Source organism: Schistocerca cancellata, chromosome 5, assembly GCF_023864275.1.
Source record: "Schistocerca cancellata isolate TAMUIC-IGC-003103 chromosome 5, iqSchCanc2.1, whole genome shotgun sequence".
Taxonomy (NCBI): Eukaryota; Metazoa; Arthropoda; class Insecta; order Orthoptera; family Acrididae; genus Schistocerca; species Schistocerca cancellata.
The window spans coordinates 252,496,964-252,641,142 of record NC_064630.1 but is presented as its reverse complement, the minus strand read 5'-3'; the positions used below and the strand labels follow the sequence as shown (position 1 = coordinate 252,641,142).

The 144,179-nt window shown below is 42.1% G+C and overlaps 1 protein-coding gene and 1 non-coding gene across 2 annotated transcripts; both read right to left on the bottom strand.

Annotated features, from left to right (window-relative positions):
• Positions 1-28,044: 28,044 nt before the first annotated feature.
• Positions 28,045-140,613, bottom strand: LOC126188471 (mucin-5AC). The gene is made up of 10 exons (XM_049930075.1): positions 140,490-140,613; positions 118,596-118,768; positions 88,751-89,308; positions 77,766-80,572; positions 72,506-72,806; positions 59,673-59,743; positions 58,931-59,151; positions 47,044-47,171; positions 38,849-39,022; positions 28,045-30,892 (listed from the first exon to the last, which is right to left on the bottom strand). Exons 1-10 carry the CDS (start codon positions 140,611-140,613, stop codon positions 30,731-30,733), a joined length of 4,719 nt encoding a protein of 1,572 aa, XP_049786032.1. The 3' UTR covers positions 28,045-30,730.
• Positions 82,934-83,008, bottom strand: Trnat-ugu (transfer RNA threonine (anticodon UGU)). Its single transcript has one exon. It is a non-coding gene; the product is annotated as a tRNA-Thr (tRNA).
• Positions 140,614-144,179: the final 3,566 nt, after the last annotated feature.

Sequence of the window (144,179 nt, the reverse complement as noted above, 5' to 3'; positions counted from 1 at the left end):
CAACATGTAAACAGAAGCACATGGGAAAGTTAACAAACAGGAACTGAGACTAATGTCAAAGATCATAGCTCATCATAGGAGTAGTTTTTTTTTAGGTTATTGATAGTCACCATAGAGCCCCTCACCTCAGCAGTGTAGAGCATGGGGAGAAGGAAGTAGGTGCAGGGCTGTTTGGAAGGCACATAGAGGCGTCAGATGCTCAGATGACATCAAAAGAACCGCCGTGCAAGATTGCATGACCAACAATGTTGTCCCTAAGGAAGGTATGGCTAGACCATTTCTTGGAGATGGGGTGGAGTTGGAGATTTGGATGTCAGCTACCACACAGTCCTGTAGCTAACCATGGTGGCATAGGTTTTGGCCCATGCAGGAAAAGGGGACCTCTGGTTAGATTAGATTAGATTAATACTAGTTCCATGGATCATGAATACGATATTTCGTAATGATGTGGAACGAGTCAAATTTTCCAATACATGACATAATTAAGTTAATTTAACAACATACTTAAGTTAATATAACAACTTTTTCATTTTTTGCGTTTTTTTTATTTTTTTATTTTTTATTTTTTATTAATATTTTTTTGTTTTTAATTTATATCTAAAAATTCCGCTATGGAATAGAAGGAGTTGTCATTCAGAAATTCTTTTAATTTCTTCTTAAATACTTGTTGGTTATCTGTCAGACTTTTGATACTATTTGGTAAGTGACCAAAGACTTTAGTGCCAGTATAATTCACCCCTTTCTGTGCCAAAGTTAGATTTAATCTTGAATAGTGAAGATCATCCTTTCTCCTAGTATTGTAGTCATGCACACTGCTATTACTTTTGAATTGGGTTTGGTTGTTCATAACAAATTTCATAAGAGAGTATATATACTGAGAAGCTACTGTGAATATCCCTAGATCCTTAAATAAATGTCTGCAGGATGATCTTGGGTGGACTCCAGCTATTATTCTGATTACACGCTTTTGTGCAATAAATACTTTATTCCTCAGTGATGAATTACCCCAAAATATGATGCCATATGAAAGCAACGAGTGAAAATAGGTGTAGTAAGCTAATTTACTAAGATGTTTATCACCAAAATTTGCAATGACCCTTATTGCATAAGTAGCTGAACTCAAACGATTCAGCAGATCATCAATGTGTTTCTTCCAATTTAATCTCTCATCAATGGACACACCTAAAAATTTGGAATATTCTACCTTAGCTATATGCTTCTGATTAAGGTCTATATTTATTAATGGCGTCATACCATTCACTGTATGAAACTGTATGTACTGTGTCTTATCAAAATTCAGTGAGAGTCCGTTTACAAGGAACCACTTAGTAATTTTCTGAAAGACAGTATTGACAATTTCATCAGTTAAGTCTTGTTTGTCTGGTGTGATTACTATAGTTGTATCATCAGCAAAGAGAACTAACTTTGCCTCTTCATGAATATAGAATGGCAAGTCATTAATATACACTCCTGGAAATGGAAAAAGAACACATTGACACCGGTGTGTCAGACCCACCATACTTGCTCCGGACACTGCGAGAGGGCTGTATAAGCAATGATCACACGCACGGCACAGCGGACACACCAGGAACCGCGGTGTTGGCCGTCGAATGGCGCTAGCTGCGCAGCATTTGTGCACCGCCGCCGTCAGTGTCAGCCAGTTTGCCGTGGCATACGGAGCTCCATCGCAGTCTTTAACACTGGTAGCATGCCGCGACAGCGTGGACGTGAACCGTATGTGCAGTTGACGGACTTTGAGCGAGGGCGTATAGTGGGCATGCGGGAGGCCGGGTGGACGTACCGCCGAATTGCTCAACACGTGGGGTGTGAGGTCTCCACAGTACATCGATGTTGTCGCCAGTGGTCGGCGGAAGGTGCATGTGCCCGTCGACCTGGGACCGGACCGCAGCGATGCACGGATGCACGCCAAGACTGTAGGATCCTACGCAGTGCCGTAGGGGACCACACCGCCACTTCCCAGCAAATTAGGGACACTGTTGCTCCTGGGGTATCGGCGAGGACCATTCGCAACCGTCTCCATGAAGCTGGGCTACGGTCCTGCACACCGTTAGGCCGTCTTCCGCTCATGCCCCAACATCGTGCAGCCCGCCTCCAGTGGTGTTGCGACAGGCGTGAATGGAGGGACGAATGGAGATGTGTCGTCTTCAGCGATGAGAGTCGCTTCTGCCTTGGTGCCAATGATGGTCGTATGCGTGTTTGGTGCCGTGCAGGTGAGCGCCACAATCAGGACTGCATACGACCAAGGCACACAGGGCCAACACCCGGCATCATGGTGTGGGGAGCGATCTCCTACACTGGCCGTACACCACTGGTGATCGTGGAGGGGACACTGAATAGTGCACGGTACATCCAAACCGTCATCGAACCCATCGTTCTACCATTCCTAGACCGGCAAGGGAACTTGCTGTTCCAACAGGACAATGCATGTCCGCATGTATCCCGTGCCACCCAACGTGCTCTAGAAGGTGTAAGTCAACTACCCTGGCCAGCAAGATCTCCGGATCTGTGCCCCATTGAGCATGTTTGGGATTGGATGAAACGTCGTCTCACGCGGTCTGCACGTCCAGCACGAACGCTGGTCCAACTGAGGCACCAGGTGGAAATGGCATGGCAAGCCGTTCCATCGTCTCCATGGGAAAATAGCAGCCTGCATTGCTGCGAAAGGTGGATATACACTGTACTAGTGCCGACATTGTGCATGCTCTGTTGCCTGTGTCTATGTGCCTGTGGTTCTGTCAGCGTGATCATGTGATGTATCTGACCCCAGGAATGTGTCAATAAAGTTTCCCCTTCCTGGGACAATGAATTCACGGTGTTCTTATTTCAATTTCCAGGAGTGTATATTAAGAACAACAAAGGACCCAAGACTGACCCTTGTGGAACCCCATTCTTTATAGTTCCCCAGTTTGAGGAATGTGCTGATCTTTGCATATTATGAGAACTACTTATTTCAACTTTCTGCACTCTTCCAGTTAGGTACGAATTAAACCATTTGTGAACTGTCCCACTCATGCCACAATACTTGAGCTTGTCTAGCAGAATTTCATGATTTACACAATCAAAAGCCTTTGAGAGATCACAAAAAATCCCAATGGGTGGTGTTCGGTTATTCAGATCATTCAAAATTTGATTGGTGAAAGCATATATGGCATTTTCTGTTGAAAAACCTTTCTGGAAACCAAACTGACATTTTGTTAGTACTTCATTGTTACAGATATGTGAAGCTACTCTTGAATACATTACTTTCTCAAAAATTTTGGATAAAGCTGTTAGAAGGGAGATTGGACGGTAATTGTTGACATCAGATCTATCCCCTTTTTTATGCAAAGGTATAACAATAGCATATTTCAATCTATCAGGGAAAATGCCCTGTTCCAGAGAGCTATTACACAGGTGGCTGAGAATCTTACTTATCTGTTGAGAACAAGCTTTTAGTATTTTGCTGGAAATGCCATCAATTCCATGTGAGTTTTTGCTTTTAAGCAAGTTTATTATTTTCCTAATTTCAGAGGGAGAAGTGGGTGAGATTTCAATTGTATCAAATTGCATAGGTATGGCCTCTTCCATTAACAGCCTAGCATCTTCTAATGAACACCTGGATCCTACTATATCCACAACATTTAGAAAATGATTATTAAAAATATTTTCAACTTCTGACTTTTTGTTCGTAAAGTTTTCATTCAATTTGATGGTAATACTGTCTTCCTGTGCTCTTGGTTGACATGTTTCTCTTTTAATAATATTCCAAATTGTTTTAATTTTATTATCAGAGTTGCTGATTTCAGACATGATACACATACTTCTGGATTTTTTAATAACTTTTCTTAATATAACACAGTAGTTTTTATAATGTTTGATAGTTTCTGGGTCACTACTCTTTCTTGCTGTCAGATACATTTCCCTTTTCCGGTTACAAGATATTTTTATACCCTTAGTAAGCCATGGTTTGTTACAAGGTTTCTTATGAGTATATTTAACTATTTTCTTGGGGAAGCAGTTTTCAAATGCATTTACAAAAATGTCATGAAATAAATTATATTTTAAATTGGCATCAGGTTCACGGTACACCTCATCCCAGTCTAACTGCTGTAGGCTTTCCCTGAAATTTGCAATTGTTAAATCGTTGACTGAACGTACTACTTTGGAGGACTGTTTAATATTGCTGAATGGAGCTATGTCATATATTGTAACTAGCTGTGCACCATGATCAGAAAGTTCATTCTCAACAGGCTGAGCATTTATCTGGTTAAACTTATCTTGGTCTATAAAGAAGTTATCTATCAGTGAGCTGCTATCCTTTACCACCCGAGTAGGAAAATCAATAACGGGTGTCAAATTGAAAGAACCGAGTAATACTTCAAGGTCATTTTTCCTATTACCCTCTTTCAGAGAATCAACATTGAAGTCCCCACAAATAATAATTTGCTTCCCCCTGTCTGACAGATAGCACAACAAGGAGTCCAAATTTTTCAGAAATAGATGAAAATTTCCTGATGGGGACCTATATACAGTTACAATTATAAATGTGCCTTTATTTAATTTAAGCTCACAGGCACATGCTTCTATATGTTTCTCTACACAAAACTTTTTTGTTTCTATACTTTTTGCACAATGATAACTCTGGTTCATATGCTTGGCTGTGCTATGGAGGAAGTGGCAAGATGTTGATGAAAAAGGTGCTGTCCTGATTTATAGTGACTGCAATGTCAGGGTGTCTAAGATCCGGGAAAAACCCGGGAATTTTTTTCATTCAGGAGAAAACTGGGAATTTTTTAGAATTCCGGGAATCTATTATTGTTTTAGTTTTCAGTTAAATTCTTGTGATTTTGACTGGTAAGAATCAATACTCCAACAAAGGATATTACTGTATCCCGCTTCTGCAGAATAATACTGCAGCAACAAAACATGATCGAGAGGAAAAATGAACGAAAATAAAACTTAAGTCGCAAAGGAAATGCGCCATATACAACAGCAAAACATAGTGCTCATACAAGTGTCTGCCAACAGCAAAGTGTGTCATATGCTTTAGGAAGACTATGCGTTGCTTCCTAACAACAAATTGCCTCCGATGAGCGTGACATCAGAGCTGTTTACATTAGATTTGTTTGAGAAGTTGAGGGCGGGCTCTTGTGCATGCGCAGTTTAGTCGCGTATAAGTAGTACCTTCTCCCGCTGGGCGCCACTACCTAATATTGTCCCGGTTCGGAAATGTAGATCCTGGGCTATGCACAGAGCAGTCTGAGCTGTAGTGGGGAGGTGGGTAGTCTCCACGTGACCCGTGTTTACGTTTAGTGATTTTGCTGTTTCCTCTTCATTTATTGCTCTCACATTAAATGAAAACAAAACGGATTTCTGTGACCGAGATCTATCAAATGAATTAAAATACGTTCACATGTTTACGGAAGGCTAAAATTTTCTCTACCTTTCTGACAGTCAAGCATTAATCGCCTTGCAGAATAATGGAGTTATTTTTGTCGGTTTGCTAAAGAGGTTTGACTTTTATTAATCTTGAGCGATGAGGCAGTCAATTTATTTGAAACGTAGTGTTTAATTTCACACTGTTGGTTAGTTTCAACTGTTCGCTGCATTTCAAGTGCACGGTTTCCATTTTCTAGCTCGCATGGCATTATGCCATAATAAAGAACCAAACATGAGACAATACAGTACTGGTACTCAAGAAAATTTACATCCGAATCTGGACATACGAATGTGCACTTTAAGCCGAATTATGCATTTCAGTATGGTTGACGAAATTCCTGTACTCTTGAAGTATCATCTGATGTCTTGTTTCTTTTGTGAAATAGCGCAAAATCTTTTAATGTTTTACACGTACGAACATACGAGCTTCCTGCGTCATCGTAGCTGCGCAAGAGCAGGGGCGCCTGTTATCTGGTGCTCTCTGGCAACTGCTGAAACGAATCAGTTTCTAACACGTCACGGGAAAATATTGCGAATGGTGGTTTGAAAAGCGTTACTTTTTGAAAGTAAATTTCCTTTTACACAAGATGAACTATGTGCGAGAATGCACGATGAATTTCTTAAATCACAGAGCGTTTGACTCTCAATTAAAAATCAACTCTTTGATGACGATCATCTAGAAGAATTTCGAGCCCACAAGGTCAGAAGTTTACGTCGTTATTAAAAAATTTACTGGCGCATTTGTGTGATATATCTCAGAGTGTAACACGCGCAGAAAAGATCAACATTATATGTGGAAGCTTAGCTTCTCTTGCAGCTTATTAATCTTCGAGACCACGATTATATGTGAAAGCTTTGTTTTTCTTGTAGCACCACTATGTATATTAATTACACCATTAACTTTTCCTATTTGTATTTTTGCACTACTTATGAGTGATCTTGCTATTGGCTGACTACATCACGTGTTGTATGCTGTCCTCGGCTGGCGATATCACGTGACATCAGCTATGACTGGCTTACAAAAGCGCGTCGCAATCTCGATTTCAATGCTTTGGAAAGTAACATGAGGTGTTTGGTGGAATTCGAAGTTATACCTTCATAACAGGAAACTATGTAGCGTACATGTTGCTGCACATCAAAGATCTTTCCTAAACGTGTTTTTTGTCCCCTTAGTTTCGTTTTCTAAAGTGCCGGGAAATTCTACGTCGCCATATAAAACCATAAACATTCAAAGTACTGATAAATTTCACAGTGCCGAGGAAAAGTATACTATCACTTAACACGGGAAAAGTGTATTTTCACCCAGGAGAAAGTGTATTTTCAACCGGGAAATCCGGGAAAAACCCGGGAATTTTTTTTCCTCGTCCATGTATACACCCTGAATGTCTTCTTCAGTGTTGTCTGGTATCTGGAAGGAGCAAATGAGGGTGATGTGAGCTGTAGATGAGTCATCATGATGCTGAAGGGGAGTGGCTAACATGAAGATCATGCCATCATAGAGCTGGATAGGGAAGTCTGCAGCAGTGAAATAGGAGGCGTCAACTGTGAAGCTAGCTCCACTTGTAGATGAAGACTATGCATACACATTGGAATCATGTAGCCTGATAATCTCTGCTGGACAAGTGTCACAAGCGGCACTTGTGTCATGTTGTGCACTGGTTGGAGTGAAACATTGAACAGTCATCACTGCTTGCAGCAAGAACCTCATCTGCATCTACTCCTGTGTTGAATCTGTGGTTGTAGGAGGGTATTCTTCCCATGTCCAAGCTGGTTTAATCCTTATAATAGAAACTGTATCACATTTCCTATTGAGAAGGATGTCCATTGTATTATTTTCAGGGCTGAGTAGCCTATGTGGCCCAGAGTATCGAGGTTGGAGTGCCATCTAGACTGTATCATCACATAACTCACAATGTGATTGCTATGTATGAACATTCATGGCAGGAAGTGAGGAGATGGGGCTGGTGAGTGTACATGAACGATATGTGAGCGAAGCTGCTCAACTAAAGTAGGAAACTTGTCCCAAGACAGGAGTTGTGCGTGCTTGACAAACTCTGCAGGTAGCCCTAGAGGCTCATCATAGAGGATATCATTGAGAGAGGCGTTCAGGTCATCTTTGTTAGCTGAACCGACGCCAAGTAAGATCCACAGCAGGGTCTCTGCAGATGGTACACAGTTGTATGTAACTTGTAGACATCACACAAGGCACATAATCTGGCAAAGAGTAGAGACTCAAACTGGCATCCCTGGTCAATAGTGATGGAAAAGGGGTGTTCGGAAAGCGAAATCCACACAGAAATGAAAGTATGCATGACAGAATCAGTCCGAAAGAGGTCTGTTCTCGACCCACCTAGTTACCTGGTCAGTAGCTGAAAGGGTGTGTCTGAACCCCTTGGGTGAGAGAAGGGAGGCCACGATGTTGAGGTGCACACGTCAAAGGTGCCCCTTCAGTAAATCTGTTTTACCCAGTGGAGGTTGTGTATACCAGTCAACATTGTGTTTTTAACGTAGTATGCACAACACAAGTCCATAAGCAGCAGTCATTCTTCATACTGGGCCAAACAAAATGTTTCATGATGAGTTGGGTCATAGAGTCAATGCATGGATATGCAAGGTTGTGGAAAGTGGAGAAAACTGTCCAATGGACAGGAGCCGGAACGAAGTGGCGGAGGTTGCCTGTAGACATGTTACTTAGTGTCAAGTATGAGGAACTGGGGAGGGAGCAGGAAATTAAGGTCAGTACTGATTTAGGGTTCTGTTGAAGATTTTGAAGTTCAATATCATCCACTAGGTGTTCATCCAAGTCCTGTGGAGAGGTGATGGAGTTCACTCATGACCGATAATTTCAACCACTTTGTCTGAACCTCTGATGTACCGAATGTCGGAGATCTACTGGCTTATTATGTCCATGTGATGGAATCTTCATGGAGGAAGGTCCTTTGCAGGGTTGTGAATAGTGGCAGCAAGTTGTTTATGATGAGTAAAAATCATAAGCTCGTGCCCTTCAGTGTCATTGTGGAAATATTGTTGACCTTGTATACCGATATTAATTCACAGTTGAAAGCTGACCACATACACAGAGAAGCAGTGTTTCTTTGAGAAAAATTGAGGGGATCGTGATGTATCACCAACATGCTGTTGTAGAACTGCGCCATTCAAAGAGTTACTCCCATCAGCTGTGAAAGAGATGTGAGCATCCAGTAATGGGTGCATGACTGTGAGAGTATATGAAACTCATCTGAGCACCATACCTTCCATGTCCCAGAGGTGTTCTTACTGGCCAGACCATCTGTCAATGGGGTCTGGAGAGAGGTGGCATAGGGCAAATGTCTACCATAAAAATTTATCGTGCCAAGAAAATGACACAAATTGCAATAGGTCGTAGGTAACAGGAGGTCATGGATAAACACAATGTGGTCAGATGTCTGGTGGATAGATTTGGCAGTGATGGTATGGCCGAGGAAGGTGACACTCCTGTGGCTCAATTGTGATTTATTGTGGTTAATTTCCATGATGTGCAGTGAGAGATTGGGTCAGATGTTGCTCATGTTTCTCAGTAGAGGGGGAGAAGATCAGGATATCTTCAAGGTAGGCATAGCAATAAGGCAGGTTAAATAAAACAGTGTCACTGAACCTTTGCTAAGTCTGAGCCACATTTTTCAGGCCATAAGACATATAGCAGTATTCAGATAAGCCAAACAGTGTAATGATTGCAGTTGTGGGGATGTCATCTTTGAACATAGGACTCTGGTGGTATGCTTTGCAGCCGTCAAGAACACCAAACACTCATGCCCCGCTAAGTAGGATGAATTCCTGAAAGTGGGCTCTGGGCTGATTGTCCACAATAATACAGGCGTTAAGTTTCCGATAGTTACCACACAGCTGAAACAAACCATCCTTCATAGGCATGATGCGGATGGGAGAAATTACACTTAAAAGCTCATTAATAACTGCTGTAGCATGATGTAATGTTTTGGGGGTGAGGCAGCGCGAGGACCTTCCGTAATTGTTATCCTGTGATAAGTACCTTTAGTGATAGCACTTAGTTGTGAAGCCTGAGTATGCAGGGAAAGAACACAATTACCATCTCACAAAGACTTTGTACAAGGAAGCAAAGCACTTTGAGGAGGAATGTGACTCATCTCAGTTTGTGCAGACAGGGGCATGACGGTGGTATGTGTTGGCTGTGAACTGAAGAGGTGGCTGAGTCTGTGTTGAATGTGTGCCAATTTCTGTGATGTGGCATTTAAAATGTTGGAAGCTTGGATTGTGTGCACTCTTGATGTCTATCTCAGTGTGTTGAATAGTGAGCTCAAACAGGGTGTTGGTTAGGCAAGCCATCAGCATTGAAAACTCAGATAAATCTAGGAGAAGCTGATCAGATATCGAGGAATACATTACAGCAGAAGTACTGAAACAGTCTGGGATGTGAGAGCCTGTCACATGATGAATCAGGGATGTTGTCTGCAGGTGTGGAGACAGACAGATTTTTTTTTGAAAGTCAGTACCATGAACTGGGCTGTAAATGTCTGTGACATGCAATGTCCAAATGAACTGCATCTGTGGTTAGAGATGGAGCCAGAGTTCCACTGTGCCACAAATGATGATGTGGAAGCCGTTAGATGTGTAGTGAGCAAGTTTCACAGGAATTGATGGAGTGATATTGCAAGAGGATGGGATGACACTGACATCCACTCCAATGCCCATGAGAAAGTTCAAGTTTTTGTAGTGGTTTGAGATGTAGAGTCATCAGCAAGTCGTGGTTGCTGTACTCAATGACTGTTGTCCAAAACGTTGCCCTGCAGGAGCGTTGCGAGCCATGGTGCCTATATTGGCTCATGCATAGAGTTTGGGTAAGCACAAGGAGGACAGCAATTTCTTGTCACGCTGCAACAGGTAATGTGTAACTAGCTGAGCAGGTACTCTGGGCAGGGGTAAGGAGGTTGTCACCTGTGCCATGTGTTGTGCTGTGCTGTGCTTCTCTTACCTGACCAGATAGTGAGCTGGCAGGACTCATTGGAGCTTGGAAATCTGAAGCTGGATGTGTCCAGCACTGGCTGCTAGTGGCTGCAGGCTACTTTGCTGTGGGAAGTCAGCTCTCATACAACCTCTACTATCTGAGCACATCGATGGAGAAAGGAGAGTGGAGCCACTGCTGCCAACTTAGTCATCCACCAAGAATTTGTATTTGAGAATAGTTGCCTGTGCCTGATAATTCTGTATGCCTGGTCTTCCATTCTAAGCTTGCTCCCCAAAGGGTCATCAGAATGGGAAAGGAGCTACAGTTGGAATTCATGCAGAAGCTTGATGAGCCATGATGTCCAGATTGCAAAGTCAGGCATGACTTCAGGGCCCCTTGTGTGCTCGCAGGCACCTCCACAGATGTGAAGGCAATCTTGGGCTGAGGTGTTTTTCATGGATTATATGGTGTATAGCATCTTCCAGTGGAGGCAGTAGATGTTTGATGACTCTTTTTCCTTGCCATAGCATACTCGAGCTGTGCTGGCAGCCTCAGTAGCAGGTCGCTGATAGTCATGTGATCACATAGGTGACTAACTAAGCAAATCAACTTGGCATTATTGTCCAGGATTCCATGTAAATCTAACAGGTTGTCGACCAGGCCAAACCAAGTCTTTGAATTTCCCTTTTGTAGTTGAATAAGACTGGGAAATCTGCTTGTGAGAAAATGTTGCATAGCCGATGGTTGAATTGCCATGTGTTGTGGAGGAGTCTTTGATATAGGTGGCGTCACTGGTACCTCCCTAGTAGATGGTGCAAAATCTTGTTGGCAGTGTCATCTGAAGTGAATGTGATGCATCACCCAAGTTCACCAAAGTGGAGGTAGTGAGGCATTGTCTGCATGTGCTGCATGATGTGGCAGGCAAGGATGAGGGGTTCAAGTGGAATGATCAAGGGTGGAAGGCCGAATGGTATCTTGCAACATGAATCTAGAATAATTATCCTCCATCTGTAGTGGGTAGGATGTCAATTGAGGTAGTATGTGCATTGAGGTGAAAAGTTGTGATATATATTCCTGTTTCAACTGGCATAGGCCATGATCTGGTGTGTGGCAGATGGAACATGGTAGCCACCATACACTGCCATTTGGACTGCAGCAGTAGTACACGGATCCTGCCATTGTGATGCAGACAAGCTTAGGTTTGTAGCATGAAGGCCAGTGTGGCACATAGATCCATAATTAGGTGAATATGGTACTTGAAATGTTGTCGTTGCTTGTATTTCACAGTCAAAGACTGAAATATAGGGATGAAAATCTGGATCTGAAGCACTGCATGCTAGGTGATCCATTGTCTGTTGGCCAGCTACAAGTAAGAGTAACACCCAAAATAAAATGAATAATTCGCAAACGAAAATGTATTTGGAGTCTCCACTGTTGAGTATCACACTCTGTACTCAATGGGCATATGAGAAGACACCACCTTAGATATATAATTGACTTTATTGTCAAAGAAACACAACACAGAAGCACAAACAGGAATGGAAAATAATATCAAAGGAATAATATGTGTAGTTATCTATAGCCACCACATGTTCACAAACTTTGTACCACTTACTGTGGATGCTGTTATTGGGCTGGATGTTCTGCATTAGTTGCTTACTTTCTTCCATTGTGATGGTTTATTGGCTCTATCTTGCAGCAGTTCAAGCGTGTTTTGCTTCTATCCCAGTTGCATATTTTCATACTTCAAGCCATATCCTAAAATGTATGTGCATTTTATGTAACACAGCATTGCCCTTCAACCTTTCCCATGATTTCTTTGGGTCTCATTGATAACAACTGAAATAATTAGCAGCATAGCTTAAGTCAGGTCGTATTGTTCTAGTCACATATAGCAAACAATATATTGATTCTCTGTAAGGCATATTCTCATCAATCTTTTGCCATCCTCAACTTCTATGAAATTCAGTTCCCTAGGTGTGTAACTTGGCTTGCACTAATTCATACCAAATCTCTTCAACTGATATTCAAAATAAGTTTTCTGATTAAAAATTATACCATCTTCCCTCTTATCTACAGTAGCATTGAAAAGTATTTTGCAGTAGGCGTTAGTCACAATTACATATAAATAAGTGTGGAATAGAAAAAAACTGCCCATAGACAATTGAAAAGTAAGTAATTATAACCAATTTAGCACAAAATTATATTTAGCTTTTTTTTTTTTTTTAATTACTGCACATCAAAACTGAAGTAACAACACTTCAGGCTCAAAAGTAATTATTAGTACATCTAAGTAAGAACAAAACAAAAAAATTTTGGAATGTGAAGAACAAATTATTAATTTGTTGCATATCCATGGACTTTCATCACAGCTGCACATCTATATGCCACTGAATATACAAGCTCTTGTAATAGGTCAAGTGGGAGTTTTCGCCATTTGTCCAATAAGGCAGCAGCAAATTTATCTTTTTTGAATAGCTTCTTTAATGAACATGTCAGTCCAATGCATCACAGAGGTGTTCAGCTGGATTTAGACCTCAGTGCTGGCTTGGCTGCTCAAAAAGCTTGATTTTTTTTTCTCTGAGAGTATTTTTTTTAAATGGCCAAAGGTGTATTTCAAATATTGTCCTACTGAAATATCCAATTACAAGGCATGTTTTTTCTCCAAAGTGGAACCAGATCCTATTATAAAATGTCACTGTGCAGGAAATAATCCATTTTGGCTTCTATTTGGACTAGTAAATGAGCCTCATGTCTATAAAACAATCCCCACACCATTACGCTGCTACCACCATGTTTGATGTTTGGTATCTGGTACTTTTTGTTGTCCTTTTGGGTTTTTGGTCTATGTATATGCGCACACAATCAGAAGAAAATACATTAAATTTACTTTCATCACTCCATAAAACCTTACATCAATTTGTAGCATTTCAAGTTTGATGTTTCTTTGCAAACTCTATCCTGACCTTTCGGATTTTTTTTTTTTTTTTTTTTTTTTTTTAAATATGACAGTCATATACCATTTAAATCAACAGCTATTAAGTGGCATTTTACAGTAGAAACATGTAGGTTCAGTCCATGATGCTGCTCCAGATCATTCCTGATTTGTCAGGCTCATTTTTCTTGGATCAACAGCTGACTGCTTACAAATAATTCTGTCCTCCCTCTTTATTGTTTTTTGAGGATGGCCTGATGTTGGCTTATCAGCTACAGTTTCTTCCTGTCAACTCCACACACTTATTAGTTTGTGGCACCGATGAATCAACACCAGTATCAATCTGAGCATCATCTTTGAACCTAGCAAAACATTATCTTTGTATAGTTCTGCCATCCAGTTCTCTGTAAGCCTTACTTGTGTAAAGAGGTAAATAAGTGAACTCCTGATTATAAGGTGTTGTTCGGTGTATCTCACCCGAGCATCCACCCCACTGGTGACCCCGAGTTGTAAAGTATCCGTTTTCGCCGTTTTACTGTGTCCGCGGCCTCCGCGTCAGTTATTTTCGCATGTATTACATCAACACAACATTCGAACAATGGCTTCGGCCCAACGCCTAACGCCGGGTTTTGTGATCGATATGCATCATGTTGTGGGCAATGTACACCTGCCAGGACTGCAACACGATGCCTCTCACTCGTCGATTACGCTGATTTTGCTGGACGTTTTCGTGCCTGCAACAATAAGTGAGGTTAGGAGTGTGCATGACTCCGGCTATCAGACGCCTTTGTTCCCACCACATGTGCCCTCCCTCATCGACAGTGCAGTTACCTCTTACGGATCTCCATGCAGTGTGGGATCAATGTCGATTTCTGCAAATGCTCCGTTGGATAACCTACCACCGCCAGGACAACGGTTTGCCGCTCCACGTTGAGCAACTAGGCAATGACAACCCTTCACAACTTTGGAGAGGGCTATGGGCCCTGGTCAGCGACAATCTACTCTCTGACACAGCTCTCCTCGCCATCTGGACAGATAAACTACCTCCCCACATCCGCTTTGCTCTGACTCAGGGGTCTCCCGAACCTGTCGAGCAACGAATAACAATTGCTGACAAACTACATGAGGCATCACTGCTCTATTTCGCCAGCCACTGCCTACCTGGCAAGTCTCAGGTTCAGGCTCCTCATTCTGCAGCTGGACGCAGCCAGGGCCGCACTGTACCGAGCGTTCTGCTCCCTCCGGGACGCAGTATACAAACAGCTGGGACGTCACCGGCTCTGCCCTCAGTCACGCCGCCTCCTGCAACTGAACCGGCTACGGCCTCCAAACCTCGGCCACCACCTCTGGCAACGAACTTTCTGCAGGAAATACAGCTGCACTACCCATACTGTTACTTCCATACCCAGTTTGGTGAGGCGGCACGGAACTGCAGACCATCCTGCTGCTTCCCAAATGCAAATCACAGGTAGGTCCGGGTGCCGCCTCCTGTGCACAACATGACAGGCACCTCCCAGTAATCCATTCTGTCTGTGAACAACTGGATAATTACGGACGACTTTATATTAAAGACATTTTGTTGGGATACTTTTTCCTAGTGGACACAGGCACCGATGTTTCACTGTTGCTTACGTCCTTAGTGTCGTCGAACATCTGCCCTCATCATACTTCACTGCAAGCTGTGAATTCTACTAAACTACAATGCTGGGGTTCAACCTCCCACGTCGTCTCACTCTCCGCAGACTGCAAACTCGAGTGGACTTTTTTAGTGTGCAATATTGAGGAACCTATACTAGGCATTGACTTCTTGCGACACCACAAACATTCACCAGACTTAGTGCGAAACACCGTGCTTCATCACCCGTCCAAAACTCACTTCCCCTGTGCTCCATCAAGCAAACCCCCCCGTGACACGTCGGTCCGGCTCATCTCATCCGTACATGCTCGGCTCTGTCGATGACGTTTCAAGAAACAACGCACAAGTACCTTGTCGAGCTTGAAAACGTCGCTCGCGTACGCAAGGAAAACTTCGAGCTCTCCCTCCAGCTCCACGAAACTCAGCTCCAGCTATACAATGCTGCAAAGTACACAAGCACACTTCACCCCCCCTCGGTGCCTTTTCGATCCCTCCTTGGTGTTTCCAGCATATTCACATTGATATTGTCAGCCTTTCCCCCCCTCTAACAGCTTTCGTTATGTTCTCTCGTCTATCGACCGAACAACTCACTGGGTCGAGGCTGTCCCACTCCCCAATATCATGGCTGAAATTGTTGCTCGAGCTTTCGTCGAGTCATAGGTATCGCGTTTCAGATGTCCAGCTATCATCAGGACTGACCAGGTCAGACAATTTGAGTCGGCCCTGTTCAATGAGATTTGTAACATTTGCAGCATCCGGCGCATCCATACCACAGCATATCACCTGAAAAGTAACGGACTAGTTGAGCACTGGCACCGCACTTTCAAGACGGCTCTTCGATGCCTCGACTCTCTTTGGACAGAGGCCCTTCCCCTTGTTCTAGTCGACATTCATGCGATCTATAAGGAAGACCTCAAAGGCACAATAGCCAAGTTTGTATACAGCCAGAACATTGTTCTCCCTGGTGAACTTGTGAGCCCTTCCGCTTCTCTCCCCCAGTCTGACTTATCTTCCTTCATGGACCGTGTCAGACGCCACTTCATCGACCTCCACATCCCTCCGCCCGCCAGCCATTCCCACCCTAAGGTTCACGTCCCAAAATCTCTGAACAATTGCGCGTACGTCATGCTCCAAGATGACACTGTCCGTGCTCCCCTCCAACCCCCATATACCGGCCTGTACTGAGTTCTCCGGCACGCAGCCAACACCTGTGACATCCAGATAAAAGATTCACCTGTTACAGTCTCTCTCAACAGACTTAAGCCTGCTCCGTCAAGTGATCACATGCTCCCCATGTCGAACTTACCTACGATCACGCCCCCGCTGCCGTGCCCTTCTCCAGTCCCTTCGACCTCTCCCCCAACGCCTGCCTCGCCCTGTCGAGGTTTCTCTCGCCCCCCATCTTGAACGTGCTCTCACTCGAGGTGTTTGTGCCTGTCCTCCCAGACATAATCCACGACATCTCTATAATACTACGCGATGACACACTGTTTGTTGTATGTTTCCCTTCATCCGGTGCTCATGACACAACCTCCGCCATTCCCTGCCAACTGGTGAAATGTGTTCCCCTCTCAACCGACGTCAACCTGGACATGCTTCGTGTGTTCACCACGCCCACCGGAGACATTGTTGTCGTCGCTGCGTTCCTCCCGCAAGTCGCTGGCCTACCTGTCGCTGCATGACCAGCACACCCAGTACGATGTCTGGTGCACTTCAACGACTTCCAGGTTTGGTGGCCGGACCTTTCTTCACGTCATCTACTAACACAGCTCCCCGATGATGCTGTCGAGCTGACCATGGTTTGGCTCCCGCGGACCACCCATTCCGACACCATAGTCATCCCCTCCCCCCCCCCCATGGCCTCTCAGGAGTACTCCGTACTGCAGGAGGGGGGGGGAGGGGGGGGCTATGGGGTGCCAATGAGATTGACACCAGTATCGATCTGAGCATCATCTTTGAACCTAGCAAAACATTATCTCTGTGTAGTTCTGCCATCCAGTTCTCTGTAAGCCTTACTTGTGTGAAGAGGTAAGTAAATGAACTCCTGATTATAAGGTGTTGTTTGGTAAATCTCACCTGAGCATCCACCTCAAGTTGTTGTGACATGCCATAGTCTCTAGCAACATTATACTTCAACTTTCCCTTCTTCAGAGCATGTAAAACAGTTTGTCTCATATCGACCATATGTTCTGTGTGTTTTTACATGCTTTTAATTGTCTCTACAAATAAACAAACACTATCTGAATGCCTAAGTAACAATAGCTAATGAACACCATTCCACCAGAGCACATTACAAAATACTTTTGAGCTAAAGGAATATATACTTACATTGTTATAGAATGATTTTGCTGGTTTATCAAGTACTTAATCACAGCAGCGTGAAGCTCTTAATGAGGTGACACAGCTATGAGCACTGATGTGTAGTGATTGCATGCAAGCAGTATTAACAACATAACACTGAAACCACAAGATGCTTTTGACCACTGCTATATCTTAGTTCCAAGAACAGTCTCAATTCCCCGAACCTTTCATTTTAAATTTACCTTGTATAGTTAACATGATGTCTTTAGTTTTCATCATACAATTTCCTAAAATGATAAAATAATCTACATATAACAAGACATAAGTCTTAGTGTTTACATTCCTGTAAGTATGTAGGCACCCATCAGTACGTCTTCAAACAAAACCTAGATCATTAACAAACTAGTCAAACATTAAATTCCAACATTAAATCATGTTGGCATCTTTACATAAATTTATTCATCTAAATTTTCAATGAAGAAAAGCACATTTCACATCCACTTGATTTGCAATCAGTTTTTCATTAGTCAATCAACAAGATAGTTGCCAACCTTGCTGCAAGAGTGTATTATAGTCAAAACCTTTTGTTTGAGAATAATCATGAGTAACTAGTCTAGCTTTGTAACTACTAATACTGCCTACATCTTCATGTTTCATTTTAAAAACCCACTTAGTGGCAATAGCCTTCTTGTTTTTTTAGGTAATTTATATATTGTCCAGGTCTTGTTTTCAATTGTTACAGTCATGTCTTCTGCTACAGTGTAAAACTGTTCTTCTTTATTCAATTTGTAGAAGATGTCACTGAAAGTCTGCAGAACTTCCTCAACATATATCTTCACATTTGGTGCTAATACAGAATAGTCTTACACTTCTGAGGATCAGGAGATTTCATATCTTCAGTTTCATTATCACTTGATTTGGAGTCATTTACTTAGTCATTGACATTTTTTCATCGATGACAACCTTGTTGTTTTTGTCTTCTTCACAACAGAACCATCCTTATTTTAAAATCAAAATGATTTTCATGAAACTTTAAGTCTTGTAAGAATGATGTGTGTCTGTTCTGGTCACCTTAAGAGAATCCATTAACCCAGTATCCAATAATGAAGCAGTTCTTTATTCTAGTGTCAAACTTTATAGCAATCTCTTCTCCAGGAAGTCTTCAATATGCTGCGCAACATAACACTTTATGTTTCTACAACTTTGGCTTTTCACCATACCATAGGGTAGTGGGATCTGGTTTGTCTGCTCAAAAAGCTTAATTTTGTTTCTCTGAGAGTATTTTTTTTTAATGGCCAAAGGTGTGTTTCAAATCATTGTCCTGCTGAAATATCCAATTACCACGCATATTCTTTCTCACAAGTGTAGCCATATTCTTTTATAGAATGTCGCTGTACAGGAAATAATCCCATTTTGGCTTCTGTTTGGACTAGTAAATGAGCCCCATGTCTAGAAAACCTTCCCCACACCATGACGCTGCTCCCATCATGTTTGATGTTTATTATCTGGTACTTTTTGTTGTCCCCTTGGGTTTTTGGTCTATGTATATCTGCACACAATCAGAAGAAACTACATTAAATTTACTTTCATCAGTCCATAAAACCTTACACCAATTTGTAGCTTTCCAAGTTTGATGTTTCTTTGCAAACTCTATCCTGACCTTCCTATTTTTTTAAATTTATGACTGGTTTATATGATGGTCATATGCCATTTAAATCAACAGCTATTAAGTGACATTTTACAGTAGAAACATCTAGGTTCAGTCCACAACGCTGCTCCAGATCATCCCAAATTTGTCGGGCTAATTTTCTTGGATCAGCAGTTGACTGCTCACAAATCATTCTGTCCTCCCTCCTTGTTATTTTTTGAAGACGACCTGATGTTTGCTTATTGGCTACTGTTTCTTCCTGTCGACTCCACACATTTATTAGTTGTTGTGATATGCCATAGTCTCTAGCAATACTATACTGCAACTTTCCTTCTTTGGAGCATGCAAAATGGCTTGTCTCATATCAACTGAGTATTCTGTGTGTGCATGTTGGTGTTCTGTGTAGCTTAAATAGCCGTCTATTACTGCTTCTGACCAAAAAAGATTTTTGAAGTTTACTATCCAACAACATGCTGCAAGCCTTGTTGGTGATGTTTCTTCAGGCACTCACTCACTCACTCAATTTTGTTGTACATAAATTCATACTGGAATCCCCCCCTCTCATGCTTTTTTTTCTTTTGAAAGAATCTTTCTGTTTTCCAAAAGACATTTTGCTCTTGCGCTCTTCTGTTTGTGTGAAAGTCTTATTTTTTGCCTTCCATGCAGATGGTGCACAATTCTGATGTCTTCACGTTTTCAGTGTTAACTCTTTCCACACATTCTGGAAGTACTTTTAAATTGAGAGAATTTGTGTGTCCTAACCTATGGTGCCATATTGGCAGTGTTTCAATAAGAAATATCATACCATAGATTCTGACAAATGTCAGAGTGTAAAATTATACCTTTTTTACAGTGGTAATAACACCCTTTCCTCTTTTCCAAAAGACATTTTGCTCTTGCGCTCTTCTGTTTGTGTGAAAGTCTTATTTTTTGCCTTCCATGCAGATGGTGCACAATTCTGATGTCTTCACGTTTTCAGTGTTAACTCTTTCCACACATTCTGGAAGTACTTTTAAATTGAGAGAATTTGTGTGTCCTAACCTATGGTGCCATATTGGCAGTGTTTCAATAAGAAATATCATACCATAGATTCTGGCAAATGTCAGAGTGTAAAATTATACCTTTTTTACAGTGGTAATAACACCCTTTCCTCTTTCAGTAGATTTTCTTCCATTTTCAAATGTAACTTTGAAACCACTTGCCTCCAGTTTGTGCTCTTATAATAAATTGTAAGATAGTCCAACAAAAAAGAAAATATTTTTAATCAACAGACTGCCTTTCTGTTGACATAGCTGATAACAGTCATTCCACTGAATGGTGTTGCCTTCAAAACAGTTCCAGATTGCAGAATTAATGTATACCTGTCTTTCAACCATTTGCACAATTTTATCAATGGCTTTTTTAGTCATTCACAAAGTATCCACTTGCACTTGAGTACAATTACCAGCAAACTGATTTATTAAATGCGCCATTAAAAAAAAAAAAACATGCATCCGAACTCACAGAATCCTCTTGAGAGTCACAGTTTACTGAGTTTTCAGAGACTTTTTTTTTTTTTTGTTTCTGTTATTGTTTCTTTTTTTTGTTTCTGTTATTGCAGTCAATTCTTTTGTGTCCAAATTCACCACAGTTATAACATTTAAAACTAAACTATTTTTTGCTACTGAAATATGCTTGTCACTTCCACTGACATTCATGAATTTGTTTTCCATCGAGTTTTCTAATGACAAACTGCTTCTGTACATATTAAACACTGTGTTCAGTCCCGAGTCACCTACAAATCTCTTCTTAGAGGCTGCACGTTTATTTCTGTGATCCATGAGCCTATTTTTCACAAAACTTAGCTTAGATATAATCTTGATTGCTGTTACAACATTATCATATTTTTGTGGCATTATTAACAAAAATAACTGTCACACCTGTTAACCAGAAGTCATGTATCATTTTTTCAAATTCTTAGAAATGCTCACTCACTGTACTTTTTGCTGAATGGAGCGTCAGTTGTAGTAACTGTACACATAAGTAACTGACTAGTGATGCTTTTTCTTTTAGATGTGTCACACAAGTGTTTCCACATTTGAAACATACTGCTGCTTTCTTTCACGTATTCCAGATGATTGTCCGCAATTAATCTGTTATTTTTGAACAACATTTTTAACTATGTTCTGTGAGATTTTTGAGTTGTTTTTCATTCTCAGTTTGTTCCTTTCTCCATATAACTATCTACAAACTTCATTTGTTCTGTGTATTCTTCAGAAGTGAGCTGCAATAAATCCAATTTGTATAGCATACCTTGCATTTGAAATTTTCGGTTTCTGAAATTGTTTCCATCAAAAAGTGAAACTCAGTATTTGCTTTCATATTCTTCTGATGTTTTGACATTCCAACCCGACAAACCAGAAATACTAAAAAACTTGCATAATAGTTACATTTTAGACTTCCAACTATTTGCTGCTGGACCCATATCCTGACGAGTAAAGAATCTAGTAGCAGAGCTTGGTCGAAGCAAGAAACTTCATTTTTAATTAATTTATTCACTGACAACAGTACAATAAGTTAGACTCACTTTGAAACAACAAATACCATACACACTTAAATGTGCAGAACAAGTCAGAGACTCTCCATTACCAAAGATAAATACTTAACTGACAAATTTAAGGAGCATATGGCAGAAATAGAATTGCTGTTCTTCCACATTTTGCTTGCTTTAGTTTCTCCTTGTACTGTGGAAATCATTGTTGTTACAATTGCCTCATTGTCACTGATTCCACTTTCATTGTGGACATTCTCAAAGAGGTCAGTTCTATTTGTTGGCTGTAGATCTAATAAGACCTTTGACACAAGTCTAAGAAGTTGAAGTTGCAACTTAACTTGTTGTGGAGCCTTCAAAACCCTCCACTTCACTCTAATTTAGCCTCACACAAGGAATTTAACAAAACTCACAGTCTGCAACAGCATTGTTCCCAGAAGTGGTCAAAGTCCCGTGGATCTAAATGTTTTTTTTAGTACACTTGAAATGCCATCTTCTCCAACAGTTTTACATTCTGTTTTTGAAGTAATCTGTTGCATTTTGAATGAGAGAAAATAGAGAAATATCAGTACATGATCACAGCTGTCACTGAAAATTTACTGGATTACTTTAACATCTGCTGAAACCCCTTCAAAATTTATTTGTGTTTTTTGAAATGTTACTCTAACAATTTTTTTTCTGAAATTTGTGTTGTTACTCTCTAGCAAGATATTTACTTCAATTAAGATTTATGATAAGTTGAAAATACCTTGTAGGCTGTGATAGTTGGTTACAATGAGCATCATGTTGGAAGGTGGCTCCATGCAGAAATAGGGAGTGATGTGGAAGCATAGAGGGGCTGAGGCTTGCATAAGTGTTATGGCAGAAACAGGGGAAACAAAGCCCCTGTTGCCAGACTGTGTTGTTGCTGACGACAGTCAGGTTCATTTGGCTATGTTACAATGTATAACATGCTCAAATTTATGAGGAGAATAACAAATGTTGTAACCAATTACAAGCAGTCATCTACAGGAGAAATATTACTTCAAATCTTGATGACTTTGCATCAGCTGCTCCACAGCTACAGTCTGTGTCACATTGGTAGGCAAAAACAGCTGATGCAGCTTTATGAAGATATCAAGCACAATTTTTCTCAAAAACTTGCTTATCTGACAACAAGGGCATCAAAACTCGATAAAATAATTTTTATTTTACTTTATTACACAGTCACTTATTGATAAGAGCCTGGATTGGAATTCACTTGTTACAGATCTACATCTACATCTGCATCTACATGGATACTCTGCAAATCACATTTAAATGCCTAGCAGAGGGTTCATCAAACCACCTTCACAATTCTCTATTATTCCAATCTCGTATAGTGCGCGGGAAGAATGAACACCTATATCTTTCTGTACAAGCTCTAATTTCCCTTATTTTATCTTGGTGATCATTCCTCTCTCTGTAAGTCGGTGTCAACAAAATATTTTTGCATTTGGAGGAGAAAGTTGGTGATAGGAATTTCGTGAGAAAATTCTGTTGCAACGAAAAACGCCTTTCTTTTAATGATGTCCATCCCAAATCCTGTATCATTTCTGTGACACTTTCTCCCATATTTCACACTAATACAAAACGTGCTGCCTTTCTTTGAACTTTTTCGAAGTACTCAGCCAGTCCTATCTGGTAAGGATCCCACACCGTGCAACAGTATTCTAAAAGAGGAAGGACAAGTGTAGTGTAGGCAGTCTCTTTAGTAGGTCTGTTACATTTTCTAAGTGTCCTGCCAACAAAACGCAGTCTTCGGTTATCCTTCCCCACAACATTTTCTATGTGTTCCTTCCAATTTAAATAGTTCGTAACTGTAATGCCTAGGTATTTAGTTGAATTTACAGCTTTTAGATTAGACTGATGTGTTGTGCTTTGGCAGCACTGTCTTCGATGGTATCTCCATTGCTATCATGCAGAGAAGGCATTGATTGTTTTTTGGCTGCTAACATCCTTCACATACAACCTTTTAGCACTCATGTGGATGATCTCACACTTTTTGTTATTTAAGATCAACTGCCACTTTTTGCACCATTCCGATATTTTTTCTAAATCGTTTTGCAGTTTGTTTTGATCTTCTGATGACTTTATTAGTCAATAAACGACAGCGTCATCTGCAAACAACCGAAGACGGCTGCTCAGATTGTCTCCCAAATCATAACAAATCAGGAACAGCAAAGGGCATATAACACTACCTTGGGGAACGCCAGAAATCACTTCTGTTTTACTCGATGACTTTCTGTCAATTACAGCTAACTGTGACCTCTCTGACAGGAAATCACAGATCCAGTCAAATAGCTGAGACGATATTCCATAAGCACGCAATTTCACTACGAGCCACTTGTGTGGCACAGTGTCAAAAGCCTTCCGGAAATCCAGAAATACGGAATCGATCTGATATCCATTGTCAATAGCACTCAGCACTTCATGTGAATAAAGAGCTAGTTGTGTTTCAAAAGAACGATATTTTCTAAACCCATGTTGACTGTGTGTCAATAGACCATTTTCTTTGAGGTAATTCATTATGTTAGAACACAATATATGTTCTAAAATCCTGCTGCATATCGACGTTAATGATATGGGCCTGTAATTTAGTGGATTACTCCTACTACCTTTCTTGAATATTGGTGTGACCTGTCCAACTTTCCAGTCTTTGGGTACGGATCTTTCAGTGAGCGAACGGTTGTATATGATTGTTAAGTATGGAGCTAATGCATCAGCATACTCCAAAAGGAACCTAATTGGTATACAGTTTGGACCAGAAGACTTGCTTTTATTAAGTGATTTAAGTTGCTTCACTACTCCGAGGATATTTACTTCTACGTTACTCATGTTGGCAGCTGTTCTTGATTTGAATTCTGGAATATTTACTTCGTCTTATTTTGTGAAGGCATTTCGGAAGGCTGTGTTTAGTAACTCCGCTTTGGCAGCACTGTCTTTGATGGTATCTCCATTGCTATCATGCAGAGAAGGCATTGATTGTTTTTTGGCTGCTAACATCCGTCACATACAACCAGAATCTCTTTGGATTTTCTGCCAGGTTTTGAGACAAAGTTTCATTGTGGAAGCTGTTATAAGCCTCTCGCATTGAAGTCCGTGCTAAATTTCAAGCTAAAGTGTCTAAGCGTTGCAACTTTCCTGTTATGGATAACAGCAAACACTGGAGGAGAAAACGTCAAGTAGCTGAATTGCTTTTTCTACTTTCATACACTGATCTGCTGTGGCATGATAGTCTTTGGTAACTCTTCTCAGAGGAAAAAAGTATTTGTTGCTGAAAAGCATGTAATTTGTGTAATATGTGATGTCCACTCTAGAACCTCTTGAAGATAGCTCATTAAACATAGTGACAACAGCCTTACATCACATTTATGACTGTATGAAGTTTGTTTTCAGTTATCAATAGCAATTTGAAAACAATAGTAACATTCATTGTTACAAAAATGAAAGAGAAATTCTTTGCACAGATCATCAGTCCTCCATCAAGTGGCACAAAAATGAGTGAGGTGTTTAGCCACAAAAATCGTTGGCAGCTTGCCCATTGAAGTGAAGAATCGAATGGGTAATAAAATTAATTTCAAATGTAATCTGAAATGATTATATTTGCTTGACAACTCCTTCTAATCTACAGACCTTTTTTAGGGTGTAATTTTGTAATGGATGCATGCGTGTGTTTAGATGTAGTTAAGTGTGAATCTCTGTGTTAAAAAAGAATTACAGGTAGCAAAGATTGATGCAAAAGATGGTTGTGTAAGTGGTTAATGTGGTGGAAAGTTTTCACTGACAAAGAGCATTATGAGTGTAAACTAACTCACACCACATAACAGTGGGAGACTGAATTTATGATCCATTGAACTAGCAAACAACTAACCATCATTTTCAAGAAACACGAGGGAGTGCTTCCCTGTAAGTTTGTCATAAACCATCACTACCTTGACAGGTAGCCCTCCCTGTCACTTTAAGGTATTTTCCAATTGTGTGTTGAAAATGATGAGGTTACCTGTCAAAATATCAGAGTTTTTGATGAATTTATCTGGTGCTATTCTGACGATTCATTAGCTTACTTTGTTCCAGAGCCTACATTATAATGCCATCATCACTGCTCTCTTAGTCTGTGTCCTAAGCATCCAGTTGTAACTTTGTGATAAGTCCAAGGCTTATATTCATCTTCACCACCTTATCAAAGTGGTATTCTTGGAACTTTCCAACATGCCACGGACAGTTTGCCCTTGGTGAACAGAGGATGATGTCTGTTGCCTCATGCACAATTGATTCATTGTCTGTTATCTTGAGACATACCCCACCCCAATAGCCTTTAACATGTGCCCAAATTTATTCAATTTGATTATACTGGCATTGTGTAGGGGTGAACACAAAACTGTATGACCACATTCACATGCAGTTAAGTTTGTGTGTTTTCTTGTTTAAATCACCCAGTGGTTTGTCTTTTGTCGCTTGTGCTGACTACTTGCAGAGGTAATGGTTGTCACCAAAAACTGTATGTGGACTGCTTCTTGAAAGGAGCAGTATTCATTTCAGAATGATAGTCACTGCTGTTTTTCTTACAACTAAATGAAAGTTTGCTCTCGGGAACAAAACCATAAGAATGACTATCCAAGAACCTTTTCCTGTGTGAAAACTACCACCACCATCACCACTCATTTTTCAGCAGGCTTTCCTGGAATGATCCTGATTCACCCATGTTTCATCAAGGTAATCTTTCTCAGGAATATGGCTGAATATTTAGTTGTTATTTCTTTCCATTAAAAACGTCCTTGTATCATTACTTTTAACATATTTAAAACCAGTGTCTTTTAAAATTCTTTTCATTGCTGAAGTGCTACCCTCAAAGACAATTTCCTCTTGAATTATTGTAACAAGTTTTTGTGATGTTGGATATATTCACCATATGTTTACATTTCAAATATGGAGGATCTTAAAGCACCCTTGACAAAATCATTCAGTTATGTTATAGGTTTCTTGCAGTTTCGATGCTTTCCAGGTGACATGAGGCCAACTTTTCCTGATGTTCCTATGGCTCTGGCACTTTTGTTTACAGTTCGCTGTTCAGTTCTCTTGCTGACAACATGCTTAGGAAGTCTGTTCTTGTGTTTTCAAAATTTAAACAGTAGCTACACTGCTACAAGAAAATATCATCAGCAATTGAATGAATAATTCAGTCACTCTGTTAATGAAATTGTATTGTCACATAGTATGGCACAAGTGCAACCTGCAGGAGTGAGATCCTGGCTGTCTAGCAGTAACTTGTGGCTGGGTGCCTATTTACTCCATATTTATTTTTGGTAACTGACTGTGTTATTTTGCAGTTACTACCAATTTCTCTTCAACTAGGGCACATGGCTAATTCTATCTACCTTCTGATATTATTCTATGTATTCCTTTCCTCCTTAAGCTTCACTGGTAAGGATGTGGCCTTCTGGAATGCCAATATTGAGTTGTTGCCTCCACCCCTTTCTGATGATGCTGACAGCCAATAACAAACAAACAAACTGTTGCATTCACAACTACTACACAACACAGGTGCACAATTTCCTCAAAGGCATTAAAACTCATTCAAAAAAATTCACTTCGGAACTAAGCAAATACTTTCTAGTTAGACCAGTAAGTAGACTGGCTCACTTATTTGTACTTGATTACCTACAAACTGAAGAACAACTGAAGAATATTTCTTGAATTATAAATGATTATATATTGTACTTAATTATGCACCATTTCTTAAATATATGCCTTGCTCAGTTTTGCAATCTAACAGGATCAGATAAAAAGCATATCAAAACTGTTTTCTGTCTTTCCCCTGATTAATAAACTCTTTAAAAACTGAAAATTTTATGATGACACCATTTTTATTTTACAATGTCAGTTCCTTCAGGCATGCATGCATGTCTGAAGGGATGGTGGTGGTGACAATTTGCAGCTGAGTTAATATTAAAAAAATTATTCATAATTATGTATAAATTTCAAACACCATTTTTTCTGTGGTATCTACCCTCTTCCCCTTTATCTATTGTCTCGCTAGTAGTACACTTACAGAACATTGTGGTAATTAAAGATGTATCTCAGGGAAGTGTTATCTCCATCGGCATAGTGAATGAAGAACAGTGTCTGGATCACTACTTCATTTGTTAATGATGACTGTTTTTGATCTGGTGCCACGAGGTGTGGTTTGACAGTAGTAGCAAGACTGTTCCATCATCTGAAGATAGTTGGCTAATCAGATTGAAACTGTTCATCATCAATAAAAAATATTTATACAGATGGTGTTTTTCATTTTAAAATTCCGGAAATCTGAAGGCACCAGAAAAGTCTCCTTCCCAACAACTCTTAACGACCAGTACTTCAGTGTGATACCAGCTAAAGCATAGTTGTGGGAAACCTTTTTGTTTCCCATTTGCAATGTTATAATTAATTAATAAGAAGGCAGTCTACATATAGCTAGAAGCTAATTTCTTGCAAAAGAAATGTACCACTGAAAATTGTTAATTGTATCTTTTTATGGATGTAGGAGGAAATTGTGAGCATTATGTGAAATGAGAATAAATTGATACAATTTTTAAACATTCACTCTGTTTATTGGTCAATGAAGTACAGTATATACAAAATATTTTAAACTTGACTTTGTACAGATTTATATATATTATACACACGAAAACATGCACTCACACACACATGTATACATGTAACAATAATATTGTTTCATGTGGCAAACATGTACAGATTGTTTGTAAAACAGATGTAAATAATAAATTTATTAGTAATTTTTTGTGAACAAATTCTAAGAAATTAATGATCAAAATATTTCTGGAAATGCAAAAAGTGTTTCAGGGAATGATATTAGTTTTTTAGCTTATTTCTCCCTCTCTTTTACATATTTATGCAGTTGCTTATGTTTAGTTCACTATATGAAGAGCCTAGAGTACTCAAAATATAGTGAACATCCTTTGTGATTACAAATTCTTGGCCTATGTGCAAAGCTTCATTGAAATTCCATTAGGAATGGTCATGTCACCTGGCAAGAGTAGTGGCTGTTCCAGGCACCAGGCCTCCAGAAGCATAAATATTTAAACTGGATGGCAATGGGTGGAGTCACTGGTCATACAACTGCCATGGTTATTATTATTAGAAAAAGTACACAAGTGGGAAGTGGGGGGAAAGGGGAGGTGGTTGAGAAAACACTATGAAAATGGCCAAGACCATCATCTCCATTTCAGCACATTTATTGACAAGCTTGAACAGTTTAATTTAAAAAGATATGTAAACAGTATACTCAAGGGTGCTAGCTCACATCATGTTACAACACAGCAAAGAGAAATCATTCATGATTCATATATGCAAGCATAAAAGATCTGCATGGGGAATACTGGGCTAACTCAGATTTTGTGCTATTGTAGCAGTTGCTACTTCTCTTTTAAATTTGCCTAGAGTGAATGGATTAATTTGGAATTTGGAGATGGTCTAGCTCCATGGCAGTGCATTGATTTTTATTTGCAGCAGTTGGTGAAGGCTAGGTGAGCACCTAGACATCAAATATCACAAAATTTCTTGCTCAAGAAGCATAACTCCACTAATATTTACAAGAACTATTAACGAAGTAAGATGTTCATTGCTTAGTATGCTCCAAAGGAGAGAAATACATGTCAGTAGAAGTACCACAGTATACGTAATGTACCAATATCATAACTTATTGTTGAGCTTTCCCTCAGCCTGATTATGCAGTATGGACAGGAAGTTCAGGTGCTCAAAGAACAGAAAGTCAATTATTTATGTCTATGACAAAATAAATCTACTAATTCTGAAAATTTAGTTACAGCAGAAACCTAAGTTAAAGCTTGCACCTGTCTGCAATATCACAATAAATATTTATGCTAAAAGGTTTTTAATGAAACTGACACTTTTGGTTGGTGTTTTGTAAGATTTACCAAGTATGTTTGTTAAAATTCCATTCTTTTGTTAGTCTCTCACCTTACATTTTCCTGTAATGCTCTCACAAAAGCTCTTTTCAAGAATTTTAGGCAAGCTTGTGGAGGGCTTTGTACATTATTAGCACATTATGTCATATTTGTTGGTGTGATAATTTTGAGAGCACCCTGTACCTATGTAAAGAACTATTCTCTTAAATCATGTAACACTGGTCATGAACGATTACTACTACTGAAAACTATGCTGAATTCTTGAGTGTATCAATTGAGTCTATTATACAAAAATATTTGTTCCTCTCATAGCTTTTATTTAATTTTTAAGTTGCTTCTTCAGAATTAAAATATTCTACTCTGCACTGTAAATTTATGTATAAATAAAGCCAACAGATGAAGAGTTTCTAGGCCCATTTAAACATACATCAGTTAAGAAAATATTTCACTGTAGGAAGTCATCATACTTTTACAGATTTTTGGTTGGATTTGTTCAAGAACTCTAGACCCTAAATAGCGATTAATTTCAGACCTTTTTGTGCATTCTATCAGTCCATAGTGTTATCAGCTGACTACTATCAGTAACAAAATATTTCTCAATTGGCATTCAGCTTACAGCTTCCTATCAAATGAGCAGAAACGTTCATGACTTACGTCATTTTGTTGATTTTCACAACATGTAGCACTGTTAAAAGTATATGGGATTTTGACTGCAGCCATTGAATCATTCCTGTTACTTAACATAAATATCTGTTCTGGACAAACAGTACAATTGAAGTTACAGGGAGTATTACTTGGAAGTGATTTACTATATATTAAGTTTGATTACTAGATACAAAATCTTAAATTGAAAACAAGATTTTCAACAAAGATTAGGCAGCTTCTCTATTGGGACACATGCCACAGAGGACAATAATGGAGAAATTCGCCTGGATAAATATAATTTGTAATGAGGATAAAACCTCTTATTCATGAATAAAATTGTGTGTGCAACTATCAGATCTGCTTACAGTTATCACAACATTGAGCTAATTGTAGTCCTCCTTGACATTTATTTGTACAGCTGTAGTTGCTGTCATGATTTAAGCATGGCCACATAAAATTTATCACAGTTTCCTGTTGCTTGTTAAATATCTATGGACTCCATTTTGTCACCTGACTAGAGAAATTAGAATGTGGACACACATTTCCAAATATCAGACTTACATATATTATTTACAGTTTATAGAAATAAGTAATTCCTGAAACACTGAACAACACAGATTTTTCTCTTTTCTAAGGACTATCAGACAGATGATCCTGGTATGCTTGTGTGGCCACAGATTGCTTACTTCAGAAATTTGTGTCATAGTCAGACCTCCGTCGTGCATACCCACTAGTACTAGATCCATTACCATTTCCATAATATGCATTGTAGTAGTATCCATTCCACTCAGAGCGCCAGCTATCATAAAGGTTTGCCATGCTGTTTTCTTGAAGTGAAGCTGATGAACGCTGTAATCCGAAAGGTTATTGAATGTAATCCTTAAATTTACAAACAGATGTTATACAGTGGAATATTATTACTAGTCAAACTTGAACTTCAATGATCAACCACTAAACTTATTCATGATGGAAGTGTCATGCAACTGAGCACAGCTGTTGGAATCATCACTACACTCTGGAGTTTTAAGGATAATTTAGAACACACAACTACGTTTGATGAATTTTACTATAGCTTCCTTATATCATGTGACAAACAGATTCATGTACAGAGAAAAGTTACATATCTTCCTATACTTTGATCTGCATTTTTTCATGTAATCCTATGCACATATGCTTATCACAGTTTATTAATAGTTTAAGGATAATTATGAAAAATTAGTAAAAAAAGTGAGTGAACAAGTTTTGAATAGCACACCCTGAAGACATTTTGTATGAAGGACTCTAATGGGGAAATAGAGCTGACTGGATGTGTAAATTCAAGAGCATAGTCATACATTATGGGATGAACAGGGAACTGTTTGCTTATAGTCTTAATATGACGGTCAACCCTTCACAACTGTCATAGCTTCTGCCCCTCTTAGAAGACTTACGTTAGGACACAGATGCAGTGGAAAACATAACAGCTGCCTGAATACTGTGAGAATGGATGCCAGAGTACTACAAGCCCTGTTATGCTACTGTCAGTGATTTTCAGTCTCCCAAGCCTAGATAGGTAAGTTGTAAGAAAGGCTGATAACTGTTGCATTTAATTGACTTTATAATCTGCTTAGAGTCCCAATTTCTTGGCTTTGCCTGCAGGTACCATGTTCAAGACTGTTTTATTAGAATATACTATGTGATCAAAAGTATCTGACACACCTTTGTAATGCAGAATTGACCACTAGATGTCACAAGAGGCAAACCCACCCATGTAAAAGGAGGCAGGAAGTATTGTGTTTTAAGCAGAGAAGTTGTAACAACAGAAGAGCTCAGTGATTTTGATCATGGGCATGGGTCTGAGAATCAGATCCATCAGGGGCATTTCTACCCATCTAAATCTGCCCAAGCTGACTGCTGGTGATGTGACTGTGAAATGAGAACATGAAGGAACAACAACAAAGACCAAGCAGACCTCATGTACTGGGACAGGGACTGTCAAGCATTTCAGAGGATGGTTGTAAAAAAAATCACATGAGCTCCAAAGCACTATAAGTAGCCCACCTAGCACAATGACTATGCATGGGGAGTTATAAAAAAATGTGTACAATGGTCGAGCAACTTCTCATAAGTAACAAGTTTTTGTAGACAATGATAAGCGTCACTTGAGGTGGTGTGAAGAGTGACATCACTGGCGAGTGGAAGACTGGAAACAAGTGGTTTTGAGTAATGAATCATACTACATCCTGTAGCAGTCAGATAAAAGGATTTGGCTTTTGCAAATTCCTGTCATCATTTATTGTTACATTTGCTCTAATGAATTAAAGCAAATGCGGTGTTAGTGTTTGGGGCTGCTTTTTGTGGTTAGGGAATGATCCCTTCATTGTGCTTAAGAAAATGTTAAATGTGGAAGGATATGAACACATTTTACAGCATTGTGCACTGCATACAGTAGAGGGGCAGTGCATAATCAATAACTATTTGTACGGCATTACAATGCATCCTGTCATGGCCTGCCCAGTGGCCTGACCTGAAACCAATAGGACACCTTTGCAATGAGTCAGAATACTGACTTCACTCCAGATCCTGGTGTCCAACATCATTACCTTCTCTGATTTTGGCTCTTGAGGAATAATGGCTGCCATTTGTCCACAGACATCTCACTGAAAGCATCTCCAGCAGAGTTCAAGCCATCATAAAGGCAGATGGTGGACAAACCTCATATTAATGCCTACTAGCAGGTGTTCAGAAATTTTTTATCAGATAGTACAAGTAATATTCTTCTAAATCTTATGCGTGGAACAAAAGATGTCATGGGCTTTGTTTTTGATCATGTTTTAATTTTATATGTTGCTGTTAATTATTCCAAAGTGCTGGTTAAAAATCTTGGAATACTATGAGGAATCTTCAAAATGTTTCATTATGTATTTTACACTGTAGTCTTATTGCATTCTTTGGCATGATAAATACTTTCATTACTAGTTGCATTGTTCCAGGAAATACTTCTATAAAATAACTGGTATCAAAAGCATACAAAGTAAATATACTATGGAGCAGTGGAAGTGGTGACTGGAGGGACAAGTATGGAAGTCATCCCCCCCCCCCCTTTCCCTTTTCCACCTGTTCTGTAAACTTTGCACACTCATGTTCTCACTGGTAGACCTCAGCTGTCAGAAGATCCATGCTGAAATAAACTCAATAAACTTTGTCATCCAACAACACTATCAATGGTGCTATCTGGCATGGCTATGAGATGGCCAATGGCTGATCGCCATGCCCAACACATTACAAAGTGCTTGCTTGGAAGTTAAGTATTTGACCAAACAGCAATCTGAAATAAAGATTTTACAGTCAAAAGCAGATAATGAGTTGTTTTAAACAATTATGGCTGCAGAATAATGTATTGACAAATCTGTTTAAGGCACTGCTGCAAAATGGAGGCTTGTTCAGATGTATTTTTGCATGAATTATGAATCATATTGTAGCAAAATACACTGTTATTATTCTTTTGTCAATTTACAAATCAATTTCATTTTTCATTATATTGTCATTTAAGTGTTCATGAGATATGCATGTTACGTTTAACCCCTGCTCCCTGGAAATAAAATGAACAAATATATCAGCACAGGCATTTTGAAAAATTGTTGGTATAATGAGAGGAAAAGGGGAAGCAGACATGAAAGGCAGTGGTGAGAGGGAACTGTGTTCACAAGTTTGAGTCAAGAGAAGAAAAAAGAAACATAGCAGTTAATCTAAGTTATTGTTTCTTAATTATCGTCTTCTGGAGAACTAAGAAAGTCATCTACTTGCACATTTTCTTATTTTCTATTGGCTTGTATTGGCGTTATTAAGGGAGAAGCCTTAAAACCTTTTTGCCATTACGGGTGATATTTAGTCAAGTTCAAATTGACTGTAAAGGTGCTTATGTCACCTGACTTCCTCCAATGCCTGTGAGCGAGTACAGTAGCTCTAACATGAAATATTTTTCTCTTCTAGCTACTGCACAATTTCTCCCTTCATTGTGTTTGAATTATGACTTTTTTACTCATTCTTTGAAAGATCACTGTTATTATACATGATGATGACACAACTCTCCTCTAAATCATATAATAAAAAATTAAAAAGAAGCAATGTTCACCACATCTCTACTCATTTCCTAATGACAATCACTAGGTTTGTTGAACATAAATATCAATTTGTATATTTAATAAATCCATTTTCTGCTGATGCTACATGACAAAAAATGTCTGTTGCCTTTTCCAGTCAGCACTTTCAAGCCACTTTTGTCTTTAGATGTGCTTCCTGGCACTATTTTGATTGTCAGATCTCAGCGAGATGAATAATAGGGCAAGGAATATTTTCTTTCTTGATGTAGTGTAGCGTATTTTTCTTGTAGAAGTGGGTCTATTGCTACAGTATGGTATCTACATCAGAATGCATCTTCCTTTGCTGCATTTTCTGTACCAAAATCCCAAATATTTTAAAATATTGCCAGTTGAGTGGTAGCCCCCTGCAAAACCAGTCTTGTTGCATAAGACATCTGTCACCTTTTGCTATATGAAATATGAAGCATGACTGTGAAATTTAATTACATTACGATAAACGATCTCCAATTACAAATTGTACAAATCACTGACAACTCTTTCTCTGCTAATATCCTTTCTTGGAGAATGAACCATGTATCTCAAATTCGGATTTCCTTCCCCTGTGCCTCTGCACATGTTATTCTCTGCACTGTTCAGGGTAAAACACCACAGGTCCTCAGTGTTCCAGCCTGTAGTGCCAACAAAATTTTATTTCTTCTGAGATTGTCTTCAATGTTATGAAAAAATTCGTATGTATTGCAGATGATACTATTCATTTAATCCCATGTGTCTTATAACAGCCACTTTTAGTCATAAACAAGACTAGAAATATGCAATGAAAAGCAAAGCTCTCTCAGCAAACAAACAACACTTCCATATAGTGAACACATATGCAAATGATCAAAAGCAATTCAGTGACAAAGCCAGGCTGGTGGCAAACTAAATTATGGACATTCGCCATGTAAATTATGTCAACAATAGGACCCAGTAGTTGTTGCTTATTATGATGCTATATGTGTAGCAGCCATGGCTTGCTGACACTGACTCAACAGTGCGCACTTAGTTGTGGACTCAATGAAAGACTTCTCATTGGCAGGTAAAGAAGTGGGGGAGGCACTGACTGAGAGAACTGACAATACTATCCCAGTTATCTCTTTCACTGCTACCTAGTTCAGATAATTTGGAAAGAAAAGTACACTGTACTTAGTTCTTTGATTGATTTCATCTGCATATACATCTACATGACCGCTCTGTAATCCACAATTAAGTGCCTGGTAGAGTGTTCACCGAACCACCTTCAAGCTATTTCTCTACTGTTCCTCTCTTGAACAGCATGAGGGAAAAATGAATACTTAAATTTTTCTGTGAAAGCTCTAATTTCTTTTATTTTATTATAATTATCATTTCTCCCTATGTAGGTGGGCACCAACAAAATATTTTCACATTCAGAGGAGAAAGTTGGTGACTGAAACTTCATGAAAAGATCCTGCTGCAACATAAAACACCTTTGTTTAGTGATTGCCACACAAACTCACATATCATATCTGTGGCACTCTCTCCCCTATTTCATGATAATTCAAAACTAGCTGCCCTTCTTTGAACTTTTTCAATGTCCTCCATCAATCCTATCTGATATGGATCTCACTGTGTGAAACAGTACTCCAGAAGAGGGCAGACAAGAGTAGTGTAGGCAGTCTATTTAGTAAACCTGTTACATCCTTTAAGTATTCTGCCAATAAATTGCAGTCTTTAGGTAGCTTTTCCTGTAACATTTCTATGTGATCAACTTAACCCTCAGCTACTACGGATGTTGACAGGAACACAAGTTACTATGGAGAGGTCTCTCAGACTGCCTTTTTATTTTATTTTTTGTATAAAACCCCTGTTTTGATGACTATATTTTCAAGACTTCCTGTTGTTTGTTACACATCTTGAAAACAGACTTTATGGAAATTTGCATTTTTTAAACATCTACAGCTACATCTACATGGATACTGTGCAAATCACATTTAAGTGCCTGGCAGAAGGTTCATCGAACCACCTTCACAATTCTCTATTATTCCAATCTCGTATAGTGTGCAGAAAAAATGAACACCTATATCTTTCTGTACAAGCTCTGATTTCCCTTATTTTATCATGGTGATCATTTCTCCCTATGTAGGTCAGTGTCAACAAAATATTTTCACATTTGGAGGAGAAAGTTGATGATTGGTGTTTTGTGAGAAGATTTCGTCGCAACAAAAAATGCCTTTCTTTTAATGATGTCCAGCCCAAATCCTGTATCATTTCAGTGACACTTTCTCCCATATTTCGTGATAATACAAAATGTGCTGCCCTTCTTTGAACTTTTTCGATATACTCCGTCAGTCCTATCTGGTAAGGATCCTACACTGCGCAGCAATGCAGAATTTAAAACAGTTTGTAAACTGAAACACAGCAGAATTTGCAATTTTATTTTTACTTTATGTATTACTAAAATAACAGCAAATAGTTACCTCTCTAACAACTCACAGATTATCATCAGGAAGACAGTATTACAGATTCACGACATAACTGTAGGAAAACACATTTCAGTTATGACAAACCATATTTGGAATCAGCTCTGAGTTTACTACTCATCATTTTAGCATTAGAGTAATTATTCTACCCCATTATTCTATCTAGGGAGAAATTTTGCCAAATTTTTATTTTAAAAATCAAAGAGATAGTAATTACCTTATGTATTCTTCCAAGGCCATGAATCAAATTCTAATTGCTTTCAGCCTTCATGCATTGCACACAGACCCTCCTACAATTCTCAAACCTAATCAAAATGCCACACTATTGACAAGGATACCTTGTTTTCCACTTCAAATAAGGACAACAAAAGGCTAGAATCATATCTCCAAAATAGAAAGTTTTCTACAAGACTTTTAAGAATCTGTTGCAGTTCAGGTAGCTGTAAGACAATGTTTAGTTGCCTTGTTCTTACATTAGCGACTTCTGTTTTCTCCATTTTTTTCTTTCTGTTCTTAGCAAAGAAGTATGCTTCTCCATTGTCATCATCCATCACATCTTCATGACTTTCAGTTTCCTTCTCTGACTTAGTATCATGATCACTAAATACTTAAAGTCAGGGTCATCATTACTGTCAACAGAGCCTTCATCTGAGAATTCACTGAGATATTCTTGAATGCCCACATCCGTCTTGCAAAGACAATGTTGCATTGAAGGTCTAGCTTTCCTCACCATGGAGAAATGGTAACATTCAACAAAAACACAACTCGCAAACACTATGGTACACCTGTGAGACCTCTCAAGGTCCAAAATAAACAAATTGCAAACAACAATGCCATATTTCTGGCATTTGTAGCCTGTCATCCAATAGGACAGTATGCAGAAGAGTCTACTTCATCTCGCTGGGGAGCGTGAAATATCAAAAGACAAAAAAAATGTAGTAGCCTGAGAGATCATCCATAGTAGTTAAAGGTTAAGTTATTCATAATTGTAATCACTCAAATATTCAGTTTGATTCATGATCTTTAGATATGTGTAATTTATTGTGTAGCCAAACTTTAGCAAATTTCTTACAATACCTGTCAGTATGTTTTCTTCCACTTTAGTTTATAATTTACTTGAACACCAATACATTTTTCATATCTAATTTTGTTTAGTGTGTGACCATTAATGGTTGTTTCTAGTTCCTCTGTATCATTATTATGTGTTTAAAACTGCATGATATGAATATTTCGCAGATCAAGTAAAATCTGTTTGCTTGGAACTAGTTGTACAGAAGTTGAGCTGTTGTCTTGCAGTGACTGGCATGACTGAGTTGGTGTCCTCAGTTAATATACCTGTTCTATAAGCAAACATCAGTTTTCAAGTAGTTCACTGACAAATTAAGCAGGCAGCTCATGATGTGGGCAAATGCAGAATATGATAGACTTAGAATCAATAGTTACAAAGGTTTTATCTGTGGTTTAGAGCAGATAGGGGTAGGGGTGGATCCCACTGTTATGAATGTCCAGGGAGTTTTAAATTCACCAGAGTAAATCTAGACACATACACCACATTCAGTTTTGAGTTTAAATTTTAAATAAGCCCCATGATTTCAATGCTATACACACAGAGGATAACTAGGACATTGTAAATATTTTCCCTCACTGTACAGTTGTCCTAATCAACAAATTTTTGTTCTGTTAGCCTTACATATTCAAAACAGCAGGGTAAGGCAATGGTTTTCTGCTGGGTGCTTGACTGGTTAGAAGTCTATGAGCATTCTTCTATGACAACTTCAACAAAGCTACACCCTTGTATCTGTACATAAGAGAGAAAATTCTCCGTCCGATGTTTGTATTGAATATATTCCACTTACGTGTGCCTTCTCCATCAGAGGGTGGACCCATCTCCTTGCACTACTTGTGCCATACTGTATCTTATATGGTTACAGTTTAAGTGGAAACTTGTTCATTGTTTCAGATGATAATAGGACAAGTATGTTCTGAATTTTAATGTTTTGAGTGTTCAAGACTATTTCGTAAGACAAGACAGAGTCCCTGCCCCCCCCCCCCCCCAAAAAAAAAAAAAAAAACCATGACCCTCTCCTCCTTCCCCCCTCCCACACACACACAGCGCTTAAAATTTATGTTTGAAAATGGGGTGTGGGATTATGAGTAATTAAGTGGTTCAGATAATGTGATTTTGCAAATAGAAACACAAAAGTTTACCTAATAACAAGCTTTATTTTTTTAGTAAATATTGTTACCTTCTTTGGTGGTTTATCATATGGTTTGTCATTCCATACATCTTCCATATTATAGAGATCTTCTGCTCCAAAATTATCAAGGCCACCCATATGGTTTTTGTTTAATTCATTCAACATATCTTCTGTTAAAGGTGTAGGTTGTCTCTTTTTGTTGTTCTTATGGCGGTTCACAAGCTGAAAATATATCAATAAAGTTCAGAAGAAGTGAAAATCATGTACTGGTAGATATATGGATTCAACTGACACAAAATTTCTTCAGTCACTAATTTCTAAGATATCTCCTGGTAAACAAAAGTAAAAACACAAAAAAAAGCTCTAATCATAAACAAACAATGACTGACAATATTTGAATTTCCTTTTTGAGTCATCAGTCTTTTGACTGCTTTTATGTGGCCTACCATCAATTCCTCTCTTGTGCTAACCTCCTATGTCCTCAATTATTTGTTGGATGTATTCCAGTCTCATAAGATGAACATTAACAAAAGCAAAATGAGGATAGTCAAATTAAATCAGGCAATGCTGAGGGGATTATATTAAGAAATTAGTCACTTAAAGTAGTAGATGAGTTTTGCTATTTGTGGAGCAAAATAACTGATGATGATCAAAAAGAGAGAGGATTTAAAATATAGACTGACTGTGGCAAGAAAAGTGTTTCTGAAGAAGAGAAATTTGTTAACATCGAATAGAGATTTTCAGTGTCAGGAAATGCTTTCTGAAATAATTTGTATGGAATGTGCCCATGTATGGAAGTGAAACACGGACAATAAATAGTTTAGACAAGAAAAGAATAGAAGATTTTGAAATGTGATACTACAGAATAATGCTGAAGATTAGATGGATAGATCACATAACTAACGATGAGGAACTGAATAGAATTGGGGTGAAGAGGAACTTGTGGTGCAACTTGACTAGAAGAAGGGATCAGTTGGTAAGACACATTCTGAGGCATCAAGGGATCACCAGTTTAGTATTGGAGGGATGTGTGGAGGGTAAAAAAAGTAGAGGGAGGCCAAGAGATGAATACACTAAGCAGATTCAGAAGGATGTAGGTTGCAGTAGGTACTGGGAGATAAAGAAGCTTGCACATGATAGAATAGCATGGAGAGCTGCATCAAAGCAGTCTCTGGACTGAAGACCACAACAACAACAACAACAACAACATTCCAGTCTCTGACTTCCCCTACAGTTTTTATCCCCTGCAGTTCCCTCTAGTACCATGGAAACTATTTTCTGATTTCTAAACATATGTCCTATCATCCTGTCCCTTCTTCTTCTCAGCATTTTCCATATGTTCCCTTCTTTGCCGATTCTGTAGAAAACCTCCTCATTCCATATTTTATCAGTCCACCTAATTTTCAACTTGCTTCAGTAGCAACACATCTCGTCTCTTCTGTTCCAGTTTTCTCACTCTCTGTTATTCACTAGTGTGACATTACTAGCAGCTGGTTTGACTGCTGTAGGATGGAGTGAATCTGACAGTTCGGCTGTGGGCCAGTGTGAATGTTTGTTGGGGCAGCTAAATGTCAGAGGGCAGTGACAGGTGAGCTGAGTGGAAGCAAAGATGCCTAGCAACCTGTGAGGCCCAGTGGTCACTGGACTTTTCCAGGCAGGAAGAGCAGTGCGTTCTGGTGACATGGTCATGGGATGAGGTAATGTGGAGGGACCTGTGGCTTGAGATGTCACCACTAATATGATTTTAATGAAATTACATTAAAACTCATTACAAGCATGCTAGAGAAAAACCAATGACAGTTTTGGAACTGCTGCAGTGGGACAAGCTCATTGAAAATAAATCCCAGCCTGAAGCTTTAATAGTTAAAGAGTTATTGACATCACCATCATCATCATCATCATCATCATCATCATCATCATCATCATCTCAGCCTTTTCCCATGTCAGGTAGGGTCGGCATTGCTTTGCTGGATCCTTCTCTTCCATAAATGCCTATCCAGTGCTTCTTCTCTGAGCCTCCTTTCTCCTGTAGGTCTCCTGCTACCTTGTCTTTCCATCTCAGTTTCGGTCTTCCTCTTCCCCGTGATCCTCTGATTCCTAGGTCTTCAACTCTTCTCCTCACATAGTACTCCCCTCTTCTCTGCACATGTTATTGACATTATTACTATTATTGTTTATAGTAAATTGTAACAACTGAACCCATAAAAAATGTCACACTCATTATACACCAGATGAGAGAAAACAATGCCTGCAATATAATGAACAGATTATTTTTCTAATTACACAAATAAATATGTTATAAACAATTTAGCTTATTTAAGTTATCAGTGCCATAACTTTGGACTCCACCACAGAGACACAAATGATCTTATCAGCATGAGTTTCTTTCCTTTATGTTCCTTTCAACATGTATTGAATTGTAGTTGTGATTTATAAAACAGGTCAAGTTAGTGTTTTGACTGGAGTGCCAAATGTGGCAAATTGATGAATTGCTTCATGATGGATACAGTATCATAGAACAGAATGAGGTAAAAGTGTGGAGCAGCCAAAAGTTGCATACAACTTCCTTTATTACCAGTTTTGCTTCTCAGATGTGAGCATTTTCAGTAACTTTTAATAGCTATCAAACAAATATAAAATGTATCTGGCTGTGTACAACACCAGTGTAAGACACTTCAGTTCAAAATTCAATATTTCACAGAATAATGTAGATGGAAGTGTAAAAATTGACATGCATGGTTGAAATGACATGGCATTCTACTGAAACCAAAGAAAGTGTACAAAATGAATGATGTCTGGTATTGGTGCTGTATGGGATCAGATACATTTAATGTGTGGACAGTGGCTACTAGTAGTTTCTGAAGATGCTCAGAATGATGTGTGAAACCACTAGAAATGGAAGTTGTGTGTGAGTTGTGCTTAGTTCACAATTTTGTTTCATATGGTCACTGTTCACCTCCCAGATGATGCCTGGTCTCTCCAGAAGTGTATACAGTTATATGTGGTGGTTAGTAGTTATTCTTCCTAACAACATGTCATCTCCCATTTGAATTTCCCATTAGTGCTTTAATGAGCTTTATCCTAATTACCATCTAAGTCTCTTATCACCAAAATTCATCCAGTATTAGAATTCTTGGGTGCAATATAAATAATGGTACAGAAAACACAAACATTACCATACAGAGGAAGCATTGCATAGTAGGTAGGCCAAAAATTCTGCTGTTGAATATTGCAGCTCAGGTTTTGAATAACTCACATCTACCATTACAGCACATGTTTGTGCTGCAGATGTAAATGCTCTGCTAATTTTTAAGCATTATCCACTGCTCCAAGACTCTTGTATTTGGTATGTAGTGCTCTATCCTCAATGTGACCTGGATTTACACAGACATTCATGCCTCGTGTAGAACCCATGAGACAAGCAATGTAGCATCACACTCCCAGAAAAATATCATCCCTACAATTCTAAAGATAGAAAGGGCAGATAAGTGCAAGTACTGTCGCACAGTCAGTTTAACAGCTCATGTATTCAAGCTACTGGCAAGTGTAATATAAAGAAGAGTGGAAAAGGAAATTGAGGATCTATTATATGACTATCAGCTTGGCTTCAAGAACAGTAAAGTAACCAGAGAAGCAGTTCTGAAGCTGTGCTTGATAATGGAAGCAAGACTAAATCAAAATCAAGACACGCTCATAGGACCTGTCAACCTAGAAAAAGTGTTTGACAATGTAAATTGATGCAAGGTGTTAAAAATTCTGAGAAAGAAGGAATAAGCTGTAGGGAAAGATGGGTAATATACAATATGTACAAGAACCAAGAAGAAACAATAAGACTGAAAGACCAGGCATGAAGTGCGTGGATTAAAAAGTTTAAGACAGGGATGCAGTGTTTCAGCCTACTGATCAATCTATGCACAGAAAAAGCAATGATGGTAGTACAAGAAACTTTCAAGAATGGGAATAAAATTCAGACTGAAAGGTTGATGAGATTCACTGATGACATTGCTGTCCGAGTCAAATTGAAGAAGGGTAACAGGATCTGTAGAATGGAATAAACAGTCTCATGAGTATAGATTATGGGTTGACAGTAAACAGGAGAAAGACAAAAGGAATTAGAAGTAGCAGTAATGAGAATAGCAAGAAACTTAACACCAAAATTGGTGAACACAAAGCAGAAAAAGTGAGGGAATTCTGATATCTTGGAAGCAAAATAACCCATGAGGGACAAAGCAAGGAGGACATCAGAAGCAGACTAGATAGGCAAAAAAGGCATTCCTGGCCAAGAGAAGTCCACTAGTATCAAACATAGGCCTTAATTTCAGGGAGAAATTATTGAGAATGTATGTTTGGAACACAGCATTGTATGGTAGTATAATGTTTTCAACGGTTCTCCAGAGTGTGGGCAATGTATGGCCACTAACTTTGAGTGTGGCTCACTAACATCAATAGGGGTTGGCCATACACCATTGCTCTTTAGCCCAACAACACAACATAACAATGTTAATACTAAAGCCTTGTATTAGCACTGATACATTAGTAAATAATTTAATAAAAACATGTACTGAGGTTGGATCTGTTGGTCAAAATCGCAAAGGATAATAACATTGCTTGAAACAGAATGATTTTAATATTATATAAATCCCAAAACAGAATTGTTTTAAGATTTATGTAAATCACTTTTAATTATTTTTTAGAGAAGCATAATATATGTGAATGGTGGCCAGAAACTAATAACACATTGAATAATTGAACAGTATATATTACCAGAGTAAATTTTGTATTACTTTCTGCAGAAGCAGCAGTAATACCCAGCAACATGTGCCAAATTACAATGAACAAGTTCCGGTACACGAACAACATTCGCAGTATACACACTGCCCACAGCATTACCAGCACCAGACAAAATACCTCAGCAACATTTCAGATACAAGATGACAAGCAAAAGACTGTGAGCTCTGCCCCACACAGTTATTTAAAGGTTCAGTTACATGACCACTCCTTGATTCACTGCAGATACATTAATCCTGACCATCATTCATAATTTTCATGACAGTTTCACATAATTATGTATGATAAAACATACGAAAATCGTTGGAGTCATTTCCAATCTCTTAACAAAATGTTATACGTCATTTTAACAATTTTAAAGAAATACCAAACAAAGAAATTGCCACTTTTGGCACTCTAATCAAAACACTAACTTGACCTATTTTATAAATCACAACTACAATTCAATACATGTTGAAAGTTATTGGAATATTAAGAAAATAAACTCAAGCTGATAAGATCATTTGTGTCTCTGTGGAGGAGTCCATAGTTATGGCACTGATAACTTAAATAAGCGAAATTGTTTATAACATATTTATTTGTTTAATTGGAAAAATAATCTGTTCATTATATTGCAGGCATTGTCTTCTCTTATCTGGTATATAATGGGTGTGACTTTTTTAATGGGTTCAGTTGTTACAATTTACTATAAACAGTAATAGTAATTATGTCAATAACATGTGCAGAGAAGAGGGGAGTACTATGTGAAGAGAAGAGTTGAAGACCTAGGAATCAAAGGATCAAGAAGAAGAGGAAGACCGAAACTGAGATGGAAAGACAAGGTAGCAGGAGACCTACAGGAGAAAGGAGGCTAAGAGAAGAAGCACTGGATAGGCATTTATGGAAGAGAAGGATCCAGCAAAGCAATGCCGACCCTACCTGACATGGGAAAAGGCTGAGATGATGATGATGATGATGATGATGATGATGATGATGTCAATAACTCTTTTAACTATTAAAGCTTCAGGCTTGGATTTATTTTCAATGAGCTTGGCCCAATGCCGCACTTGAGGAGTTTGTTTCAAACAATGGAAAATCCAGGATTGAATGTAACAATTTGTTTAGTGCAGAATATCAGATTTTTTTAGAAGTAGCAGTAATGGCTAGATTTAAATCGTAACTGCTACTTTTATTTGAAGTACCTTTGCCAGCAACAGAATTTTTAAATACAAAACATATTTCTTTTTCTGCCACTGTGTTTGTTGCTTCATAAATTCAGAAAATTCTTTTGGTTTTTCCTTCTACAAGTGTACACTGTTTTTAGTAGATGCTGGTCGGTGGCAAAGTAATTATCTTCTTCATGAGTACCACAACATACATGCCTCATTCCAGTTCTTGAAATTCAGATTGTGAATAGTCAGAACAATACAGTCTGTAATATACGAGTGTGAATTCTTTGAGAGCAACAAAATGATTGCAGTGGAATGTTCTTTGCTTTGATTTCCATTGCAGGATTTGCCACATTATCCTTCAGGTCATTATCACACACTCTGTTTATGAATGCGACTTTTCATCCAACGAGAGCCATTTTGAATGTGAGAAAAATGTAAGAATACCTTTTATTGCAAAGTTGGTTTCTGATCCTTTTTACCACAAAATGTACGTAGTTACTTTATAGAAGCAATGATTAGTAAGATAATATTTTTGTAATTTGGTTTTGAATTATTAGGGATTCCCATTTTCTTACTTCATCTGACAGGCACTTGGTGAAGATTTCTGCACTCTAACATGGGACCCTACTAATACCCTAGAAAAGGATGATCCTGAAGTAACCCACAAATTATTCACCAGTTGTTGAGGTACTCATTCCAATCCCTGGTTTTTATTCTTCACATCAGTGAAGGTTAATTTACAGAGTGACCCAAAAGTATGTTAACATTTGAAAGTTCAGTACTTCATGCAATAATGTAGGTAGAGAGATAATTTTGGCACACTTTCTTGGGAAAAAAAAGTGACCCACAGATGGAAGTCATATGATACAAAAGCAGTAATGAGCATAACAACTGATTTTTAGGAAAGATGATTTTCCTTATAATAAATGATCAGCATGTCAGCCATTATTCATCAACAATACCTGTATTTGAGGAACAATGTCGAGAACAGTACTCTACAGCATATTAGTAGGTATGATGGAAACTGCTGTCAGGTGTTGTCTTTTACATCCCTGATGTTGCTGGATGATTGCAGCAGACTTGCAATTTCAGGTAATTCACAACCAATCATCACACAGATTGAGGTCTGAGGACCTGGGAGGTGAAGCATGATGGAAGTGGTGGATCAGCATGTGATGCTCACCAAACAATGTGCTCAAGAGATTTTCTACGCATGTAGCAATGTGGGGTGGAGTGCCAGCCTGCATAAAAGTCATCCCTACCTGCATGTGTTTATCAGCCAGTCTAGGGATGGTGCAATTTTGTAACATACCAGTGTACCTTGCACCTAGTAATTGGCATGTCCAGTGACATCTGTTGGCTGATGTTTGCACTCATTTTTGGTTTCAATAAAACCTCATGTCATCTCAGGTACCTGTGTCAAGTTTTACCTCTCTGTCCCCATTATTCCATGAATTAGTGCATGTTCAGATTTTAATGGTATTTTGAGTTGCCCTGTGTACTTCATCTTAAATAATTATTAATTTCAAGGGAGGTTGATCATTAGCAAACTGATCCATGGAATACAGAGATTTTTGAGCATATTTACACATACAGTCAGGCAGGCAGATGGTAGAGGCAGTAACAATGAACAGCAAACTCATTACGGGTTATCTCGTCTACATAACTGTGAGTAATTAGTTGGGTCTGTATGTTTTTTTAATATTTCATTTGATATCCTCATATAATTTTACAAGCATATTTATACAAGCTGTCATATTATTATGTGTGATTATGGTGATCTTTCTAGATTATTCACAGCTGGTTAATTTCTATTTAATTTCATTCTCAACTTAGTTTTGCTTCACTACAGAGGTAGTGCTACTGAATGCACATTGTCTGTTACCTTTGTTGGTAATGGAAAGTTGTGCTCTGTGACCACAGCATGATTCTGAGGCAGCCAGTAAATGGTGAGTAAGACATGTTATTCAGTTATGTTTGTTTTGATAGCTGTACAATGAACCAGCAGATGTCTATTACACTGTTATTAATGTTCTTTTTCAGTAACTTTTGTATTTCTGAATCACATCATTTTAAATGGTGAAATTTTTGCCCACTGCTGCCCACAACAGTGAGGAAAGAATATCATCAAAGGCAGTACTTCTCCATCACGTACATGAACTTTAGTTGTGGAAAAAAAAAAAAAAAAACTGTTTCCTGTTTCATTCTTAAAAATCTTTACTTTTTTCTTGTTGTTCAGACACATGAGAGGTTTAACTTTTTTTACATTTGACAAGATATTACATGGAAATAACTTCTACTTACAACAGTAACTCCAAATATGATGACAAACAGGAGAGAGGCAAGTCCGATGACAATACCCGCAATTGCCCATTGTGGAAGTACCATTTCTTCATCCAGTGTTATGGCAGGTGTGACCACTTTTGGAATAACTGTGAAAAGATTTGTGTTAACATACAGTCAGTTAAGGCTATTATGGTAAAAAAAAAGTGAGAAGGATGCTTTGTAACAGCATTAAATGTGTGTGCTAAAAGAAATACTTTATGTAATCAATCTGAACAAAAAAACTAGTAGTAAGGGATTGCCTTTTACTCCAGAGGTATCCAGTGCCAAAACTGGCAATGGAAAACAGTAAATGATGTGGACTATCCCTTTGCACTCAATTAGCCTACTATTGTTGCATGGGAAGAGTCTAAGTTTGCTGGCTTGCTAGTTGGTAAGTGGTGAGGGTAACTAAGAATGGTACAAAATGAGGGAAACATACATATACCCAGATTTGTTGGCAGAGTACTCCAGAGTTATTCGAATCCTCAAAAGAAGTGAGGGAAGAGAGGAAAAATCCTCAGTACAGTGAAACTGGTAGAAGAGACAACACTTTTTTTTTTTTTTTTTTTTTTTTTTTTTTTTTTTTTTTTTTTTGGAGTTAGTAAAGGAAGAATTGCTATGTTGTGGAGAAGATATGACTTCAAAGGCTAACTGAGCTGCTACCCACAGTAGGAAAGATATAGGGGCACCCACTGGTCTCACCTAACTGTGTATCAGCACTCCATACTAGGGACCCCCAACTTTTTCAAAAGACTACAGAAATGATCAGCTGGATGGATATATATATGAGAACAAGAAAGTAGGAAAAGGAAGTATGATTACAGCAGGTAACCCATTACATGCAAGGAATAAATAAATTTAAAAAATGGAAAACTTTTTATAGGCTTTGGAAGAGATTTTACAGTTATTTAACAGACAAAAGAGAAAGAGGAAGGTTCACATAACAAATTAGAAGATACCTGATGATTTAGTCTGTAGCTGAGATATAAATTACTAAAGAAAGGAAGAAAGATTAGAGTTTACTATTCTGTTGACAGCACAGTCATTAGGGAGGCAGTATAAGCTCAGATTATGAAAGAATGGGAAAGTAAATTGGCCTTGTCCTTTTCAAAGGTGTCATCCCACCATTTGCCTGGAGCAGTTTTGGGAAAGCATGGGAAATGTAAATCGGGGTGGCTGGACAATTTGAGCTATGTTTCCCTGAATGTGAATCCACTGTTTTCAGAAGTTGGTATACATATGAAAGATTTTGGCAGAAAAAAACAAAAACAAAACTTTATTCATGGGTAACTGACAGGACAGCAATACTACATTTAAAAACATAGTGGGAGTCTATCCAGCAACATCTGGAAATAGAGATGAAACAGAAGAATTCTGTAATAAATTACAAGAAAGAATAGATCAAGTAAAACATAAATGGCCAATCTGGAGATTTCATTGCAAGAATCAGAGTGCAGAAAAACAGTGATTCATGGAGGGACAGACATAAACAAAATGGAATTCGATTAAGAGATTTCTGCACTTGTAATAAATTAAGAGTATCCAATTTTGTTCTTAATCATATAACAATACACATATTTACTTGTCCATGGTGTGGATTAAAACCTTCAAATGATTATACAAGAAACTCTAGCTTTATATTCCAGATATGATGCAATATAGAGATGCTAAATAGGGTACTGGCCACTGTCTTCTGATAAGCAAAAGCAGACTGCTAAAACATTACCTAAACAAGAAACACTAAAAACAAGTACAATGGAATACATACAAATTAAACTAGTAGAACAAGGAGATTTACAGAAACAATATCAAGATAGACTACGAGCTTATACTAAACCAAGACTAGGCGATGCATTTCATTGTACAAGAGTTGAAAAAAAAAAAAAAAAAAAAAAAAAAAAGAAAAACCACCTGAAAAACAAAGTTTAAGCACACAGAGAATAAGACTCAGAAAATGTTCAGGAATTTGGAACAAATAATCCATTTATCCATTAAAAATTGAAAGGGCACTTATCTGAAGTAGATAAATTCAGAAAGTGTAGAAAGTAAGCACACAGAGCATTATTCAGAAAAAATGGGAACAGGAGCACAGAGTTGGATTAGGGAAGGATGAAGAAGGAAATCACCCTTTCAGTTTCAAAGGAACCATCCTGGACTTTGCCTTAAGTGATTTAGGGAAATCATGGAAAACTTAAATCTAGATGGCTGCATGTAGGTTTCAAACATTGTCCTCCTAAATGCTAATCAGTAAGCTGAAGTTGTGAAAAAATTAGAACAACATACCATTATAGTTCAGCAATATTATATTTCTTTATTTTTTAAACTGAAAAAAGACTACACTGCTAAACAAACTACAAATGGGATTACAGCTACATCTTATAGGTTATGATACGAAAGAACACATACTTGTGATGCTACTGGATATAATGCCATCACAATATGTTAGATTACATAGCCATAAAGAGGATGAAAAAATAAGTAAGCTGTTGTAGTAGACAGAGTGCCAGTGGGAAATAAGTGGGAAAGACTTATGGTACATATTAGATTTTTTCAACACTTTAAGTGATGCTGATGCTGGTCAAGAAGCCAATGCCGGTGCCCAGCTGCAGTCGCTGAGTAACAACACTTCACAACATCAAAGGTGATACCCATTACCAACAAAACCTACCCTTGCAAGACCTGTTGCAGGCAGCAAGAAATCTGCTACTGCTCTTACAACCCAACCCAACTATCATAGAGGTTTTTTCCCCCTTGGTTCTTGCCTTGGCACTTTTTTCTTCTGCCCTTCAAAATGCTACCCTTTGAAACTTGAGACTGAATCTATCTCCAGATGAGCATGTATTAACGGCTAAACATAACCAGATGTACACAAACATCACAGTATCCACACTGTGTGAGGCCTCACTCAATGAAAACTAACCAATATGTACAGATGGCAGTACACCTTTTGTGTTAGCCAGCTTGTTGACATGAGCATGGTAGTGCTCCACCCTATAAAAACTTTAATGATGTCTAATATTAAAAAAAACAGCAGTAATGGAATATAAACTTTGAGGTGAACAGTGTTGAATTAAGGAGAGGTTTACTACCTTTTGGTTAAAAAAACTATTTTTAAAAAAAATTGCATTATTGGATCCATAAAAGTGTTTAGAATCCATCCCTGAAACAGTTTTTCTGAATACGGAACGGAAATGTTTGTTAGTCGCTTTTGAACAAAAAAATGCACCTGCCTGAAGTCAGCCTTATACACGCAACTGTTTTTTTTCTTTCAGAGGATGAGTTATTGTACTGGTGCTTGGAAGGAAACACACAAAATTCAAATGAAAGTTTGAAAGCGTGTGTTTGGAAGTTAGCCCCCAATCATTTGCATTCTGGTGCAAAGACTGTGGAGATTGTAACTTTTCTGGCAGTGAGCAGCCTTAACAAAGGGTGTTCAGCAATTCTGAAGACCATGACAACAATGGACGTCACACTGGGACTCTAAAAGACGCAGTTCGCCAAGCATTCGGACGACCACCGGATTCAAGCGGCTGAAAACCGCATGTCACCGGCCTTATGAGAGGCTCTGGAACAGTGCAGGATGACCCACATCAAGCAGAACGCCCTCTGTGATGAAGAGGAAGGATTATTTTATGGCCCCAGAACAGCAGATTGAACGTAAGTTGCATAATATTGCATTTATATGTGGTCAAAACTTCAAACGCGTTTTTCTCTAAATGATTTTTGTTCTATTGCGTGGTATGGTAACTTCAAATCTACTGAACTGATTGGCTTGATTCTTTGCTTCTGACAAAGCTAACTAAATTGTCTAGGAGCTGTACCACTTGTATTCTGACCCATCAACTATAAATATTTTTACTTGGCCGATGAAGTCGAAAAATCAATGTAAAAAAACCTTATTTTTTTTGAATGGCCACCATTTTGTTTCCTATGGTCCAAATAACTTAAGCGAGGTACAACTCCTAAAGAATCTTATATACTTCGCTAACATCAATTCAATTTTGATTTCAGACTAACCGGCTGACCTGTGACATACCGCGCGTGGAGGTCTACATCGAAATTTTGTTTAGTTCCGACGGCACTTCCACATATGCCCTTTGACATTTCCAGTCAAAACAATTACAGTTTGTAGAGGAAATATCAGTAAAGATTTTGACCAAATTTGACATTGATACCTATAACACATCCCAAGAAAAATTCTCAATGAACATACTTTTTTCGGGCCGAAGATAGTAAACCTCCCCTTAATCATACAATGTAGGCTTTCACTGCAGATATTTGCATCCATGGTTATTAATTGGCATTAGGTCATCATCAAAGACATATTTACCTACATGATGTTTCAACCTCCAGTGCTGGAGTCATCATCAGAATCTATAATGACTCAGAAGTCAGTCAAAATCTCAAACAAGCTCAGCAAGTTGAAATTGAATATAAATAATGTTATGCTTAGGTTTGATGTTTTATCACTGTTTACTATGATTGCTCTTAATGAGATGATATCACAGCTGGAAAGCATTTTCATAAAGAATGTGGCAGATCTCTTTGAATATCGCCTCACATCAACTCACTTTCAGTGTGGTAACAAATTCTTGGAGCAAACTGAAGCCTCGGCTATAAGGAACCGACTCAGTGCAATTGCAGCAAACTTTTGTATGGTTATATTTGAAGAAGCACCCCTTCAGATGGCAAAGAAGAAAACTTTATCTTAGTTTTGGTACATTGATGACACTTCCATTATATAGACTCAGAATTTCTAAATTTTCTGAATGATATTAATCCATACATATTATAAAAATGGATGGATGTATTTATGTGTGTATGTACGCAATTATGATCCACATCTCCTCCAAAACCACTGGACTGATTTAAACCAAACTTGGTACACATATCACTTACTAAAACTATTGCTGTTGGGGTAAGAACCACCTACCTATCAACAGGTGTGGGTGATCAGGAAAAAGCAGCGTACCCCACAATACCCAAAATACTTTAGTCATTCAGTACTTAAGAATGATAGTACTTAGAGACTTGCAACAAACATTACACAAAATTTCCAATCTTTACAAAACATTTTCTTGCTGACAACCCCCACAAACTGAAGAAATGAAAAAAGTTTATTGCTTACTACATTTTTGTTGTTCTTGCAATAAAACTGCCTCATGAAGCATTACATTTTGATTTAATAATTCTTTACTACTAACTTCATTCATGACACATTTTTCAGACAGTATTCACACATACCACTGAAATTACTGGAAATATTATGTTATTGTACGACACATAGTTCAGGAGATATGATGTCACAAACTCTGAGATGTGTGACAAACTGTTGCATCATAGATGTCATTTAAATTTCTCATTTTGTTGATACTAACTCTATTCACAACACTTTTTGCAGGCAGTAGCCACATTTGCTGCTGAATGTACCAACAAAAATATATCACTGTATGACACCTAGTTCAGGAGATATGATGTCAAATACTGAGATCCATAAAAAACTATTACATCATGCATGACATTTTAATTTTTTGCTTCTTTATTACTAACTCTATTCACAACACATTTTGCAGATAGTATCTACATATGCCGCTGAATGTATATATACAAATACACTCCTGGAAATGGAAAAAAGAACACATTGACACCGGTGTGTCAGACCCACCATACTTGCTCCGGACACTGCGAGAGGGCTGTACAAGCAATGATCACACGCACGGCACAGCGGACACACCAGGAACCGCGGTGTTGGCCGCCAAATGGCGCTAGCTGCACAGCATTTGTGCACCGCCGCCGTCAGTGTCAGCCAGTTTGCCGTGGCATACAGAGCTCTATCGCAGTCTTTAACACTGGTAGCATGCCGCGACAGCGTGGACGTGAACCGTATGTGCAGTTGACGGACTTTGAGCGAGGGCGTATAGTGGGCATGCGGGAGGCCGGGTGGACGTACCGCCGAATTGCTCAACACGTGGGGCGTGAGGTCTCCACAGTACATCGATGTTGTCGCCAGTGGTCGGCGGAAGGCGCACGTGCCCGTCGACCTGGGACCGGACCGCAGCGACGCACGGATGCACGCCAAGACCGTAGGATCCTACGCAGTGCCGTAGGGGACCGCACCGCCACTTCCCAGCAAATTAGGGACACTGTTGCTCCTGGGGTATCGGCGAGGACCATTCGCAACCGTCTCCATGAAGCTGGGCTACAGTCCCGCACACTCTCACGCCCCAACATCGTGCAGCCCGCCTCCAGTGGTGTCGCGACAGGCGTGAATGGAGGGACGAATGGAGACTTGTCGTCTTCAGCGATGAGAGTCGCTTCTGCCTTGGTGCCAATGATGGTCGTATGCGTGTTTGGCGCCATGCAGGTGAGCGCCACAATCAGGACTGCATACGACCGAGGCACACAGGGCCAACACCCGGCATCATGGTGTGGAGAGCGATCTCCTACACTGGCCGTACACCACTGGTGATCGTCGAGGGGACACTGAATAGTGCACAGTACATCCAAACCGTCATCGAACCCATCGTTCTACCATTCCTAGACCGGCAAGGGAACTTGCTGTTCCAACAGGACAATGCACGTCCGCATGTATCCCGTGCCACCCAACGTGCTCTAGAAGGTGTAAGTCAACTACCCTGGCCAGCAAGATCTCCGGATCTGTCCCCCATTGAGCATGTTTGGGACTGGATGAAGCGTCGTCTCACGCGGTCTGCACGTCCAGCACGAACGCTGGTCCAACTGAGGCGCCAGGTGGAAATGGCATGGCAAGCCATTCCACAGGTCTACTTCCAGCATCTCTACGATCGTCTCCATGGGAGAATAGCAGCCTGCATTGCTGCGAAAGGTGGATATACACTGTACTAGTGCCGACATTGTGCATGCTCTGTTGCCTGTGTCTATGTGCCTGTGGTTCTGTCAGTGTGATCATGTGATGTATCTGACCCCAGGAATGTGTCAATAAAGTTTCCCCTTCCTGGGACAATGAATTCACGGTGTTTTTATTTCAATTTCCAGGGGTGTATATTGGAATACTTATCTTTAACCCATAATTGGTGTACATCGCTCTTGACGGTACATGTTTTACAATCTCAATATAAACTGGTAATGGCGCCTTGCTAGGTCGTAGCAAATGACGTAGCTGAAGGCTATGCTAACTATCGTCTCGGCAAATGAGAGCGTATTTGTCAGTGTAGCATCACTAGCAAAGTCGGCTCTACAACTGGGGCGAGTGCTAGGATGTCTCTCTAGACCAGCCGTGTGGCGGCGCTCGGTCTGCAATCACTGACAGTGGCGACACGCGGGTCCGACGTATACTAACGGACCACGGCCGACTTAAAGGCTACCACCTAGCAAGTGTGGTGTCTGGTGGTGACACCACATATATATTGTTGTATGACACACAGTTCAGGAGAAATGACATCATAGACCTTGAGGTTCATGAAAAACTGCCACATAATGCATGAAATTTAATTTATTATGTCTTTATCACTAATTGTATTCAAACTGCATTTTGCATACAGTATTCAAATATAGAACTGAAAGTACATGCAAAATTGTATATTATACAGCACATAGTTCAGAAGATATGATGTCATAAAAATTGAGCTACATGAAAACAAAACTGCAGGACGAAATTCACTAGAGATATAGTTGAAATTTGTGTACAAGTATGTGTAAAATATTTTACACATATTAGAAATATATCTGACATGCATACACAGGTTAAGCCACATGTAAGAAGCTCCTCCTAACCCCTGGAACAATTCCAACCAAATTTGGAGGGGAAAGAAGGAGATGGACAGAGATGGGGGAGGAAGAGATACACAGAGAAAAATGGAGGAGGGGATGGACAGAAAGAGGGAGGAGGAGAGGGTGGACAAAAATAGAGGGGAGGAAGAGATGGAATTAGAGGGGGAGGAGAGGATGGACAGAAGGGGAAGGAGCAGATGGTCAGAGGGGGATGGACAGAGGGGGGAGGAACAGATTGATGGGGAGAGAGGGTGAGGGAGAAGATTAACACAGAGAGGGAAGCTGGATATGGTGGACAGAGTGGGTGGATGACATGGACAGAGGGGGGGGGGTGAAGGAGGAGATTGACAGAGAGAGGGGGAAAGAGGAGACGATCTAATAGAAGGTTGGAATATATACATACCCCACCAGTGCCAGGTACCCAGCTGGTTCTAATATAAAGTTCACTGCGGAAGGAAAGGAAGAATGTCAAATTTCAATTTTTGTTGTTCAAGTCCACTGACACAGACAGAAGATACCTTCACAGAAATTTTAATCACCATACCAAGCAGAAAAGTGGAGTGATCAAAACATTTGTGGACTGGGTCAACTACAATTCATAAAAAGAGTCACACATTGCATCTACATCTACATCTATCTCTATACTCTGCAAACCACCATGAGGTGCATGGAAGAGGGCAATTATTAGGGTTTTTTCCTGTTCCATTCATATATGGAGCATGGGAAGAATGATTGTTTGAATCCTCTGTGCATGCAGTAATTATTATAATCTTATGCACACGATCCTTTGATCCCTATGTGAGCAACACATAGGGGGTTGTAGCATATCCCTAGAGTAATCATTTAAAGAAGTAATTCAAAAGCCAAGATCGCTTAAACATTGTTTACTGGGTAACTGGTTTCAATGCACTAAAGGTTGTTTACTGGGTAACTGGTTTCAATGCACTAAAGGCGCCATCATCAGATCTGAATGGTTTATAAATGTTAATCTACATTCAGATCCAATGATGGCACCTTTAGTGTGTTGATCTGAATGTAGATTAACATTTATAAACCATTCAGATCTGATGATGGCACCTTTAGTACATTGAAACCAGTTATCCAATAAACAGTGTTTAAGCGATCTTGGCTTTTGAATTACTTATACAACAGAGTGATCGCCCCACTACACACTATGTGTTCACCGCATAATCGTTTAAAGTCAGTTCTTGAAACTTTGTTAATAGACATTCTCAGGATAGTTTACATCTGTCTTCAAGAGTCTGCCAATTCAGTTCCCTTAGCATCTTAGTGGTAAGGGTTACCCTCCGCCACACACTGTATGGTTGCTTGTGGAATGTCTATGCAGATGTAGATGTATCTCTGTGACACTCTTCCATGGATTAAAGACACCTGTGATCATTCATGCTGCCCTTCTCTGTACACATTCAATATCCCCTGTTAGTTTTATATGGAATGTGTCTCACACATTTGAGCAATATTCTAGGATGGGTTGCATAGGTGATTTGTAAGCAATCTCTTTTGTGGACTGATTGCACTTCCTCAGTATTCTACCAATAAATTGAATTCTGCCACCTGCTTTACCCACAACGGAACCTATGTGATCATTCCATTTCATATCCCTACAACGTGCTACATCCAACAGTGATTCATTGATATTATAGTCATAGGATACTACAGTTTTTCGTTTTATGATGTGCAAAATTTTTCATTTCTGAACATTTAGAATAAATTGCTAATTTCTGCACCAGACTGAAATCTTATCAAGTTGTGACTGAATATTTATGCATCATCTCTCGGATAGTACTTCATTATAGATAACTGCATCATCTGCAAAGAGCCTGATTTTACTTTTAATATTGTCTGTAAGGTCATTAATATACAACATTAACAGCAAGGTCCCAACACACTTCCCTGGTGCACACCTGAAGTTACTTCTACATCTGACAATGACTCTCCATCCAAGATAACATGCTGTGTCCTCCCTACCAAAAGTCCTCAATCCAGTCACAAATTTCACTTGATACCTCATTTGATCATACTTTTGACAATAAGCATAGGTGTCATTCTGCATCAAATGCTTTTCAGAAATCAAGAATCACTGCATCTGCCTGATTGCCTTGATCCAAAGCTTTCAGTATGTCATGTAAGAAAAGTGTGAGTTGGGTTTCACATGATTGATGTTTTCAAAATCCATGCTGGTTGGCACTGAGGGGGTCATTTTGTTCAAGATACCTCACCAGCATGGTACACAGAAGATGCAGTATTGACACATTGTTTTAGTGAACAAGAAAAGTGCACAAATCTTTAAACATTAAAACAACCTATGCCAACTGCTTATTACTCCAGGAGTATATAAAATCCCTTGCACAAGCAAAGCAAAAATCCAATTCTGGCCCAGAAGTGCCAGTTGGGACCTGTCTGCTGTTTGGCTGTGGTATGGAAGGGCATGGTGTTAGCACACTGCTCCCTTGGCCATTGTTGCCTTCCTAAACCATGGAGCCACTACTTCTCACTCAAGTAGCCCCTCAACCTGCATCGTGAGGCTAATTGCATCCCATGCCAGTTGTCCCACCAAGGAAAATGCCTGGCAGTATTGAGAATCAAATCAGTGTCCGCCACATAGCAGCCAAACATACTGACCAGTGAGCTATAGAAGTGGGCAGATGTACAGAGAAACCTTAAAAATTGAAATTACAAAAACAATTTCAACAGAAAAGAAGAAGGCTTGAAATTAGACAAGTTATGGGCCTTAGTACTGAATGAAATAAACACTGTCAACTCTACCACTCTTCAAGCTCCATAACACATGTCAGCATAATTTGGTCTTAGGCAGCATTCTGATGATTTCATGAACTGACCAGTGCATGAATATATAAGGCTTGCAAAGCTTGTTTAAGACTATAACTGCTTACTGAGTCTTTATAGCTCTGATGGTGTCTCCAACACTGGAAGATGAACCATTAGGCAGAGAAATATGCCTTGGATCATTTATCACCCAAAAAACAAATGTCATTGATGTGGATTTAGTAAAGGGGATGTTCATATTTAAGGTTAAACAGTTAATTAAAAAAACAGAGGGATTTAACACACAAAAACCCACCCCAGATTTTGCTTTTGAAAATGCTTATGACCATGTCAAATGATATATGATGTGGGAATTAATAGAAAATTATCAAGTTGCAAATAATTTAACAAATATAATAAAATTGGATACCTTTCTGCACACATAAAAATTAAATAACCTCATGGAACATATGCAGAGCACACAGAAATTAATCAAGAACTTCAACAAGATTGTGGTCTCTCACAGCTATTATTTATTATCTATATGAATCAAATAATCCAAAATTTAAATGAAACAAATCCACCCTGATGCAGAAATTGACAAAACATTTCTGTCAATATTATTATTTCCAGGCAACTATATATTAGTGGCTGAAAGTAAACCAATTTACAAAGATCTGCATGAAAAGTTTCAAAATATTTTCGAAGGGTATAGTATGATCAGTTAAAAAATAAAAACAAAGGCAATGACTACAACTTCAAGAAAGGTACAGTATGAACAGCTCAGAAATAAAAACAAAGGCAATGACAGCAACTTCAAGAATAAAAATTTGAATCAATTACTAGATAGTAAAACAGACAACAGATATTGTTAATTCGGGTAGCCATGTTTCACAATTTACATATCAACCAGACATGGAGAAGGATCTTACCAAGTAAAATAAATATCAAAAAATGTTAAAATAAAATTTTGCTAAACAAATAAGAAATTAAATAAAAATCAGATTCCATAAGTTTTATGAACACTGGCTTTTTATATGAAAACAAGTGTTGGAATCTATGTCAAAATGATAAAGCCAGAATAGACAGATGACATTCTTACACGATATGATTGAGGGGCAAGGAAAGAAGTGAAAATACAGTGAAACAGTGGCATGTTGAAGAAGTGGCACATGATTTGCAGATGTATCAATCTAAATGGTACTAGCATGTTAAGTGTATGTCAGAAGATATGTAAAATTCTCAAATTTCAACAATACGTTAGGTGAGGTTCAGGAAGAGGATGACAATGACTATCTCCACTATGAATCATATAAAACCTTATACTCACCAATGAAATCAGTGTATTTTGGGTCCACAATGAATGTTCCCAATTTGAGCTTGTTTGGTTCTGCCTCAGGTTCAACTTCCGGGTCATCTATGTTGTTATCCTTTGGCACAGTTGTAACTTGAATCAGACTATCATGGAATAGGTTTTTAATTTCTTGAGTGTTTATTTGTTTCCCAGTTGTGTTTAGTTCAACTATGTAGTCCACTAGAACACTGCCTTCACTGAAAAGTAGTTAAGGTTATGAAGAACAGAAGTCAACAGAAATATGAAAAAACCTATATCAGTACTTCAAAAGTTTGACTGCTCTTTAACTAAAAAGTCTAACTGCACTTCAACATTGAAAAAAAATTAGCTGTTTACTGACTTAGAAAGTAATTATGAATTTTCAATGAAATATCATTTGTATTGTTACTGATATAGATAATTAATGTGGGCACTTATTTAATTGAGCATAGAGGAAAAACAAGTTTTAATATATCATAGTATAATCACATAAAATACTTATCACTCAGTGTCCGACCCTGAATTTACCCATTACTTCAAGATCTTAACTTCCTCTTATGTGTGTGAATCCTTTCCTTAAAAGGCACTGTCTGCAGAAGTGTATTTAATAACATGGTGATTGAAATAAGAATCAGTTACATACATTTATCTGAATGTCAAATTCTAACCATTATAGTAATACATGCCCTTACATCACAAGGGAAGATTGAAGAACAGTTCATCATAGAATTTTACTTACCTAAATGAGTCAATCCTTAATGATTTGTACCATTTGCTTAGCTTATCTGATTTGAGGTATACTGCTTCTAGCTGTAACATAAGACATTCACAACATAAGTATTTCATTCATTGTGTTCTGTTTTATAGCTGTAATTTGTTTTTCATTAATTTTGATTGAATTTTTGTATAATTGTAAGCAGTGCTTGATATGTAACAGTACGTGCCGGTATGACATACCAGTACTTCATCTCAAAAAAGTGTTAAAATACTGTTTTAAGACATCTAACTTTAATAAAGGCAATCCCCAGAAGGTCACAGTAACAGAACTTCTTTTTTTACATATCAAACACTTAGTGTAAGAGTTAAGAGTGGGCCACTAGCATGGATACAGAATTTACTTTCCATTGAAAGATGTGGTGCAGTGGTTAAGCCAGTGGATTCATATTGCAGAGAAATGAGTTTCATATCCTTGCCAGACCAACCTGATTTATCTTCTCCACCAGTTTCCTAAGTCATTTTTGGCCAATGCAATGAAAGCTTGTTAAGCAGGTCATGGCTGTTTCCTTTCTCGTCCTTGATCCAGCGAGGTTTTGTTTTGTTTATAATTAATTACATGGGCTTTAAAAGAAGCTTAAAATACATTCTCTCCTTACAGAGACTGAAGCTGGCTTTAAAGGTATATTCTCCACTGAATGCAAATATTATCAAATGAAGATTAAGAAAAATAAATCAAGCTCAATCATGAACTCGTATTTAATTTTGAGTGTGATTGCAAACAAGTCAGTGACTCCTCCCAGTCACAAAACCCAAAAACTACAAATACAAGAGGAAAACTTGTTGACTTGATTAAGACATGCCAGTGGTAGCAATAAAACTTTGTTTTTTTTATGTTGATAGATGTTTTGCAATAAATGATGTGTCAACATGATATCATTTGCAGTTCTTGCCCAAAGCTTTTTATAGTAAGTGTGTTATGTCTGTTTCACTCGATTAGATAAACTAGAATACAGTGAAATCACAAAATTCTTTACTTTAGGCTGGGAGAACCAAGAATGCCACATGAGCAATGCTATTGCTTGCATGCCGTAGCTCTCTTGCCTGGCTGCATACTTCTCCCACTCCTAGATAAAGCAGATAAGTAGTTGTTAGCATCTCACTTAGACAGCGAACTGACATCACTTGGTTCCAGTAAGAGGGATGTAGATGGATAAGAGCAAAGTTTAAGCAGATTGTAAATTGTGGTCTGGAGAGTTTGTGCCCAGTAAGCAGTTAAAGGATAGAAAAGGCCCATCATGGTTTAATAACTAAATTCAGATCATAGTGAGGGAGCAGGGTCTATTGCACTCTCAGTTCAAAAAAGAATGCACAAATGAAGACAAGCAAAGGTTAATAGAGATTTGTGCATCTGTGAAAAGATCTATGTACGAAGTGTACAATGACTACCATCATCACACTTAGCAAAGGATCTGGCAGAGAACCCGAGAAAATTCTGGTCATATATAAAATCACTGAGTGGGACTAAGGCTTCTTTCTGTTCCTTGCTGACCAGTCTGATGTGGCAACCGAAGATAAGAAAATGAAAGCCAAACTTTTAAATTTCACTTTCAAGAAATTGTTCACACAGGAGAATCATACAAACATAACTTCATTTGACTATCGAACAGACTCCCATATGTAAAACATAATAATAAGCATCTCTGGTATAAGGAAACAACCGAAAGATATGAAAGCAAATAAATCACCTGGTCCAGATGTATTCCCAGTTCGATTTTATGAAGAATACTCTATGGTATTGTCCCTTATCTGCCTACATTTATGGTGGGTTTCTTGCCCAGCGCAAAGTCACAAGTGACTGGAAAGAAGCGTAGGTGACTCCAGTATGTAAGAAGAGTAAAAGAATGGATCCAGAAAATTTCAGGCCAATAATCCTAACTTTGGTTTGCTGCAGAATCCTTGAACATACTCTCAGTTCAAATATAATAAACTTACTTGAGACTGATAAGTTTATGTCCACTAATCAGCAGGGTTTTAGGAAGCATCACTTGCGTGAAACTCAGCTTGCCCTTTTCACACATAACATACTGTGCACAATGGACGAAGGGCAACAGACAGAGTCCACATTTCTGGATTTGCCCCATTGCAGGTTCCTAATGAAAGTACAAGCATATAGAATAAGATCACAGATATGTGAGTGGTTCAAAGACTTCTTAATTGACATAAATCAATATGTTGTCCTTTAAGGTGAGTATTCATCACAGACAAGGATACTGTCAGGAGTGTCCTAGGGAAGTGTGATAGGACTGCTGTTGTTCTCTGTATACATAAATGATTTGGTGAACAGGATGGGCAGCAATCTGTGGTTGTTTGCTGATGATGCTGTGGTGTATGGTAATGTGTCAAAGTTGAATGACTTTAAGAAGATAAAAGATGACTTACATAAAATTTCTAGTTGGTGTGATGAATGACAGCTATCTCTGAATGTGGAAAAATGTGAGTTAATGTGGATGACTAGAAAGAACAAATCTGTAATGTTTGGATGCTTTATTACTGATGTCCTGCTTGACACAGTCAAGTCATTTAAATATCTAGACATAGTGTTGCAAAACAATTTGAAATGGAACAAGCATGTGAAAACTGTGGTAGGGAAGGCAAATGATCAACTTCAGTTTATTGGAAGAATTTTAGGAAAGAGTAATTCACTCTTAAAGAAGACCGCATATAGGGTATGGTGTGACCTATTCTTGAGTACTACTCGAGTGTTTGGGATCTGTAACAGGTCGGATTGTAGAAAGACATTGAAGCCATTCAGAGGTGGGCTGCTAGATTTGTTACCATTATTTCCAAACAACACTTAAGTGTTAGGGAGCTGCTTCAGGAACTCAAATGGGAATCACTGGAGGGAAGGCAGCATTCTTTCTGAGAAACACTATTGAGAAAATTTAGAGAACCAACATTTGAAGCTGACTGCCAAATGATTCTGCTGCTGCCAACATACATTGATGAATTCTGCACAAGGACTAAAAAGATAAGATACAAGAAATCAGGGCTCTTATGGAGGCATATAGCCAGTCATTTTTCCCTCGCTCTATTTGTGAGTGGAACAGGAAAGGAAATGACCAGTAGTGGTACAGAGTACCCTCCACCATGCACCATATGGTGGCTTGTGAGAGTATCTATGTAGATGTAGATGTAGATGTAGATGTAGACTGCAGATGAGGAATATATCAAAAAATTTCCAGTGGCAGTCTATTGAAGACAAATGCCAATAAAGATTTTCAAGACACAGTACTAAGTGGCGAATTTAGGAATATACTAGCCTCTAAGTACTGTTCCCATAGGGATTACAGAAGGAAATATTAGACTAATTATCAGGCGCACAGAGGTATTAAAGCAGTTATTCTTTTGTGCTATGAATTTGGAATTCATGGCACGTTGTTCTTCCTGCTCACCCTGTCTGGTGCAGCTTCATTGTACGACGCTTATAGTGTGGTCAAAAGGTGAATTTTGTGTTGTGTAAGTTGCAACAGCGCTGCTCCAGGGCAAGATAGGGTGGTGTGACACAGAGGAAGTCAGTGGCCTGTTCCACTACAAATATCCTGGAGGCCAGCACCTTGGCTGCAGTAGAATGACCAGGGAAACCTGTGGACAATCTCCGGAGGTTGTTGACATTGTTGGTAAAAGTGGGCTGAGTCTAGAGGTGTCAGACAGCAGAACAGGAGTTGCAGCGATGACTACTAGAGCCTCTGCCAGAAGCTGCAGTGCTAAGACTCACGAGAGTGGGAGCATTGAAGGGACTGGTTAGGGGCACTACCCTTACTCATTTTGGATAGCCTTGGCAGGCCTAAGGTACTGCAGTGAGCCACAGTCAGAGCTACAAGAATGCTGCATTACAGGGAAAGACAGTTGGCTTGTGGCCAGCAGCTAAGAGAGAATCAGCTGGAACTTGGTGTGCCATGGGGCCAGGCTCTTTGAGGAACTAACAGTTAATGCAGGCTGGTAGGACAGCTGTGGACATCATCAGTCAAGAGGGTGATCAGTGTCTTTTTGCCTGTGGCAGGAGAAGATAGCAGTCTGACCAAGATATGCAGAGGAAAAGTTTTGTTGATACTGTAAAGGTAGAACACTAAGAGTCTGCTTTAGTGGCTGCAGTGATACTTTGTTAGTTGATGAAGGGATGATCAAATCCAGAGGCATGTACCATGAGTATTATGTATATTGTAGGAAACTGTATATGTGTTTGAGTGTAATGACCCATTGTTGTTGTTGTGGTCTTCAGTTCAGAGACTGGTTTGATGCAGCTCTCCATGCTACTCTATCGTGTGCAGGCTTCTTCATCTCCCAGTACCTGCTGCCTTCTTCTGAGTCTGCTTAGTGTATTCATCTCTTGGTCTTCCTCTATGATTTTTACCCTCCATGCTGCCCTCCAATATTAAATTGGTGATTCCTTGATGCCCCTGAACATGACCTACCAACCGATCCCTTCTTCTAGTCAAGTTGTGCCACAAATTTCTCTTCTTCCCAATTCTACTCAATACCTCCTCATTAGTTATGTGATCTACCCATCCAATCTTCAGCATTCTTCTGTAGCACCACATTTTGAAAGCTTCTATTCTATTCTTGTTTAAACTACTTATCATCCACGTTTCAATTCCATACATGGCTACACTCCATACAAATACTTTCAGAAACGACTTTCTGACACTTAAATCTATACTCTATGTTAACAAATTTATCTTCTTCACAAACGCTTTCCTTGCCACTGCAAGTCTACTTTTTATATCCTCTCTACATTGAGCATCATCATTTACTTTGCTCCCCAAATAGCAAAACTCCTTTACTACTTTAAGTGTCTCATTTCTTAATCTAAGTCCCTCAGCATCACCCGATTTAATTCGACCACATTCCACTATCCCCATTTTGCTTTTGTTGATGTTCATCTTATATCCTCCTTACAAGACACTGTCCATTCCGTTCAACTGCTCTTCCAGGTCCTTTGCTGTCTCTGAGAGAATTACAATGTCACTGGGCTAACTTCAAAGATTTTAGTTCTTCTCCATGGATTTTAATGCCTACTCCAAATTTTTCTTTTGTTTCCTTTACTGCTTGCTCAATATACAGATTGAATAACATCGGGGAGAGGCTACAATCCTGTCTCACTCCATTCCCAACTTCTTTTTTTCCCTTTCATACCCTTCGACTCTTATAACTGCAATCTGGCTTCTGTACAAATTGTAAATAGTCTTTCACTCCCTGTATTTTACCACTGCCACCTTCAGAATTTGAAAGAGAGTATTCCAGTCACCATTGTCGATAGCTTTCTCTAAGGCTAAAAACGCTAGAAACATAGGTTTGCCTTTACATAATCTATCTTCTAAGATAAGTCATAGGGTCAGTATTGCCTCATGAGTTTCAACATTTCTATGGAATCCAAACTGATCTTCCCCAAGGTCGGCTGCTACCAGTTTTTCCAATCGACTGTACAGAATTCATGTTAGTATTTTGCAGCCGTGAATTATTAAACTGACAGTTCGGGTAATTTTCACATCTGTCAACGCCTGCTTTCTTTGGGACTGGAATTATTACATTGTTCTTGAAGTCTGAGGGTATTTCACCTGTCTCTTACATCTTGCTTGGCAGATAGTAGAGATTTGTCAGGGCTGGCTCCCCCAAGGCTATGGAATGGAATGTTGTTTCGACTTAGGTCTTTGAGTGCTCTTTCAAACTCTTCACGCAATATCATATCTCCCATTTCATCTTCATCTCCATCCTCTTCCATTTCCATAATATTGTCCTCAAGTACATCACTCTTGAGTAGACCATCTATATACTCCTTCCACCTTTCTGCTTTACCTTCTTTGCTCAGAACTGGGTTTTCATCTGAGCTCTCGATATTCATACAAGTGATTCTCTTTTCTCCAAAGAGGCAGTATCTATCTTACCCCTAGTGATATATGCCTCTACATCCTTACATTTGTCCTCTAGCCATCCCTGTTTAGCCATTTTGCACTTCTTGTTGATCTCATTTTTGAGACGTTTGTATTCCTTTTTGCCTGCTTCATTTACTGCATTTTTATATTTTCTCCTTTCATTAATTAAATTCAATATATCTTCTGTTACCCAATGATTTTTATTAGCCCTCATCTTTTTATCTACTTGATCCTCTGCTGCCTTCACTATTTCAGCTACCCATTCTCCTTCTACTGTATTTTTTTCCCCATTCTTGTCAATCATTCCCTAATGCTCTCCCTGAAACTCTCTACAACCTCTGGTTCTGTCAGTTTATCCAGGTCCCATTTCCTTAAATTCCCACCTTTTTGCAGTTTCTTCAGTTTTAATCTACAGTTCATAACCAATAGATTGTGATCAGAGTCCACATCTGCCCCTGGAAATGTCTTACAATTTAAAACCTGGTTCCTAAATCTCTGTCTTGCCACTATAATCTATCTGAGACCTTCCAGTAGCTCCAGGGTTCTTCCATGTATACAACCTTATTTCTTGATTCTTGAACCAAGTGTTAGCTATGATTAAGTTATGCTCTGTGCAAAATTCTACCAGGTGCCTTCCTGTTAAATTCCTTACCACATTTCATATTCACCTACTATGTTTCCTTCTCTTCCTTTTCCTGCTATCGAATTCCAGTCACCAATGACTATTAAATTTTCGTCTCCTTCACTATCTGAATAATTTCTTTTATCTCATCATACATTTTGTCAATCATCTGCGGAGCTAGTTGGCATATAAACTTGTACTACTGTGGTAGGCATGGGCTTTGTATCTATCTTGGCCACAATAACGCATTCACTATGCTATTTGTAGTAGCTTACCCACATTCCTGTTTTTTATTCATTATTAAACCTACTTCTGCATTAGCCCTATTTGATTTTCTATTTATAACCCTGTATTCACCTGACTAGAAGTCTTGTTCCTCCTGCCACCGAATTTCACTAATTCCCACTATATCTAACTTTAACCTATCCACTCCCCTTTTTAAATTTTCTAACCCACCTGCCTGATTAAGGGATCTGACATTCCAAGCTCTGACCCGTACAACACCAGTTTTCTTCCTCCTGATAACGAGGTCCTCCTGAGTAGTCCCAACCGGAGATCCAACTGGGGGACTATTTTACCTCCAGAATATTTTACACAAGAGGACGCCATCATCATTTAACCATACAGTAAAGCGGCATTCCCTCGGGAAAAATTACAGCTGTAGTTTCCCCTTGCTTTCAGCTGTTCACAGTACCAGTTTGGTTAGTATTACAAGACCAGATCAGTCAATCATTCAGACTGTTGCCCCTGCAACTACTGAAAAGGCTGTTGCTGTTCTTCAGGAACCACACATTTGTCTGGCCTCTCAACAGATACCCCTCTGTTGTGGTTGCACCTATGGTACGGCTATCTGTATCACTGAGGCACGCAAGCCTCCCCACCAAGGTCCATGGTTCATGGTTCATTACTATTAATATATTACACAATGTGGCTGTGAGGCAGAGTAATCTGTCTCATATGATGTTTCCTTGTATGTTGCTGGGATGTGTTAATATTTCTCAAAACAATAGTTTGTGCATTGTTTGTTTGCCACACTGAGGGCATAATCCATATGATATGAAACTACAAATAATATAATTTTTAGTGATTACTGTTGTTCTTAGCATAGGCAAATTCATAGCCTGGTAGATAGTAGTAGTAGTAGTAGTAGTAGTGGTAGTGGTAGTGGTGGTGGTGGTAGTAGTAGTAGTAGTAGTAGTAGTAGTAGTGAGTTGTCAGTGAAGGTGCCAGTTAGCAGATGTAGGTGGTATTCTGATTTTATTAATTTGTTCTCCTGTGGTTGATGTGATGACCCGTTGCAACATCTGTGAGCTGAGAGTGTGAATATTTTATTCTTCATTTGCTGTTCTTGTTTGGTGCCACTTTATGTGCCACTGGGGTTGTATCTAAAAGTGAGTTGCCATCATTCTTTAATATTCTACTCTTGTAATTCATTTGTGGAAGGTACTTAAATTCTTGATAAATGATTTTGGTAAAATAATCCCATGCCAACATAACCCCCAGCTCAAAACACACTCCACCCAAATCGTAACCTACACCTTCATGCTCCATACAAGAACTGAACGTGATGAAATCTAACATATAGTACAATGCACTTCACAGCAGTTTGCAGGTTATAGATGTGGGTATAGATGTAAATGTAGAAGAAGCTTTTATTTCGGAGAAAAATCAATCTTTTTTATGGATAATGCAGCTGCACACCAAGGCACTGACAACGGGAAACTTAAGGAAGGTTAACCAAAAATTATTTTGACCTGCATTCTTTTCAACAGATTGGACACTCTGTTACTTCCAATTATTCTGATATCTCAAAAATTTGTGACTGAAACAAAATTTCATTTGATGCAATCACAGTTGCTTCAAAACCTTAGATAATATCAATTGCTTTCATTATCAGCAGAAACATAAGATAAAAGGAGCAAATGGTGATCGCAGCAACACGTAAATTTGTGTCATATGTTTGATGCATTTTGTAATGGTGTCACATGAAAAAGAGGCTTGTGGTTTAGTCAGTCATATTTGCCATCAGAAAAATGTCATTATTTTCCAGAAACAGTTTAATATTGCTTTTCTCATAGAAAAATTGTAATGCTATTCTCTTGGAGTGCAGGATTCCGCCACTACTTCATTTATGCTACAGTGTCACTCATACAACCAAATTCAATTACAAAACATTTTCTTTTGTTTTAATTGGCTATGCTAAGGAAAGTGGCGGTCATAACATGAAATGTACCATATAAAATCAATGAAATGCACCTTGTCAACTGTAACAAAATTCAGTGAAGACAGGCTTTATGTAGATGTTGCTAAATCACACCTGAGGAATGGAATCAGTTGACTGGAAAAAAAATTGGGCAAAGTTCACTTAGGGCCTACCTAAAAGAAGATGGCAGCAGAGAATAAGTCCGTATTTAATCAGTCAAACACAGTCTTTCAGAACAAAACTTAATGTGAGAAGAAAGCAGATATGCCTTAATGGAAACTCTATTATGTAGTGAGGTGAATGATTCCAATGCTGCTCACAATCAAAGATCCAGGGGTGACTCTGGATTGCATCCTGAAATTTAAACAGCACTGCATGACAGCAGAACCACAGTGTGTGCCAGGAGCAATGGTACCAGATCCCTGAGGAGCCAGACATGAGATGCAGAAAGACAGCTGTTGTGGATGTCGATTATGGCACTTTGTGTGTCTGCTGCTCGGTATGCTCCTCCCATGTGGAGGGCATTTGTACATTAAAGACAGTGGGGTACCTAAGTGAAGTTGGTGTGCATTGCAAAGGGCTGCTCAAATCCAATGCCAGTGCATAAACTGTACCCACTCACTGGCATTACTCCCCTCATGTGCACCAGGACACTGTGTGAGATGTGGAGAGGAAGAAGATTGGAACTGAACTCCACTACCCACTGCACAGACTGCAGCCAATTGGGAAATGCCCACAAGTCACAAAAAGCTTCTTGCAAAGAACTCTGGTTCTCTTCCACTGAGTGGAAAGGTGGAGGACAGAACAAGAGAACTGGGACATACTTCTGTGAGAAGAGCCAGACTCTGGCAGTAAGCTCCCCAAAACTTTCGGCAGAACAAGGGGGTGAGTGGCACACTGCAAGGCCAACATGCACAAGTGGGACCTCCTCTTCTCCCAGCTGAAGCAGATATTCTGCACCAGTACAGCAAGGTGCAAGGTCCATGATACCTGATGCAGTGCCTCCTCCTGGCTGAACTTTGCACACCTGAAGGTATATAATATGAATAACAAGGTTACTTATGCCACAATTTTCTGGAAACAATGATTTTGTGTTCCTTGTTTCAGGAAAGCATTTGATAATAGCTCTGCTTTGTCATTTAGAGAACAAAACACGATGTAACTGAGTATCAAAGCAGATTTATGGTTGGATTCAGAACTCCTTTGCCGACAGAACTCAAAACGCCATTTTTAATGGAACAAAACTGACGGATGTAAAGGTAATATAATGAGTATGCCAAAGAATTGTGACAGGACCATTACTGCTTACAATATACGTGATCTAACAGATAACAACTGAAGCACCAAGAGGCTGTTCGCAGACAAGGAAGTTATCTACAGGATAAATAGTAACGCCAGAACTTGGTTGCAAACTGCAGGAAGACTTGCAGAAGCTCTACAATTGGTGCGGGGAGTGGCAGTTGACCCTGAACGTAAATAAAACTAACGTTTTGCGCAAAAGTAGGCAAAGAAAACTACTACTGTTTGGTTACACTACCAACGAAGAAAACCTGGAAACAGAGCTACAGTTGAATGTTTAGGAGTAATTGCAGTGGAGGTACGAACCATCTACCTGTCAAAGGGGAGGGTGTGGGTGTGAAAAAGAAGCATAGCCATCGCCGCGTGAATTCCAGAATTATTTGAGAATGAGAGCAACAAACTTTACACACGAGTTTAAATCTTTACGAATTTTTTTCTCTCTGGCAACCCTTACAAACTGAGGAAAGGAAAAATGTTTATCGCTTATTATTTTTCCGCTGTTCATGCAGTAAAAGTACTGCTTGAGGCATGACGGTATAATTTATTACTTCTTTACCGCTAACTGTACTCGTGACACATTTTACAGACAGCATGCACTTGTACCACTGAATGTAAGTGCGAAATTATATCATTGTACGACGCATACTTCAGCAGATATGACGTCATAAACAATGAGATGCTTTTAAAATTGCCGCATCTTGCATGACGTTTAAATTTATTACTTCGTTGCTACTAACTCAATTCGCAACACATATTGCAGACAATATCCACATGTGTCACTGACTCTTACTACAAAATTATACAACTGTGCGATACATACTACAGGAGTAATGACGTCATAAATATTAAGCACAAGGCCAGACGCACAGCCATAAACAAACACCAGGGCAACGCTACATTTCTCCGCTAGTGATGATATAAAAGGAATAGTTGGAAAAGCAGATGCCAGGCTGAGATTAATAGGAAGAATCTTAAGGAAACACACTTGTGTACTGTTCATCGCTCTGTGAAACTTACAACGTCGATATAAAGAAGAGATAGAAAAGATCAGCACAGAGCTGTGCACTTCTCCAACGGATTTTTTAAAAGCTGGCACTGGAGCGTTGCGGAGATTCTCAAGAAACTTCAGCAGGCGCATACAGAGAATTATACTTTTCTGAGAGTGTACGTTTCTAGAAGTGTTGGGCAACATATTACTCCACATACGTCTTGCAAAATGAGCATAAGGGAAAAAAATCAGAGAAATACAGATGTTTACCTACAATCGTTATTACGATGCACCATTCGCGATGGAACATGGAAAGGAACAAAAGATAGTGGCATCAAAATATTACCAAAAGTTATCTCTGTCACACATTGTAAAGTGTGGAAGATAGATGTACACAACTGGCCATTAAAACTGCTACACCAAGAAGAAATGCAGATGATAAACGGGTAATCATTGGACAAATATATTATACTAGAACTGGCATGTGATTACATTTTCACGCAATTTGGGTGCATAGATCCTGAGAAATCAGTACCCAGAACAACCACCTCTGGCCGTAATAACGGCCTTCATACGCCTGGGCATTGAGTCAAACACAGCTTGAATGGCGTGTACAGGTAAAGCTGCCCATGCAGCTTCAACACGATACCACAGTTCATCAAGAGTAGTGACTGGCGTATTGTGACGAGCCAGTTGCTCGGCCACCGTTGACCAGACGTTTTCAATTGGTGGGAGATCTGGAGAATGTGCTGGCCAGGGCAGCAGTCGAACATTTTCTGTATCCAGATAGGCCCGTACAGGACCCGCAACATGCGGTCGTGCATTATACTGCTGAAATGTAGGGTTTCGCAGGGATCGAATGAATGGTAGAACCACGGGTCGTAACACATCTGAAATGTAACGTCCACTGTTCAAAGTGCCGTCAATGCGAACAAGAGATGACCGAGACGTGTAACCAATGGCACCCCACACCATCACGCCGGGTGTTACGCCAGTATGGCGATGACGAATACACGCTTCCAATGTACGTTCACCGCGATGACGCCAAACACGGATATGACCATCATGATGCTATAAACAGAACCTGAATTCATCCGAAAAAATGACGTTTTGCCATTCGTGCACCCAGGTTCGTCGTTGGGTACACCATCGCAGGCGCACCTGTCTGTGATGCAGCGCCAAGGGTAACCGCAGCCATGGTCTCCGAGCTGATAGTCCATGCTGCTGCAAACGTCGTCGAACTATTCGTGTAGATGGTTGTTGTCTTGCAAACGAGGCCGTTGGGATCCAGCACGGCGTTCCGTATTACCCTCCTGAACCCACCGATTCCATATTCTGCTAACACTCATTGGATCTCGACCAACGCGAGTAGCGATGTCGCGATAGGCTACAATCGACCTTTATCAAAGCCGGAAACGTGATGGTAAGCATTTCTCCTCCTTACACGTGGCATCACAACAACGTTTCACCAGGCAACGCCGGTCAACTGCTGTTTGTGTACGAGAAATCGGTTGGAAACTTTCCTCATGTCAGCACGTTGTAGGTGTCGCCAACCGGCGCCAACCTTGTGTGAATGCTCTGAAAAGCTAATCATCTGCATATCAAAGCATCTTCTTCGTTTCGGTTAAATTTCGCGTCTGTAGCACGTCATCTTCGTGGTGTAGCAATTGTAATGGCCAGTAGTGTAGATGTACAAACAACCTGTTAATGGGACACGGGGAGGCAGAGGCGGACGGTGCCTCCCGATGAATGGAAGTGCCCTGGAAAGTGTCAGGAAGTGGACCGGGTGAGTTTGTGGGAGCCCGGGACGCACCTGCTGCTTGACGTCGTTGGCGAGCTGCTGCCACTCGCGCGTGTTGTGGTCGAGCAGCTCGGGCACCCACTCGACGCCGCCCACCAGCCGCACCGTGCCCACGAAGTCGCAGTCCTCCGTGCAGATGCCCGGCGTTGTCGGCCGGGGCGTCGTCGTCGTCGTGGTCGTGGTCGTAGTCGTAGTGGTGGTCGTGGTTGACGAGGTCGTTTCCGCCTCGGCGGTCCGCGCCTGCTCCAGCAGCTTCTCTATCGAGATCGGAGTAGTTGACGGCGTGGGCCAGCCGGTGAATGGCGTAGTCGACCTGCAACACAAGGAGACAAGAGATTCGTGGTGAAGTGCCATTTACGGAACCACAGGTCGTCGGCACCTACTGAAAATTAGACTTGGCGGAAAGCAATATTCTGCAACTAACAAGCACCACGCTGCTCATCTGTGATTCCACCCACTGTCACTTGGAAATCAGATGCCAGTTACACATTGACTAGAGTGTTGTGCGCCTCGCACTACAGTTGCTGCTGAAGTACAGATATTTTCGCTTCCATAACTGCAGCAAATACAATCTGGAGCATAGTCCCATGGACCGCTCACAATGTGTAACAAATCAGTTTACTGGCTATTCAGTTAATCCGTATTTAACTATGAGTGCATGATAACCATTTGCAGACGAGTCCAACAAAAAAAAGCTACAATTTTCTAACCAAAAATTTTGCAATGACATACGCACTACACGGAAGGAGCTTTCTCAATTTGCTTTAAAATTTAGCTTCGCTATCTGCGAGGCATTTTGTATTGACAGGTAAATGATCAAAGATTTTGGAAGCAGTATTATTCGCCGTTTCTGAGCCACATCAATTTTAATGAAATGTTATCAAGGTAATTTTTTTTGTCGTTTATCAGTTATATTATTACCAAAACTATACGCAGCAGTGCTAGAGAAAGTTTCCAGACCCTTGAACTGAGAAAACTACGGACGAATTAATGGAATACATTTGAACCATATTCGTTTTGCTTGTGGTATTGTACTGTTCGCCCCTAGCGCAGGGAATCCTCAACAGTGAATGGAAGAACTTAATAGAGTAAGTTTGAAACTAGGACTGAAAATCAGTTATAATAATACTAAAATCATAGTCATCACGTTGAAAAGAAAGTAGTATAAATTCAAAATAAAGTCATAGAATTAGCTGAAGAGTGTTTGTATTTACGGCAGCATGATTTAACGATTGCATGAACATGAAAAGAAATGAAGAGGACGTTAAAAAGCGTCTGATGCGTTTTTGGTAAACTATATGAGGTTCCCAAAACTAAATGTCTGGTATGTCTGAAAACTAAAGTTTGCAGTCAGTGTTTTTACATATGATAGCGAGGAGTAGAAAAACTGATGAAGACTGTCTGCAAAGGCGTCTGAAACTTCAATATTTTCATCCCATATGACGCGGACACACGTTTTACAGAAATGAAATCCATCCACATAAACTTGCATTCTAAGAAAGATGCACCTTATGAATTACGAGAAGACATGAAAACCTACATGTGAAAGACGTAATTCTAACTGCAATGAAAACGAAATAAAGCTGGTTGGGACGTAGAGTAAGGAAATACTTTGCCGGATTGCAAGAGAGAAGACAAGACAGAGAATATCACCAAATAGAAGATGCCTAGATAACATAGGGAAATTTGAAGGAGCACCGACTAAAAAACATGATGAATTCGTGATGTGTTTATTGAGCAACGGATGTTGCATTGATTTTGATTTTAATTAATTAATTTTGTAGTATAGGAATGTGTTGCCGGTCAATCTGTTGACTGTTTACACGTTTCGAGAAATATCTACCTACAGATAAAAATTATTCATGACATTTTGGGCGATATCGTATTTCAGTTAGCGTAAAGATGAGCGAAGTTATAAATACGGAACTGGAAAGTAAAAAAGAGAGAATCTCGATCTCAAAAATATTTCAAACTGAAATAAATAGTTAATTTGCCGCATGTTGCAAGTCCAAATTCGATGTTTTTCGCGACACTTTTACTCTGGCGTACTAGAAAACCATGTCAAGATGTTACCGTACCATAACCTATTAAAACACTCATCAGTGCTATAAAATTTACCGCAAATCCTAAAAAGGGAAATGGCTGTCCCAGCCTTTCCTACGACAAAAAAATAACGACATATAAGCTTTGACAGTGTTGCAAACAACCGAAATGTCCTTGCGTTTAGCTCTTAAAAGCCTTAAACTAAGTTCATCGAATACAAATTATTAAGATGCCTAGGAAACGAGTGTACAAAATCTACGGTCTTTTGAATTAGATCTGTCTGTGCTAGCGATGTACTGACACTCAAAATGTGCAGCGCGCTCTTAGACAAATCTTTCTTCTACAGTGATTCGACTTTTGGTGTCAGTGTACGTTGGGGACAAAATTTGCGTTCTGTGGCTTTTGGCTGCTCATTCCACGGACGTTGCGCGTCATTTCAGCCACAGTCGAACTAAAAGTTGCGAAATTCCGTCTGTTTTTTATTCTCACTGCGATAACAGCACGCCAAGCGGCCAGCAAACGACGCTTCTGAAAGTAGTATTTCATGCGAATACCATCGTTTATATTGATTTGTAACATAGTTTAGACAATAGGGAGCGTGTGTAGTGCAATAAAAATCAATAGTAACTAAAATGATAGCACATGTGTCTTTTTTTAGTTTTCTAAGGACTCTAAGGATCCTGGGAGGTATAAAGCTGCACCTTACAGAACAGTTTATTTCAGAGACTCTTGTAACATATAGATATTTACTGAAGAATGTCGTTTTCCTTTAATAACAAAAAATTGCTAGATAATACTAGAAGACCTGACTTTTGCAGAAAGACATTATATATCTCCCCAACAGCGCGAAGTTTTGTTCGCTACACATTCGTTCAAATCAGTGAATGTGGAACTTGGGAAATCTGTACGGAATGTAATACCTACTGGTACATTATTTAACATACAAAATAAGTCATCACACCTGCAGGTGGAGGGAAAGCCACACAGATCTAATAACAAAACCGTTTCCCAACACAGAAGAAACCAGTTCCACAATAACTGCAGCATTTGAATGATTGAATTGCCAAGAATCTTCAAAATATTTGCTTCAGAAGCAAAAGTAATTACATTTCCAAAAATATTCGTGTATCAGAAAGCCCAGTGTAGCGTAAGAATGGACGAATCATTAGGCTTCATAAAACATTTTTGCATCTCAAGGGAGTATCATAATGAGAAAAGACAACATAAATATACACTACTGGCCATTAAAATTGCTACACCACGAAGATGACGTGCTACAGACGCGAAATTCAACCGTCAGGAAGAAGATGCTGTGATATGCAAATGATTAGCTTTTCAGAGCATTCACAAAAGGTTGGCGCCGGTGGCGACACCTACAACGTGCTGACATGAGGAAAGTTTCCAACCAATTTCTCATACACAAACAGCAGTTGACTCGTGTAAGGAGGAGAAGTGCGTACCATCACGTTTCCGACTTCGATAAAGGTCAGATTGTAGCCTATCGCGATTGCGGTTTATCGTATCGCGACATTGCTACTCGTGTTGGCCGATCCAATGACTGTTAGCAGAATACGGAATCGGTGGGTTCTGGAGAATAATACGGAACGCCGTGCTGGATCCCAACGGCCTATCACTAGTAGTCGAGATGACAGGCATCTTATCCGCATGGCTGTAACGGATCGTGCAGCCACGTCTCGATCCCTGAGTCAACAGATGGGGACGTTTGCAAGGCAACAACCATGTGCACGAACAGTTCGATGATGTTTGCAGCAGCACGGACTATCAGCTCGGAGACCATGGCTACGCTTACCCTTGACGCTGCATCACGGACCGGAGCGCCTGCGGTGGTGTACTCAACGACGAACCTGGGTGCACAAATGGCAAAACTTCATTTTTTCGGATGAATCCAGGTTCTGTTTACAGCATCATGATGGTCGCATCCGTGTTTGGCGACATCGCAGTGAACGCACATTGGAAGCGTGTATTCGTCATCGCCATACTGGCGTATCACCCGGCGTGATGGTATAAGGTGCCATTGGTTACACGTCTCGGTCATCTCTTGTTCGCATTGACGGCACTTTGAACAGTGGATGTGTTACGACCCGTGGCTCTACCACATTCGATCCTTGTGAATCCCTACATTTCAGCAGGATAATGCACGACCGCACGTTGCAGGTCCTGTACGGGCCTTTCTGAATACAGAAAATGTTCGACTGCTGCCCTGGCCAGCACATTCTCCAGATCTCTCACCAATTGAAAACATCTGGTCAATGGTGGCCGAGCAACTGGCTCGTCACAATACGCTAGTCACTACTCTTGATGAACTGTGGTATCGTGTTGAAGCTGCATGGGCAGCTGTACCTGTACACGCCATCCAAGCTGTGTTTGACTCAATGCCCGGGCGTATGAAGGCCGTTATTACGGCCAGAGGTGGTTGTTCTGGGTACTGATTTCTCAGGATCTATGCACCCAAATTTTGTGAATATGTAATCAAATGTCAGTCCTAGTCCAATGAATGTCCAATGAATACCCGTTTCTCATCTGCATTTCTTCTTGGTGTAGCAATTTTAATGCCCAGTAGTGTATGTTTCTCAAGCATGAAATATGTGTTTATATTGTGTAGTTTCAGTGGAATAAGCTGCAGTTATACAGATATTCGAAAGAATTTCTTCAGGAGTAAGTTGTACCGTAGTTTATGTCACTCAATCAGCGAGATTTGGCTGTTTTTACATTTCTTTCACGGTAATTTATGTCACTTGGTAATTTACTGATGCATGGAACGCAAAACATAACAACCATATCGTTAATTAAAAATAAAAATTAAAAACAAACGTTGTCCTTACAACGCAGGTAACAGTCTGATTTCTCACCGCTTGGAGTGCTGGTGTCCCTCCAACTGTTAGACGGCAACAAGTTTCGAGTCCTCCCTCGGGCATGGGTGTGTAATTTAGGTTAAGTAGTGTATAAGCTTAGGGACTGATGACCTTAGCAGTTAAGTCCCAGAAGATTTCACACACAATTGAACAACTTTCGCACCAGAGTGTCGTGGTTAGATTGCGAGTTTAACTGTGATTGTGAGGTTCAGTTGTCACCTTACGATCCAAGAAGATGAAACCCTGTTCGTGATTAAATAATAAGGGCAGGTACAGACAGGCATTCTCGAATATGTCAGGGAGCGGACGCTGGCTTTGTCAGGTGTACAGGGATGCGTGGCGAGGGGTGTACCCACCTGGTGCCCCAGCCCTTGATAGTGGGGACGGGCGGCCTGTTGGCCTCGACGCTCCTGGCGGTGCTCGTCCTGCCCAGCGGCTTGCGCACTAGCCCGGGCCGCGTCGGCGCCACGAACCGGTAGGTGGCCTGCGTCGTGCTGGACACCATGGCCGGCGTCGGCGCGCCGCCCTCCTCGGGCTTGTAGCCCGGCGGCAACAGTGACGTCACGTCCTTGAACTGCACCTTCCCCAGCAGCGCTTCCAGGGCACTGCCACTGCCACCCTTGTCCTCCTGCGCGGCAGACGAATTCTTGGCGAATCCTGGCGGAAGGAACGAGCTCACGTCCACCGGCTTGACTTTACCCAGCAGCGATTCGAGGATGCCCGCCTCTTTCGACGTCGTCGTCGCTACAGAGCTGGAAGGCGCAGTCGTCACTTCCGCAGCCAGCTTCTTGTAGCCGGGAGGCAGCAGCTTGTCGATGCTGTCTACCTTGGTGACGACCGGCGCGCCCTTTGGCTTGTCCCGTGTCGTATTCATTTCCTTGGAGGCGTTGTAGCCCGGTGGCAGTAGAGACGAGGGCGCGGATATCTTCACCTTTCCTAGAAGCGCTTCCAGCGTGAGAGCTTTTTCGGTGGCGTTAGCTTCCTCTGGAGGAGGCTTGTATCCCGGAGGCAAGAAGGCGCTCACATCTTGGACTCTTATTTTGTTTCGCAGACCACTCGGACCACTGGATCTCCCGGTAGCAGTGGCGTTTGTAACGATGGGCTGGTCACCTTGTGGCATATCCATCATGTTTATTGTCGAGGGAGCGGCGGTCGTGGTGGTGGTCGACGACGACTTACTTCGGCCGGAGAATCCCCTCGGTTTGAAACCGTTCGGCAGAAGGCCGTCGAGATTGTCTCTAGGGATGGTGTCGATGCTGACAGGCCGCTTTTTCGGCCTGGGGGTCGTGCGAGTGTGTGGAGTGAACTTGCGGATGACGACGGGTGACCTGTAGGTAGTTGTCGTGGGTGGTGTCGTCAGCCTCGTAGAGTTGGGCGGCTTATCTGAGGTGTCCGTCAGTATGTCTATGTTGTCAGCCCCGTTCCGGAACCCACCGAGGAAAATTCCACTGGCCAATTCGGACTGAACTCTGTCCAGTTTGTCGAGAATACTCTCTGTCGAGGACTGTGTCGTGTTGAAAATTTTGGTGGCCAGTTCAGACTGCACTCTGTCCAATTTGTCGGTAATACTTTCTGTGGAAGACTGTGTCATGTTGGATACGGAATTGTTGTCACTGGTCATGGAAGGAGAAACTGCTTCAGGGGCGCGTTCCACAGTTTCTGGTGCTGGCAAAGAACCCTCAGACGTTTCGTTTTTAGCGGGAGGATTCTGCGACTCGTCGAGAACTTTCTTTGCAGCCGCGGCGTCAGACTTTTCCTCCTGTTTGATGAGACCAGACGGCAAGTACCTCGCACCGGAGACGCTGCGGCTCGTCACGACAGCGACGACGACAGAGCGCTCTGTTTCTGCGTCCTCAGCGGTATCTGGCGCGTCCTCTGACGCCTGGTCACGGGAGTCGGCTTTCTCTGCAGACGACGTCACTGGTGGGAGCGTCACGATGGTGGAGGTACCATTTATGACGCTCTTGGTGGTGACGACAGATATTATCGGCTCACCCAGGGGCGGCCGGTCGGCCGGTTCGGCTTTCAGATTTCGCGGCACCAGCGCCGTCTCTGCAGGTCGCTTCATTGTGACAGTGCTCTTTACAGAGACGGCGACGGTGTCCGATTCTTCTGTGGTGTGTTTCGACATTGTCGGTGGCTGGTGAGGTGAGTCTGTGGCGTCGATCAGGTAACTGTCGACGAAACCCTTAAAGTTGTCTTGCTCGACCAGAGTGTGTCTCGGATTCATCGTAAGAATCTCGAAAGCGACGGCCGACTTGTTCGCGCTGGGTTCCGTCTCTATCTGCAGCTGAGCGGGCGGGTATTCCTCCGTGGCAGGAGGCACGTATTCCTGGGTAGTTGCGATCGCGGGCTGCGTGTCCGCAACTTCTGTTCCTTCCGCACGCTTCTCTGTGGCGCCGGCGCCAGACGGAAACTCAGACGGACCGCTCTCGGTGAGGACGCCTGGTGACTCCCTGCTCGCATCGGTAGAGTATTCGTACTCGCCGTTCTGCAGAGTGGTCGGTATCTCCGACAACAGTGTCGTCTGCTCTTTCCCGACACTTGTGATCGCCTCCTTCTGATCCACGGGGAAAGTCGTTATTTCTCCCATTGGGATGTAGTTGTTCACCTCAGATTTCTCCGGGAGTGCTGCCACTGGCTGAACCTGTTTCTCTCCGGGAAGTGGTCTCTCCGGATTGGGGCGAGGGACGGTGACGTTCCCGCCGACAGCGGCGCCGTGACCGGTGGGTACCTGATGGTGGTGATTTGGGTGACGGTTGTGGTGAGACACGTCTTCGTCTGCAGCATCGTCGTTTTCCAGATCGTAAGAGTCGTCGTAGTAATACTCGGCCTTGGAGTCGTATTCGAGCGGCGGGGGCGGGGCAGCCGTGGTCGTGGTGGTCGTGGTGGTGGTGGTCGTCCTCGTGGTGGGCGGCTCCGCCTGGAGACCCCGCTTGGGCACGAACGACACCTTGCTGGGCCTGGCGGCGCTCAGCTGTTGCTGCTGGGGCGGCTTGGTGGCCGTGGCGGGCCGCCCCCTGGAGGCAACCGTGCCAGTCGTCGACGACGACGTCGTCTGGTAGCGGCTGTCCGGCTGGCGACCGCGCGTGTTGCTGCGCAGGTGGGTGAACGGGTTGTACGTGCTGACATCCGGCTCCCTCGGCGGCGCTCGTTGCTGCTCCTGTGGATGGAAAAAAGCCCAAGGGTCTGAATGAACGTCACGGATTGGATTAGTAGGGTTTCTTAAAGTTGTGTTTTGGTTATCAATTGGTAATTATATTTACAATAAACGGAAGTTACATTGTTTTGCTTGGCAAAAGGCTACTTCAATTTCGCGGTATTGTGACCTCTCATATAAAATTCGCAGCAAACTGTCTTCTTTCAAGAAGTGGCTTCTTATCATGATTTCTGTCTGTACTTCTGCTCTAGGGAAAAAATATACTATAAAATCTGAGAATGAGTTTTATGTCACTCATAAAAGTTAACCTTATTTTTCAGAATACCCTTTCCAGAGCGGTTGGTTCTACTGAGTGACACTGTTGTCAAAAATCTCTGTACAGATCTACATCTACATAATTACTCTGCTATTCACAATAAAGTGCCTGGCAGAGGGTTCAATGAACCACCTTCATACTGTCTCTCTACCGTTCCACTCTCGAACGGCACGCGCGAAAACCGAGCACTTAAATTTTTCTGTGCGAGCCCTGATTACTCTTATTTTATCGTGATGATCATTTCTCCCTATGTAGGTGGGTGCCAACAGAATGTTTTCGCAATCGGAGGAGAAAACTGGTGAATGAAATTTCATGAGGAGATTCCATCGCAACGAAAAACGCCTTTGTTTTAATGATTGCCACTCCAATTCACGTATCATGTCCGTGACACTATCTTCCCTATTTCTCGATAATACAAAACGAGCTGCCCTTCTTTGTACTTTTTCGATGTCATCCGTCAGTCCCACCTGATGCGGATCCCACACCGCACAGCAATACTCCAGAATAGGGCGGACAAGCGTGGTGTAAGCAGTCTCTTTAGTAGATCTGTTACACCTTCTAAGTGTTCTGCCAATGAATCGCAGTCTTTGGTTTGCTCTGCTCACAATATTATCTATGTGATCGTTCCAGTTTAGGTTATTTGTTCAAATGTTCAAATGTGTGTGAAATCTTATGGGACTTAACTGCTAAGGTCATCAGTCCCTAAGTTTACACACTACTTAACCTAAATTATCTTAAGGACAAACACACACACCCATGCCCGAACCTCGAACCTCCGCCGGGACCAGCCGCACAGTCCATGACTGCAGCGCCCTAGACCGCTCGGCTAATCCCGCCGGCTAGGTTATTTGTAATTGTAATCCTTAAGGATTTAGTTGAATTTACAGCCCTCAGATTTGTGTGACTTATCGCGTAATCAAAATTTAGCTGATTTCCTTTAGTACTCATGTGAATAACTTCACACTTTTTTTTTATTCGGGGTCAATTGCCACTTTTCGCACCATACAGATATCTTAAATAAATCATTTTGAAAGTCATCAGTGTCGTAACGCAGAAATTACGGCAACTCGAGTGGGAGGTACTCGAGTACCCGCCCACAGACCTGATTTCTCCACATGTCATTATCAGACCTTCGGTATCTTAAAAAAGGGCTTGAAGGATCGACGATTCCTGTTGGACGAAGACGTGCAGCAGGCAGTTAGGATTTCTTCACGCAGCGGGACACGGTGTTTTGCCAAATGGGTAACGTCAACCTGGCGCGTCGATGGGATGATTGCTCAATGTTCGCGGTGAGTTTACCCAATTGGCATACCGATTCTGGACTGTAGGGCCTTCGAACGGAAGCTTTTTGGTCACCCGTTATACACAAGGTAAAATATCTGAAAATGAAAGCAAATTCTCCAAACTGATTGTGGTTATCAAGATAAAACTACTACAAAAAAGTAAATAGTAGCAGAAAATCATTTTCTTTGTGATAAATAATCCTGGAATCAGGCCCACTGGTAAAAGTTTGACATGGGCGATACATAACCGTCATCATTGGCGAGGTAGGGGAAAACTGTAGTGCAATTTATCCTGTCTGCAAGTACGTGCAGCAATGCAGCTAGCTTGAAATATTTTTATTTCATGAGCAGGCCCACACTGGCAGCTGATCAGTTTCTGTGTCCGGCTGTGACTCCCAATATGCCAAGGATGTTGCCTTCGTACTAACAGGATTGTAGTTGTATACACGTAACATTCCGAGGATAACTGAGAAGTCACTTAGAAGAGAAGTAATCTCTCCAGTTCGGAGGCTCCAGTTAATACCTGGGAGAGATGTGTGCTCAACACAAGCCGCTACAAGCCGTGGGCGAGGAACCGTCCCCTGAGTCTGGTCGCAGAGTCGTTAGGCAATTACTAGTTCAGTACTACGTAGTGGGACGCTGAAAGCTAGTCTCTATTGAGGCGCCACCCGCAAAATGTCCACGAGAAATGAAATGATAATTAAATGGACACCCTACCTGCAAACAGGCGTTGATGTACTTCATTGGGGACATGTTGAAAATGTGTGCCCCGACCGGGACTCGAACCCGGGATCTCCTGCTTACATGGCAGACGCTCTATCCATGTGAGCCACCGCGGGCACAGAGGATAGTGCGTCTGCAGGGACTTATCCCTTGCACGCTCCCCGTGAGATCCACATTCCCAACGTGTCCACACCACTACATTCGTAGTGCGCCTAATAGATGTTTGCCCATCATACTCATTACTCGTGGCAGATTAATCTACCAAGTCCCGTACGAGTTCGGGCATAGCGTGTGCGTTCGCACAAGAAGGTCAATGGCCGGGAAGCCATATTTTAACTAAGAGAAACATTAAAGAAAGCTAGTCACGCAAGGGAACGCCTGATGTAACACTTCTGACGACTGCCTACATCACAGATTTGGCGCAAATAAAGTAGGAAGTCATCTTTTGCCCATTCGAAAAGCAAACCAGTGATGGGAACTCGAATAAGGCGACGTATTCATTTCCATTAATTTTATAAAATACTTGCAAACAGTCGTACGCATTTTGCAACTGAACAAAATTATGTAAAATATTTTTTTATCCAAGAAATCGCAGGTGCAACCTACCCGATGCGCAAAGTGCAGGATACTTCCCAACATTTTGACGATTTCAAATTTGAATAACACACATACCAATTGCGAAAATTAGTCGAACATTTTACACTTATTCAAATTTACTTGTGAAATATTACATCGGACAAATGACGACCATTCGCGGTTAAACAATACTCGAGGCCTATCACCCAGTTTTTGAACATATCTTTCGTAACTGTTGGAAAAATTCTGGAAATTTTCATCGCGAATTCTATCTTTTAACTGTTGCAAGCTTCTATGCCGGTTGGAGTCCACTCTCGCCTTCGAATAATGACACAGGTGAAAGTATGGTACGGTTAAATCAGGCGAGCGAGGAGGCCATTCGACACAAGTGCTTTTTGAAGTTACGCGGTTACCGAACGATTCACGGAGAACTTAAAAGTCTTGGTGAATGTGTGACATATTGCGCCTTATTGTTGGAACGTTTTCGTAACGAACGACAAGGGCCCTGCCAGGCACTGAAACGCAAATTGCAGAGCAATCATGTAGATGCAGATGAAGTCACCGCGACTTATGATGGTTCCTGGACATTACAAAATGCGAGACATCGTTCTTGATAGTGTCTGCCATTGCCACGGACGGCAGTGCTTGCTCTGCAACGTGCTTCCATACTAGACAGAAGGATGGTAAGGAGTTCTTGTCGTGGGGCATTCCAGTCTTACACCAGCATAGTTGACAACTGCAGGATCGTCGTCGGTGTATGAGGATGTCCTGGAATACGTGTCCCCAACGCATCTCACGTGTTCCCCGCGCAACGATGGGGTTTAGGTCGGAGGAACGGCAAGCCAGTCGATTGGCCGAATATCCTCCCGTTCCTAGAGCTCCTCCACCTGCACTACTCAATGCAGCTGCGCATTGCCGTCCATAAAAATGAAGTCAGGGCCGGATGTAGCCCTGGAAACATGCATACGGCGAAGGAGCACAGTGTCACAACACTCGTAACGTTGACGGGTGAGTTATACAGTGTTCAATGGTTTGGAGATCAGTACGTGCATGCAGCATTGTGATCCCTCACACTATAACGTCTGGACCACCAAAACGATCCCTTTCTATAATGTTGGACGTATCCTCATAAGGGAACAATAATGGCAAATGTTTTTTATTCCAGTCTTTGATCACAATATCAATTCTTTAGACGATGGCCGATTTCAGCCCGCAATGACCATCCTCAGACCTATAATATACAAATATATACACCTAGTCAGCAGTGTCTCTTTCAACATAATACAGCAATAAGTAACACAATATTCGATCATAAAACCAGGGAAACGTACAGATAAAATACGGTAAAACGTACCTTTTTTTACACCATGCCCCAAAGTGATAAGGCCATAATGGCATCGTCAAAACATATAAATATAATCAGCACAGCATCGTCACATAGATCTAAAATAAGATGTAGAACAGGCCACGTCGTCCACACAGTCATTATTGCAACTGGCTACTGAAGCACAGTAGCTACCAGAAATCTGTTTGCCTACATCCTCCCTAGATGTCGCTACTGTGGGCTTAGATGTAGTTATCATTTATGCAAAAAAAATAATCTGATAAAAACATATTATGCAAAATACATGTAGCACACTTTTAAAATTGATAACCATCATAGAAACCAATTGTGATACATTAAAAGACGAATACAGTTACCCATATAAAATTATTAAAAGGAAATATATGAATAGAATAGGACCGATCCTTTTTATGGTGAATTTACGGTCAAAATTAATATACGTAATACATTGCCTGTAGCAACCTATAAATTGCCTATGAAAGATAAAATGTCTATATGATAGCTGAAAAAAGGACAGATCAAGGATCAGTGCCCTCTGTTGGGTCGGCCACCAGGGTGTTATTTATGCGCGCACGGATCTTAAGAACGTAACCACTAGAGGGCTTTACATACAACGTGATTCTTCTGTGGGAGACATATCACGTTGTATGTAAAGCCCTCTAGTGGTTACGTTCTTACGATCCGGGATCACTGTTTGTATACGCGACCATGTCGCAGTTGGTGGAACAATAATGCACCCAAGAACATGATCGTTTTCGTTGTACAGGTGTTGTGGTGCGGGGAGCCTTAATGTTACATGGTACCTATTGATTTCCAGATGTTTGAACATGGTACACTCACCAAACAACGTTATTGTGAAACAGCGCTACTTCCTCATGCGCGTCTTTTGAGAGCTGCATACTTCATTTTTGTGGTTGGCAATTCGAGCCTGCATCGAACTGCGCAGTTGGAGGAGCTGTTGGAACGAGAGGATATACCGCGAATGGACTGGCCTGCTTGTTCCCCCGTCTTAAATTTCATCAGCACGTATGGGATGCGTTGGGGAGACGCATTGCGGCACGTCCACATCCAGCAGTTGTCTATCAAGCTCATGGAGCAATGGGACGCCCTGCCACAAGACCTTCTTACCACCCTTATGACAGCATGGGAGCATGTTGTAAAGCACGCACTACCATCCGTGGTGATCACACATCTAATTGAGAAACATGTCCCGCCTTTTGTAATGTCCAGAGCCCATCACAAATCGCGGTGACGTCAGTGTCATTATTAAAAGGAAGGTGAGTCGTGCTTGGGTAGCACAGATCGTAGAGCACTTGCCCGCGAAAAGCAAAGGTCCCGAGTTCGAGTCTCGGTCCAGCACACAGTTTTAATATGCCAGGAAGTTTCATATCAGCGCACACTCCGCTGCAGAGTGAAAATCTCATTCTAGTGTCATTTTTGTCTTTGAACAGAAGAGTCATTTCTGCTCGTCTCATTTGTTTCTGTTATGTTCTGTACTATAGTGTAAAAGTTCTTTCTGTGTATGTTCCAGCTTTCATCGAGCTGTGTCAGTGACACATCATGCGGAAGTTACCTTCGTTCTTAAGTTTTGCATACAAGTTTATTTGGGACCAGCTGAAAAATGCTCTTGTCGGAACACAAAAAATGCGAATGTGTTCCTATATATTTAAAATACTTTGACTGACAAGTGGGGTACCATGTGCCTCATTCTACCAGCACCTTTACAAATTTTCTCAAACATTTTGGCATGCGAACTTATTCGTGCTATTTTTAACATATAACACACCTAAAACTCCCACAAGCTCCCCTAACTGTAACTCACTCGCACCCACTAGTCCATCGCTGTGTCATTCATAACCATCCACTTCCAGTTTACCTTTCTCACTCACTCATTCAGCCTAACACATTGTCGGTATCTCTTTGTGTCTCTCTGTCATTGTCTCGTGTGTTACAACCACAGTCCCCTTCGTTCTGTCCTTCTACTACAGTCTCTCCTCACTGTGTCCCTCTTGCTCTCTCTTTCTCTTCTCACTGTCACTATCTCTCTCTCTTCCTCATTGTCATTGTCATATACTCTCTCTCTCATTATTACTAGCTTTCACTCATTTACATTTTCTCTTTCACTTTCTCTTTATTCCTCCCCTCCTGGCATTTTCACCTTCACTCTTTTTCAAGCACTGTTCTGTCACTGTCAACTATGTTCCATTACCACTGCGTCCCTCTCTTTATCTCACACTGCCATGGTCTTCTTCGCTCTTTCTATAAGAGGATAACTGTCTGCTACCTTCCAGTATTTATTACTTTTTGTCTTTTTTCCACTGCCATCCTTCTTCTCTCTCAGCATAAAAAAGCGCGAATATGTTCGCATGCCGAAATTTTTGGGAAAATTTTTAACGGTGCTGAGGAAGGTAGAATGGGGCTACTGGAACCCCACTTTCAAATCGAAGTCTTTTAAATAAAAACAGCAACACATTCGCATTTTTCCGCTGGTTCCTTCTTTTCCCTGCTTCAGCAGGACCTATATAACTCACATGTAAAGAAATGTATTGGTCAGTGAAATTTGGATAATTTACTTACGTGAAATGGAATTAAGGCAAAACTAATTTTACATATCAGACCGGATTTTACGTGCAAAACTTTTTTGCATGTGCTTCCGTACTACAACATAGGGTTCCCAGATGATAAGGGGGACAGTTTACAGCATATTTCTCCGTGATACGACACTTTTTAAACTAAGTTTTCACCTCACACAGGATTTTACGTCGGTATTTGACGTGTACAAGTAGTGTAACTTTGAACCACTATATCTCCGAAATGGATAAAGATGTCAAGAAAATGTTCAATATCTTTCAAGACCGGAATCTTACAATACATCGTAAAAATTACAGCCGTTTGCTGTGCACAGCCGTCTCGGAATCCGCGGCTGGGTTTTGGTCCGCTGATGACGGCGAAAATATAGTAAAATGACCCTTTTCTATGGGTTCTTCCGATGGATCTCCAGGAACTAATGGTGCCTCCATAAGTCCCATCAAGCCCACCCCACACCATATCAAATGCAAAAGGAACCAACCCATTTTCTACATTTGCCTAAGCAGGAGGAACTGTGTAATATTCATACTCTGACCCTATACCGTAGAATAGCGACACTAAGACGATGATCTGTTTGGTATACGAACAATCTCTAGCCCAAGGGCTATCAAATGGCTCTGAGCACTATGGGACTTAACTTCTGAGGTCATCAGTCCTCTAGATCTTAGAACTACTTAAACCTAACTAACTTAAGGACATCACACACAGCCATGTCCGAGGTAGGATTCGAACCTGCGACCGTAGCAGTCGCGCGGATCCAGACTGTAGCGCCTAGAACCACTCGGCCACTCCGGCCGGCTCCCCAAGGGCTACCCAAAACGCTTTCAGTTTACCTTCTTTATCACCAACAGAACCTGAGGTATGAGCACCGGATAATCCCATTTTCATGCGCGGCGTTTTGGAACATATTAGGAACGCATGCTGTTGCAGGCATACCGATTACAGAACGACCGACCATCCGTCTCGATGTAGGACGTAGCCCCCTTCTCACCCTGCCCTTCCAGGCGCGGTCAAAAATGATATGTTAATCACTATCGAAATGGTTCAAATGGCTCTGAGCACTATGGTCTATGGGACATAACATCTGAGTTCACGTCCCCTAGAACTTAGAACTACTTAAACCTAAGTAACCTAAGGTCTTTACACACATCTATGCCCAAGGAAGGATTCGAACCTACGCGGTTCCAGACTGAAGCGCCTAGAACCGCTCGGCCACAGCGGCCGGCTACTCATATCGTCTAGAGATAAGGGCCCAGTTGTGAATCCCAGAGAACACATTGTTTTAAGCACTCTCCAAGTTTCCCGATAGCATATGCTGCACTGCAGAAGAAACATTTTGGAAAGCTTACCTGCTGGGGTGCCGCGAGCAAGTTGGTGTTGCCGGGTTTCCTGCGCAATGCCGCTTCCGCCAACTTCTTGGAGGGCAGCGACGATCTGTACGTGGTCGGCTGCAAGACTGTCGTCCTAGGATCAGGCGTGAAGGCCTCGAGGTGCTGGTCGACGTAGGCACTCACGTCCTCTCCGGGGAATGCCTGAGGCTGAGGCTGGGGTTGGTGTCTGGTGGGGGGCGCGGGCTGGCGGCCTGCGTCGAAGCCCCCGGGCCTCACCTGCGACTGCGGGGGCCGCAGCTGCGGGGGCGGCTGCTGGCTGGCTTCGAAGCTCTGTAGCAGGCGGAGGCGGCCGGGCTCCCGCGGGGCGGGGGCGGGCAAGCTGGGCTGGCGGCTGGGGTCCCTCTGGAAGCTGCTGGGCTCCCGCGGGGGAGTCAGGTAGCCGGGTGGGCCGGCCGCCGAAAACCCGCCGGGGCTAAGCGTGATGTGGTCCAGGAAGGAGGGCGCGCGCTGCGGCGGCACCAGCGACGCTGAGAATTCGTGCGGCTGCGGCTGCGTCTGGTACGGCTGCTGGAACACCTGTGGACACACACACTGACTTGCAGACAACGCTTCAACTGTACGCTATGCTCAAGCCTCATACAACTCTATCCACTTGGAGCTCAAGATACCCCCACAATAAAGTACACGGAGGAGACAACAGTCATTCGATAGAAATAAGCAGTTTTATAGACAGGTAATATTACGCGCACAAGGTAAAAAGGGCTGTGCATTGGCGGAGCTGTCATTTGTACTCGGGTGATCCATGTGAAAAGGCTTTCGACGTGATTATGGCCGTATGACGGTGATTAACAGACTTTGAACGCAGAGTGGTAGCTGGAGCTAGACGCATGGGACATTCCATTTCGTAAATCAGTGGGGAATTCAATACTCACAAAAGTGTGCCGAGAATACCAAATTTCAGGGATTAACTCTCGCCACGGACAACGCAGTGGCCGACGACCTTCACTTAACGACTGAGAGCAGCGGCGTTTGCGTAGAGTTCTCAGTGATAATAGACAAATAACCTCAGAAACCAGTGTGACACGTACGACGAACATATCCGTTACGACAGTGCTGCGAAACTTGGCGTTAACGGGCTATGGAAGCGGACGATCGACGCGAGTGCCTTTACTATCGCCGGCCGGAGTGGCAGAGCGGTTCTAGGCGCTACAGTCTGGAACCGCACGACCGCTGCGGTCGCAGGTTCGCATCTTGCCTCGGTCATGGGTGCTTGTGATGTCCTTAGGTTAGTTAGGTTTAAGTAGTTTTGAGTTCTAGGGGACTGATGACCATAGCAGTTAAGTCCCATAGTGCTCGGAGCCATTTGAACCTTTACTATCAGCACGATATCGCCTGCAGCGCCTCTCCTGGGTTCGTGACCATATAGACTGGACCCTAGACGACTGGAAAACCCTGGTCTGGTCAGATGAGTCCCAGTTTCAGTTCGTAAGAACTGAGGGTAGGGGGCGCAGACCCCACGATGCCATGGAGCCAAGTTGTTAACAAGGCACTGTGCAAGCTGGTGGAGGCTGCATAATGGGGTGGCTGCATAATGGTGTGGGCTGTGTTTACGTGGAATGGACTGAACTCTCTGGTCCAACTGAACCCATCATTGACTGCAAATGGTTACGTTCGGCTACTTGGAGACCATTTGCAGCCATTCATGGACTTCGTGTTCCCAAACAACGACGGTATTTTATGTATGATAATGCGCCATGTCACCGGGCCACAGCTGTTCGTGTTTCGTTTGAAGAACATCCTAGAGAGTTCGAGTAAATGACTTGGGTCCCGGGTTGCCCAACATGAATCCAATCGAACATTTATGGGACGTAATCGAGGGGTCAGTTCGTGCTGCAGAAGCAACACAGTCGCAATTATGAGCGGCTGTAGAGGCAGGGGCTCAGAACGTACTTCTGCAGTGGTCTTCCAACAGTTTGTTGATTCCATGCCATATCGAGTTGCTGCACTATGCCGTGCAAAAGGACAAGATATTAGAATGTATTCCATGACTTTTGTCATCTCAGTGTAAGGTTGTAGGCCGTCGTTGCCATTAAAGAAACTCTGTTATTTTGGAGTATCACATGTTCCACAGTAAAAGAACTGTTTCAATGTACAGGGCATTTCACAACGTTCTGACAATTTCAAATTTGAATAACACGTAAACTAATCGCGACATTTCACACAAGGGACAACAATTATTCAAGTTTACTTATGAAATACTACATTGGAAAAATTACCATTCGCGGCTCCACAAAAATCGAGGTGTATCACGCAGTTGTTGAAGACATCTGTCGTAACTGCTGGAGGAATTCTGGAAATTTCATTGTGAATGTGATTTTTTGACTGTTGAAAGCTTTTCGAGCTGTCGGAATACACTCTCGCCTTCAAATAATCTCATAGGTAAAAGACTGGCACGGTTAAATCAAGGGAGCAAGGCGGTCATTAAACACTTCACGGTGAACTTGCAAGGTCTTGTTGGATTTGTGGCATGTTGAACGTCTTGTTGGGACGTTTTCGTAACGAACGACGAGGGTCTACCTGTAAACTGCTATGCACACGTTCGATGTTCTAGGGCAGTGTTTTTCAACCTTTTTCAATACGCGACCCCCTTTCCAAGTAAAAATATTCTGGCGACCTCCAGAACCATAATAAAAGTATGTCAGCGATTTCAAAGGCAACGTATTTAATTAACTTTCTATTGATACTATACTGATCGAGAAATCAAGTGCAATGTGAAAAGAGGTCGCAGTGCTCTACGGGCAGAGATATAATTATGTTCTTTGCCCTGGTAGAGGCGTGGGGGTGAGAAGGAGTCAGCGGGGGCATAGTCGCGCGTTTTCGGTCACTACAATCAGTTGTCCGAGTACGCCAGCAAGTATGGACACGATTATTGACTTCGAGCTTCGCTCTGAGCGAGCATAAAATGGACAAGTTTCTTTCCTCCTGCGACCGCATCCCCCTGAGAAAGATTTTGCGACCCCCCAGGGGGTCGTGGCCCACACGTTGAAAAACACTGTTCTATGGAATTCGGACGGTTTTTCTAGATCCGATTGACTTTCGATTGGATGCATTGGCTGTTGTACGGAAGTGTCTTACCCAATTCAGTACTGTTATAGGAACAGGTGTTGGATATCGCTGCTGAATCTTTAAATGCTTACGAAAGGCATGTTGCACGCGCACGATAGATTCGCCCTAGCGAGTAGCACTCTATTGCGAATGCACGGTATTTTTTCGACTAGTATGAAATGATTACTGCCCTGCATATGGGGGAAATGTATCCCTTCACACTACTAATAGACGGCGCCACAGTCACTGTATTTTTTTAAAGCGTGCTTTACTCAAATTTTGACTTCGTTATAACACTGTGAAACACGCTGTACAAGATGGTGCACGACGGTCGAAGTGAGACTTAACTGTCTACATGTCGTATAAATAGTTCTAAAATATATAGCTTTTTATTCACCATAAAATTCTGTACTTGAGAAATTAACGAGACATTCCAAATAACATTAATATATTGTACAGAACTTAATTGTGTAGTACGCGAAATATTTTACAAATGCTGTACAAAACACAACGTCATATCTAATAACTGTAGAAAATGGCGGAAACTGCCTACGGCTGTCTCTAGTGCACTTTTCTTCTTGTGATTCTGAAATCAGTCAATAGACTGAAGTACCGACCAAAGAACATGATGGGTTCCTTGCTACACTATCCTGCAGGTACAACACTATCCCCTTTACTTAATGTCGTTGTCCTACAGCTAGACATATGTTAGAATACTAGTGTCGTGGTATATAAAGTTGGGGGAATGCTGCCTTAACAAGTTTTTCTCATCTTCTCATATTATGTACGCTGTAATGTCCAGACATCATCGGAGCGAGCCGTGAGTACGGCGATACAACCGTTTCACCTGAGTTATAAACTCATTAGACTACAGCAAAGAACGTGTGATTACAGACAGTGGCTGCCGAAGTAATGGAATTCGGGTACAGAAATATGCGATCTTATACGCCCCCTACAACGGATATACGAGTAATTGATGATAAACTCTGGCCATGTCGACTACAGGACTAGTCCTGGTATTTCAGAGTGGACTGCTAAAAGTGATAAATTCTATACTGTCTCGAAAGTGAAGCCACAACTGTTACTGAGTAAGTCCATTAAGTGGATTTCAGTAGCTTCCTTGATGATTATATCCAATAAGAAAGATGTGGATTCCAGAACTCGAACGTTATAATTGTCCATTGATATCAATACAATGTCTGACGGCTGGAAATTTATCAGGCTGTATGAACAGCCTTCTGCTACAGGCAGACAAATGAGTGGTAGCTGCACTTCAAAGAACTTTGAACTGTGATTGACGTCCGAACAACAGGGACTTATAAGCATTGAAGATAGAAAATAGTGTTTTGAGAATGGCTAGCTACTAGCCGAAATGTGGATTTGCGTAATAAAATCTAAAAAAGGACGACTGATTGCTGCACTCTATAATTTATAAGTCCCTGAGTGCACCCACTTTCCGAATGGAAGGCAGCCTGAGGTTCTTAAATCACTTGATTGCTGGACTCTTTACTTCTGAACTGCCAGAAATTGGAAGATTTTAGGCTGCTAATGCTTTGCGTATGACAACTGCCATCAGTAATAATAATTCAGATTGACGAAAAGTTCGTAGTGTTTTTGTTTACCCCGTTGGTACTCCGGATGCTATGGATTTATTTATCGATTGTCATTTTTCATTTGTAGCTCACTGTTGCTATTTGAGTTTACATTTTTTCATTTGGCGATAGTGAGTGGACTCTTGGACGCTACAAAATGGAGTGCCAAGTGAAGAAATCGGAGTACTTTCGACATATTCTTCTTTCCGAATTCAGTAGAGGGGTGACAGCAGCGGATGGAGAGACAGACATCTGCGCCGTTAATGGGGGTTATGCCATTGGACATAGCACGGCAAGAAAATGGTTTTCTCGTTTTAAGAAGGATCTCTTTTGACATTAGTGACTTTTCACGTTTAGGAAGACCTTCGGAGTTTGATGAAGATCGCTTAAACGCATTAATCCATAATGATCCACGTCAGTGTTCTCGAAAACTGGCAAATTTGGTGAATTGTGATCATTCCACTATCTTTCAACATTTACATGCAATGGGGAAGGTTAAAAAATTGGGTGTATGGATACAGCGTGCTCTCAGTCAAAATTACAAATATCAGCGAGTGGCCTTATGTACCTCTACTGGTGACGCTAATGGCGTCTTTATGCTAAGGTAAGGAATAGAAAGGTATGGTTGAGCCGAAACAGAGCAGCAACTCCTCGCACAAAGATCTGCGCGCATCCACAGAAGATACTGTTACTAATGTGGTGGGACAGCCACGGTGTGGTGTACTACGAACTGCTTCCCCGAGATGTAATAATCACTGCTGACTTTTACTGCCTACAACTGAGACGCCTTGCAGACGCAATGCACGAACTACGACCAGGAAGACTGCGTTAAGTAATGCTACTTCACGATAATGCTCGCCCGCATTCTACTAGACCGACAGAAAAATACTACACAGGAGTTGGGTTCGGAAGTCATTCTGCTCCCACCTTGTGTCCTCAGATTTTCACCTTTACCGCTCTCTATCGAACAACGTTCAAGGAACTTCTTTTCAGGATCAAAATGCGCTTCGAACATGGCTCTACGAGTTCTTTATCTCAAAACTATGTGATCTGTGCAGTCGCGGAATCGAAAACTTTCTCCAGCATTGATAACCTGTTGTAAATAGTGAAGGAGAATATATCATTGGTGACAAAAGTCTCTGTTATTAACCTTATGGAAAAAACCCTGCGAACTTATGCATCAACCCAATAATAATGCTGTGTAGACCCTACAACAGGGTGGTAGCGACTAGCTTGTTTATCCATTGCTAAGAGAATAATGAGAACATTTATGGTCCATTTTGGGAACTACCTACAACTCGGAGAAGGCATTTTAATGAGATATATAAGCTATGTCATGTAGATATCTCAGTTTTAGTATCAAAGATGCTTGGTACAAAGTAGAAAGTATGTGTGTAGTGGGTGGAATATCTCAGAAAGAAGACGTCCTCTTTTAGAATACTGCTGTGCGGTGTGGGATCATTACCAGATAGGACTGACGGAGTACATCGAAAAAGTTCAAAGAAAGGCAGCACGTTTTATATTATCGCGAAATATGGGAGAGAGTGTCACAGAAATGATACAGGATTTGGGCTGGAAATCATTAAAAGAATGGCGTTTTTCGTTGCGAAGGAATCTTCTCACGAAATTCCAATCACCAACTTTCTCCTCCGAATGCGAAAATATTTTGTTGACACCGACCTACATATTGTTGTTGTTGTTGTGGTCTTCAGTCCTGAGACTGGTTTGATGCAGCTCTCCATGCTACTCTATCCTGTGCAAGCTTCTTCATCTCCCAGTACCTACTGCAACCTACATCCTTCTGAATCTGCTTAGTGTATTCATCTCTTGGTCTCCCCCTACGATTTTTACCCTCCACGCTGCCCTCCAATATTAAATTGGTGATCCCTTGATGCCTCAGAACATGTCCTACCAACCGATCCCTTCTTCTGGTCAAGTTGTGCCACAAACTTCTCTTCTCCCCAATCCTATTCAATACTTCCTCATTAGTTATGTCATCTACCCATCTAATCTTCAGCATTTTTCTGTAGAACCACATTTCGAAAGCTTCTATTCTCTTCTTGTCCAAACTATTTACCGTCCATGTTTCACTTCCATACATGGCTACACTCCATACAAATACTTTCAGAAATGACTTCCTGACACTTAAATCTATACTCGATGTTAACAAATTTCTCTTCTTCAGAAACGCTTTCCTTGCCATTGCCAGTCTACATTTTATATCCTCTCTACTTCGACCATCATCAGTTATTTTGCTCCCCAAATAGCAAAACTCCTTTACTACTTTAAGTGTCTCATTTCCTAATCTAATACCCTCAGCATCACCCGACTTAATTCGACTACATTCCATTATCCTCGTTTTGCTTTTGTTGATGTTCATCTTATATCCTCCTTTCAAGACACTGTCCATTCCGTTCAACTGCTCTTCCAGGTCCTTTGCTGTCTCTGACAGAATTACAATGTCATCGGCAAACCTCAAGGTTTTTATTTCTTCTCCATGGATTTTAATACCTACTCCGAATTTTTCTTTTGTTTCCTTTACTGCTTACTCAATATACAGATTGAATAACATCGGGGACAGGCTACAACCCTGTCTCACTCCCTTCCCAACTACTGCTTCCCTTTCATGTCCCTCGACTCTTATAACTGCCATCTGGTTTCTGTACAAATTGTAAATAGCCTTTCGCTCCCTGTATTTTACCCCTGCCACCTTTAGAATTTGAAAGAGAGTATTCCAGTCAACATTGTCAAAAGCTTTCTCTAAGTCTACAAATGCTAGAAACGTAGGTTTGCCTTTCCTTAATCTTTCTTCTAAGATAAGTCGTAAGGTCAGTATTGCCTCACGTGTTCCAGTATTTCTGCGGAATCCAAACTGATCTTCCCCGAGGTCGGCTTCTACTAGTTTTTCCATTCGTCTGTAAAGAATTCGTGTTAGTATTTTGCAGCTGTGGCTTATTAAACTGATTGTTCGGTAATTTTCACATCTGTCAACACCTGCTTTCTTTGGGATTGGAATTATTATATTCTTCTTGAAGTCTGAGGGTATTTCGCCTGTTTCATACATCTTGCTCACCAGATGGTAGAGTTTTGTCAGGACTGGCTCTCCCAAGGCCGTCAGTAGTTCCAATGGAATGTTGTCTACTCCGGGGGCCTTGTTTCGACTCAGGTCTTTCAGTGCTCTGTCAAACTCTTCACGCAGTATCGTATCTCCCATTTCATCTTCATCTACATCCTCTTCCATTTCCATAATATTGTCCTCAAGTACATCGCCCTTGTATAGACCCTCTATATACTCCTTCCACCTTTCTGCTTTCCCTTCTTTGCTTAGAACTGGGTTTCCATCTGAGCTCTTGATGTTCATACAAGTGGTTCTCTTATCTCCAAAGGTCTCTTTAATTTTCCTGTAGGCAGTATCTATCTTACCCCTAGTGAGATAAGCCTCTACATCCTTACATTTGTCCTCTAGCCATCCCTGCTTAGCCATTTTGCACTTCCTGTCGATCTCATTTTTGAGACGTTTGTATTCCTTTTTGCCTGCTTCATTAACTGCATTTTTTATATTTTCTCCTTTCATCAATTAAATTCAATATTTCTTCTGTTACCCAAGGATTTCTAAGAGCCCTGGTCTTTTTACCTACTTGATCCTCTGCTGCCTTCACTACTTCATCCCTCAAAGCTACCCATTCTTCTTCTACTGTATTTCTTTCCCCCATTCCTGTCAATTGTTCCCTTATGCTCTCCCTAAAACTCTGTACAACCTCTGGTTCTTTCAGTTTATCCAGGTCCCATCTCCTTAAATTCCCACCTTTTTGCAGTTTCTTCAGTTTTAATCTACAGGTCATAACCAATAGATTGTGGTCAGAGTCCACATCTGCCCCTGGAAATGTGTTACAATTTAAAACCTGTTCCTAAATCTCTGTCTTACCATTATATAATCTATCTGATACCTTTTAGTATCTCCAGGGTTCTTCCATGTATACAACCTTCTATCATGATTCTTAAACCAAGTGTTAGCTATAATTAAGTTGTGCTCTGTGCAAAATTCTACCAGGCGGCTTCCTCTTTCATTTCTTAGCCCCAATCCATATTCACCTACTACGTTTCCTTCTCTCCCTTTTCCTACACTCGAATTCCAGTCACCCATAACTATTAAATTTTCGTCTCCCTTCACTATCTGAATAATTTCTTTTATTTCATCATACATTTCTTCAATTTCTTCGTCATCTGCAGAGCTGGTTGGCATATAAATTTGTACTACTGTAGTAGGCGTGGGCTTCGTGTCTATCTTGGCCACAATAATGCGTTCACTATGCTGTTTGTAGTAGCTTACCCGCATTCCTATTTTCCTATTCATTATTAAACCTACTCCTGCATAACCCCTATTTGACTTTGTGTTTATAACCCTGTAGTCTCCTGACCAGAAGTCTTGTTCCACCTGCCACCGAACTTCACTAATTCCAACTATATCTAACTTTAACCTATCCATTTCCCTTTTTAAATTTTCTAACCTACCTGCCCGATTAAGGGATCTGACATTCCACGCTCCGATCCGTAGGACGCCAGTTTTCTTTCTTCTGATAACGACATCCTCTTGAGTAGTCCCCGCCCGGAGATCCGAATGGGGGTCTATTTTACCTCCGGAATATTTTACCCAAGAGGACGCCATCATCATTTAATCATACAGTAAAGCTGCATGCCCTCGGGAAAAATTACGGCCGTAGTTTCCCCTTGCTTTCAGCCGTTCGCAGTACCAGCACAGCAATGCCGTTTTGGTTATTGTTACAAGGCCAGATCAGTCAATCATCCAGACTGTTGCCCTTGCAACTACTGAAAAGGCTGCTGCCTCTCTTCAGGAACCACACGTTTGTCTAGCCTCTCAACAGATACCCCTCCGTTGTGGTTGTACCTACGGTACGGCCATCTGTATCGCTGAGGCACGCAAGCCTCCCCACCAACGGCAAGGTCCATGGTTCATGGGGGGGCGACCTACATAGGGAGGAACGATCACCACGATAAAATACGGGAAATCAGAGCTCGTACAGAAAGATATAGGTGTTCATTCTTTCCGCGAGCTATACGAGATTGGAATAATAGAGAATTGTGAAGGTGGTGAATGTGGTTTGCAGAGTATCCATGTAGATGTAGATGTAGATGTAGATACATTAGTTTCACAATCTACGTTTGTTTGCGAGCATTTGAAAATAAATGTTACTATCGGTAACTTATGTTCTAATTAGTATTACAATCTTACGAAATAGTGATGATAATAATGATTTAAAAATAATTTTGTTCGTGACCGAAACACAAAGTCTTTCGTTTTTACGCCTCAGGTGGTGATTACCCCTCAGATTGGGAACCACTGGTCAAGATGAAACCCTCAATACATCTAAAATCAGTTCCATGCACTGGCGTCAAGGAAACTGATTATCGTTGATCTCAGTTTGACAGTGAACTTGACAGCAACACTTTTGTTGTGGCTGATTTCGATGTCGTAGAGTTTGCAGCGAATCGTGCCGAAAGCGTTCGGGGCAATCTCCGTGGCCGACACCCTAGGCGCGCTGTTGGTGCAGCGAGAGTACAATATGGGTCCCAGCACGGAGCCTCGCGGAATCCAGGCCACAGCATTCCTGGCCGCGCTAACATGCTTACCGCGAATCGGGAGTAGCTGCGTGCCACTAGCGTCAGGAGCGGATCAATTGGCGATGGATATCCGTGATGAGCTCTGAGCGGTCTTTGCATTTTTAACGAAGTACTCGATTCAGTCTTACTCATGTTTTTAAAACGTTTACAAGCAAGCTACATGTGCGTCAGAGCATTTCGGATTATTAATGTCGGGCCAGTTCTCAAATACAGCTTTGATAGTTAGACCGTTAAGACGACGGCTTTATAATGAGGTGAAAAATTCGTGAAATAGCTCCTAATATCGCGTCCGACATACTTTTGCCCAGCGTAGTGCGACAACTCGACGTGGCATGGACTCACAAGTCGTTGGAAGTTCCCTTCAGAAATACTACGCCATGCTGTCTCTGTAGACGTCCATAATTGCGAAAGTCTTGCCTGTGCCAGATGTTGTGTACGAACTGACCTTTCCATTATGTTCCCTAAATGCTCAATGTGATTCATCTCGGGCAGTGGGGTGGCCAAATCATTCGCTCGAACTGTCCAGAATATTCTCAAACCAATCGCGAACAATTGTGGGTCGGGTGACATGACATCGTTGTTTTGGAATATGAAGTTCAGAAATGGCTGCACTTCGTCTACAAGTAGCTGAATATCCAGAGGACCCAGTCCATTCCATAGAAACACAGCCAACATCGTTATGGAGCTAGTACCACCTTGCGCAGTGCCTTGTTGAGACCTTGGGTCCATGGCTTCGTGTGGTCTGCACCACACTCGTACCCTACCATCAGCTCTTACCAGCTGAAATCGGGACATTCGACTGGGCCACGGTTTTCCACTAGCCTATGGTGCAACTGTTATGGTCATGAGCCCAGGAGAGGCAATACAGGCGATGTCGTGCTGTTAGAAAAGGCATTCACATCGGTCGTCTGGTGCCACAGCCCATTAACGCCAAATTTCGCCGCACTGTTCTAACTGACAATGGTTCAAATGGCTCTGAGCACTATGGGACTTAACTTCTGAGGTCATCAGTCCCCTAAAACTTAGAACTACTTAAACCTAACTAACCTAAGGACATCACACACATCCATGCCCGAGGCAGGATTCGAACCTGCAACCGTAGCGGTCACGCGGTTCCTGACTGTAGCGCCTAGAACCGCACGGCCACTCCGGCCGGCTCTAACTGACACATTCGTAGTACATCTCACATTGATTTTTACGGTGATTTGGTTACTTCAAGCAGTGTTGCATGTATTTCAGTACTGACAAGTCTATGCAAACGACGCTGCTCTCAGTCGTTAAGCGAAGGCCGTCGGCAACTGCATTGTCCGTGGTGAGAGTTAATACCTGAAATTTGGCATTCTCGGTACACTCTTGACACTGTAGGTCGCAGAATACTAAATTCCCTAACGATTTCCGAAATGAAACATCCCATCCTTCTGGCTCCAACTATGAAACCGCGTTCATATTCTGCTAATTCCCATCGTGTGACCATAATGACGTCGGAAATCGTTTCACATGAGGAAATCTTTTCAGAAGAGTTAACTGAGGGCAAATGATAGCTCCATCAATACACTGCACTTATAAACCTTGTGTACGCGATATTACCGCCATCTGTACATTTGCATATTGCTATCCCATGACTTTTCTCACCTCAAACAAACAAAACACCGTCTGAATAGGCCTTAAAAACCCAATGGTACCCACCAATCACCCGTCACCCTCAGCCCTTGGGGGTCACCGGATGCGGATACGGAGGGACATGTGGTCAGCATACCCCCCCACCCCTACCCCCACCCCCCCTCCCCCGGTCGTTATGAGTTTTGTGACCTCAGTGTTTTACAATTTCGTAGTTATGATGTGTTCAGTGTGTGGCTTATGGCCCGTCACTCGAAGTATACGAGCCAAGTGCGTTGCTGGTGTGCTTCAACTTACTGAAGGAAGTAACTTACCCGACGTAAGTCGCAAACTGTGACAACAATCCCTTTTGAAGTCAAGCGTGGCGATCGCTCTGAGAAATTGATATTAATACATTTCTCGAGAGCCTCTGTGATGAAACTGTGAACGACCGCCGAGAAAACTCCAGTGCTGTCCAAGGCGATAGTTCTGTAACATGGTGTGTGTGAAGGCAGACTCTATACATTGAGGAGACAAAAGCCATTAGCTAACTATGTGCACGTATACAGACGGCGGTAGTACAGCGTATACAAGGAATATAACGGTAGCGCATTGTCGGAGCTGCCACTTATACTCAAGTGATTCATGTGAAAAGATTTCCGACGCGATGACGGCCGCAAGACGGGAATTGACTGAGTTTGAACGTGGAATGGTAGTTGGAGCTAGACGCAGTGGACATTCCCTTCGAAATCGTTAGAAGGTTCGATATTCCGAGACCCGTAGTGTCAAGAGTATGTCGAGAATAGTAAAATTTCAGGCATTACCTCTCACTACAGACAACGCAGTGGTCGACGCCTTCATTTAACGACCGAGAGCAGAGGCGTTTGCGTAGAGTTCTTAGAGCTAATGGACGCGCAACAATGCACAACATAACCGAAGAAACCAGTTTGAGACGTACGACGAACGTACTCGTTAGGACAGACCGGCGAAATTTGTCGCTAATGGGCTATGGCAGCAGATGACCGACGGGATTGCCTTTGCTAACAGTATGTCATCGCCTGCAAGGTCTCTCCTGGGCTCGGGACCATATCGGTTTGACCCCAGAAGACTGGGAAACCGTGGCCTGGTTAAATGAGTCCAGATTTCAGCTGATAAGAGCTGATGGTAGGGTTAGAGTGTGGCACAGACCATACTAAGCCATGGGACCAAGTTGTCAACAAGGCACTGCGCAAGCTGGTGGTCGCTCCAAAATTGTGTGGGCTATGTTTACATGGAAGGGACTGGGTCCTCTCGATGTTCGGGTGCTTGGATACCATTTGCAGACATTCATGGACTTGATGTTCCCAAATAACGATGAAATTTTTATGGATGACAATATGACATGTCATCGAGTAACAATTTTCCGGGATTGGTTTCAGAGACATTCTGACCAATTCGAGTGAATGATTTGGCCACCTAGATCGCCCGACATGTATCTCACGAACATTTATGAGACATAATCGAGAGGTCAGTTGGTGCAAAAAATACTGCACTGAGAACACTTGGCCGGCCGGAGTGGCCGAGCGGTCTGGAACCGCACGACCGCTACGGTCGCAGGTTCGAATCCTCCCTCGGGCATGGATGTGTGTGATGTCCTTAGGTTAGTTACGTTTAAGTAGTTTCAAGTTCTAGGGGACTTATGACCACAGCAGTTGAGTCCCATAGTGCTCAGAGCCATTTGAACCATTTTGAGAACACTTCCGCAATTATGGACGGCTATACAGACAGAATGACTTGATATTTCTGTTGAGGACTTTCAACAACTTGTTGAGTCTATGCCCCGTCGAGTTGCTGTCAAATGCCGGGCAAAAGGAGGTCTCCCATAACTTTTGTCACCTGAGTGTCTGCTACACAGCAGCATCCCCACAGTTCCAACAACGCAGACGGCAATTGGGACTCCTGTCAGCCACCAAGTTAAGGGAACCTGCCGACCATGAAACGAATTTTGAAGGAACGACCTACAGCTTTACACGAACTGACTCGTAAAGCTAATTATTTTGCTGTATTTTTCAGCCGTGTGTCACACTAATGGTGCCATAATCGGCTTTTACGCCTTACCAAGTCATCATCAGTTAGTGTGTTTAAAAAGAAAGCAAAAGTGGGTTATTAAAATACTACGAAACTAAATTAGAAAATCAAAATAACCTCCAAACACAGTACACTTTTGTAAACGTTACGGAGTAGGTTGTCAAAGTACAGCTGAAGAAGCCAGGAGAGGTCTCAAGCATACATTATTGAACTGCGATTGTTGCAACAGAAGGCTACGGTTGGCTACGTGTCAATAAAAAATTGATACATCTGAAATCGAAAATGCAAGAAAGAAAAGTTCACAAAATACGAGTTATCGGAAAAACCGTATTAGAAAGTGGCTATGAATGCAAAGAGAGCGTCATGAGAGATTTAAGCAAAGACAAAACCCTAGCTTGCAAACAAAAGCTGAACGGAAAGAAAGTGAGCGCGAGGAAAGAATAGAGAGGAGAGTCCAATAAATTTGAAAGTGAAATCTGGCCGACCCACTGACGTTTTGGTCTTTTGCAAAGTCAGTAAGCTGAACGAAATCATCTACTCATTCGGTTAGTAATCATACTGATACCGCAACGGAATTTGATAGAGAGAAGGCCGAGATACTGAATCCCGTCTTCCAAAACGGTTTCACCGCGGAGGATCGTCATTCGGTTTCTCCTTTCAATCATCACACGAACGCCGAAAAGGCAACTTTTGAGATACGTGATCGCGGAAGAGAAAAGCAACTACAATCGCTTCGTAGTGGAACGGCATCAGCACCAGATGAAATACCTGTAAGATTGTACAGAGATTACGCAAAAGAATTTTCTCCCCTTCCAGAGAAGTTAATCGTAGGTTGCTTGAGCAACGGAGAGTATTTAGCGATTGGAAAAAAAACCACAGGTCTTTTTCGGTTTGAAAAAGCGCCGTAAGACAGGTACACTGTTTCGGTGACGTCAGTCTGTTGTAGAATTATGAAAAATGTTTGATGGTCACCTACTGTGACGTTTTTGGTGAACGAAAATCTCCTCTGTAAAAACCAATATGGATTCCGCAAACAGACACATAGTGAAACTCAGCTCACAGTGTTCCTCTATGAGATCCACAGCGCTGTAGACATCGGCGCTTAGGTTGATGGCCTGTTCCTGGACTTCACAAATGTTCAAATGTGTGTGAATTCCTAAGATATCAAACTGATGAGGTCATCGGTCCCTAGACTTACCCACTACTTAAACTAACTTACGCTAAGAACAACATACACACCCATGCCCGAGGGAGGACTCGAACCTCCGGCGGGAGCGGCCGCGCATCCCGTGATATGGCGCCTCAAAGGGCACCGCCGCTCTGCGCGGCTCCTGCACTTCAGGAAGGCATTTGACAGGTCCCGCACTGCCGTTTAGTGAAAAAATACCAGCTTACCGAGTGCTGGACCAGTTTTAATACTGGATTCGAGACTTTCTTGCTGACAGAAGTCAACAAGTCGTTCTTAACGGAACAAAATCGAGGTAAAAGTAATTTCAGGAGTACCCCGAAGAACTGCCATAAGCCGATACTGCTTACAATGTACATAAATGACCTAACAGAAAGTGTGGGAAGCTCCGTGAAGCTATCTGCAGACGATGCGGTTGACTTTAGAAGGTCGTAACGGTAGAATACTACACCGATCTACGGCCACCCGTAGAGCAGGGCTTAACAACTGGCCGGTTTTGAGCGCGAGTACTCGCGTCTGCTCAGGCACGTGCTCGCGATCAGGTGCAAGGTCGCGGAGTATGGTGGGAGGGGAGGGAGGGGAAATGCGCGCGCACGTTTGAACAGGGCCGCAGCGTGCCTATTGAATTTGCGCCGACTGTGTAACGTTTAAAGTACTACGATCAGCTCTAACAGTCACTTCGCTGGTTAAGAATCATGTTAAGTCACCGTTGTGTAACCCCAACCATGGTTACGCAGTTCGACCCCCATTGGGATGAATTGTATCTGTTTACAGTAAAAGATGGTGTTGCAAAATGTTTAGTACGTCACAAAACGCTGAATTCTTTTAGGAAATTTAATTTGCAGCGACATTATATGTCGTATCACGCGAAAGACTACGGAAGTGGAAAATGTGATGGACCAGATCGTGCACAGGAAGTTATTAAACTTAAAAGGAAGCTATCTGAAGAAGATCTGGACGACGAAGAAAAATCAACTGAGGCAGCTCTCAGAGTGAGTTACAAAATTGCTTTGCTTTCAGCAAAATCCCTGCGCCGCTTCACTGATAGCGATTTAATAAAAGAATGTTTGGTAGTTGCAGCGGAACATTTGTGTCCATCTCAAGTTGAACAGTTTCGGATTGTGCCATTATCTAACATGACCATTATGCGTCGCATACAGGACATGGCAGACGACGTCCAGAGCCAGCTTGCAAATATCTGTAAAGATTTTATGGCGTATTCTCTAGCTCTGGACGAAAGTGTTGATATTACTGGAACAGCGCAGCTTGCCATATTTCTTAGAGGTGTTAATAGAGATCTTCAGGTGAGGGAGGAGCTCCTCGATGTAGTAGCCATGAAGAATACTACAGCCGGAGGTGATATTTTAAGTAGTGTTGAAAATATAGGATTGTCGTGGAATTCTTTAGTTTCAGTGTCTACAGACGGTGCACCAGCGATGACACGGAAAAAAATCAGGTTTCATTGCGCTGTTGAAGGAGAAAATGAAAAACTGACCGTGCCGAATGAAATAAGGGGCGTTCACTGTGTGATCCACCAGGAAAACTTATGTGCAAAGAGTATCACTCTAAAAAATGTGATGAGTGTTGTTGTTCGTACAACCAATTATATAAGGAAGCATGGGCTACAACACAGGCAATTTAAAAGCTTTCTTGAGGATGTAGAAAGCCAGTGTGGTAGCCTGCCTTATTACAGCGAGGTCCGCTGGCTTAGTCGTGGCGAATTATTAAATCCATTTTTTTCCCTATTAGATGAGATAAATATGTTCATGGAAATAAATAACATGTGTGTTCCTGAATTGAAAGAGCCTTCATGGAGATGTGATCTAGTGTTCTTAGCAGATTTAACTAGCCATCTGAATGCTTTGAACATTTCACTGCAAGGTAAAAATCTGCTAATTACTCATTTCATAGATCGAATACGAGCTTTTAAAATGAAATTGACATTTTGGGTGAGTCAGCTGGAAACAGGAAATCTAGCTCGTTTTCCTAAATTATCATCCATGCAAGATGTTCACAAACACTGTGAACGTTATTCACATAGTTTAGTTGCCCTTAAGGAAGAATTTGATCAACGCTTTCATGATCTGACAGCACTAAACAGTGATTTTGATCTGTTCTCCTCTCCATATTCAGCGAATATTGAAGAGATTCGTCCTGAGCTGCAACTAGAACTTATTGACCTACCGTGTGACAGAGAATACAGAGACAAATTTCAGAACAAGAAAAACATTTTGGAATTCTGCAGACACTTCCCTCAGGATAGATTTCCTCGTTTGCACAAACTGGCGGCTACAATAATATCAATGTTCGGTTACACGTATGTTTGTGAACAACTGTTCTCTGGAATGAAATGTAACAAGACGCGCCTGAGAAACGCATTGTCGGATCGAAATTTAAACTGCATGCTGCGCCTACAGTGCACAAGAACAATTACTCCGAACATAGACGCAATTGTAAAGGGCAAAAAGTACAAGATAACCGAGAATCCCACACTTCAGTGACACCTTTTATTGTGTAACAGTTCACAAATTAATACGAATGTAGAGGCATACACTAAGCTAATAAAATTATGTGGCACGTGTACATTCTCCTTTATTTGTTTCATTTGCCGCAGTAATAATTCGTGAGTGATATCCCTGCAGGTGGCCGCGGATTTATATTGACTGGCGGCAGCTGTTGTGTGCCCCACGTGACTCTCCCCACTCTCCGCTCTGGTCCGGTAGTGGGGGTAGCGTGCTCGCGCTGCTCCGTGCTCGCGCCTGGCTGCTCACAGCTTGCTCCGCGAGCACGTATGTTGCGAAGCCCTGCCGTAGAGGATTGATAAATGGTGCAGGGATTGGTTGTTGACCTTGAACGTAAATACATGTACCATACTGCACACAGAACGCGGAGAAATTTACTGTTATACAATTACAACATTAGTGAGATATCACTGGAAATAATAACTACCGTAGAAAACCTAGGAGTAACCATCCAAGGCGACCTAATGTGGAATGAACACATAAAATGAATAGTAGGAAAAGCATATGCCAAACAGAGATTCATAGGAAGAATCTTAAGGAAATGTAGTTCATCCACTGAAGAAGTGGCTTACGGAACATTTGTTCGATTGATTCCAGAGTACTGATCATCAGTCTGGGACACATAACAGAAGTGAAGCAAGGATTGTTTGATAAGTCCGGTAAAAAATCAAGAAAAAATGTTTGTTCCTTAAACAGCTCATCTTACTTCTGGAAATATTGTTCTTTGAAAGATATTCACTTGGTCCAGCGATCCTCCAGCTTTTTCCATTTCATCGGAAAACCAGATTCTGTCAAACTATGAAAAATACTCGTTGACTACAACTATCACTTCACATTTGATGAAAATTTCTTCCCAGCAAGCCAAAGTTTCAAATTAGGGAACAGGAATAAGTCACTGGGGTTTATGTCTGGCGAACAGTGTGAATAAGGAGCCAGTTCAAAACTCAGTTCAAGCACTTTCGCCATTGTTGTCGCTGATTCATGGGATGGAGCATTATCCTGGTGAAAGGGCCCTTTTTGGCGTGCCAATCTTGGTCTTTTTTCGGCCAACGCGAGTTTAAAATGATCCAATAATGAAGCATTATAGGGCTCAGTTATGGTTCTGCCTTTCTCCAAGTTATCTATGAGGATTATTCTTTGAGAATGCCCCCCCCCCCCAAAAACAAAAAAAAAAAAAACAGTAGCCGTCATCTTACCAGCTGACAAAATGGTTTTTGCGTGCACAAAATCTTGCACCGGTAACACTTATGCAACGGACGGCTGTAAAGCAGGCCGTTGTGGCCGAGCGGTTCTAGGCGCTTCAGTCTGGAACCGCGCAATACAAATGTAATGTATTGCGAATACATAGAAAGAAGGATCCTTTATTGTATGATTATATGATAGCGGAACAAACACTGGTAGCAGTTACTTCTGTAAAATATCTGGGAGTATGCGTGCGGAACGATTTGAAGTGGAATGATCATATAAAATTAATTGTTGGTAAGGCGGGTACCAGGTTGAGATTCATTGGGAGAGTCCTTAGAAAATGTAGTCCATCAACAAAGGAGGTGGCTTACAAAACACTCGTTCGACCTATACTTGAGTATTGCTCATCAGTGTGGGATCCGTACCAGATCGGGTTGACGGAGGAGATAGAGAAGATCCAAAGAAGAGCGGCGCGTTTCGTCACAGGGTTATTTGGTAACCGTGATAGCGTTACGGAGATGTTTAACAAACTCAAGTGGCAGACCCTGCAAGAGAGGCGCTCTGCATCGCGGTGTAGCTTGCTCGCCAGGTTTCGAGAGGGTGCGTTTCTGGATGAGGTATCGAATATATTGCTTCCCCCTACTTATACCTCCCGAGGAGATCACGAATGTAAAATTAGAGAGATTAGAGCGCGCACAGAGGCTTTCAGACAGTCGTTCTTCCCGCGAACCATACGCGACTGGAACAGGAAAGGGAGATAATGACAGTGGCACGTAAAGTGCCCTCCGCCACACACCGTTGGGTGGCTTGCGGAGTATAAATGTAGATGTAGATGTAGACCGCTACGCTCACAGGTTCGAATCCTGCCACCGGCATGGATGTGTGTGATGTCCTTAGGTTAGTTCGGTTTAAGTAGTTCTAAGTTCTACGGGACTGATGACTTCAGATGTTAAGTCACATAGTGCTCAGAGCCATTTGAATCATTTTGAACGGCTATAAAGGCAGTACGCCTCAGTATTTCTGCACGGGATTTCCAGCGACTTGCTGAGTCCATGTTACGTCAAGTTGCTGCACTGCGCCGATCAAAAGGAAGTCCGACACGATATTAGGTGGTATGCCATGACTTCTGTCACCTGAGTATATACTGTAGGCTTTATTCAAGCTTAATAATCATGTATTGTTCTCACTGCTTCTTTCTTAATTTTATTCACGTTTTTGTAGTAGGAAAGTGTCGGGTGAACGCGTCATTGTGAAAACTCTGTCGTTTGTCAGAGGCAGTATGTAAAAATTATAAACATTATTGGGGCATCCCTCTTACACAAAGCAGTGGTCGCACTTTATTTTTCTGCCTTCGCAATTCTGAGCTCTTTCATCTAATTCCCACGTCCCACAAACAGCTGACAGGCGAGCAACGAAAAGAGACGTAAGACACGATTAACGGCTTTTTTGCCAGCACGAGAGGAATTTTGACGCATATTGGCAATACAAGCTTTGTGACACTTTTACAGCCGTACTCCGTGATTTGATTTTTTTCCCCAATTCTCGGTAGATAGCATCAGTGAAATTGAGTTTTAAATGTGCTGTCTGATTCAGTGTAGAGGGACCAGCCGTTAATCATGAAAATGCATCACCATGTTGGCTTCGATGAAAACTGTGTGTGTTTAATCGGATAAATCAACTGATTAAGCGTGGCACAAAGACGAATGGTTCGACAACATTTGGGAATGGATGTGCAGATTCTTTCGACAGCAAGTTAAAAATAATTAGGAAAGCTCTACGTTTATTTCATGCAATACATCGTATCGATATCAGAGGATATCAAGGGGTGGCGTCTATTTGAAATGTAGGAACCGCAGGGACAATTTTAGTAATGCCGCTCTTGTTAGACCGACGGATGCGGTGCACTGGCAAGCCGAGACGCCGGTCTCGCATTTCGGAGGACGACAGTTCAATCCTTGTCCGTCCATTATACCATCAAATTTCACTTTGAGGGACGGTACCAGTCTTCTCATATGAGCCTGCCTTACGTGTTTGTTTTTGCTGAGGCTGCGAACTAAGGTGTTCAGAGGTAATCGATCGTCAGAATCTTTTAAATCTCAGAGAATTATGGTTTTCAGTAGATATTAGGGCTCTAAATGTAGTTATTAGTGGTAGACAAGAAACAAATATTAACGGATTCGTATTTTCGGTCCATTTTCAAGTAATACGCTCTAAGACAAAGTAAAACTACGCACCACGAAGAAATTATCCGAATGGGACGGAAAAATTATTAGCTTTGATGTACATGTGCGCACAAAATGGAAGATTTAATCAAGAGAGAGAGCTGCACATACTGAACAAGTGCATATCGCCCCTGATCGACCTCTGGTCCTTATACAAGCGGTTATTCGGCTTGGCATTGATTGAGAGAGTTGTTGTATGTCGACCTGACGAATATCGTGCCAAATTCTGTCCAATTGGCGCGTTAGATTGTTGGAGGGCCCTGGAGGCTGGAACAAAGAAATAGTCATTCCATAAAAATAGGTTTTGTAGCAGACAGAACAATTGCAAAGTTATTACAAGACGGGTTTCGAATGATTTTATGCCTGAGGTACAGATGTGGAGAATCAGTGGAACTAAGTTACGAATATTAAGTAAAGTGACATGTTTGACATCGTAGTCTGTTAAAAAGATACAAATAGGTGTAACGTATGTTTGTAAATCGGACTGGTGTTGTCTGAGCTTACGCCGGAGGTTCGACTCCTCCCTCGGGCACGGGCGTGTGTGCTGTTAGTTAGTTTAAGTATTGTGTAAGTCTAGGGACCGATGACAAAAGCACTTTTGTCCCTTAGGAATTCACATATATTTGGATATTTTTTGTTGGCTGAGGTCAGACCTGTAACTGGTGGCAGTTCACCACCAGCGACGCAAAAAGCTTTGTTGTTAATTCATGTGATATTTGCGAAGTACTGCGATGAGGCAAAACAGTGCAAGCACCTGCTTAATAGTTTTTTTATCAGTCTTTGGAACGAAATACATCACTTATTCTGTCCATCAGGGATCCGACAGTTGGTTGGTAGGGCTTTTGGACGTGTGGTGTGCGTACTGTAAGACCTTCGGTACACACACCATCAGATTATTTGACTTGTCGCTCTAGCGAAGTAGGCGAGTGTCAGCAATATGTCTCGTGGTCTTATCGTGGCGTGTTTATCTTCTGCCGTTAGGTCAGACGATAGAAATGCCACTTGCACGCTTAGAGTAGCAGATTGACGGTGACCAACTTTAAACAGAACTTGATTAATTTTCACACACATTTATTAAAATAATAAAAAACATAGATATTACGTAACTTGATTCTGGATGCTGTTTACAATTGACAATCTGAAATTCCTTTGGTCTTGGTACGTTAATCTTATTCTCACATATCTCTGATACTTGACAAAGTGTCTATACATTTCTCTTCATGGCTATGTACAGGAATACGATATCTTATTAGGCGCAGACTGAAACTTGACTATAGACTGGTGCAGACTAATGCAGACTGACTAATCGGAGGTCTGTACACTCGGTATAATATCTCGCGAGTTCAGGTATTACTGCGCGAGTGTGATCCGCGAGGAGAAAAGGTTCTACGTTAGCAGCAATGTCACTGGCTGCGTTACATATTAATACGCGGATCGGCGGAAGCAGAATTTGGTCCGTCTGTAAGGCAGCACCATCTCGTAGTGCGGAGACGGACGAGCGCTGCGCCTGCGCTGTTGTGCTTAGCGGGGCGCGCTCTAGTGGGAAAGTTGTGTACGCGCTGACTACGCGGAACTATGTACACAACAGGACGCATGAGGCAAGAGACGTCTACGCACAGGTCATATAATTAGCGCAAATAACGGGCCGCTGATTTGCGTTTGCGGTCATGGCACCCTTTAGGACCCAGATGATTTCCATAAAATTTACATCAGGCGAATTTGGTCGCCGTGGCATCAGCGTGAGTTCGCCATAATGCTCCGCAAACCACGGTAGCACGGTTCTGACTCCGAGATACGGACAATTATACTGCTGAAAGATGACATCGCCATCGTTGAATACATCAAGCATGAAGGGATGCAGGTGGTTCGCAGCTGTCAGCGTGTCTTAGATTACTACCACACGCCCCATGAAAGTGCATGAGAATGTCTCCCATAGCATAAGACTGCTCTCACCAGCCTACGTCCGTGATCCGCTGCACATTTCTAGCCTCCGTTCATCTCGATAACGGCGTTACTGGAGACGACCATCTTCCTAGGGGAGCAAAAATGTGATTCACCCGAAGAGCCGACTCGTTTCCGTTGATGGGTGGTCGAATCCCTATGATCATGTGCCCACTGCAGTCGTAACTGACGGTGTCGCTGGATGAACATGTAGGGGTGGTCTGCTGCGGAGCTCCTTGCTCAACAAAGTACGATGAACGGTGTGGTCCGAAACACTTGTGCCGTCACCAACACTGTGCTCTTTCGACAGGGCTGCCGCAGATCACCATCTATCGTACTTTACAGAGCAGACAAGCCTGTTGCGAGGAGTCGTGGACGTCCAACCATTTAGCACTCAGTGATGGTTTGACTGTCCTTCTACTGCTTTCCGTAGGTGTTCACGACAGTAGCACGTGAACATTCGACCAGCTTCGCCGTTTTCGAGATACTCGTTCACAGGCTCTGCTTGATAATAATATGCCCTGTGTCAAAGTCGCTTATCTCAATTGATTTTCCCATTTACAGCCCTTATCTTCGCTAGGATGATTCCTCCATCCGTGTCTGCTCCACTTACGTACTTTTGTTATCATGTCACGCGACACTGGATGCCACCTGGTGGCGTCGCGCGTCACGTGCCCGCAACGCCACAAGGTGACATCTAATGCCGCAGTGGGGAGTGATCATAAATTTGAGGTTTATCAGTGTAACTATAGACAGTAACTACAGATTCAGTTGTGGTTAGATCAGATGAACAAAGCTTATGTCGTTCTATTACGTCATTTGCACCTTGGAAGTGGTAAGTATGACTACGCTTTCTATCTTTCTTTGTGTATGCTCAGTGTCATGGTATACGAGGTGCGACAATAAAGTAATGAGACTGATTTTCTTTGCAAGATGTGGCAACCCTGCAGGTTTGCGTAGGCACAATATCTTTGACCTTGGTCTATAAGCTGCTTCTAGTCCAAGCGGCACATCGATGCAACTGCTCAGTCTTGAGTTGTGTTGTAGTAAGTTAACACGAGTTTGTGTCTCTCGTCACGGAAATGGAACTGCATAATATTGCGCAACGGTATGCTATTCCTTGTTGCGTTAAATTGGGTGAAAACGCGACGACAACTTACGGTAAGCTTCAGAAGGCTTTTGGAGAGGAGGTTACGTCAAGAGCTCAAGCTTTTCGTTGGCATACAGTGTTTAGTGAAGGCAGAACGAATGTGGAAGATGAAGACCACAGTGGACGACCATCAACCACACGGATGGATGTGAACTTGGTCAGGGTGCGTGAACTCCTACGATCTGATCGAAGATTACCCGTGAAAATGATTTCAGAAGAACTGAACATCAATCGAGGAACGGTTCGTCTAATAATAACTGAAGATGTTGGTATGAGAAAGATTTGTGCAAAAATGGTCACCAAAAATTCACACCACAACAGCGAGAAACACGGAAAAATGTAGCAGCCGATCTATTAGAGCAAACGGAAATCAATCCAGAATTGTTGAGCCGTGTTGTCACTGGTGATTAAATTGGTTTTTCCATTATGATCCAGGGACAAAACACCAAAGTTCGCGATAGTGCTCAAAGGGATCACACAGACCAAAAAAAGCTCGCATGTCGAAGTCAAAAGTGAAATGCATGCTTGTGTGCTTCTTTGATTCCAAGGGAATCGTTCATAAAGAGTGGGTGCCTCCTGGACAAACAGTTAACCAATATTGCTACAAAGAAATTTTAGAAAGACATCGTAAAAGAGTTCTTCGTGTCCGTGCCAACATTGCTGAATTGGATTCTGCATCACGATAATGCGCCATCCCATACTGCTCTGTCAGAACAGCAATTTTTAACCTAAAAACAAATTTGAGTACTACCACAGCCACCTTATTCACCAGATATCGCTCCGTGAGACTTTTTTCTATTTCCAAGAGTCAAAACGGCGGTCAAGGGACACCATTTTCAAACAACACAAGATGCCCAAAAAGCTGTGATGAGGGTCTTGGAGGATATTACAGAAGATGATGTGCAATCAGAAGGGAACTTCTTTGAAGGAGACAACACTAAACTTGACTAAAACGGTAAGCAACACTTTTTTTCACGTCAGTCTCATTACTTTATTGTCGCACCTCGTATAATAGCAGATGGCGTTCTGGTTGTCACTGCGTGCGGAAATTTGATAACAGTCGAGAATCTTGTGAGTGAAGCTGGTGAGAAGTATGAGAAATATCCTGGCGTTTCTCTGGTAAATTACCTCTTAGCAGCATATTTGGTTTGATATCCCATTGGGATCGCTAGTTCGTCGAAGTTACATTGGGAGGAATTAGTGGTTTCCGCCCGGGCACCGTGAACTCCAGTGTGATGCACATTTATCTTTGATTTGAAATTGTTACTGATGTCACCAACATAACTAGAGGCCACAGGCCTTCGACAATATTGTCAGTTCTCATCACATACTGCGGCCGATACTCTTCTCGGCTATGCAGCCGGTTAATCCAGTCATCTTGATACAATATTTCAACGGACCAACTCCAATTTGGCTGCACTATCTTAACGAATACGTCCCACAGTGATTTCTGCCGTTATTTCACGCAGTGCTGACTGTCTGTTAGCACTGATAACTTTACGCAACCGCTGCTCTCTGTCGTTAACTGAAGGCTGACGGCCTCTGTGTTGTCCGTGCTGAGAGATAATGCCTGAAATTTGGTTTTCTCGGCACGCTCTTGACACTGTGGATCTCGGAAAATTGAATTCGACTTCCGAAATTGAATGTGCCATGTGTCCAGCTCCAACTACCATTCCGCGTTCAAAGTCTGTTAATTAGCGTCATGCGGCGACAACCATGTCGGAAACTTTTTCATTTGTATCACCTGAGTGCAAATGACAGCGTATGAAAATTGAAGGTGGACGGGGGAGGAAGGAAAGGAACGAGAAGGGTTTATTGATGTCTGAAACTTTTTCATTTGTATCACCTGAGTGCAAATGACAGCGTATGAAAATTGAAGGTGGACGGGGGAGGAAGGAAAGGAACGAGAAGGGTTTATTGATGTCAGAAACTTTTTCATTTGTATCACCTGAGTGCAAATGACAGCGTATGAAAATTGAAGGTGGACGGGAGAGGAAGGAAAGGAACGAGAAGGGTTTATTGATGTCAGCTACATCGGAATATTACGCGGAATCAGTAGTGACGAGTGAAAATTTTTACCGGATCGGGACTCGAACCTGGGTTCTCCTGCTTACTTGGCAACTGCGTTAACGCATTTCATTTACGATGCAAGTTTAGAGCTTTGTGTTGTAATGGTTGATATTTATGTCCGCAATTTACTTTAGTGATGCAAATTTGACTGTACGGCACAATATGGTTAGCCGTTTCAATGTCCGGATGGAAACTACGTTTAGATTGGTCCAGGCACGACGACTTGGATGTAACAATTTCCTGTTCCCATCGGGATGCCTGATATTAGTCAGTCCCCTTGTCTCTTATCATGGGAGTAACATGTTGTTTTGTAGGGCGGGCAACCACAGCCAAACCTCGACATTTTTTCAAAAAAATTGCGCAGTTAACGCAGTTGCCAAGTAAGCAGGAGAACCCAGGTTCGAGTCCCGATCCGGTAAAAATTTTCACTCGTCACTACTGATTCCGCGTAATATTCCGATGTAGCTGACATCAATAAACCCTTCTCGTTCCTTTCCTTCCTCCCCCGTCCACCTTCAATTTTCATACGCTGTCATTTGCACTCAGGTGATACAAATGAAAAAGTTTCTGACATCAATAAACCCTTCTCGTTCCTTTCCTTCCTCCCCCGTCCACCTTCAATTTTCATACGCTGTCATTTGCACTCAGGTGATACAAATGAAAAAGTTTCCGACATGGTTGTCGCCGCATGACGCTAATTAACAGACTTTGAACGCGGAATGGTAGTTGGAGCTGGACACATGGCACATTCAATTTCGGAAGTCGAATTCAATTTTCCGAGATCCATAGTGTCAAGAGCGTGCCGAGAAAACCAAATTTCAGGCATTATCTCTCAGCACGGACAACACAGAGGCCGTCAGCCTTCAGTTAACGACAGAGAGCAGCGGTTGCGTAAAGTTATCAGTGCTAACAGGCAGTCAGCACTGCGTGAAATAACGGCAGAAATCACTGTGGGACGTACGATGAACGTATTCGTTAAGATAGTGCAGCCAAATTGGAGTTGGTCCGTTGAAATACAGTGTTTATCACAACTGCACGGACTGTTGTCACCCCTCTCGGCCGACCCACACTCCGAGCTACTGTCACCTATCCGCAGTCCCTGGTGAGAGCGTTGGTCGGTCGAGAGCGTGTCGAGATAGCCCGCCCACTTGTGATAAACACCGTGTCCGGATGGTGCAGCGGCTAACGCAACGGCCAAGTAAGCAGGAGAACCAAGGTTCGTACCCCGGCCCGGCACGAATTTTCACTCATCGCCGCTGATTCCGCGTAATGTTTCGATGCAGCTGACGTCAATAAACCCTTTCCTTTTCTCTCCTCTCTCCCTCCTCTGCCTTCAGTTTACATATAATATATGATAGCTGCAGATTCCGCGTAGTGTCTGTTCTTTCGGACATGTTCACCATCTGTATATGTGCACATCGCTACCTCACGACTTTTGTCGTATTTGATCCAGCCAGAGAAATCGGCAGTGGCAGAACACTGTCTTAATGAGGGTCATAAGATCTTTTATGATGAGACGCAAATGATCGCTCCTTCTTTCCGCTGCTGAGAGTGTGTTCTAAAGGAATATATTGAAATAAGATTAACTATTAATAGGAAGAGGGGTTACCCTTTAAGTAGAACGTGGTATTTGATTTTAATATATTAAAGAACAACGGTTCTTATTTACAATAGTGGATTCTTTTAATTAGTGTCCGTTAGCGATATATCTTTTTGCATATTTTTTCGACCTTGTCCGTTACAAGCTTACTGCGCTTGAGAGCGACAGTGGTGGGTCGGCCGTGGTGTGTAAAGGAGCCATCGATTCTGTTCGAAAGTCAGTTCTGGGAAGACGGTGCACCAACATACTCACTGAAGATGACAGCCAGTTGGTCCGTTGAAATACTGTGTCAAGATAATTGCATTATCCGGTTGAATACCTGAGAAGAGTATTATCAATTACTACACTGGGAAAGTCTGTGTAAGCATACATGATGGGTACTTATTTGCTGGCCAACCATCCTCTTCCCTTGCCCATATTTTAATTCAAAGACTGTGTGTGTTCTAGCAGTTTGACGCAACGTCAGAACGAGTGCAGACCATGCAGGACAGGTTCGTCGTAAAAGGTTGCAGCTTGAGTGTTACGGACCGAGTTGCAGGAATCAACAGGCAGGTCCACTGTAACACGAGATCACGCGCAACTCTTACTCTGTTACGTACGGCTCCAGAGAGTTTTTCTCCATAGAGACGTTGCCAGCTTTTGCTTTCTTTTAAAAATCGACGCATAAACATTAATGGATAAGATGAAAACGTTTACAAAGTTTCCTCGTACGTGGTAATGTTCTCGTTAAATTGTTACTGATTTCGTCGTTTGACCATCGCACGGACTCCCATGTGGACGACGCAGTAACAAGCATCGCCGGTTTGGAGAAACAACTGAAAGAGTTAAGAACAAATAAGGCGCCATGTCCTGATGGAATTCGAATTCGGTTTTACAAAGAGTACTTTACAGCACTGGCCCCTTACTTAGCTTGCATCTATCGCGAATCTCTCGCCCAGCGCAAAGTCCCAAGCGACTAGAAAAAAGCTCAGGTGACTTCTGTAGGTAAGAAGTATAACAGAACGGACCCACAAAATTACAAACCAATGCCTGTAACATCTATTTGCTGAAGAATCCTTGAGCGTGTTCTCAGTTCGGATACAATAAACTTTCTTGAGACTGAGAATCTTCCGTTCACGAATCAGTGTGGTTTTAGAAAGTATCGTTCACGTAAAACTCAGCTTGCCCTTTCGTCATATGAGTTCTTGCGAACCATGGATGAAGGGCAACAAGCGGTTTCCATGTTCCTAGATTTTCATAAGGCACACTGTCGGCTGTTAACTAAGGACCGAGCATATTGATTAGGTTCCCACGTAAGCGTGTGGCCCGTAGACTTCTTAAGTAATAGAGCCCAGTGTGTTGTCCTCAACAGCGAGTGTTTGTCAGAGACAAGGGTATCGTCGGTAGTGCCCCAAGGACTTGTGAGGGGAACCCTGTAGTTTTCTATATACGTAAATGACATGGCAAACAGCAGTGTGTGACTGATGATGCTGTGGTCTATGGAAAGGTGTCGTCGCTGAGTGACTGTAGGATACAAGATGAGTTTGACAAAATTTGTACTTGGTAGGATGAATGGCAGGCAGCTCTAAATGTAGAGAAATATAAGTTATGCACATAAATAGGAAAAACAAGCCCATAATGGTTGTGTGTTTCACACAGACACTTCGATTAAATATCTATGTGTAATGTTATAAAGCAATATGAAATGTAGCGAACGTATAAGAATTGTGGTAGGGAAGACAAATGGTTCTGGCGGGTGTTCGGTCTTCAGTTGAATGTCCCGCACATTTCCGTTCCAGCAGGCAATTGAAAATGACTCATAATTGAGTCAATACTGGTAGTGTGAATAAATCTAAAACATAACTGGCAACTGGAGCGTCAAATTCAAGTAAACGTGCCATAAACAGTTAAATAACAAGTCGAGCGCTTCGAGCAGTCACAGCTCAACCATTGTCTCAGAAATAAGACGACACTTTGTAAAGCGCACAAAACGAAAGCGAGTACTCACGCTGGAGGGCTGCTGGAAGGGGGCGGGCTGGTGCAGCTGCAGCTCGAGCTGCCGAAGGAAGGTGTCGTACTGCGACTGCGTCGGCTGCTGGAAGCCAGTTTGCTGGAAGCCAGGCTGCTGGAAGCTGCCCGCCAGCTGCGGCTGCGTTTGCGGCTGGTAGTAGAACTGCTGGCCTGCGGACAGAACAAAACAGGAGAGGTCTGAGCCATCTGTAGGAAAACATTCCTGTCGACACACTGTTGCTACTGAGTGAGTAGCAGTAATTATTGTATTACTGTGACACAACATAAATGCGGTGTTTATTTTAACTTGAGTCAAGTAAATATCTCGGAAACGACGCATCGTACCAAAAAAAAGGTCTACGTGAAAAAGCTAATGTTAGTATTAAGGGGACATTTGTCTGTGCTGCAACTGGCCATCTCCTAACCACCCATCACCGTGCGTGGGGCCAACTTTGTATTTCCAAACGGGAACACCTCACTTTTATTTCATATTCGGTTTATACGCCAAATATACGTACGCTGTAGGCAAACCATTGTTTCTCATTCGTGGTAGAAATCAAGTGTGCTAGTTTTTGCGATGAAGAACCGACGCATTCGATACTACATTTCATTTACGATGCACGTGTAGAGCTTTGTGTTGTAATGGCTGATATTTATGTCCGCAATTTACTTTAGTGATGCAAATTTGACTGTACGGCACAATATGGTTAGCCGTTTCAATGTCCGAATGGAAACTACGTTTAGATTGGTCCAGGCACGACGACTTGGATGTAACAATTTTCTGTTCCCATCGGGATGGTTGATATTAGTCAGTCCCCTTGTCTCTTATCATTGGAGTAACATGTTGTTTTGTAGGGCGGGCAACCACAGCCAAACCTCGACATTTTTCAAAAAAATTCCGCACTGTGTGTATGAAAGAGTTTTATTAAATCTGCGACCGGTTTCGCACCACTTATCGGTGCATCCTCAGGCAATATACGCTACCCATAACATAGTAACGTTGAACATTGGCCTGTAGCCACTCCCCACCATTCACGTCTAATAGACCGTCATCTGGTGAAGATGGTAGTTAAAATTTTAAAAATTTTTAAATGATGGGAGCGGCCATGACCGTGAGGCAGCGGACGCGGCCTGACTGGCCGCAACTTATATATTGCCTAAGGATGCACCGATAAGTGGTGCGAAACCGATCGCACGTTTAATAAAATTCATTCATACAGCCAGGGCGGATTTTTTTTTTTTTTTTTTTGAAAAAATATCATTGGAGTGTTTGATTCCAGTGAGTCCCTTGCCTCTCACCACTGGGGTGCTTGATTCCGTGCGAATATCCACGGCAGGTGCGCCTATCAGTATCTCTTCATGGACGTTTTACTTTATTACAATGGTTGTGGTTTGTGTTCCACCGGTAGCCGCGTAGCGGCCATCACAAGAGTAACGGCGTTTGGACTGAAACACACCGAAATCAGTCACCCTGGTGGCGGGATTCGAGGCCGGCCATCGAGATCAAGCATTGCGGCAGTTTGGGGACTCGCCACAATCAACTCCGCAGGGAACAGAGAACTACGTAACCATACAAGTAGTTTATTTGCCAGAAATGCGAATGTCTAACCACGTTATTTCTAATGTACAATCACATTCACAACACTGAAGCAAAGTTTGAACATCAGTATCAGCCTTTAGAACATAAAGGTTTACATTTACATCGTAAATGAAAATAATGTAGAACCAAATGCGATTGTCGATTACAGCGTCATATTTGCTAGACACTGTCAAGCTAGGGGGCGATCTAGAACAAAGCAGAAATAAAAGTAGAGCTTCAGACAGCCAATATAGTATTGAACAGTCTTTATTAAGATGGTTGGTTTCAGCAAACTACATTCTTCTTCTTTTTCTTGTGCCTTTGTCCAATATTTTCGCAGGGTCGGCATGGTTATGGTCGGGTGTGGCATGGTTAATTTAAGGGGTGGCCGGGTGCCCTTCCTGTCACCAGCCCGTTACGCGAATGATTATGATGATGATCATGATGAAAGGATGAGGACAATACAAGCACCCAGTCCGAGGGCAGAGAAAATCCCCAACCCGTCCGGGAATCGAACCCATGACCCCCTGACCTAGAGGCAGCAACGCTAGCCACTAGACCACGAGCTGCGGACTTTCAGCAAACTACATTGCATTGCCAGCATGAAATCTACAAAGCACAGATCAACGTCTTCAAGCACACTGGGATCTGTGCTTTACAGGTCTGGTGATGGCAACGTACTCGTAGTTTGCTGAAACCGGTCATCACAATAAAGGCTGTACAATAGCGATCTTGGCTGTTTGAAGTTGTGCTTCTATTTCTGGACTACAGTTACATCTACCACGAATGGGAAACAATGGTTTCAGTAAACTACGCGTATTTTTGACCAAATATGCAATAAAATGGGGGGGGGGGGGAGGAATTCGCATTTGAAAGTACATAGTTGACCCCATCCACGCAGGAGGTGTGGTTAGGAGGTTGCCAGTTGTAGCACAGACATGTGTCCCCTTTACTAATTTTAACTTTTCGCCTAGAACATTTTTTTCCGTGCGATGCGTCGTTTTTGAGATATTTAGTTGTCTCGAGTTAATATCAGGACACTGTATAAAAGGTGCATCAAAGTCTTTGCATCAAATGTCATGGAGTGACATATCACATCCTGGGGAACAACTTTTGTTAGAGACAAAATGTTCGTTGACACTTCCTGGCCATACTAGGAATCCTTTAGTATTTGCCGGCCCCGGGACGACAAGATTTCACCGAACTAGCAGAGTCTACTAAACAGGTCTGCAGCATACTACTGTCACCAGTAAAATGGTAGAGTGATATTCAACAAGAAATCCTCCAGAATAAGTGTCTCTATGCGCAGAAAGCCATTTTAGAAGCAGATCAAATGGTTCAAATGACTCTGGACACTGTGAGACTTAACATCTGAGGTCATCAGTCCCCTAGAACTTAGAACTACTTAAACCTAACTAACCTAAGGCCGTCACACACATCCATGCCCGAGGCAGGTTTCGAACCTGCGATCGTAGCAGTCGCGCGGTTCCAGACTCAAGCGCCTGGAACCGTTCGGCCACAGCGGCCGGCAATTGTGCTGGGCCTATCCCCATTCATGTGGAGCAGGTGATGGATTGTAGGCAACACACAAGGCATTCGCACGCCACAGTGTCTACGCCTTGCCGCCCGTCAGGGGCGTAACCAATACAGGACGTCTAACATCGTCGGATATCCGCCTTGGTAGCTGCGCGGTCAGTTTCACGGATTGCTAACCGAAGGGGCCCGGTTCGGGTTCCCGGCTGGGCTGGAGATCTTTTTCTTCGCTTGGGGACTGAGTGTGGTGTTGTCCTTACGTTCGTGTCGTCATAATTGGCATTACACTACTCGGACGGTTGTATGGAATGTGTCAGCCAGAAAGTTGTCTCGAACAAAAGTTGTTCCTGTGACATAATCTAGCACTCCTAGACGTTTGATATAAAAACTTTGAAACACCCTGTATATAACTCTCTTTGTCAGTTTACGTGTTATTTAGTGGTTATAGTGTTCATTTGCTATGCAATATATTCGGTTATTAGCAATTTTGGTCTCCTGCTTACCGCATTTTCTTTGCATGTACATATTTATAATAAATCAATGTACACAATGTACGCAAAATTGCTATTCGAGGGAGAGAGTGCTGTAAAATACGGACATTTGAAAGTCACAGAGTGTATACTGTGGCACAGAGTGCGGAGAAAGACGGACTGTTCTTGCTTGATTTAGCTCGCTCGTGTGAAACAAGCGAAGAAATACGTATAATATTCTGCAAAATAATGTGACTGCGCATGCATAATAGGCGTGATAATGACCAAACAGTTTCGTGTGACGGAAATATTGTATTTTTTTCAAGTACGAACGTCAAGAGAGAACGATAGCGGTTGCTTCCAGCCAGCATCTATCCGGCGGCGACAGGCATAACATAGCATTGCGTTTCCTTCATGCGGAACGAAATGGCAACACTCTGGTATTTACGGGCATACCATACCGTCGCCACCACTATCTAGCTATAGACAATGTTAAAAGACATTTTTAAAAAAAAACTTCGAACTGCCGAAAGCTGTGTAAGACGGCTATTTTTTAATGATGTTGTTGGATGAGTTAATGTCTGTAAAGGAGAATGATCCATTTGAACAATTGTGGCCAGAGATACAGTTGTTAGGCGACAGTATCTGTGTTTGCGATGGCAGTACTGTGGAGTCGTAGAATCGCTGTTTGTCAGTTAGTGGATAGCTGCGGCGCGTAGCAGGCGGCGTTCGTTGAGTGTATTGTGTAATGCATGGACGCACTTTTGGAACTATCTGAGTTACAGATTTATTACGAGGTGGAATGATGACTCAGAGCAATGGTCGGATAGCATAGGGCATAAAAAAGTTTTGAAATGTTTAAGAAGGGTAGTAGGAGTAATCCATCGAACTACAGACCTATATCATTGACGTCGGTTTGCAGTAGGGTTTTGGAGCAAATACTGTATTCAAACATAATGAATCACCTCGAGGGGGACGATCTATTGATACGTAATCAGCATGGTTTCAGGAAACATCGTTCTTGTGCAACGCAGCTAGCTCTTTATTCGCACGAAGTAATGGCCGCTATCGACAGGGCATCTCAAGTTGATTCCGTATTTCTAGATTTCCGGAAAGCTTTTGACACCGTTCCTCACAAGCGACTTCTAATAAAGCTGCGGGCCTATGGGGTATCGTCTCAGTTGTGCGACTGGATTCTTCATTTTCTGTCAGGAAGGTCGCAGTTCGTAGTAATAGACGGCAAATCATCGAGTAAAACTGAAGTGATATCAGGTGTTCCCCAGGGAAGCGTCCTGGGACCTCTGCTGTTCCTGATCTATATAAATGACCTGGGTGAAAATCTGAGCAGTTCTCTTAGGTTGTTCGCAGATGATGCTGTAATTTACCGTCTAGTAAGGTCATCCGAAGACCAGTATCAGTTACAAAGCGATTTAGAAAAGATTGCTGTATGATGTGGCAGGTGGCAGTTGACGCTAAATAACGATAAGTGTGAGGTGATCCACATGAGTTCCAAAAGAAATCCGTTGGATTTCGATTACTCGATAAATAGTACAGTTCTCAAGGCTGTCAATTCAACTAAGTACCTGGGTGTAAAAATTACGAACAACTTCAGTTGGAAAGACCACATAGATAATATTGTGGGGAAGGCGAGCCGAAGGTTGCGTTTCATTGGCAGGACACTTAGAAGATGCAACAAGTCCACTAATGAGACGGCTTACACTACACTCGTTCGTTCTCTGTTAGAATATTGCTGCGCGGTGTGGGATCCTTACCAGGTGGGATTGACCGAGGACATCGAAAGGGTGCAAAAAAGGGCAGCTCGTTTTGTATTATCGCGTAATAGGGGAGAGAGTGTGGCAGATATGATACACGAGTTGGGATGGAAGTCATTAAAGCAAAGACGTTTTTCGTCGCGGCGAGATCTATTTACGAAATTTCAATCACCAACTTTCTCTTCCAAATGCGAAAATATTTTGTTGAGCCCAACCTACATAGCTAGGAATGATCATCAAAATAAAATAAGAGAAATAGTTCGAACAGAAAGGTTTAGGTGTTCGTTTTTCCCACGCGCTGTTCGGGAGTGTATTGGTAGGGAGATAGTATGATTGTGGTTCGATGAACCCTCTGCCAAGCACTTAAATGTGAATGGCAGAGTAATCATGTAGATGTAGATGTAGATGAACAAGGTATTAACTGATGAGGTGAAAACTTTATTTTTATTTTTGTAGACTTGTATTGTTAGTCCACTTAACCCTCGTCACAGTCGAGCTTTCGACAATTATTCTTCTGATTAATCTTCTGAGTTAATTTACTGTATCGTGGAAGTTATTAGATTAAATTAATTTTCATATTAGAGTCTATGTTTTTTAAAGTTCATTCCTACTGAAATTTCGGAACTTAAAGGTTGAGTCATGTGCTTCATTGTCATTCTGTGTCAAGATCGTGAACCCAATTTTCCTGGGCCAACTGTTGTTAGTTTTTAGCAGTATTTTTTTAGCTGTTGCGGAGTCATAATGCATGAATGTTTCGTTTCCTTTACGCAATGTATGTTTGTCAGTTTCTTTATTCTACCAGGACCATATGTGAGGGCAGAAATTTTCGTGTGTTTCATGTTACATTCATATACAGGTCGACATTATTTTTTTATACACAGTTAAGTTTTTTTTTTAAACAGTTCACCCTGACCAAGTCTATTGAGCGTGAAATTATTGGTTTGCCTATCTGATTGTGAATGAAATAAGTTTTCACACATGCTCGTATAGTGATCTTACAGTAGTGGTCTGGCAATGACCCTCACAGTCTGGATAGACTATTTGTTACAGCTATGTTTTACTGATCTGTTTACAGCACTCTACGTGTTATCGACAATTACTTTTAGCTCGGACCAATCTTGGCTTGCGGCGCGTTTAAATAAGTCTTTGTATATTTTCATATTACATCTTATTTGTTGATTGCTCTGCATTTAGTTCTACTGGTGGGATTGTTTGATTTGGAGGGTCATTTCTGTTGCCTGATAAACACGTGGTAAATACCTGACTTGTGTTTGGGGGGACTAGCACCTGTCGATTGCTTTCCTGCTTGTATACGGTAGCTTGTCCGATCTATGTATGTAATCAGACAACGAACTTATATTGCAATACTGACGTTAGATGTAGTTGAGAGTAACTGCCTGTGGCAAAAGATTTGTGATAGTTATTCAGTGGACTTAAGGGGTGACAATTATTGAACTATATGAAATAAAATCGTCATAATTTCTGAACGGTTTAAGTTAGGATGTTCAAACTGCACCATTTGTAGCGGGACATGATGGGAATTAGTATACGCAGTATGGTTTGGTTTAGCGACGAAGCCCAGTTTCATTTGCATGGGTTCGTCAATAATCCGCATTTCACGATCGAGAAGTTTCTTCACCCACAACGAATGACTGAGTGGTGTGCAATGTCCAGTCACTGAAAAATTGGTGCAATAATCCTTGATGGCACGGTGACTACCTAACGGTACGTGAAGGTTTTGGAAGATGATTTCATCCGCATTATCCAAAGTGACCCTGATTTCGACAAGATGTGCTTCATGCAAGTCGAAGCTCGACCACATCGAAGCAGGAGAGTGTGTTTGAAGTCTTGGAGGAGAACTTCGGGGACCGCATCCTGGCTCTGGGATACCCAGAGGCCACTGGCATGGGCCTCGATTGGCCGCCATATTCTCCAAATCTGAACATACGCGACTCCTTTTGTGGGGCTAGATTAAAGACAAGGTGCACAGGAATAGCCACAAAAGCATTGCTAGGCTGAGAACAGCCATTCAGGAGGTCATCGACAGCATCGACATTCCGACACTCTACCAGGTCATGCAGAATTTCGCTATTCGTCTGCGCCACACCGTCACCAATTTACGTTTTTTCATATAGTTCAATAATTGACACCCTGTATTTATTAAGAACTTAGCAGAATTGGAAAGTGTCATTTTTATTCTGTGGTAAACACGTGACACATATCTAAGAGGTGATTTGGCCGATTAACGCCAGGCAACTGATTTCTTGTTGTATGTTGTCGTCTTATCAATCTGTGGCCGTGTTGTAACCAGACAATGAACTTAATGTTACAACCTGTCGTTGGACAGGCCTGTGGCGAACGGTTTTTTGCAGTTAATCAATCGACTATTTATTATGAATTTGGAAGTGTCATTTCTGTTATGTGGTAAATAAGTGATAGATACCTTAGTTCTGATTTTTGAATGTATATTGTCTTGTCGCTCTGTGCCAGTACTGTAATCAGACAACTAAAATATATTGAAAACTTGACGTGGAATTTATCTTCCCTGTTGGGAAGAAATCATTATGTTTATTTAATTGCTTTGTTTTTTACGGATTTAGCAACGTGTGTTAGTGTCTTCTTGGGACGGAAGGATGTCAGTTTCCGATAAAATAATAAATGTTCTTGTGAACCTGCGTATTTCTCTCTCAACCCACTGGGAGCCTGTTCTCGCTACAGTTTTATACCAGGGTATTTTTACTATTCCGCCTTCAGCCGACACCTCACTGAGTAGACCCCGTTCCAGTTCTCACACCAAGGAAAAATCCGTGGCAGTCAGACACGCTGTAAACCTGGATGAAAAGGCTGGTAGTCGCCCACACAATTACGAACACCGGAAAGCTTACCCGGTGTTACGGGGAATCCCGCTTCCCGGGGGGATGAGGCTTCACTGCGTGAATTCCAAGACTTTGCGAGTAAAAGCGGCTGGGCTGCAGCCGCGGAGCGCCTGCCGCACTCTGGCGAGGACAGAGTCCGGCTTCTGGGCCGAGGATTACCCGCGCCGTCTATTCAGGAAGACTCGCCTCGCTGGCTTCGGCCTTCTGCTATTTCGCCGGCTCGCCCGACTTGAATGTCGAGAGGTACTTCAACGCCAAATGTCGCCGATCCCAAGCAGACTTCTGCAGGCGTTGATGAGGGTCTACTCCATTCATACAACTTGCGAAGGACGCTGCAACTCTCAGTTAACTCGTCTCTTTATTGCTGCAATATACTCCGTAGAAATATAGTGCTCCATTCGCCTGATGTCTACCGTCAAGAACAGGGTGAATACGAGACTGTGCGCAGTCCGAAATGTTTGCCGAAAATACACTACTGGCCATTAAAACTGCTACACCACGAAGGTGACGTGCTACAGACGCGAAATTTAACCGACAGGACGAAGATGCTGTGATATGCAAATGATTAGCTTTTCAGAGCATTTACACAAGGCTGGCGCCGGTGGCGACACCTACAACGTGCTGACATGAAGAAAGTTTCCAAACGATTTCTCATACACAAACAGCAGTTGAGCGGCGTTGTCTGGTGAAACGTTGTTGTGATGCCTCGTGTAAGGAGGAGAAATGCGTACCGTCATGTTTCCGACTTTGATAAAGGTCGGATTGTAGCCTATCGCGATTGCGGTTTATCGTATCGCGACATTGCTGCTCGCGTTGGTCGAGATCCAATGAACATTAGCCGAATATGGAATCGGTGGGTTCAGGAGGGTAATACGGAACGCCGTGCTGGATCCCAATGGCCTCGTATCACTAGCAGTCGAGATGACAGGCATCTTATCCGCATGGCTGTAACGGATCGTGCAGCCACGTCTCGATCCCTGAGTCAACAGATGGGGACGTTTGCAAGACAACAACCATCTGCACGAACAGTTCGACGACGTTTGCAGCAGCATGGACTATCAGCTCGGACACCATGGCTGCGGTTAACGTTGACGCTTCATCACAGACAGGAACGCCTGCGATGGTGTACTCAAGGACGAACCTGGGTGCACGAATGGCAAAACGTCATTTTTTCGGATGAATCCAGGTTCTGTTTACTGCATCATGAAGGTCGCATCCGTGTTTGGCGACAGCGCTGTGAACGCACAATGGAAGCGTGTATTCGTCATCGCCATACTGGCGTATCGCCCGGCGTGATGGTATGGGGTGCCATTGGTTACACGTCTCGGTCACCTCTTGTTCGCATTGACGGCACTTTGAACCGTGGACGTTACATTTCAGATGTGTTACGGCCCGTGGCTCTACCCTTCATTAGATCACTGCGAAACCCTACAATTCAGCAGGATAATGCACGACTGCATGTTGCAGGTCCTGTACGGGCCTTTCTGGATACAGAAAATGTTCGACTGCTGTCCTGGCCAGCAGATTCTCCAGATCTCTCACCAATTGAAAACGTCTTGTCAATGGTGGCCGAGCAACTGTTCAAATGGTTCAAATAGCTCTGAGCACTATTGGACTTAACTTCTAAGGTCATCAGTCCCCTAGAACTTAGAACTACTTAAACCTAACTAACCTAAGGACATCACACACATCCATGCCCGAGGCAGGATTCGAACCAGCGACCGTAGCGGTCACGCGGTTCCAGACTGTAGCGCCTAGAACCGCAGGGCCACCCCGGCCGGCCCGAGCAACTGGCTCGTCACAATACGCCAGTCACTACCCTTGATGAACTGTGGTATCATGTTGAAGCTGCATGGGCAGCTGTACCTGTACACGCCATCCAAACTCTGTTTGACTCAATGCCCAGGCGTATCAAGGCCGTTAGTATGGCCAGAAGTGGTTGTGCTGGGTACTGATTTCTCAGGATCTATGCACCCAAATTGCGTGAAAATGTAATCACACGTCAGTTCTAGTATAATATATTTGTCCAATGAATACCCGTTTATCATCTGCATTTCTTCTTGGTGTAGCAATTTTAATGGCCAGTAGTGTACTATTCAGTGAGCGATGTACTTCATTATTCAAAACTAATGCATACGATAAAAGAAGTGATTTTCTTGTAGAGCTTGTTCTTTGATCTCTAAATAAACACTTTATTTCATTTTTCATGCTAGCCATAGACGGGACGATGAAGTTAATGGAAAACTTCATCATAAAGCCATCTGTAGTCTTTTATAGGGGGTTTACTGCAGGGTTGGACAAAAACATGGGAGCACCAAGCATGCTTGAACATAAATGCGGATGCTAGCCAAACCTGCAGATTGCGCTGTTATGTTTGACCGCGAACGGCTTCGGGGATCTACTGTTTGCGAGCAAGGCTGCTAGAAGGTCAAAATGAAACTAACCAAATTGAAGTTGCAAAACTAACGTGGGGTACCGTAGATTGTTGTAGGTAGACGTAGACCACGCTAGGTTTTTTCGTAGCTTTGATCAGTTGGGGTCCTACGCTCCTTACATGTACATTACGTCTGTTGTACACATATCGGGCGTTAAGTCCTAATGATCGCTTTCTATTCGTGTGCAATGGGTGTCTTACTAGATTCTCCCAGAAACTGGAAGCGGGGAACCGTGTAGAAACTGAATAAGGACAGATAAAGAGCTAGGTACCCTATAGAACATTGTTCTTGTACATAATTATCCTCATGTCTGTAACAGAAAAGTAAACGGTATTTGTAGCGCAACTAAAATTTCCAATGTTTAATTCAGGTGTCATGTGAAAACTGTGTGTCTATAACGTGAAACAGAGGGGTGTTGTAGTAAAAATAAAGAAAACAATACCGGTTTATCATATAGCCATAGAAAACGCAATTTAGTCAGCAAAAAGGCAAAATAAAAAGAACCCCACACAATAAAAATATATCAAGCTTCGCTTCAATAATTCGTCGGTACCTATATGAAAGATGTTTCAGTTATTCATAAACAAATTTCGCATTTATCAATAATAACAAGAAATTCTTGACTTTGATCATGATAAGAATGTTCTGTTGAGTACAAAATAACGCCAAAAATTACATGTTTTTTATATTTGTATAAACTGTACTTGAATCGAAAGTAATTCTTTTTGTTACAGAAAAGCGCAGAAGTTACGCAATCAGATAATTTTTATTACTTATAAAGTGCAATTTATATTCTGTAAGAATATAAAATACACACTGGACTAACACTGAATGATGTGCGGTTCTAATTATGTGCCAAACAGACAACCAAACAAACATAAAAAGAAGAGAAATCGTCGGCTCCAAGTTTTTCTCTTATCTGTTCATTTATGTTTTTTTCCCTGCCGAGCTACTTATACTACCGGTAATCCTGCCATTTACTACGTCATTTCTACACTGTACTAAAACTAACGAACTGCAGTTTTGGTAGAGCGCAACTCTAAATGGAATACGACGTCCTCTATGCTGTAATTATAATCCCTTCTTGGAAAGTTATTTGCAGAGAGCTCCTGGAATGCGGAAGCACAGTTACTTCTTGGAAATTTGTTTACAATCCCAGATTTTTACCTTTGCCTTTCCTTCTCCTGCCTTTTATGAAAAAGTTACTGAATACAATATATTCATAATTATTTCGTTTTTTTGGCAGTGTAAGTAAAGTAAAAAAGGAAAATAAAGGAAGTTGCACCGTAAGGATTCGACCTCTGCGCTAACGTCTGCCTGTTGTCGATGCTAAAGTAAATGATTGGATTCTCTCATTTTCTCGAGAACTGCAGGGCGATCTATTGATTTGTTAAAAACCATTCAACAACGAAGATCGCATACAATATTTTTTATCTAAAACGACCGGTTTCAACAGACTGTGCTGTCATCTCCAGGTCTTTAAATGAAATGTTGAAATGTGTGTGAGATCGTAAGGGACCAAACTGCTGAGGTCATCGGTCCCTAGACTTATACACTACTTAAACTAACTTAAGCTAAGAACAACACGCACACCCACGCCCGAGGGAGGACTCGAACCTCCGGCGGGAGAGGCCGCGCAATCAGTGACATGGCGCCTCTAACCGCGCGGCCACTTCGTTCGGCTTCAGGTCTTTAAATCTTTTGCTGTGAAACATGTTCGTTTTACGCTGACCTCACGCGCGAGATGTCAAGTGAATAAAAGTAGCACAGTCGCAGTGACAAACCTTTTATAACGTTCAATTTTTATCCACTTGATATCTTGTGCGTGAGGTCAGTCTAAAATGAAAAAAAATTACAACAAAAGATTTTAAGGCCTGAAGATGACAGCATAGTCTATTGAAACCGGTTGTCTTGAATAAAAAGATATTTTATGCGATCTTGGCCGTTGAAAGGTTTTTAGCTAACGTAAATGGTTCATGTCTCGCTCGATCCTCGCCAAATATGCTATTTTTTTTTTCTAAAATCTTGGCCATCTGGAGCTTTCACTTCTATCACATTGATTTCTGCCAGAGCATATACACTCCTGGAAATTGAAATAAGAACACCGTGAATTCATTGTCCCAGGAAGGGGAAACTTTATTGACACATTCCTGGGGTCAGATACATCACATGATCACACTGACAGAACCACAGGCACATAGACACAGGCAACAGAGCATGCACAATGTCGGCACTAGTACAGTGTATATCCACCTTTCGCAGCAATGCAGGCTGCTATTCTCCCATGGAGACGATCGTAGAGATGCTGGATGTAGTCCTGTGGAACGGCTTGCCATGCCATTTCCACCTGGCGCCTCAGTTGGACCAGCGTTCGTGCTGGACGTGCAGACCGCGTGAGACGACGCTTCATCCAGTCCCAAAAATGCTCAATGGGGGACAGATCCGGAGATCTTGCTGGCCAGGGTAGTTGACTTACACCTTCTAGAGCACGTTGGGTGGCACGGGATACATGCGGACGTGCATTGTCCTGTTGGAACAGCAAGTTCCCTTGCCGGTCTTGGAATGGTACAACGATGGGTTCGATGACGGTTTGGATGTACCGTGCACTATTCAGTGTCCCCTCGACGATCACCAGTGGTGTACGGCCAGTGTAGGAGATCGCTCCCCACACCATGATGCCGGGTGTTGGCCCTGTGTGCCTCGGTCGTATGCAGTCCTGATTGTGGCGCTCACCTGCACGGCGCCAAACACGCATACGACCATCATTGGCACCAAGGCAGAAGCGACTCTCATCGCTGAAGACGACACGTCTCCATTCGTCCCTCCATTCACGCCTGTCGCGACGCCACTGGAGGCGGGCTGCACGATGTTGGGGCGTGAGCGGAAGACGGCCTAACGGTGTGCGGGACCGTAGCCCAGCTTCATGGAGACGGTTGCGAATGGTCCTCGCCGATACCCCAGGAGCAACAGTGTCCCTAATTTGCTGGGAAGTGGCGGTGCGGTCCCCTACGGCACTGCGTAGGATCCTACGGTCTTGGCGTGCATCCGTGCGTCGCTGCGGTCCGGTCCCTGGTCGACGGGCACGTGCACCTTCCGCCGACCACTGGCGACAACATCGATGTACTGTGGAGACCTCACGCCCCACGTGTTGAGCAATTCGGCGGTACGTCCACCCGGCCTCCCGCATGCCCACTATACGCCCTCGCTCAAAGTCCGTCAACTGCACATACGGTTCACGTCCACGCTGTCGCGGCATGCTACCAGTGTTAAAGACTGCGATGGAGCTCCGTATGCCACGGCAAACTGGCTGACACTGACGGCGGCGGTGCACAAATGCTGCGCAGCTAGCGCCATTCGACGGCCAACACCGCGGTTCCTGGTGTGTCCGCTGTGCCGTGCGTGTGATCATTGCTTGTACAGCCCTCTCGCAGTGTCCGGAGCAAGTATGGTGGGTCTGATACACCGGTGTCAATGTGTTCTTTTTTCCATTTCCAGGAGTGTACCATAAATTTGACGAAAACGGTGATGAGGAATGGAAGTGGTCACCTTTTCTCTCCGAATGCTACCATTTGTCCCTCGTAACAGCTACACCTGGTCACCCCCACGGCCTTGTATTAGTTTTTAACGGCTCTTATTTCCCAACAGCCACAGGGCTAGAGACCCTGATTTCTAATGCCTAGCGTACTGACAGTGCCTTGCGCCTCTTCTTTTACTTGAGCGTAGAGCTCAGGTGACGCGGTGTCGTGTCCCAGACTTCACCGGGTCGGTGGTAGCGCGTCCCTCTCCAACCAGCGGCCTGTCTGCCTGCTGAGCGGACTGCATCCGTTCTAAACGGGGTCGTGGCGCGGCGTGGTGTTAGGCCCGTCTGCCCGCTACCCCACCCTCTCCACTGCTACGGATCTGCATTCATTGGCGAGGCATTAACGCGGTTATCCGGGCCCTGGGCTGGAGAGCGGCAGGCGCGCGCTTAATTCCCACACACCGCAGCACGGCTGGAGTAGAGGGCTCTAGTGGTCCGCGACGACCCAGAGGTCCAGCGCGCTCTGTTTCCCATGCCATGCGGACGTCACACGTGTTGCATGAGTGGTCCATAAACGCTTCTGGGGCGCTTCTCTTTATTTAAACTGCTGTAATATCGTTGACAGTAAAACTGAAAGACGTAAAGTAGAGAAAGTCGGTAAATTTGTTATTTAGGTACGTTAATTACAGCATAATACAGATATGGCATCGAAGTCTGTCTAGGTCCATGTAAATAACTCTAATTAAGCGCTAATGACGTATGCAGCTCTACAGGACGGCCCTGAAACATTGGGAGAAATTCGAGGGGGTGCATAGGGTGTCTTGAGCAACAAATCGGTGACAGGAACTCGTGTCCGGAAACGTCATCCGACGATGCCACAGAGCGTCGAAGTTATAGACGCTGCGTCTGCAGCTAGGTCTGCCCTTTGGCAGTAGTTTCTAACCAGACACTGACACGGCTAACCATATTGAACTGTACAATCAAATTTGCAACCCCAAAGAAAATTTCGAACATCAAGATCAACTATTTGAACAAAAAGTTTATATTTACACCGTAAATGAAATGTAGAATCAAATTGTCGATTCTTAATTGCAAAAACGCGCACACTTGGTATTTTTCGATTACAGCACGATCTATCACGAATGGAAAAATATGGTTTGTGTAAACTGTAAGTAATTTTGTGGTGTAGACTCCGAATATGCAATGAAAGTCGGGGGAAAGGGGTTCCCATCTGAAAATACAAAGTTGACTCCGCCCAGTTGTATCAGGGTCATATATCCCCTTCACTGACATTGACTTTTCACCTAAAACATTTCTTTCGTACTATGCGTCATTTTCGAGACATTTAGCTGTCTCAAGTTATATACCGGTTGTTACAAAAAGGTACGGCCAAACTTTCAGGGAACATTCCTCACACACAAATAAAGAAAAGATGTTATGTGGACATTTGTCCGGAAACGCTTAATTTCCATGTTAGAGCTCATTTTAGTTTGTTCTTCCACCTACGCTCAATGGAGCACGTTATCATGATTTCATACGGAATACTCTACCTGTGCCGCTAGAACATGTGCCTTTACAAGTACGACACAACATGTGGTTCATGCACGATGGAGCTCCTGCACATTTCAGTCCAAGTGTTCGTACGCTTCTCAACAACAGATTCGGTGACCGATGGATTGGTAGAGGCGGACCAATTCCATGGCCTCCACGCTCTCCTGACCTCAACCCTCTTGACTTTCATTTATGGGGGCATTTGAAAGCTCTTGTCTACGCAATCCCGGTACCAAATGTAGACACTCTTCGTGTTCGTATTGTGGACGGCTGCGATACAATACGCCATTCTCCAGGGCTGCATCAGCCCATCAGGAATTCCATGCGACGGAGGGTGGATGCATGTATCCTCGCTAACGGAGGACGTTTTGAACATTTCCTGAAACAAAGTGTTTGAAGTCACGCTGGTACGTTCTGTTGCTGTGTGTTTCCATTCCATGATTAATGTGATTTGAAGAGAAGTAATAAAATGAGCTCTAACATGGAAAGTAAGCGTTTCCGGACACATGTCCACATAACATATTTTCTTTCTTTGTGTGTGAGGAATGTTTCCTGAAAGTTTGGCCGTACCTTTTTATTACACCCTGTATAACTGAAGCGGCAAAGAAACTGGTATAGGCATGCGTATTCAAATACAGAGATATGTAAACAGGCAGAACACGACGCTGCGGTCGGTAATTTTGTATTCCGCCTGGAAGGTGGCGCGTGGGTCTGCTCCTGTAAACTGAAGGGTAGGCCGAATATAGGAAGCGAGTAGGAGCAGGAAAAGGTGAAATGCTTCGGTACTGCGTTTAAATTTAAATCACCTTTACTATAGGAAGAATATGAATACGTAACTTTGCACTGAGGAGCACGTAGGTGCGAAGCCGGATGTATCAAAGCTCACAGAAGTTACACAGGCAAAATCTGTAGTGGCTCGCCCACTATGAAATAGAAATAATGTTGCTTGGTCGTTCACTCGGAATCAAATGGGCAGAATTTGGAGCGGCGCTCGTAGAGCTAGAGGGCGCTGTTATCGGTGTCCTGTATCGTAGTGCCAACCTAATAACTTCTACCTACGCCGTGGCATCGTTGCTATTGAGACCACAGACAACGCCTATATGAGACAACAAGCATCTGGTGCAGTTGTTAGATCGGTGGTGTTACAGTCGGAGCACAAGCGATAGGACATAACATTTCCGAGGCAGCGATGAAGTGGCCATTTTTCCGTACGACTATTTCACGAGTGTACCGTGAATATCATGAATCCAGTAAAACTTCAAATCTCCGACATCGCTGCGGCCGGAAAAAGAGCCTGCGAGAACGGGACCAACGACGACTGAAGAGAATCATTCAAAGTGACAGAAGTGCAACCCTTCCGCAAATTGCTGCAGATTTCAGTGCTGAGCCATTGACAAGTGTCGGCGTGCGAATCATTCAACGAAACATCACCGATATGGGCTTCCGTGTACCCTTGATGACTGCACAACACAAAGCTTTACGCCTCGCCTGGGCCCGTCAAAACCGACACTGGACTGTTGATGACAGCAAACATGTTGCCTGGTCAGACGAGTCTCATTTCAAATTGTATAGGGCGGATGAACGTGTATGGGTGTGGAGGAAGCCTCATGAATCCATGCGCCTTGCATGTCACCAGGGGACTGTTCAAGTTGATGGGGGCTCTGTAATGGTGTGAGGCGTGTGCAGTTTGAGTGATATGGGACCCCTGATACGTCTAGATAGGACTTTGACAGGTGACACGTACGTGTGCATCCTGTCTGATCACCTGCACCCATTCATGTCCATTGTGCATTCCCACGGACTTGGGCAATTCCAGCAGGAAAATGCGTAACTCCACACGTCAAGAACTGCTACAGAGCGGCTCCATGAAGACTTTTCTGAGTTTAAACACTTCCGCTGGCCACCAAACTTCCCAGACATGAACATTATTGAGCATATCTGGTATGCCTTGTAATGTAGCCGGCCGCTGTGACCGAGCGGTACTAGGCGCTTCAGTCCGGAACCGCACTGCCGCTACGGTCGCAGGTTCGAATCCTGCCTCGGGCATGGATGTGTGTGATGTCCTTAGGTTAGTTAGGTTTAAGTAGTTCTAAGTCTAGAGGACTGATGACCTCAGATGTTAAGTCCCATTGTGCTTAGAGCCATTTGAACCTTGTAATGTGCTGTTCAGAAGAGATTTCCACTCCCTCGTACTCTTACGGATTTATGGACAGCCCTGCAGGATTAATGGTGTCAGTTCCCTCCAGCACTACTTCAGATATTAATCGAGTCCATGCCACGTCATAGTGCGGCACTTTTGCGTGCTCCCGCGGACCGGACACGATATCAGGCAGGTGTACGCGCTTCTTTGGTTCTTCAGTGTACCTTAATATACAACGTGCCCCAAAACGTCACCGACAAGTTTTAGCGACAGGTTCCTTACACCAAATTCAATAGAAGACATATGTTTCACACTGTCGAAAACGAACAAGTGCTCATAGATCTTAAAGTATGCGTTTTAGACCCTTTGTTTACTGAATATTTTTTTCTTAGTCCTTAGTACCTTCATCCAAAATACGCGAAGCGAAATCCTTTAGTAGTATTGAAGATGATCAAGTGCTCATAATTCTTAAGGTATGCATTTTAGAGCCCATGTTTACTAGACTAAAGCTTGTCGTTTTTGTGATATGATACTTTATATATATTACATCTTTGCCCTTAAGACAGTGATTGAACTTGACTGTTATATGATTATTCAATATTCCCCTTTTTTCATGTTTTCTTCTTTTTCTCTTCCCAAAACCTCTTCAGTCTTTGACTGTGTACGCTTTTCCTTTGTTCTGTCCATATTTTCCCTGGTCTCTTCCTTTCTTTCACCTCAAATTTCGGGTTCAGAATTTTGATTCTGAATTTGTCTCTTTCATCTAGCATTTCTTTATTGATTCCTGGTTGTTTTAGGTCTTCTTCTATTTCATGAAACCAGTTGGTTTTTTTTTTTTTTTTTGATTGAGCTGTTGACATCAAAAATATGGTTCAAATGGCTCTGAGCACTATGGGACTTAACATCTGAGGTCATCAGTCCCCTAGAACTGAGAACTACTTAAACCTAACTAACATAAGGACATCACCCACATCCATGCCCGAGGCAGGATTCGAACCTGCGACCCTAGCGGTCGTGCGGTTCCAGGCTGTAGCGCCTAGAACAGCTCTGCCACCCCGGCCGGCCATCAAAAATACTCTTTGTGAGACGGGTGTTGTTCATTCTGTGTATGTACCCAAAGAATGTTAACCTACGTTTTCTGATTATGTCTGTGAGTCTGTATGTATGTTCGTATAGTTCTCTGGTTGGCCTCTTCATCCGTCTGCCATCCCTATGTACTGCTACAAAAATTTTTAGAAGGATTTTACGTTTTATCTTTTCAGCCTCTGTGATGCCTGATGCCCCAATTGTGGTAATTTCTGATTCATAGAGGGCTTCTGGTAGTACAACTGTATTGTGGTGCCTGAGTTTCGCCTGTCTGGAGATGCTTCTTTTATTGTAGAGCGTCCATGTGAGTTGTACGCTTTCTGAAGTTTTCCTGTTCGTTCTGCATTGGATGCCTTATTTGATCCTCCTATTTGTATGTATTCTCCAAAATACTTGAATTTTTTCGCTCTGTTAACCAATCCGTATTTTGTCTGCATGACATGTGTATTGTTGTTCTTTCTTTCCATGTATTTTCTCGTATGATATCTGTAACCCCGTTTTAGCAGAGACTTCATGTAGATATTCCAGGGCTTCTTGCGTTTATTCCCTGTTGTTGCTGAGTATTGCCAAGTCATCTGCTAATGCTAGGCATTTTATGATTGTCTTGTTTGCAAGTGTTCTTCCTAACTGAATTCCTTTTACTTTTTATTCCCTCTGCTTGATAATTTTGCCTAGGACCATGTTGCATAGAAGTGGTGAGAGACCATCTCCTTGTCTGACTCCTCTATGTATCTCAAATGGCTCTGAGATTTCTCTCATAAATTTTATTTTGGATGTGGTGTCTGTGAACGCCTTTTCTATCAGTGCCCTAGTTTTTCTGTCTATTCCATATTCTTCTAGTGTGTCAAAGAGAGTATGCCTGTCAGTGGAGTCACAGGTCTTCTTAAAGTCCAAAAATGTAACTGCTGTGTTGTTTGACTGTCTGACCTACCAGAGTGTTCGGAGGTTCCATGTTTGTTCTATACAGGATATCCCTTTCTGCCTGGTATTCACCAATCTTTGTATTCACTTGTGGTTCCAGTCTGTTCAGTAATACCTTGGGCAGAATGTTGTAAGTGACTGGTAATAATGAGATCCCTCTGTAATTATTAGGGTCTGCCCCGTCTGCCTTTTTGTGGAGTGGGTGAATCATATACCTTTTCAAACTACTACCGTACTACCGGCTTCCACTCGTATTCCGGCAAACTCGCATGCACCTATACTGCTACGATGAAGTCACACGTAAAACGAATACTGTGCGACAGACACGTAGACACGATCTATTCGTTGTGGACTCAACCACTGTTTACGGATTGTTAATACCGTAGTTATTAGCGATTCAAATGTTTTGGTATTTTGTCGCGGAAGGAAGTTCGACGAACGAGCGAACAGACGTTTTCACTTCAACAAGATTCACAGTCACATTCGAAATCGGATTCGAAAGAATGTCTACGAAATATCTAGCAGCGCTACGTGGTCACCTTTTAAGTTCCTAAAAGGTACCATTAAATGGTGGTAACTGAGATGTGACGTTACTGTTGCTTTAAAATTTTTTATTTATAATTGTTAAAACAAGGGCGGCTCAGTAACCAGTCGAGTAACTAGTTTACAATGAGCCTCTGTTTCGTTAAGTGAAGAAAAGGAAGTTGTACGCGAAGCTTGTCGTTGGGTAATACGTCATAAAAGACTTTTTACAACAAATTGCAAAGTCTGGTTGTGGTCGTGCTTCTGCCGACGAATTTCGCATCGGTCGACCGGAATCCGTTGTTTCGAAAAACATTTGCGCCGTGCGCAATATACACTCCTGGAAATTGAAATAAGAACACCGTGAATTCATTGTCCCAGGAAGGGGAAACTTTATTGACACATTCCTGGTGTCAGATACATCACATGATCACACTGACAGAACCACAGGCACATAGACACAGGCAACAGAGCATGCACAATGTCGGCACTAGTACAGTGTATATCCACCTTTCGCAGCAATGCAGGCCGCTATTCTCCCATGGAGACGATCGTAGAGATGCTGGATGTAGTCCTGTGGAACGGCTTGCCATGCCATTTCCACCTGGCGCCTCAGTTGGACCAGCGTTCGTGCTGGACGTGCAGACCGCGTGAGACGACGCTTCATCCAGTCCCAAACATGCTCAATGGGGGACAGATCCGGAGATCTTGGTGGCCAGGGTAGTTGACTTACACCTTCTAGAGCACGTTGGGTGGCACGGGATACATGCGGACGTGCATTGTCCTGTTGGAACAGCAAGTTCCCTTGCCGGTCTAGGAATGGTAGAACGATGGGTTCGATGACGGTTTGGATGTACCGTGCACTATTCAGTGTCCCCTCGACGATCACCAGTGGTGTACGGCCAGTGTAGGAGATCGCTCCCCACACCATGATGCCGGGTGTTGGCCCTGTGTGCCTCGGTCGTATGCAGTCCTGATTGTGGCGCTCACCTGCACGGCGCCAAACACGCATACGACCATCATTGGCAGCAATGCAGAAGCGACTCTCATCGCTGAAGACGACACGTCTCCATTCGTCCCTCCATTCACGCCTGTCGCGACACCACTGGAGGCGGGCTGCACGATGTTGGGGCGTGAGCGGAAGACGGCCTAACGGTGTGCGGGACCGTAGCCCAGCTTCATGGAGACGGTTGCGAATGGTCCTCGCCGATACCCCAGGAGCAACAGTGTCCCTAATTTGCTGGGAAGTGGCGGTGCGGTCCCCTACGGCACTGCGTAGGATCCTACGGTCTTGGCGTGCATCCGTGCGTCGCTGCGGTCCGGTCCCAGGTCGACGGGCACGTGCACCTTCCGCCGACCACTGGCGACAACATCGATGTACTGTGGAGACCTCACGCCCCACGTGTTGAGCAATTCGGCGGTACGTCCACCCGGCCTCCCGCATGCCCACTATACGCCCTCGCTCAAAGTCCGTCAACTGCACATACGGTTCTCGTCCACGCTGTCGCGGCATGCTACCAGTGTTAAAGACTGCGATGGAGCTTCGTATGCCACGGCAAACTGGCTGACACTGACGGCGGCGGTGCACAAATGCTGCGCAGCTAGCGCCATTCGACGGCCAACACCGCGGTTCCTGGTGTGTCCGCTGTGCCGTGCGTGTAACCATTGCTTGTACAGCCCTCTCGCAGTGTCCGGAGCAAGTATGGTGGGTCTGACACACCGGTGTCAATGTGTTCTTTTTTCCATTTCCAGGAGTGTATGTGAAGAGAATTGGCACGTGCCTTACCATAAGGCAGAAGCTCTCTTAAGCGTATCTGAGACTATAGGAAATTACATTTTTCATAAACATTTAGCTGTAAAAAAAAACCGTTCTCTGTGGATTCCGCGAATATTTACCGAATGGTAACACCTTCTTGTCAGCTGGAAATGTTAAAAAATTCGATCTAGGACACGCGAAATCCTTATAAATATCGAAACGGGGGACGAAACTTGGATATAGCAGTCGCAAAATGAGCAGCAATCAGATGGGTGTTTCAAGAGGAACCGCAACAAACAGAAGCGGTTAGTTCGCGAAGCACGTGAAATAAAATAATCGCTAGTTTCTCTGGCTACACTGGACATGTCGTGACCAATGCGTCAGACCTAATGCTGAATGGTATCCAACGATTATTTGGTTTACACTAAATCTCGAAGAAATCTGGAAAAACCGAAAAATTCGCATTATCCCTCATCGTGTTAATACCACTTGTTTCACAGTACTTCAAAACCTATGTTACTAAACGAGGCTTAAGTGCCAGTCGCAGGTTACCTATTTGACAACTTCCAGGTCAAGAAAAATTTGATTTTAAATGTTTCGTACAATTACTGATCAAATTTAAAAAATTAAAATGCTATCCTAATCTGCTCTGCTTACATTAAAAGCTTAACGTGCTAAGTCAAGTATTACGGTTAGAAACAGCGTATATACCTTGAGGCAGTGCAACTCACAGCACACGAATTACCCAGAATATATTCATCCAGCGTTTGAGAATATGAGCTCTTGGCGACTCCCAAAATACATAGAATTTCAAAACTTGAAAGACGTGCACTTGTTACGCACTCCTTCATAATTTATACATTGTAATATTGCGATGACATGATCTTGTGGCTCATAATTCGCCACATCAAAATTACAGGAATATTTGAGGGAGAATGAGAACAAGGTATTTTGTTTTATTTTTCCTTAAATGCCGAAGTCCATCTCATATAACCATAATGGTTTCCTTTTTCCTAATTGACCGTTAAGTCTCAAAACATGGTTGTGTGGTTTGAATGCTTTGTACAAGCCAAAGAAATTCCTTTACTTATCCTTCCAAGTTGCTGTGCCAACATTTAGAATTTCGATTTTCATTTATTTTTGGTGTCGCATTGGCCAGTGGAGCGGGCGCCATCTCCCTATCCTGAGAAATTCGGCTTCCGCTCTGAACGATGGACAGAGGTTGACTTTGTGTCGAGAAGTCGTGTTCCAGCGCCTGGTCGGTAAGCATGTGTGTTCCAAGTGGATACGAAATTAGATTAACTGGTGATGAGCTTGAGTCAGCAAATCAATGAACTTGAAAGCAAATGTTGAAATGTGTGTGAATTCCTAAGGGACCAAACTGCATAGATCATCTGTCCCTAGACGCTAATTAAACTAAGTTAAGGTAACTTATGCTAAGAACAACACACACACACACACACACACACACACACACACACACACACACACCTGCCCGAGGGAGGACTCGAACCTCCGGCGGGAGAGGCAAACTTGAAAGCATCATCACTTTCTTGTTCCCCAGTAAATTCTTTGCGTATTTTTCTACTTAGTCTTATTGCTTATTGCTTGTAGAATTCACTTAGTTTTGAGCCACTTCGGGCGTTATGCTTGTGCCTTATCCTTATTCAGTTTTCATACACGTGGGCCTACTGAGCACCTTCGCTAGGTAACGCCTTCCGCGCTTATGTTGTTCAGTTTTGTCTCTAGTGATTTTTCCCGTCTGTTCTTTAATTTATGCAGGAATAATTCAAAAGCCAAAATCGCTCAAATAGTGTTTACTGGATAACCGGTTTCAACACACCAAAGGTGCTATCATCGGATCTGAATGTAGCTTAACATTTATAAACCATTTAGATATAATGTTAAGTTACAGTCAGATCCGATTACGGCACCTTTAATGTGTTGAAACCGGTTATCCAGTAAACACTATTTAAGCGATCTTGGCTTTTGAATTATTCCTACAACAGAGTGATTGTCGCACTACGCACTACGTGTTCACTGCAAAGTTTAATTTATGTGTTAAATGAATATTTCCGGGCGAGTAATTTATTTTGGGAGATAGAATCTTGTTGCATTGTACGCGATCTCGAGATCACGTGGCGAGTGGATAATTCAAATGTTCAAATGTGTGTTAAATCTTATGGGACTTAACTGCTAAGGTCATCAGTACCTAAGCTTACGTACTACTTAACCTAAATTATCCTAAGGAGAAACACACACACCCATGCCCAAGGGAGGACTCGAACCTCCGCCGGGACCAGCCGCACAGTCCATGACTGCAGTGCCTTAGACCGCTCGCCTAATCTCACGCGATCGAGTGGATAATTCGATGGTATAATTGAGTTAACTGATAAAATTTCGCCTTCACCGAAAGAACCTTGCTTTCAAATGATCCGAGAATCGCGTGAAGAATTTGCGCTAAAGTTACGTAAAGACGTGGCCATTTCGTTCTTTAGCAGTGCTGTAGCGAGTTCTCCTTCCGATGTAGTTTTTGAGCTCGTTATTGCCAGTTCTTTGCAAACATTATCGTAATTTTCTTTCCGCAACCGTCAAGCTCCCGCACACACTCTCCTTTTCACGTCTAATCGTTGTATCTTATTTCTCATCGAGAGAGCTGCCACTGCTGAGATAGGTGTCAAGTCAATCGGATCAGTTTAAATGTGAATAGAGTGAATTCTAACAATAAGCAATTTTGTTGTTTTTTATTCAAAAATAAGATAATAAATTTGATGTTTCCCTGTGAAATCTCCTTTTTAATGGTCATATTACCGAACGTCCCTCCCTCCCCCCAAAAAGTAGATAGTTACCGTATGAGAATTTGCAAGGCACTTGTCAGCAATTTTATGATACTTCTAAAGAAAAAAATGAAAACTGAATCGTGTCGTCGGTCAGTCTGTCGGATCTTGCGTTACCATTGCTTATTGTCTGATGAATTAGATTCATGACAGGGCTTCATATCTTCTCCGATTAAGCGCGGCCATGTCACATGCGATACACACTACTACAAAAATATTCATTTTTTTTGTACTTCGGTGTTATTCATGTTAGTATCTCCATAAGGCTTCTAACGCCGATGCTTCAGTAACTGACATTTACTTATAAAGAATCTAACTAAGGGTGACCTGTTAGTAATAAATCTTTAATTCTGCGCTGCCTTGAAACGGCACAATGAAAGTTCTAATACAAAAACAGCTAAATACGATCGAACCAATATGGAGTCCGTGGCATCGGATGACACGTCATTCTGACGTCACTTCCCGCAATTGCCGGTAGGAGGAAGAGCGGAGGTAGCTGGGTAAAGTGAGCCGCATAGGTTTTAACTTTCGTGGACTCTTCCCCCCTCTCTCTTTACCTGACCAGGCGCTCGCTTTAGTTCCCA

Bases quoted from the DNA above. Each gene is read 5' to 3' on its own strand.
- LOC126188471 (XM_049930075.1), bottom strand. From the start codon at position 140,613: ATGGCGCTAGCTGCGCAGCATTTGTGCACCGCCGCCGTCAGTGTCAGC. The intron at 72,807-77,765 runs GTGGGTACACCC...CTTGTGTTGCAG, and splicing joins ATCAAGGGCTGGGGCACCAG to GTCGACTACGCCATTCACCG. The intron at 59,152-59,672 runs GTAAGTAAAATT...ACTACTTTTCAG, and splicing joins TTAAGGATTGACTCATTTAG to TGAAGGCAGTGTTCTAGTGG.